Source organism: Camelus dromedarius, chromosome 6 (assembly GCF_036321535.1).
Source record: "Camelus dromedarius isolate mCamDro1 chromosome 6, mCamDro1.pat, whole genome shotgun sequence".
Taxonomy (NCBI): domain Eukaryota; kingdom Metazoa; phylum Chordata; class Mammalia; order Artiodactyla; family Camelidae; genus Camelus; species Camelus dromedarius.
This window is the reverse complement of record NC_087441.1, coordinates 45790510-45934688: the sequence shown is the minus strand read 5'-3', so window position 1 is coordinate 45934688 and position 144179 is coordinate 45790510. Positions and strand designations below refer to the sequence as shown.

At 43.9% G+C, this 144179-nt stretch overlaps 2 protein-coding genes across 9 annotated transcripts in view; one reads left to right on the top strand and one right to left on the bottom strand.

The window, feature by feature from the left end:
- Window positions 1-8371, top strand: part of SOBP (sine oculis binding protein homolog) — a 158193-nt gene extending 149822 nt beyond the window's left edge. For all 3 annotated transcript variants that reach the window (XM_064486809.1, XM_010989615.3, XM_064486810.1), the window contains one exon: window positions 6424-8371. The gene's annotated coding sequence lies outside the window, so the exon portion shown is untranslated. The remainder of the gene's footprint in view (window positions 1-6423) is intronic.
- A 24070-nt stretch (window positions 8372-32441) lies between these two features.
- Window positions 32442-138859, bottom strand: SCML4 (Scm polycomb group protein like 4). Of its 6 annotated transcripts, none has more exons than XR_010381277.1 (9): window positions 138663-138859; window positions 95452-95666; window positions 76968-77097; window positions 75433-75633; window positions 71133-71327; window positions 54953-55243; window positions 46862-47007; window positions 40527-44359; window positions 32442-39667 (listed from the first exon to the last, which is right to left on the bottom strand). XR_010381277.1 is itself a non-coding variant. In XM_010989612.3 (8 exons), exons 2-8 carry the CDS (start codon window positions 95605-95607, stop codon window positions 44234-44236), a joined length of 1245 nt encoding a protein of 414 aa, XP_010987914.1. In that variant the 5' UTR covers window positions 95608-95666; window positions 138663-138859; the 3' UTR covers window positions 32442-44233. The 6 variants fall into 6 exon arrangements, 4 of the variants coding, with proteins under 4 accessions (XP_010987914.1, XP_064342877.1, XP_064342878.1 ...); XR_010381276.1 differs by having other exon boundaries at window positions 32442-40685; window positions 42884-44359; XM_010989612.3 differs by having other exon boundaries at window positions 32442-44359.
- Window positions 138860-144179: the final 5320 nt, after the last annotated feature.

Below are 144179 nucleotides of genomic sequence, written 5' to 3'. Positions count from 1 at the left end.
TGCAAAGCAAGGGAACTGCACTATGTATGTCCCTAAGGCCCCTTCCAGCTCTGACACTGTGACCACTGCTTGTCAGAGTGAGGAAGGGGAGAGGGGAAACCCAGAACAGGGGCAGGACTCTGTGAAGTGGGGCATTGACTTTGGGATTGTAGGAGCTGGACTTCAACCCAACTTTGCCCCTTTCTGGCTGGTGACCTTGAGTAAGTAGGTTTCTTAACTTTCCTGGGAAAGTTTCCTCATCTGTAAAATGGGGACAGTAGTAAACAGTTCAAAACATTGTTGTTTCAATGAAATAAGAATATCAAGTATACTTGTTTTCAAGTGAAATAAATATATAAAAGTGTTCAGCACAGTATTTGACATAAATTAAGTACTCAGTAAAATTGGACTTCTTTCTTTGAAAACACTGCAGCTTTCCATAATGGTAATAGAAGTGTTTGCTCCTGAAAACCAGAGGGGATAGGGCTCCAGGGTCTTCTTCAAAATTTCTTGCAAAATATTAGCCATATCATGTAATTCTTTATTTTATTTTTCTCTTTCGTGAGTGGACGTAGCCACTGGTTTCAGTGCATTTGTTAAAATGTGTGCTATTAGTCGTGAATCCCTGCCTGCTTTTAGAAAAGGACCAGAGAGACCTTGCATTCTGCTTAATTTGTTTTGCTTAAATACCCAGGTTCTCGAAAGGATTTGAGGTAGTTAAAAGGATCCCTGTCCAGGGTGAAGATAAAGGCTTTTGCCAGTGCACAAGAGGGGGCATCTATGGTTCAGGGTTCTTTGTTCCCCAGGAACTTTGAGAGGTCAGCAAGAACTAGCAGTGGCCACTTGTATGAATAAACAGGCCTCTCTACTCATTGAACTCATAGAACCAGCTACACAAAGAAAATGAAATTTTAATTTGTAGAACAAAGAATTAAAGTTGGATTTGTCCTAGTAGGAGTCTTATACGGTTGTAATTTTTATTGATTGCAGAGTAAAATAAGAGATTTGTGAAAGGAGAAAGTTATAAAAAAGAAAATCAAGATCTTATGTTTGGTTTAATTTTTTTCTTCTTTAAAATTTAAAAAATTTTTATTTATATTTTATTTTTAAAATTTTGTTGTGGGGGGAGGTAATTGGGTTTATTTATTTATTTCTTAATAGAGGTATTGGGGATGGAACCCAGGACCTCATGCATGCTAGGTATGTACTCTACCACTGAGCTATACCCTCCCCCCTAGTTTTTTTTCTTTTTAAGAGATATATATATATACATATATATATATATACATATATATATATACACACACACATAATAATAAGACATATCTCCGTATGTGTGTGTATATATATATATGTATATATATGTGTGTGTGTGTATATATATGTGTATATATATGTGTGTGTGTATATATATGTGTGTGTGTGTGTGTGTGTGTGTGTGTGTGTGTGTGTGTGTGTGTGTGTATGTATGTAAGCCTTAGCTCATCAGAGCCATGGGGCAGGCAGCGCGGTGGTGATGGAACTGTAATTCAGATCAGAGCCCAGCACTGAGCTGAGCTAGCGCTTACCCTTGGCTCCACAGCCCTTTCCTCACCACGGGTTATTTCCCATAGCAATCACGCTAGAAAGGAGAAGGGGTGTTTTTAAATCATCAATTAGTGAGCTATAAGAAAAGAGGAGCCTTCCACTTCATAAATGAAAATCGTTTCCAAATTAGTAAAAGTCATTTCAAACTTTTCATGAAGCAATGGCTGATGGAGGAGGGAGGGAACCATTTTTTGGCAAAACCTCACCAAGCCTTAGCCCTGTCTGGGATGGGCCTGGTATGGAGACCACTGTCTGGCATCACACCCGAGCTTATCAGCTGGTGCAGGTGGCTCTGTTCATTGACTGCCGGGCTCTACCCTTGTGAGTGTCCCAGAATAGCTGCGGCTACCTGAGAGGAGTCCAGTCCTCAGGGACTCACTATTGTCCCAGATAAACAGCGTGGCTGAAGCCAGCACGTAATAGCTGTATTTAAAGGTGATAAGTGATGGCCGATGTGCCCGAGTGAGTGGCATCACAAGTAGGGCCTGGGGACAGAGGCAAGCCAGCCTGGTAGCAGGCATTTCTTACCCATCCTAGGGTGGATGCCACAGGATTTTGGACTCCCAGGAATAAATATGCCAGACTCCAAGAGCTGCCTTCTGGACAGATAAGACAGGACGGACCTACTAGACTTTGATTAAGCTAATGACAAAGGTATCTGAGAAGGCAAAGAAAAATAAAAGTTCAGAAAATGGATTAGATTGACTGAAGCAGGCTTCCTGATAGAGGTGGGATCTTTTGCCTCCAAGGGACCGTCCTGGAAATGTTAGGATGTGGAATAAGCCATTTTCTCTGGATACACATTTACTTCTGGGAGTGGTTATCTGGAAACTATAAAATTTCCTTTTAAACGCAACCAGCATACGTCTTAGGCTATAAAGGCCGAAGGAGGAAGGGCGAGAATGACTGAATGTTGACAGTATCAACATTGAAAGGATTTACTAGTACTCAGGCCTATTTTTGGTCTCTGTAATTCTCTGAAAATTCTCATGTGATAAAGGAGGAGAAGTAACTCAATTACATTCTTAGCAGTGCTTACCTGATGAAAAGTGCCATTGGACAGTGGCTCACTCAGTGCACTTGGTGTGCAGTCGTGATTCCATGAGGAAGATACTTCATTCTTTTGGCCAAAGGGGCAGTTGCACCTGGATTTCTGAGGGCACCTGGCCATACATGCCTGCTGGAGATCATGCACTGTGGAGCTGGTCTTCATACACGGTACATACATGGTACACGAGAAGGGCTGTGTGTGTGTGTGTGTGTGTGTGTGTGTGTGTGAGAGAGAGAGAGAGAAAGATGTTCCACACAGTGGGGCCCTGGGGCCCTACCTGACAAACTCCAATTCAGAGGAAAACCCAAATGTGAGGTACAAGTAGAGCCACTTTCCCAGAACCTTCTGTGTTAAGGGACACTCCACAGAGCTCTGCTAGAGGTGAGACTGTGTATGTGTGTGTGTGTGTGTGTGTGTGTGTGTGTGTGTGTGTGTTTAGTAGAAAGGAGACTCTTTCTGAAACTTGGGACTTAAGGGTCCAGAAATTAATAGTCTTTATTGTACACCGATAATAAGACATATTTCCATATTTGATGCTGGTTTTGGTCCAAAGATCTTACAATCACAGAATATGAGAGATGGAAGATGTAATAGAAAATCTCACCCAGGCCTTCATTTCACAGAGGAAGACTCCAGGCTTGGGAAGGTTATGGACTAGGTCCAAGATCACACAGCTACTTAGGGTTCATGCTTTTGTTGTTGCTGTTGTTGTTGTTGTTGTTTGGGGTGGGGGAAGTATGTTTATTTATTTATTTATTTACTCTTGGAGAAGGTACTGGGAATTGAACCAGGACCTCATGCATGCTAAGCATGTGCTCTACCACTGAGCTATACTCTCCCCCCCCCCGACTGGTTCACGCTGACTGTTAAACTGCATCTCCGTCTCACTCATTGTATTAATTTCCCCTTTACTCAGATCAAGAAGTTTAGACGGAGAGAACAGGTTGTTCCATAAGACACCTCTGCTTGGCAGGGGCTGAGCCGGAACTTCCTGCCATGATCACTTTCTAAAAGCCCAAGCTCACTTCCTCCCCACTCTTGAGTTTCATACCTTGCAAACCAATAACTCTCAGGAAGGCAACGCTCCAGCTTGGTTCTTCATTTGCAATGATTCCAGAGTCTACTTCTGTGTCATCTACCAGGGGGCTGCCTGAACTAGCCAAAGCCAGAAGGACAAACAGAGATGCCCTCCCTCCCGCCCCCTCCTCAAATGTTATGGCAGAGAGGGACCTGCACTGCCACCATCTGGCCTTGACAGGTGTCCCAGACGCGGCGAGTGTGCGGTGAGAGGGAAGGAAAGGGCACGGAAGTCTGCTCTGCCATCCTCTTCAAATACGCTTGGTGTGAGGAGGCTTTCCAAGCAGCAGGAGTGGGGCTGCAAAAAATAGAGTGTGGTGCAGCTGCACCCTTTAGAACTTCGGGGGAAAACACATATTATTTACCAGACAATAATAGATACCAGAGAATAATAATGATTATTATAGCGCTAGGGGTGGCAAACGCCGTAGTTAAGGTTCCAGAATGGCTCTCATTATAATCCTGTTTTCTGAGTCCCTTATGAAAGCCTTGAGATTTTGTACAAGAAGGCTGAGGCTGTCCATGTTTGGCCTTTGTCCAAAGGTGATTTCAATATAAGGAAATTTACTTGAAAAAGATTCCTCTTTTCAGTGGTGGTGGGGTTCATGACTGCATTAAAGAAAAAAAGCTGTATCCTTGAAAAAGCAGTTGCAGCATTCTTAAGTAATTAAAAATTGGGGTGCTTCCCAGTCACTGGAAGAAAGCATTAAACACCTTTTTTTTTTTCTTTCCCTTTTTAAAGAAAGGATTCAGAGGTCCCCTCTGACTACAAGATTTGGTCACTCTTGGTCCCAAGCCCAGAGGTGGAGATGGTTTCCCTCCCACCATAGAAAGTTCCAGGCTGTGCTTCCTAAACAGAAAAGAGTCGCCCCCAGAAGAAGCTACATTGTGTCTTTGGATCCATTTGTCATTTCAGAGGTCCCTTCCCAATTCTTTGTGACCTTTCATTTGATGATGACTCTTGGTGTTTTGTTTTTATACCTCTTCTCATCATTGTCTCCTAGAAAGGAAAGAAGGAAGGTGGGCTGGAAGGAAGGAAGGAAGAAGGGAAGGAAGGGAGGGAGGAAGCAAGGAGCAAAGAGAGAAAGAAAGAAAAAGGAAAGGAAAGAAAGAAAGAAAGACAGACAGGAAGAAAGAAAGGAAAGGAAAGAAACTCAAGTGAGCTCTTTATTCAGAGATAAATACCCACATTTCCAAGTCTGACCATGCCAAATGAAAAGGTTTCCATGGCCTTGTAATTCCACTCCCAATGCATATTTGTGGTGTTTTGCATTTTCACTTTGGTTATTTAATATACATATTAAATGCACACAGATCTGGTGATTTAATGTGATTTGGGGAACCCAGGCATTTCCTGTCATGCACATTCAGATTTTCAAACCTTGTTTTTGGCTGATTGTTATTATCGTTACCATTAACACCAGGATTTGGACAGCAGGGTTCAAAGCACAAGCTTGTACTTAGTCCTCCCCATGGACATTTTGACCTCCTCACACTTGTGCTAAATTCATGCTGCAGACACTCTGAGCAAGTTTCCAGGTCTCTTTGTGGCCTCCATTTCTTCATCTATAAAATGAGGAAATTGTGTATATTATCTCTGGGGTCCCTTCAAGTTCTACATTCTATCACCTGAAATTATTTGTTCATTGTTCTAGGAATAATCTCAACAGTTGTAAAGATATTTAACAAGCCCTCTGTCACCACCTCCTGTTAGCCCAATTTGACCCATTCACATTTCTGACATCCCCATTTATTGGCAGGAGAAAAAGGTACTGTTTTGGGACATGGGGGACAAGAGCTGTTTGACTCTGATTCATTTGACAAATGTGTGTTGAGCTGAACTGGGGGTCAAGTGTAGGGACGTGAGCAAAACAGAGCCACAGACCTCAGGGACTTCACAGTTTAGTTGGCAACTTCTGAATGGCTGCTTCCTGGGGGTGACAGAGTATCCTCAGGAGACTGGTAGCCAGTGAAATAAGCCAGTAGGGCTAGAGAGGCAGAGCCTAATGTCTGTGGTGAAAGTTGGGATGGGCACTCCCCAGAAACCGACTTTCCTGGTGAACAGTCCTGTTCAGACCCTCTGCCCTAGGATCTCAGTCCCAAGCTTGGCTTGGATGTGAAGAGATGTGAGTGGCTCACCTTTGTCAGGCAAGACTCACAGAGAGGGGGCCTTTCTTCCAGCTCCGTTGTCCCGTAGGAAACCTTGGAGGAGAGGTCTTTGTGTCCCAGTAATTTTTCTTGTGCTAAAAAGTCAATCTCATAGCCTTCCTCCTTTGCAGCAAACACTGGGGCTGTTAAACAGAGTATGGGGGTGAGGTCTGCAGCACCAGGATACCCCAGTGACCTTGCCTGGCTTTGGGGTGACCTTGGGCAACTCCAAAGACCTCCTGCCAGTTAAGCATGCGGTAACGAGGAGAGTGTAAGTTGCTGGGTGGCAAAGGATGCTGCTGCGGTCTCTGGGAGAGGGCAGGGTGCACCCTGCTCATTATGGTATTCCAAAAAGCGACTCGCGTTTCATTTCCTCACACACACGAAGCTGACAGGGCTGACCCCGTGCAGAACTGTGAATGAAAGTTGTGTGGAAGCCAGGCTGTGCTGCCTTGGGTCTTAAGTCTGACCTAATGGCTAGAGAGCATGCTGCTCTGACTCAGGCCCGGGGCCTCCCCAGCTTGTGGGTGGGGGGTGGCTTGGTCTAGTGGATTCTAACGAGAGCCCTTCTCTTTTTCTAGGAATGCTCGCTCACAGGGTACCTTGCATGGAGAGAGGGCGCAGAGCAAACCATGTCTCGCCATCCAGTGACACCAGCTGGTCAGCTCACCACCCCCTCTGGCTAAAACTCAAGCAAATAAAGCCGCTTCCTGTCATTAAGCATCTCTGAGGAAGCAGCCCTCCCTTGGTGGCCTCTAGCCCAGAGAAGCCAGCACGTCTTGGACCCACCAAGCGGGCCCAGCCTTCCTGCTGCCACCACCTTGGCTTCTCCCCAGAGGAGAACTTAGGGATTTTGCCCCTGGTTTTCAAAACAACAACAACAACAACAACAACAACAACAACAAATCACCAACAAGCCACAAGGACCAATGTAGGTATTCTCTCCGCCCCATCTTCAAGGCTCAGAGGGTGAGGCTGGAAGATGATACGGATTTGAAAACAAAAACTGTTTTTTTAAATCTTTTTAAAAACTGCTGTGGTTTTGCTGCTACACGAAGAATTGTGATTTGCATTGTACGGTTTTGGACGTTTACTGTTCACGTTTTGACGGCGGAGAGGGATCGTACTGGAGTCCCACCACTTCAGATTCATCTCTGTCCTGCCCAGGATGCACTTTTAAATGAAGAGTTAGAATATTTTATTGGCTAATATACTTTTCTTGTTATTTTTACAAAGGCCACCTTTATCCTTTTTAATGCCATATTTTCAGTGTTACACTTTTATGGCTTTTAATTTTCGATTTGACAGATGTAAGAAGCAGCATGAATAGTTTATACTGTGGTTTTTCAGAGACTGAATGCCAAGAGAACTCGGTAAATGTTTATTCTTCTCAGCTTTCTCTTTAAATTCCCCTAAATAGTGCCCCATTTGGGAACAGAGTAAGAGTGTTGAACTGAAGACCAAAATGCCCTCAAGGTGTAAAATAATCCGAGGGGGAATATTTGCTGGGCGTCACGAAAGACTTGGATGAAATTTCAACCCTGATGGTTTTCGGTGATCCAGGAAGTCAGTGAAGCAATCTCTCTATACGCAGAGTCCTTTCATGATAATTAGAATGGTATGGACAAACCAATGAAAACAGGAGGCAAAGTGAGAAAGCTCACCCGTGATTCTGTTTCACTGTTTGCTTTCTCCTGTCATGGTTAAGAGAAATGTGCAATTCGATCCTCAATCAGTGGGTGGAGGATAACAGGGTAGATTTTCTTGTGTGCACTTGTACAGTTGTAGCTGCGAGTCCAGAAGTCCTCTAGAGCATGTGTACTGGCACTGAGTTGGTGAGACAGTCGTGGAGTATCCCATTCTGATGAGTACAGGAAAAAAAAAAAAAAGAGAATAAGAAAAAAAATCCCCAAAAAAGAAGAAAACTAAAAAAAAAAAAAAAAAAAAATCAAATCACCTTGTGATTCAGTGTATCTGTTTACTAACTCCAATAAAGCAATTGTTCCCTCTGGAGGGGTCCAGGTAGCCCCGCCCACGAGGCCGTGGAGCCGGTGGCAGGAGGGGGGCGGCCGGGTGGGCGAGGCCGGGGCGGTGCCACGCTGGCCTTGAAGCACCACGGGGCCCGTGGATGCGGTGTACATACTGTATTTCTATATTCTCCTTTGTACAGAGTCACTTAACAAGTCAAGCTACTGTTTTACAGGTGCTCCTTATTTATTAGAGCTGTGAGAGCTTGGGGGACACACCTGGCGAGCGAGCTCGCTTTTTAAAAATGAAACTGGGGGGCAGGGGACAGGGAGGCGGGAGGGAGGGGAAGCTCGCGAGCCTGGGGAGAGATTTATAAAACTGAACAAAAGGAAAACTTCCAGCAACCAAGTAAACAAACCATCCAGCCCTCCCACACCATACCCGCCCAAGCCAGGCGCGGCAGCTCCCACCTCTGGGTGCCCAGTTCCCTGTGGGCCCCCTAACGTTCTCCTCTCTCCCTGACCGGTGTCCGATTCATCAAACAAAAATAAATCTCTCAGAAAGAAAATGCACTTACATGTGCTTATTTTGCTTTTCTCATTATTATGACTATTGTTGTTATTTTCCTTGTTACAGAAGGTGTTCACTTCTTCCCTCCAGGGAAAAATATTTTTTAAATAAAGCTAATAAGTCTTATAAGATGTTGCGATAGAAGGGTGACCCTGGCCCTTCCCAGGCTAATTCTCTGCAAACGAGAGCCCACCTGGTCCACTTGAAGGTCTGCTGCCCACCACCCGGTTCTTGACAACACGCAGTGCGCATAGAGGAACTCTTGGGTCTGTAGACTGCGGTGTCCCTTCCCAGGTGCTCTCTAAGTCCTGGTCTTTTTTGGTTCCAAGGGTCTGGGTCTAAGGCTTAAGAAGCATCATGCAGTGAAAGCAAACCTCCCTGGGAGACTCTGCTCCCATCAGTACCTCATCTCACCTGTGGGTGTGTGTAGGGAGATGTGGGTGATTATGTGGATGGGAGGGGTCAATCCAGTTTTGCTTTGGTACCTGAATTAAACATCAGAAAGTTTCTAAGATGGAAAGAGCACTGATACCTAGTTCTAGTCAATGTTAATATACCCTAATCCTCTTGTTCTGCATATGAAAAATCTGAAGCTGGAAAGGTGAACTGACCTGTTTAGATCCCACACTGAGCTGGTTTAGCTCATCAAAACACAAATGTTCATTAAAAATTTAGGCACCATCAGCAATCTCCTCTAAATAACCATCCTAGCAGTGGATTCTGGCCACTGGGTTTCTTTCTTTCGTGGAGCCTGAGGGATCTTGGAGGTTCCTGGTGTGAGTTATGGTTATGACTCCATCAGAACTCCTCAGCCCAGCCAAGGACATGCCAAGCCAGCACCCCGCTGGGGCTGTCTGGTGCAAAGTCCCTGATAGTGTTACTCATCTGGATTTGGCTGTAGACGCAGTCATCCAGGATATTGATTTTGTTTCTGTCTGTAGTCCAAGATCGTCCAGCAAACACGATGACCCTTCAGGAAACAAAAGGTCCCTTTGTTCCAATATGAAAAGATTCCATGGCATCTCATTAGACAGCACACCTTTTCCTCCTTCTCTTAATCTTAGTGTTCCCAGAATACAGAATCCTAATGGGCTATCAAAGCCATATTCAGAGAAATAGAAACAATGCCAACAATTATGGACATCAGCCTCATCGAGTCTTCACAGTAACCGTGAGATGTTTCCCCTTTATTGCATATGAAGAACTGGCAACTCAGTGAGTTTAGTAATTGCCCAAGTTCACACAGCCAGTGAGTACAGATGGGAGTCAAACCCAGGCCGCACGTCCAATCTGGAGAAAAACTGTTGACATCTTCCTGACTTACTATTTTGACTTCCTGTAAGTTTGTGGCAGTGATTCAGTTTTGTTCTAAAGTGGCCCTCGTATTAGACTAAGCTAGAGAGTGGAGTGTTCATGGCTACTGGCCTCCGCACCTTGTTGGCTGTGGGGAAGTGCTGAGGCCACTCCGCTTTCTGAGAAATTAGGCAATGAATTTCCTGCTGGTTATCAAAGCCCCACCCAACACAAGGCCCCATGTGTGATGCCGAGGGGAGACCTGGAAAGAATAAAGCTCACAGCCCCGCTCCAGTGGCTTCCATGAAGTGGGAAGATGGGGCTGTGAAGAAGGGCTGCTTCTTGGTCTCAGCACGATCTCTCCTGTAAGTTTCCAAGGTTTATGGAAAATCACATCTGGAGCCTGGATTCACAGCTTTGCAAAGCCACCCTCTTTTTGCAGGTGCTCCCTTGACACTGGAAAAGCAGCTTGAGCTGCAAGCAGGGCTAAGGATTGCAGTTTGTGCTGCCCGCATGGCACAGCCAAGGGCCGGAGCTGGGACAGGCGCACAGGCACAGAAGACTCACACCGACTCCCTCCCCACTGGCTCCTCCTCTACCCTGAACTTCGCCTTAGGTTCCCTCACCAGTTTCAACAGGGACCCACCTGGGGACATGCTTCATTGGTTCCCCGTGGCCTACAGGGTGGCATGCAAAGCCCTCTGGGCTTCTGCTGGACTTTCCAGCCCCACCTGCTCCCTGCCCCCAGCCTCACCTGCACGCCACCTGCTGAATTAGGAGCTGTTTCCTGAGGCCCTGCTGTCTCTACCCCTCCTATGTCTTTGCACAGGAAGCTGCCTCTGCCTTGAAGGTGTTTCCCTGTATTCTGGGCGACTTCTACTGACCATCGAGACTCAGCCAACTAGTCAGTTACACTCTCCTGGGGAGCTTGCAGGCACTACCTCCTTCCCCCCTGCCACGCCCTTCCTTGCCCACCTCCATCCTGGTGCACATCACACTCCCAGCTGCTCACCTGGCCATGACCTCTGCAAAGTCCTTGAGGATGGGGAACCCTGTCTTATTTGCCTCATATCTCCTAGACCCAGCACTTGGAAAGCCCTCCTTATTACTATGATGTTGAATACAATTAACAAGCCATCTGCTTCAAAGTTCAGTGGACGTGCCACCTCTCAGTGATGTCCAGCCTGTGACAAGGTTACTTCACATCACAGGGTTATTTCCCTGAGAGGCAGTTAATTGCCTCTCCCTCCGGCTCCCATGGCTCTTGTTTACGTGGAATGAGGCCACTTCTTGAACCATCCTTCCCACGTCATTCAGGCTGCTTGAAGCCAGGCACTTTGCATCCTTGAAGAACTATTCTCCACCCCCGGAACAGAAAACATTGGCTGAGTTGAAGCCCTTTCCTCCTACTAGCCTAATGGGAGAAGATGACAGGGAACCCATCCCCAGAAACCAGAGCAGGCATGCGAAAGACACAGGAAGGCTGCGGAGTTTCATTTTGTCCCTGGTGCTCAAGGTGAGTGGTGCCAGTGACTTCCCAGATTCAGCACATCTTCGGGCTGCTTTTGAACGTAAGGAGCAACTCAAGGGGAGAAGACTCAGCACTATCCTGGGGCTTCTCTGCTGGGCGGCAACGCCAGGCCATGGAAAGTTTACATTTCTTGTCCCCAAGAGCCTTAGAGATTAGATCATTTCTTGATGGAAAGTTAGTCTTCAGCATCCAGAAATGGCCTCTTATTCCATCGTCTTAACCGTGGCTGGAATGAATGGTTGCCACCAGGGTATGGAGTTCTTCTGGTGAAAGGAGGGGCCTCCACTGAGAAATGGAACAGGGTTCGCATCCATTAGATACTTGCTCTATGCCTGGCCCCATCTATAGGCCTGGCATACTTTTGCTTATTTAATTCTCACAACAGCCCTGTTGGGGGGGTTAGTTTTATCACCCCCATTTCAGAGCTGAAGAAACTGAAGCATGAGGATGAAGGGGTTTTCGTCCACAAATATAAGAGGCAGAATCCAGCAGTGGACTCCAGTATCCACACTCCCTGTGGTGATGAGAGCCGCATCCCCAGGGCCCAGGACGCCTGGCGGTTTAGGCCGTTTGGCAGTTTAGGTCATGTACTTGGTGCCTGAACCATGAGATTGAGACACTTTTGACCTCTATGTTGCATTTGGAGAGGAAAAAAAATCTACTTGTCTTGATTCCTGGCTTTGAACGTCACCAAAATCACAACTGCCAATGTGTCCGTAGGTAAAGTTGAGGGAGTAGGGTGGGGGCCTGTACCAGCAGCTCAGAGAAAAGAAGGGAATAGGGAGGCACTTTGGTCCCTGTGTTAAATTTCCTGGGGCAGGAAGAAAGGGGGCAGGCAGACCAGGGGCTGTTTTCCATTTCCCATTATTCTGATTTTGGGAGCTGTAAGCTGGGTTCTCCCATGGCACTTGCTTAGATGGGTGAAGGGGTGTCAAACAAGGGCAGCAGGTGAGCTGCGGGGGCCACGCAGGACTACATCCCTTTGCCCAGAGGGGAGGGGGCTGGAGCCAAGTCTCGCAGTCACTTTTGGGCTGGGTCACTGGATCCCAGGTCACCCAACCAACCGAACAAATGGACATGCCAGACATGGCCCAGGGCAGTCACTCAGACTGTCTCAGGCAATTCTCCCAAAACCACATGCTGTACAGGCTGTGCAATCCCCATTTCCAGGTGAGAAAGATACAGTCCAGGAAGATTAAGTGATCTGTTCAAGTCACTCAGCCAGTAAGACAGAGCCAAGACTTGGACCCTTGGTCCCCACGAGCAGAGCTCTTTGATGGCACTGCAGCTGCAAAAATACGAGCATCAACTCAGGTCGTAACTCAGTTTGAATCTGAATCAGCCAATGGGACCCGTTCCTGATGATGTCATTCCAGCCTGCTTCCAGACATCTGGGAAAGGACCACACTCTCTTTCCTCACCCATTCCATACTTGCAGAGTTAGGCCAAACTAGCAGACAGTGAACCCCTCCAGGAGTGTATCAACACCACTGCTAATCTTAATGGACATTATCCAATGTGTACTAAATGCCACTTTGTTTGCACTCTTTTATTGATGCCTCACAACAACCTGTGAGGTGATTACTATTATTATTCCCATTTTACAGACAAGCAGCTGAGCACACAGAGGCTAAGTAAGGGCAGGGCAGAGCCTTGCACTGCCTTTGGGCGGTCGGATACCTAGCCCAGGCCTCACCAGCACACTCACATTTTGACCTCCCTCTTATGGACGGATGGCTGCCTGAATGTGTGAGTGAAAGAGCGTTTAATTGAGGACATCACGTGAGGCAAGATCTTACACTGGTCATTTTCACGTATGTCATCTCATCTTTGAGCGGGACTGGAGCATCAACTCTGAAAGTGGCATGGAGGAGCACAGAAGTCGTTCCCATCTCCTGAGTGATGAAAAAAAAATCAGTCTCCCATGTCTTCTTCACCTCACCTCCTATCAACTCCTGTTCTGAATGAGCACTCTTCATTGCAAACACGGAGGTCCTCATAATCCAACAAATGGGATTGCTCAATGGGATCCCCTCCGGAGATCTTTACGGAGCTTCTTTCCATTCATCTGCTTTCCTCTAACAGTCTGCAGGCAAGGATCAGGGCTAATTCACCTTTGCATTCCCTACATGCTCCTGGCACGCAGCACGCACTCAGTGTTGAAGGACTGAGTTGCTGAGCGTGTAGATCCCAGCTGCTGTGCCTCCTTGCATGGGGGAACAGGATGGGTTGGGTCCCTCGAATCTCCTCCACACCGTCTGTATCTCTGAAACCCCTTTTCCATTTCCGGTTTGGGCTTCCTTCCAGAGTATCTGCAGTTGAGGCTGCTGGGAAGCCCTGGTGTCTGAGCAGCATGTGAGGGGCCACCACCTGCCCAGCTGTGCAGACACGGCTGGTTCGGGAAGCCTCAGCTGGTCTGGGAGAATGAGGAAAACCCCTCATCATTCCCCCTCTCCTGCTTCTCATGCAAACACCTAACATTCTGTTTAAATGTTCCATGTAAGATAATTTCCGGTATTGGGAATACTTAGGGGAGAAAAGCTGCTTAGGAAAGGCGGATGTTAGAGTGAGTGGAGTCTGGGAGGCATGCCCTTTAACCTTGATAAAGAAAGAGAAGGTTAGTGCGGAAGCATATGTAGCCAGAACACAGGTTATGGAGTATTTTTTCCCCTTCTTTCTAGGTTTATGTAAACAAAAGGGAAAGATGATCACAAAATGACACCAATGAAAACAATGACAGGCAGAAATAAAGGAGCGTTTCATAAAACAACAGCACCCATCAGGGGTCCTTTGGATTGTGTGCCCCCCTGCACCCCGTGTCCCCAGCCCCAACCGGGACCTCCCTCCCCTGCCTCGGCCATTTACCTCACAGTATCCCCTTCACATCCGGTAGTTGGATGAGGGCTCAGGACCAAAGGCCGGGAATGCAAGAAGATTCTGCGATCTTATTGATCCTTTAAAAAAAGAGTTTGTTTTCATGAAATTTTAATTCACTTTTTTTTTTTTTTTTAGTTTTTTTAGCCTAACTGCTACACATTTTATCCCTGTTCTTTGTGAAATGCTAATCCAGCCTGGGGTTTTCATTTTCCGGGTGTAACTTTTCAGAAATTGTATATCTGCATAGCAACCCAGCGAGGGCTGCCTATGTCACGGTATCGCATGTCAGAAAGATGAAAAGGACTCCAAATCTCAGCTCTCTGCAAACTTGGCCCTCCAATCCTGGGGCAGAGAGCTTCTTGGCCTTAATAGAAATGGCAGGAGAGCTGTTTCAGGGCCAGAGAGGTGCAAACTTTTATCTTGTTGATGACAGAAAACGACACATGACCTCAGCTCCGCTCAGTGGGGACGAGCAAACCAGAAACAAAGGCCGTATTTTTCTCTGCTCTCGTCCCTGCTGTCAGCTTCCAAGTGCAACCTGAACCCAGATTCCGAACCCAGTGTCCAGATTAGAGATTGTTGACTCAGATTCAGTGCTGAAACGTGAGCCCCACTCTGTTGATGGCCGGCCTTGAAGGAGCAAGTTTACTTAAGCCAAGAGAGATTGTATGTCAGACGAGAGCCTGGCTTCTCTTTATCACAAACTTCCTGATCTGCCTCTGTTTTAATAGTTTCCACCACCACCACCAAAAGAGAGACAGAGAGAGAAACAAAGACAGAGACTGTGAGACATACACAGAGAGAGAGAGACACACACACACAGAGGAAGCAATGCTTTCAGTTCCATCTCCTCAGCATCATAAATCAGGAAATTAACAAGTGTGTAACTGGCCTTTACCACAGTCAAAGACAATGAGCTTTTTGTGTTTCTTACTGGTGGCCAGCATTTAACATAATCAATGGAGAGCTCCACGTGGAAAGGATGAAGAATGGGGGCTTGATCTGGCTGTTTAAAGGATATTTCCCAATCCCAGGCACATGGCTTTTATGAGGCTCAAACATGGCTTAGAAACTTGCCTTTTTGGTCTTGAAGGCAGGTCATTAAGAGAAATCATTACATCGCTTTCCCTGTCTCTGTCTCTCTCTCCGTTTTTACTTTGGCACCTTCCTGGCTTTTCCTTGGCTTCTGATTTCATCTCTCTTTCAGATTCTCTGTGCCTTCAGTAATTTATGTGCAAGATATTTTCCCAACCTCCAAATGTTTTTCCATTTGGCAAACTGTGTCCTGAAGCTTCCACACAATGTAACCGTAGAGTTCACTTACACCAGAAAACATGAGCTTGGTTAATGGAAAAGCCTAACACCCCGATGTCGGCGACCCTGGGCATGGGCACATCCCAGATGATCTTCCAGGCCACCCACCCCTGGGGACGCTGTGGGGGTGGGTGTCGGAGAGCATTGTCTCTCCCAGGTTGCCACAGATGCTTGGCTTCAACCCTCCTTGTCTCCGAAAAGGAAAGAATTCCTTCTAAGCCCCTTTCTCGTAGAGTTTTTGGAAGCTTCAGGGCACCATATGGAGAATCACTTCACGATGCTCCTGATGGCTTTTACGTGAGCAGCCATGAATTGGATGGTTTCCTTCAGGTCTGATACCCTATGCTACCTGCTAAGGACTGTCAGGAATCATCACTGAAGGTGTTAGTCCTGGGTTGTTAATGATGGGGGAAGAAACCCAGGCCTTCCCCTGGCGGGGCACAATGTTACTTTGGGAAATGGACACTGGGGAGGGGGTCGCGGGGGTGGGATGGGCCATGGAAGCCTTTCCAATTGGTCATGAGGATGCTTTGCCCCAGTGACTTTTTCATTCCAAAGTCATGGATTTGGGACAGAGCAGAAGCTGAGACTAATGCCTCTTCCTCAGTGCAGGGCTCCTGGTCTTCTCCCCAGGGCTCTCAAAGAGCAGGGCTGGGCTGGGCTACTCGGTGAGATACATCCGAGGCTAATGGGCTGGGTTTATGTCCAGTCACTCACATGGCATCTCTAGACAACATTTTGGTTTCTGAAATAGCTCTATTCATTGAGTAACTGGCACTTTTTCTTCCTGAGCAGTTGCAAACACCCTGCATTTTACCTTTGAAAAGTGGCTCGTGAAGACTTCTCTCTTGACCCAATACTCTGTTGATTTAATAAGCCAATCAAAGGCAAAGAGTCATTCTAATAAGGATAAGACTGTAGGCCAGTCTTCTTAGGGGGTTTATTTCACTTGGATAGCATTTCCTCAACTCACTTCGTTTTTTCGGCCCTCTGGATGAGCACCAGCAGGGCAGAGGTTGGCTAATATCTTCTATAGAACCACCAGTGAATGAGGAATCAAGCCCTTAGCTGTTTCCTAAGCACGTCCATTAAAAAATAAAATAAATTAAATTAAAAATAAAATAAAAATCATAGTACTGAAGACCGGTTGGCTCTGGGAACTCATTCCCTCAGAGGCATTTTTAGACTTTTGTTTATCTTTCTTGATTGATAAAGTAATTATCAAAATGCGTTGGAAAATAATAACCAACTGGTGAGAAAAGGAACAGTTGGAGGAAGCAAAGCAATGGAGGAAAATCACGCTCAAGCTCTACCCTAGGCTTTGCAGCGAAACTCCATGAAAATTCATCCTCCCTGCCTTTCCCTTCCTCGGGGGCTGATCAGGCCTCTGGCTTGATAAAGCGACCCCATCACATGGTAGCTAATTAACTCCTCCAGAAAGGCTGCTCTCACCCTCTCTCCCTATAGTCCCTTCTCCCTTCCTCACCTTTTCTCCATCCCTCTCCACTCTGAAGTCTGCCACAGGCCAAGCAGAACCCCAGCAGATGTTTGTGTTTTATAAGCCAAATGAGAGCCTGAAGGATCAACCAAATACCAGCCCCAGTGAGAGATGGAGCCAGGCCGTCTGACATCAGGACCGCAGAACGCAGTGCCCGGGCTTCCAGGGAGCAGAAGGAGGGCTAGATAATTAGCTGGCACAGCTAACGTATTGGCCCATTGCTCTGCCTTTTGAAGAGCACACGAGGTCCTTCCATGGAGGCCCGTGGAGGCTGGGCAAGACCCTCCGTGAGTCCGCCTCCCTGGACGGCAGTCCTGGCCCGAGATGACCCCCCCTCGTGCCAGAGCACCATGTGGTGCCCTCACTGTGGCTCCCGGCCCGGGAGTGAGCTAGAGGTGAAGGCCCACTCCCATCGGTAGCTTGGAAGTGCCACGTGGCTCCGTAGACAGCCCTGCCCCCAGGACCAAATCAGGGAGAAAGGACGAGTGCGGGTGTACAGATGGGAGATCTGCACTTCTGTCTCAGCTCCACCACGTACACTGCTGTTGGCTGTGTTGTTTTCCATTGTCTCTGAGGCTTGGTTTCTCCATCCGTGATGTGGAAATTGTAATACCTACTCCTGGGGTTACTTCCAGGATGAAATGATAATATGTGTGCCAGCTCTGGGCCCATTCCTTAACTTTCGCTGCTCCACCCTGGGTGGGAGGGACCTGACCCTGGCCAAGTTCAGCCAATGGGAATGTGGGAGGAGGCATTTCTCTCCCTCTCTCTCTCTGTCTCAGGCAGCTTTTCCAGCAGCAGTTTTCGCTCTGCCAAGTCTCCAGTCCCCTCTGGAAAGGCCTTCATATTGCAGCTCCCTTAATGGCCTCCTGCCCTTCTCCCTTCAACCTCAGGGTTACCTCACTATTGTCCCCTGTCCAGCAGCTCAGCTCACCATCATCTCTGTGCAGCCAGGCCCTGTCACTGAATTCCCTTGCATGTCAACATAAGTGCTGGGGTGCTTTCTGTTTTCCTGGTTGGACCTTAGCTGACAGAGCATGCAGATGCGTGAACACATCACACACCTAGATGGAAACAGATGTCCAGAAGCTCTCATTCCACAAAGTCCAAGGGGGCAGGGCTGCTCACCTGGTTCTTTGCACCCTAAGCATCAGATCCTGGACTTTAACTATAAGGTCAGGATCTTCCTGGGCCAGTTATCAGTCAGAAACAATTTCCAGAGGAGGCTCTTCAACTTGGGATTTTATAAAGACAGGAGAAAAGGGATAAGACCTACATTTAAAAAAAAAATCATATATCAGTGTAAAAATATATACTTAATAAAAAAATATCCAGGGGACTTCTGGTCTGCCTTCCACTTAGTCTTTGCTAAGGCTCCTATAGCCATATGGTCTGGTGTGTGTAGACTCTTCGACGTCCTGCTGACCTTCTTCTGAGTCCCCCCACTATTCCTGCTCCACACTTGGGAGAGTTTTCTTGTTTCCCGGCCTCGTCTTCCATTTCAGCGAGGGAGCACTAGGAATTGTCTCATGCCTCTGCCGCTAAGGAGAGCTGTGTCCATCAGCCTCCTGCTCTGTCTGTCCAGGGCTTTGCTCTGCCCTCCGTACTGTTTCTCTCCATTTGCCTTCTGTCTTCTGGTTCCGCTGTGCTGTGGGGATGGGGAAGGTTGTCCTGCACTCCTTTTGGCAGGAAGAGTGACTTCCTCCTTGAAGTCAGAATTGAAAATGGATTTCCCATTGGGCAGAGGGAAGGAGGCCCAGCTTCCGGTGCAGAGTTAGTGATCAGCACAGCTCCCGGCCCACCGGCCCAGGCTCAGGACAGTCCCTGCTTAACCATTTCCTGCCCAACATCGTGAAGGTCAGAGAGACACTGTGTGAGCCCTGAAGTGCTCTCTACTGGATTGCCATGTTTTGTGGGCCATCACTCTTTGGATATGAGCTGCCTGCGCTCTGCGGGGAGAGGGGCCATTAGGACAGCAGCGTCTTTGCCTGAGATGCATATTTAATACACTTTTCTCACTCCTATCTCTGCAGGCAGAATTATGTTATTTCATTTCAAATTGACAGGCCTAGAGAGACATTCTTTATGGGAAAGGCGTCTCTCCTCCTCTTTGGCTGGATTTCTTGTCATTCCTATTGAAAGTATAGTAACCGAATGACATGGGGAACTTTAAACACACCTGTGACCTCGAGGGTGGCATCGTGCCCTCCAGTGTGAGAGAAACTGAGTCAGGGACCTCAGTCTAGTGCCCCTTCCAGCGGCCACCAAGGCAATTAAAACCAGCTAAAGCTTTTACTGCCTTGATGCATGTGAGTCGTGTTCCACAGATGTGGAGCTCAGAGAGGATGAATGGTGCACTGGTAAGTGTCTAACTTCAGACCCTGCAGAAAACACAATGTGTGCAGATACTTGCATACGCAAGTTTGTTATAAATTTTGCTGATATAAAGCACGTGTAGCACACAATTTACAAATAATAATAATTAGAATAAAACATACAACGCTCTTTGTTATAAATTCCCCACAGCCAGATGATTTTCACAGAATGCTTTTGTTGACTTTGGCTGAATTCTTGTACCTGAATCCGCCTGCAGTTGCAGAAGGAGTGGTCCATGACATTTTCTTGGATGTTAACAAATAAGACAAAAGCAAAACCACAGAGACACAGGTTGGAACTTTGCTTATTCATCAATGATAGGAATTTTTTTCTAAATCAGATATTAGTCTTCAAATACAGGGAAAATATTTCCTTGAATGTTTGTGCTGTGTGCAGTGCAGCAGCCACAGGACACAATTTTAAGTTTGCCCCTCACTGTTAATATTTTCCATCACTTTCTTAAGTCTAGACAGTCAACAAGACAATAAACCAAGTCCCGGTTTCTAGCATATACTGACTTCCGTGGTACAGATATTTTCACCATGACCAATTTCAAGCTAACAATCGATGTCATTGAACCCAGAGTTGGCAAGACAGTGTGCAGCGGCTCCTGCTTATATGGTATTTCCACTATTCAGATACAACAGACATAAATAACTCCAATATCATAGATAAGAGTATAACGAGGTAAAATAACTGGGGAGTGGTAAGGTTTGAGAATCAGTTGCTTTTGTTTTTAACAGAACTTACTTAATTCTAATGGGTGTAATTTAATTTTTAATAATGTCTGTATTTACCAACTGGCTCATAAAATTCCTGGAAATTTAGAATCGGCTCTCAGGAGCCCACAGGAGCAGCCTCTAACATGCCACTAGTAGCTCCTCCTCCCAGGGCCGCCCCGGCTGAGGAGAGGACACTGGCCGTCTGGAAGAAGGCCTGGACACAACTCATGCAGAGGCCAAGAGGGAAGACTTAAGAACATGGATCAGATACTATGTAGCAGGTAACAAAAGGTGTTTTTTTTATATACATCCTTCCAAAACTACAGGACATAAACAGTTTCAAATAGTAGATAGCCAAGGAAATTGAAAGGAACAAAGGGAACGGAGAAAGAGAAATAAGGAGGGAAAGGGCTATGATGTTTAAAATATCCTTTATTAAAAAAGTAATATGCTGACACAAAACCCTCAGCCAGCTTTTGTGGAAGCTCCCACGCCATCCCACATGTGTGCTGTGATGGACACAAGACCCGCCCTGCCCTTGGGCATTCCCTCTGTGAGGACCTGACCTTATACTGCTTTGGAAGGAGAGGATGAGATTACCAGAGCTTTGGATCCAATTTTGGATCAAATGAAAACCTCAGACTAATCCTTAGTGTGTTCCTCTCCTCTTACAGATGCTGGCCTCACCGTCAGGGTGGGGCTTCAGATCTCTAACCTTCCCAGTCCTAGGACGTGGGTGGAAAGTCACATGCTGCTCACGAGGCCCGCGGTCCCCTCCTGACCTCCGTCAGCAGCGCTCTCTGTGCACCTGGTGACCCCGTCTTACCAGACAACTCCAGTGTCACCTCCCCCATGAAGCCCTCAGGGATGATGCCCCAGGCAGTCATCCACTCTCTCCACTACCCCCCCTCCCACCAAGCCCAGGCACTTGCTTTTTGTTCACTCGTCTATGTTCCTAACAGGACTGTGGGCTCTTTGTGGAAAAGGATTGTCTCTTGTCAGTGCCTGATGCATATAGGGCTCGATAAACCTTAAACCCCACATCACCTTGCTCAGTGATTCTCAGTCACCCGTGCATAAGAATTACCTGAAGAATGGATTAAAAAGCAAATCCCCAGACCCCAGAGCAGTGATTTTGAAATCTGGGTCGTTTGTTAGTGAGACCACGTGATCCTGATGCACATATGTTCACAGACCACATTTTAAGAAATACAGATTTGTTCAGTCTTTTCATTTGATAGGTGAGGAAACAGAGGCTAGAGGTTAAATGATCTGCTTCAGGACCCTTCGCCACTTAATAGAGCATCATGGTGCTTTGAGATAGAACCGTCTTAAATTCTTATTAACCGAATCACAGCCACACGGATGATTACTGTTAGGAATTAAAAAAAAAAAAAAAACCTTGAACTAAAATCATTGCACATCACATTTTAAAGCAGTGATAGACTCCCCATATTTAGAGGCCTCCACTAGAAGGGTGTGCAGATACCAGAAGCCCCCCTTTCCTACTGCTCTCAGTGTCTCCTGAGAATTTGAAGTGTTTTCCTGCTGACATGGGAACAAGTCTCCCGATGATTTCTGCCTCTAAATTTGCCTCAATGGCTGTCACCAGAGGCCGTCTGCCACAAGCTCTATTTCCAGCAGCGTGTCCTCTGCCTGCCTTCTGATGTTCATAGTTTGCGGCAGCAGACACAGGGCCCCAAGCAGACCCAGTGTTCAGGTGTCCGGTTCAGGCCTATTTTTACGAGCAAATCCTTGTTTCATCTGTCAGTTGTTTGGCCAGTGCCATGTGTGCTTGTAACTCCTTGGGCAGCAGGTGCCATCTAGAGGGCCTTGGGACCGCCACCCTGGTTTGGCAGGAGCGGGGCAGCCTTGGGGCCTGAGGAAGCCCGGCAGCCACCCACCGAGGCTTACACCAACCCCTAGGCAGCCTTGCCACTGAGGGGTCAGGGGAGGGGGTTGCCAGGGGAGCCCGGGAAGGGCAGAAGGAGATCCGGCTGGTCCTAGCATTCAGCTTCCTTTCTTGGGGTGATTCAGGCAATGGGCAGGCACTCTTTCTCGGCCACAAGGTGGCAGCAGTGAGCTGGCCAGGTGCTGGCTCTGCGCGCGGCTGGAGGAAGAATGCCCAGCACGCAGAGAAGGTGTTGCCGGCTGCCCTTTAAAATTCCTTGTCTAGAGAAACTGCCTTTTTTTTATTAGTAGGGGCACTATGATTAAGTTTCCGAAGGCCTCTCCCTCGGTCTTGCCTGTAGACTAACCACCTGCCTCTCTCTGCCTTCAGATAAGTAAAACGACCGCTGCGGGGCATCCTGACCAAACCGCAGCTTGAAGAGGTCAAGGCAGGTGGACATCGTGGGTAAAACGCCCAGAAAGAATGCAATGTGGAGACAGAGGAGTGGACAGTTTTTTGGGGTTTTGTTTTTTGTTTTAATCTAGGCATGAGTTCTAGCTTATTTACTTACTAGCTGTGAATTTGAAGTTTGCTTCCCCATCTGCAAAACGCCACCGTCCGCATATTTCAAATGGCAATAGTCACAGGGTCGTTGTGTGGATGAAATGAGACAAAAAGGTTTGCAAACTATGAGGAACCATATACACATGGGTGCATTTGTTGGGGTTCATCTTTTGACCTGAGCTGTGTCACAGAGCTTCCTTCAGACTGGAGGAACCGACACCGGCAGGAGAAGGGTCAGCTCCTCTCCCTGAAGCCCCCAGCGTGAGCTGCCTGCTGTAAACTCCTGATAGAGTCATCTTCCAACGAGATTCTTCCTGGATGCTTTTCTGTGGCATGTTTCCAAGCAGAAAGCTGGCAGTGGCTGCTTTCTCTTCCTTACTGAGCTTGCTTTTCCAGTACTGGAAGAAGATGAAATGCACATTTCAGAATGAAAGTTTTTCCTGCAGGACACTATCCCCAGTGGTGGAGTGATGGAGAAAAGTACTAGATGATGTCAGGGGATAACTGAGTAATACTGATTTATAAGCTCATGGAATGGAATGAAGGCGTTTTTTCCACTAGTGGGGTTATTTATTATGTCCTAGCCGGCCAGATCCAAAGGTTGAAGAGACTTTGGTTCCAGAGCGATAGAAATATCAGGAACCAATTTTATCCACTGCTCCTCTTTGAAAAACACAGAACTCTGCTGATGTTGAAATACACCCCAGTCACAGGTCTGATTCAAGACTCCCCTACTCATCACCTTACTGGGGGGGATGGGGATGAAGAGCCAGATCTCATCACCCTAGGATGATGGCAAAGAAGAGATGAGACTGTCATCACTGGTCCTTGCTCTGTGGAGTTTTCCTGCGTACAAATCCCTTGGTACAAATAAACTAATCTGGAAATATCCCATGAAAAACTGATGGGATTTTGAAGATAAATTTACTAAATTAGTACATTAATTTGTAGGAAAATGGCATCTTTATGATATAAAGTCTTTCCTCCCATGAACATGGTGCATCTTTCCATTCATTTCATTTCTTTTTTATATCTTTCAATACAAAATTTTGTTTCTTTATAAAGACCTTGCACATCTTATATTAGATTTATTCCTAGGTAAATTGTAGCTTTTATTGCTATTGTAATGGTATCTTTAAGAGTATCTACATTTTCTAATTATTTGTGTGTGTGTGTGTGTGTGTGTGTGTGTGTGTGTGTGTGTGTGTTGGTAGCAATTGACTGAAGCTTTATTAGTTCTAATACTTTGCCTATTGTTTTGGACTTCTATGTAAACAACCATATCAAATGATGCCAATTTTAGTTTTTCCTTTTTGATCCTAACAATTTTAGATTTATAAGTTGCAAAGATAGTACACAAAGTTCTCATATACCCCTCACCCATTTTCTCCCACTGTTAACATCTTGCATAACCATGGCACCTACGTCAAAACTAAGTAACCAACACTGGCACGTTGATGTTAACTAACTTCCAGACTTTATTCAGATTTCACGAGTTCTTCCACTAAAGTCCGTATCCTGTCCCAGGATCTGAGGCAGGAAACCACACTGTGTTTGGTCCTCAAGTCTCTTTTAGTCTCCTCTGGTCTATGACAGTTTCTCACTTTTCTTTCTTTTCCATGACCTTGACAGTTGTGAGTACTTGTTAGGTGTTTTGTAGTATGTTCCTCCATTTTTTTCTTGTACGCATAATGTGGTTTTAAAGTTGAGTGATTTGTCTAAGGCCAAAGAACAAGAGTTTCTGAAAATGTCTTACCTTTTTCCCTGATAATAAAAAATACAAGTAATACTGAAAAATGCAATGAAAATCAAGCAAATAAAGGTAATCTAAAATCCCCTCACCCAGAGAAAAGCACTATTTACATTTTGGTGTGTATTTCCCAAACTTATTTCTATCAAAGAGCAAGCTTAGAAGTTGAACCCAGACCAGAACTGAGGTCTCTTGGTGCCTTTTAAGAATATTTGTTTTTATTTATTATGATACATTTCAAATACACAATAAGTATAGAAAATAGTACAAAAATCAGTAAACCCAAGGTCCACATATAACAGAAGTTGGCATTTCTATATTCACTTCAGATACCTTTTATTTTAATGAACACAAGGTTGCTGATTTTTTAATACCCTCCCCCACCCCCACCCTTTTCCTCTTTCCTGGGGATAACCACTTTCCTGAAGCTGAGTAGCTTTCCTATATGTGTTTTTATATTTTTCTATGTACATTTGCATACTTAAACAATATAAGGTATAATTTTTGTGTTCTTTAAGAATTGCACACGTTGTATCAATACATATACCTCCTTCAGTTTTCTTTTTGCACTCACCATTGTATTTCTGGCATTTATTTATGTTGATTCACCTATAAAATTTTAGTTACTATATAGTATTTTATTGAATGAATGTTTCAGCCTTCATTTATTCATTTCCTTGTCGATAGGCTTCTGGGTTGTTCCAGTGTTTTGCTATTTCAAACAATGTTACTGTGTGTATATTTGGCCTCACTTCTTTGTGGACACCAGTGAGAATTCCTAGGCATGGAACTTAGATGTTGTAGGCTAGGCACGTCTTCAACTTTGTTAGACATTGCCATTTTGCTCTCAGAAATAGTGATACACTCTTAACTGGATTCAGGCACCAGCCATCCAGATCCACACATCCTGCTTGGACTTTGGCTGGAGCTGGAGCATCTTCAGCTGCAACTTGTGCTGTCCCCTCTGTCTCGGAGCCAGGAGGCTGCTGCCGCCTCCACCATTGCCATGGAACCAGGGCCTGCCTGCAGGCACAGAGTACAATGCTTGTGGAACATTCTTTGTAAAGACAGATACGGGGGTCCCTCCTCCTGCTGTGCACAAACCCATCACTGTGTGCCTGTCCTGTCCCTCCTGTCGAGAGGCCTATTTCCCCTTGCTTGAATCTGGGCTGGCCTTGCGGCTCCTTGGACCACTAAAACGTGTAGGAAGGAACTTGTGTGCCTTCTGAGCCTCAGCCTCAATAGAACTCTGACAGCCTCTCGTCCCTAGTTTTTAGAACACGTTCCTGCCCCCCCAAGAAGCCCAGGCTGGCCCCCTGGAGGGTAAATGATCAGGTAGAGAGGGCCTGCCATTGGCATGCAGCCACAGCCCGGTGAGTGAGGGCGGCTGTCTTGGACCATTCAGCGCCTGGTGAGCCCCTGGGAAGTCTCAGATGACTGCAGTTACACAGTAGCCCCTGGTGAGGCCAACGGGAGAACCACTCCACTGAACCCACCCCACATTGCTGACCCGTAGTACTGTGCGCAGATGGAGCGGTTGTTGTCTTACGTCATCAAGTTTTAGGGTGGTGTGTTCCATAGCAACAGATGACTCTTACAGTGCCTTTCTTCCACGCCATGCTGCACATCTCCTGCCTCTCATCTTCTGCCATGGGACTTTCCCTTTACTACTGAGATGCAGGATACAGTGAAATGGCAGGCCAGGATCGATGGAAGACGGGAGCTGGAAAGTAAGTCCTTCTCCTGTTTTCCCCTGGGAGGGACTGTCTGGGGATAGGCCAGTCACATGGTCTCTCTACAGATGTCCCATGGGACTGAGCAATTTCTCGTGGAGCTGTGAGAAGCTTGGTGACACACCTCGTTATATGCCCTCTCTCTTCCCCTGACTCTTATCTTCACTTCTGCTTCCCTGGAATTCCATCTCTCAATAAATCTGAGCATGTAACCTTTAGTTCAGCCTCTATTTCCTAGGGATTCCGGGCAGAGACATTTCCAAGTATGGCCCTAGAAAGCAGACCATCAGAATGGGATTTTGGAGTTGACTTGCCCACTAGTCTGAAGGCCCTGGGCCCTGTCGCCAGTGGTAAGTGGCCTGGCAACATCCCTGACGTGCAGGGAGGCACTGACACTTCTCCTGGGAGTAACTGCACTGCACTGGAGGTGGAAGTTGAGGTACTGGGATGGGCCAGTAGTTTCCACACTGCTGCACATTAAATCATGTGGGGAGCTCTCAGATAACCCCATGCTTGGGTCCCACCCCATACCAATCAAACTGTCCGTAGGTGGAAGCCAGCAGTCAGTAGTTTTTAAAGTTTTCCAGGTAATTTTTTTTTTCAGGTGATTCTTACATGCACCAAAATTTGGGAACCACTGGGATATGCGTGGGCCATGGCTCTTGATTGGTGGAATGGGGTAATGACAATGATAAGTACATTGTGGTAGATGCTGGATATTTTTGATGGCATTGCAACACTTGATTAAAAAAAAATGTTTGGGACAGTTTACTACCAACTTAGAGCATGCCAGGAACGCTGGGGGCTTCTGTGGCAGCCCTAACCCTCATCTCCTGCATCCACGGGACACACTGTGCTGAAACTCAGCCCCAAGATCTGATAATAATAGAGGCAGAGCTGCTAAGGACACAGAATGTGCAGCCTTAGGTCTCCTATGGCAAATTCATGACCCTAAAAATGACAGACTCACAGACATAAGAAACAAATTTTTGTTTACCAGGGGGAAAAGAAGCAGGGAGGGATAAATTGGGAGTTTGGGATTTGCAGATACTAACTACTATGTATAAAATAGATAAACAACGAGGTTCTATTGTATAGAACAGGGAACTATTTTCAATATCATGTAGTAACCTATAATGAAAAAGAATATATTCAATACCTTGTAATGAACTATAATGAAAAAGAATATGAAAAGACACATACATAAGAATAACTGAATCATTATCCTATACACTAGAAATTAACAAAACATTGTAAATCGACTGTAGTTTAATTAAAAAAAAAAACTTCCAAAAAAAAAAAAAAAAAAGCAACTGAGTGAGCCCCTGAGACTTGGGACAGAGACAGTGATTAGAAGTGCCTGAGAATCTGCAGTCCCCAGTTCCCCTTAGTTCTCCAGGCCAGCAAAAGCAGGCTCTTCCTGGAGAAAGGAAAACAGCTTCCCGTTGCCTGGAGACAAGGTAAAGACTTCCTCTGAAGCATCATTCCAGATTTGTCCCCTGCCCTCCACCCTAACCCCCTGCTGCCTCCAAGGACAGGTCTCAGCATCGCTAAATGGGGGGGGGGGGGAGTCCCCGCTTCGGGAGGAAGTGTTCACACAGCATGGGAGCCCGAGACACGTGGAAATGAGTCTGGAGAGGCTGCACGGAGGAGGGGGCACTTTGGGCTGGGTAAGGAGGGGTCTATTGACGTGGGTCCCACCCTTGCCGTAGGATTCACTCCGCTGGCCAGGGTGTCGATTCCTAGAGTTTGCTTGGAGGGTTCGTTCAGCACCCAGTGCCCAGCCGGGCGCAGAGGGTGAACCAGCTCCGTACCTCCACCTGGCCTGCTTCAGCCGGAGCTCGACAACCGCTTTCCCAGGCCCTGAGTCCCCTGAGGCCCCGCGGGAGTCTGCTGCGGGCTCCAGTTGCGCTCTGCTGGGCCTTTTAGAGGGGACACCGCCCAGCTGCACAATCACACAATAGGAGCCCGAATGAGAAATCACAGCTTGGAATGACGTCCAGGCCCTCGACCAGCTTCTCAGCTCAGAAATCATGTTGGGTTCTCCGAGAAGCGCAGGTCGTCGGGACCTCCGGGCACCGCACTCGCACTCGCACGAGCTGTTTCAGCAGCCGTCTCAGCGGGAGGCAGGGGAGGAAGCTGAGGCAACAAACAATCCACCAGGCTCAAAGCCTCCGCCCCGGGGACCGGAGGGTGGGATTCAGTGTCAGAAGGGCGGGTGGTGAGGCCGTGTAGAAGCGCAGCTCCCGGGTCCTGGCCTTTCCTGAAGCCCACGCCTCCTCCTGGCCCCCTCGCCAGCTCCGTGCACTGGGGATTCTTGGAGTTTTACTGGATCCCTCTTTAAAGTGTCTAATTTTAATGAAGAACTCTTTCATCTGCCATCCTGTTTCCAGGAGACAAGTTTGGAAGGAATTTTCACAAGTCACTGAGGCCCTTGGAAGAGTGTTTGCGGGTGGAAAATGTAAGGCTGTGAGACGCGCAGAGATGGTGTCACTGGGGTGGGGGTGGAGGAGGCAGAGGAGGAAATAAAACACCGAGGGAAAAAAATGCTGCAAGGGCCAAGTGGAGGAAGGATGCAGAGGTGCAGCCGAACAGGGAAAGGGGTTGGAAATTATAAAGAATAATTCAGCCAGAAAACACAGAGTCCCTCCTGAGGGAAATCATATGCAGCTCCGAGAAATGCTAGGGGCCAGAGGATGCGTGGGAAGGGGTGGGCAGAGGGGCGGGGGAGAAATGGCTGGAGGGAAAAATGTCACCCACAGCTGGAATGAGGCAGACTCCGTGTGTGCACAAGACATGCACCACACACCAGAAAAATTCTCCAATTCATCCCCTCTGGAGCTTTCTTGAGCCAAAAAGAAACAAACAAACAAAAGATCTGAACTGGAAAGCGGAGGACTGTGGAGAGGGAATGACAGGTCTGCCTGGTTACATCTGTGAGTGCTGGGTGGTTCTCAGACACAGCCCTGCCCCTCTGGAGGTGATGCTGAAAGGTCTTCATTGTGGATTCTCCTGGCTCCCGGATGCCTTTCTCCCAGCAGCTCTTATCCCACATTTTGCACAGAGGGAATGGCTTCCCTTGCCCCCATCTCTGAGGGGCTCTCACAGCACTCCCCACCAGCTGCATGACACACTCACCATTACACCACCGCCCCTTCCACATGGGACATGACGCCATCTTGGTAGGAGGTCAAAGTTAGCACCACCTGGTCCTTCTCTGAGGTTCCCAGGCTCTCTGTGGTAAAGGATGGGTGAGCGTGTGTGAACTCAGGCAGGGGAAGTTTGGCAGATGAGGCTATGGGATTTAAACACCGGCAAGAGCCAAGGGGTTGGAAGGAAGAGAAGGTGAGAGGGTGAGAGGCGGAGCTCATAGGCTACTCTGAAAGCCCTGGATGAGATTTGAAGTGAGAGTCGAGTGGGGTAAAGGGAGGTGGTTTTGTTGAAGGAAAGGGGCTCTCCTGGACCACTAAATCACTAGAAAGTCTCCTCCAAAGCTGATGAGCAGATGGACTTGTGTTTGACATTGACTTAGCAAGGCTTTTACAAGTCTATGAATTTACTCTCCGTGGACACAAGAGTGTCTTTTCTTCAGCTGGTGATGAACAAAGGAGCAGCTTCCTACCTCTCTCTGATTTACAGTACCACTAGCACCAAACAATGGGGGAGAAGGGAAGTGGCAGGCTCGCATGACTGTAAAATATTTGGATAAAAAAATCAGCCTGATTTGCACACAAATGGCATTTTCCAATGTGCTTCTGTTTACCGGTTTCTGCTAACGAGATACTATTAGTAGATGCAAAATTTTAAGGATGTTATCTTCAGCCTGGAGAGAAAGAAACTGTAATTTGCAGCTTTTACTAAGAGTGATAACCTTATTAAGTAATGAGATTCACTGATTAACTGCCGCTAACGAAACATCGTTGCCAAACCTGTTAAACTGAAACCTCAACGGAGCTGCTGTCAGATCCACTTCTCTTCCATCTCCCAATCCCAGGGGATTTTACAGAAATATCTCTCATTCAAGTAGCCCTTGACTTTCAACAGCTGTTTTTTTTTTTTTTAATTGATTCCACTAATAGGTTAACAATAAGTTAGGAGAGCCACTCTTAGATGAATATTGAATCAACCTTGGTGAAGAGTTCAAGGAGAAAAGCATTTCTGCTTAAAAGATGATTTTTTTAATGAAAGGTGTAATGGGAAAATGTGCAAGTTCATTGAGCACTGAAATGAATGGAAGTTCTTTGAGATCAGAAGGCAAGATGTGTCCGTGCTCAGTGTGTGTGATGGGATTTTAAATTTCTACACTGGAGCAGAACTCTGTCACTGTGTGAATCACAGTGGTTCAGAGTATGTAGGAAATTCTCATTTCTGATAACTTGCCTGAGAAAATCAACCCTATTCTGTTCTTAAGAAGGACTCTCCCTCGTAGATCCTTAGGGAGATACCCGAGGTGGGTGGTCATCTTCTCAGCTACACTAGCTCCTCTCTTTCCTATGGGACCCTGTGGGTCCTACCAGCTCAGGACTTTCAGGATCATGACGGATGAGTCTAGTCACAAATGGCCTTTCTGCAGGTAAGCCGCAGGCCCACGGGCTCCTGGAGTGGCCAGGGTCGGGGTGGAGGGATGTGGACCTCAGCTGGTCCAACTCCGTGGGTTCTAAAAAGGTGAAACAATTTACCCAACACCCTCAGCCGGTCAGTGGGAAAGTCAGGACTAAAATCCAGGCTTGTGTCTTCTGGTCCAATCTATTCATGAAATCAAATTCATATTTTGTGGCAAGACAAGAAGAATTTAAACAAAGATTTTCTCTGCCCATTTGGGCCTCCTCCCTCCCCTTTAGAGTGTCTTGTGTTAACCAGACCTCCTTAAGAGCTAACATTCCTTCTTAATCTGGTAAAAGGTCATGATGACCTCCTACCTGCTTTGTACATGCAGCTCTTGATTGTGTAAACTGTCAATATGTCATTTGATGGATAACCCTTTGTCTCAAAAACTTTTAATTGCCTTGACCTCTGATGGGCAGAACAGTCCTCAGCTTTCTGAAAGACTGTCTTTTGGATTATAATCCTCAAGTTGGCTCAAATAAAATTTTCCATTTCTTTCTTAGATTGACTATTGATCAATTTTCTCATCTTCTGGCACTTGAGAAACAGGGAATGAGGTGGGGGCAGTGCAGGTACATACACATGGTCAGGGGCTTACATGCCCACACATCAGCTTCCAACCTGGCCGTGCACACCAGCTGTGCTTCTCCTGCCCTTCGGTGATGCCCGTCAGCCTCACCCCACACAGGGGCTGTAATCCAGGGTGAGAGGCCTCCCTTCATGGCGTTCCCTCCTTCCTTTCTAGGTCTGCAAGTGTTCTGGTGGCCAAATCTATGTTCAGGTTGGACAGAAAAAAGACAGAAAAACATCTCACATTTGCTTTAGGGTTTCTTCCCCAATTGGACCTTTTATAATTAGGTTTCTACAGTTGGTGCAAAATGAGAAAAAAAGCTGGGTTTTCAGAGCTTGTGTCTAACTATTGGAAAAGAACAGGCTCAGAGAAGAGACCTTAGGATCCGGGTGTGTGAGGGCAAGCATAAGTGGATTTTCTTGGGGTGGCTCAGGGGCTCATGGACATCTGAGAAAGGCCACCTAGTTTGGACCTGTGAGGGTGGAGAGACGGGAAAGACGAGCTCAGAAATGACTGTGTTCGAGGCAGGACAAGTTGTAAGGTTAATATTTTCAGAGTCTATTAGGTTTTAAGCAAACCAAGGGCAGATAGTGAGAGAAGGCTTTGGAGGTCTGGACCCCCAACTCTCCCCAAGAGCTGTCCCCAAGCCTTCCCTGCTGGCCTTACCCAGCCTGGAGAACACTGGCCTGGGAGGATCCCCCGCCCTAAACTGTTACATTGAGAACCATGTTGCCCTTGTCAAGGGTTACTGCAAAAGTCTGGACAGGACAGGGCCTCTGAGCAGGGAAATGGCAGGTCAAAAACCAAGACTGTTTGGGTCAGTGACCCCAAACAGCTGGAGTCCCAGAGGAGGATTCCAGATTCAACTGTCTAAGGAGCTTTATAGGCACCCTCATTTATTTTAATCCTCCCAACTATCAGAGGAGGCAGCCCTCTTGTCCCCGATTACTGACCAGGAAGGAGTTCCTGGTCCAAGATGACCCTGGGCGGGCCCTCACCTGGGGGCTCTGATCAAATTTCATGTTCCTTCCCTGCCACGGGGCTGCCCCTTTGCAGTCACAGGCTGGAATAGAAATATCAGGGAGACATAAAGTGTAGTCATTAGAGACCCCTGGGCTCCTGAGCCATCTGGGAGCTGGGTTGGCCACCCTGAGGGGCTGCAGGCAGCTGGTGGGAGAGGCCTCCCAGGCAGCTGTGATTTAGGCTTTTGAGGTCTTGGCTGTCAAAAGACTCTTTTCGAAAGACTTTTCCTTGTTATCTACTTATAGAAACTAGTCCTAATGAAAGAATAATAAACATTAAAAAGTTGATCAGATAAAATATACAGAGGCACATATAAATTCCATTCTTTATTAAAAATACAGAACTACTTTTTACAGAATGAACAGAAAATACTGCATTATCTTGGAATTTTAAGATTTAGAAATTTTACTGAATCACTCGCAGGCCCATGATATACTGTACTACAAAAAAAAAAATTCTGCTTCAAAAATGAAAAAAAGCACCTGAAAATATTAAAATCATTAAGGCCAGCAGTGTTTATTTAATGAAACTACATATCTGACTATACTGTACCTACCAGTCACTGCTTAAGGGAATACATTAAAAATAGACCTCTAAATAATGAAAGAATTAGCCCAAAGAAAAAAGTTACAGACAATAACAAAAAGGCTTTGAAAAACTGAAAGCACATTTTGATATGGTGTCATATAGAACAATGTGTCTGTTAACAGTCTACTTGCACCGTACATCGTAAAAAATGAGCACATCACCTCACTCCTGAAGAAGGGGCTTCCCTCGGAGACTGCTTATTACAAATAAGAGACAAACCATAAATATGTGCAGTAAGGACACATGTACGTTCATATACAGATAAGGTACCTGGGTGAACAGTCTGGAATGAAATTAAACTAAGAGGATAAATAACATTAATAAACTCTACACTTTGAGGCACATGGGGAATAAAATTCACGTTGTTTCTAAGTTATGTACACAGCATCTTTTCTGCCCCCACCCCACCCCGTTTTTTGTACCTTAGTGTAATGCTGATTTGCATTTAACCTAGTTATCTTATGTTTGCATGCTCTGCAAACTGAATTACAGGACCAAATTGCCTATTACAATTCCCCATTATGTGACACAATTACATAGGAACACTTTGAGGCGAGAGGATTGTCCCAGTATCAGGAAACACTGATTGCATCATGCTAGCAAAGAGCAAGAATTAAGGAGAGGCTCTTTCCCCAGGTGACAGTTTGCTGCCTTTTCTCTCCACTGGAAACGCTGTTCCCCATTACAATGACTTCTATTCACTGACTTCTGGTCTGCAAAATTAGACCCATTGGTATTTCAAAAATGAAAAAAGCCATACCCTAAAACTATACTATTTCCTAAGCTTGAAGCTCCACGTTCCTAAAGCACTTTTAAGTAAAGCGGGGAATTGAAGTAATGTTCCAGAATTACCTAATGCCCAGAAAAAGTGAAAGCACAGGAATTTGCAAGTAACTAGAGTATATGAAGTACACACATGGGGTCCCTCTTGCACACGTGCCTCGCTCAGCACAAGCAAATGATGTAAAAACTTCCACTGGATGACCTTTGTCTTGGATCCCCAAACCTAATCATAAGTACACACGTGAAAATGCGCACACATACCCTTTTAAAATCTTTCATTAGAAGAGAGGGGAGACCATCTAGGGAGGGTTTTTCTCTTACTGAGATGGGGGCATGTCTTATTGGTACCCTTGTTAAAGACAAAACTTAACCAGGGAAAGGGAGTGGCTGCCAGCCTCCCAGGTGGACAGAGAGAGAAAGTCTCCTGCGTGGCACAGCGAGGTCAAGACTCAGAATAAAGAGGTGGAAACATGAGATTAACTAAGGCTGCACTGAAAGAAAGAATCTGAAAATAACCTCCTCAACTTACAAAACAAAAGGCACATCATCATTCAACCTCGAGAGCTTAGCAAACATGGATTTTCACTTACTCAGAACTCCACATTATTTAGCAAGAGCCATGCCACATACAACCTAGCATAGCTAGAAAAACACAAAACTTTCAGCCTCACGATGCTTTGTGATGTTACAATAGAATTTAACAAAAAGTTTTCACTGTTAATATGAAGAAAAAAAATAGCAACAGAATACAATTATGATGAAATGAGTTTATTTTGTCTATATGTTTAGTTTTTGTGTGTATCGAATTAAAAGTAAATTAATCTACAATTGTACTTAAAAATTTTATATTGATAAAGTTACTTCTACGTATATACAGGAGAAAAACAAACAGATCAACCGATGTCTGTAAAATGAAAATATATGCTGTATAAAGCAACTGATATTTCAAAATTTTTGGAGGATGAGATGAGAGGAGCTCATTTGTTTTAATCCTCATGTGATCAAAGATATCTGTGGAAGATGACAGCAAGTTAAGTACTGCGGCTTAGCACACAGTGGGTAATGAAAGAAATCAAAGTCCTCCGAACCCTCTCATCCTTGGGCAGAAACGCTTTCAGTTCCTGGGGAGGGGGTGTGATGATGCTGGATGAAGCCCAGGAATAGAGCATCCCCATTCCAGAATTTTGCTGCCTTTCTCCCCCCTCTACACCATATTTTCCTTTGGGAAATGTGTCATCATCTTCCACCACCCAGACACAAGCCACTTCATACTGCGCATATCTCAGTGGACCTGTAAATGACTAATGACAAACCCTCAGCCCAGAAGTGCTTCTGACGTAGCTCATTGTGCCTCATCGTTGATCCAGGCTGGCCCTTCTCATTTACACTGAGACACTGGCTTGGCTTTGGTCACTAGGAGGTGCAGTCCATGCTAAGCGGGTCTGGACAAAGCTACATGTTCCATAAAGAAGTGTGGAATGATGGGAAAGGCTACTGGAGGGCAGAGTGACTCCCTGCAGATTGCAGGAGGCAGCATGACTGGGAGAAACAATGCTTGTTTCTCAAGAGGTATGTCACAACGGCTCCAGGTCACTTGGCTCTTGACCTTCGAGGCTGAATGAGGAGGGACACCCAGTGGGATGGGCACTGGGGTATGTGCTTGAGGAAGGTTGATAAAGCCTATCAGTGAGACATCAGGGTGAGTCACAGAACAAAGCAATCAAAAGGGATGGGACTCTTATTCCCAAACTCAAGGACAGACTGAGAGAGCTAGACCTTGAGGAATGGAATGAACAAGTGGAGATGGGGCCGGAAGCACGACAGAGCCGGGGAATGCTGTAGGTGGGTGACAATGGGACAGTGGAAGGCAGGCAAGGGTCAGGACCATCTTGCCAGTGAGGGAAGAGGCCACCTGTTGATTATTTCTCTCTCCACCTCCTCTCCTTCCCACAAGGCATTTGAGCTAGTGGAATGGAGAAAAACAAAAAAGGGGAAACTAAAAAAAACATGAAGACAGGAAGAAAGAATGAAATGCAAAGTAAAAAAGAAAAAATGAGAAATGATAGCAGAGTGATGCTTATGTGGCTCTGAGGAGGAGCTATGGGCCCATGAGAGAAGAGGATGAGAAAACACCTAGACAAGGACAAACAGGAGCAGAGGCAGAAGCTGAAGTCATAAAATGGAAGACCGAGGAGCCAACAGCCCCGCTAGCCTTTGCTGTAAGTGCCCTGAAGGTCATCTGGATGCCCCTCCTTTTCCAGATGAGGAGATGGGAGTGGGGGTGGTAACTTGGAGAGCTTGTTTCTTTGCTCTGTACCATAGTCTGCCCCCACAGAGTGATGTGGACCCAGTGGGATATGCTGTGGAGAAGGTTCTACACTGGAGTGAGCTGTCCAGGTGCCCCCCAAGGCTTCTTCCTCCTAAGTCCCCTGGTATTCTAGGGTTCTAGGTATGAGGGTGGTCTCTGTTTCTTTGCAAAAACTCACAATAGCCTCAGCTTACAATGCCTAAAGATACGACCATGAGATTACTTTAAAATGAACACGTTGATGGCAGTGCTATTTACAACAGCCAAGACATGGAAATAACCTAAATGTCCATCAACAGATGACCGAATAAAGAAGTTGTGGTATATTTATACAATGGAATACTGCTCAGCCATAAAAAGAATAAAATAATGCCATTTGCAGCAACATGGATGGACCTGGAGATCATCATTGTAAGTGAAGTAAGCCAGAAAGAGAAAGAAAAATACCATATGGTATCACTCATATGTGGAATCTAAAACACACACACACACACATACATAAATGAACTTATTTACAAAAGAGGAACAGATTCATAGACAGAAAACAACTATGGTTACCAAAGGGGGGACAGGGTGGGAAGGGATAAATTGGGAGTTTGAGATTTGCAGATACTAACTACTATATATAAAATATATAAACAACAAGTTTCTTCTATACAGCACAGGGAACTACATTCAATATCATGTAGTAACCTATAGTGAAAAAGAGTATGAAAATGATGTATGTATATGTATGACTGAAACATTATGCTGTACACCAGAAATTAACACATTGTAAACTGACTACACTACAATAAAAAATAAAAAAATAAAATGAACATGTTGAATGTTCATCCAGATGACGCTGCCCTTCAAAGTAGTCTACACTGCGGCTTCTTATACTGACACCTGCCTAATACAGTTAAGTTAACAAATGAATTGTGGCTATTATTGCTCAAACCATTGGTACCCAGTATGGAAAGACACAAGGAAAAGACAAACTAATGAGTATGAAGACATGTTGTTTTACATCTCGAATTACCAGTGTTGCTCATGCTGCTCACCAGACATGACCCCAGTGCCTTTGGCTCCAAAAAGGAAAAAAACCCACCCTCAAGTGATAGGCTTTCCACTTTGAGGAGAATGTGTTCCAGCTCCTAAAGATGACCCCAAAAGAGATGCACTAGGAATATTCTGAGCAATGAGAACATCCTTGGAACACATGCCCAGGCTTTTGAGGTGGTTTCTTTGAAGGTGAAACACTCTTAAGTTTTGGAGTGGTTGTGGACAAAAAAATTGGTCACATGATTCTCAATGCTCCTATGTAACCATCTGGGGAAAAAAGAGAAGCCCCTGATCTTTCTGAATCTGTTCTCAAGGGTGGAGATGAGTAAAGAGCGAAAAGGACCTGGAAGGTTCTCTTCTACCCATTTCCCGTGGCGGCGCCTCCTCAGCGGTGCTACCCTCAGCCTGTGGCTTGTAGGGAAGATGCCCCGTTGACCTGCCCCCCTCCACCGCCCAGGCAAGCAGGGTCCTGGGAATGCAGGGCTCATGGACAGTGTGCTCTGCCTCCCGGAGACCCTTACAGTCCTTCAGTTAACCAGCCAGTGGACACCCTACTTATTTCTGAGAGGCATTGTGGATTGAGAAAGAAAAGGAGATGTCTTAAAAGTAAAGCTGTAAAAGAAATAGACTCACAGACATAGTAAACAAACTTATGGTTACTGGGGGGGAAGGAGGTGGGAAGGGATAAATTGGGAGTTTGAAATGTGCAAATACTAACTACTATGTATAAAATAGATAAAAAAACAAATTTCTTCTGTATAGCACAGGGAACTGTATTCAATAACTTGTAGTAACCTATAATGAAAAAGAATGTGAAAACAATTATATGTATGTATATGTATGACTGAAACATCATGCTGTACATCGGAAGTCGACACATTATAACTGACTATACTTCAATAAAAAATTTAAAATAAAATAAAAAGAAATCTGCAAAGGAAAAAAACAGTACAGCTGTGAAGAAGCCTTTGTTCCTCTCTAACACTCGCAGTGGAGCACGGGGCTAAGCAGAATGTGAGATCCTACGACAAAAAGAGGAGACAGAAACTCACATCGGTGACCACAGGGTTGGCCTGCTCGAGCGTTTGGAGAACCATTGGAAAGGCCTCCTGCTCTTCTGGCCTGTCCCTTCAGCGGTTCTCCTCTCAGTAAAGATATGAGCTCCCAAAAGAAACTCACGGCTTTTTGAAGAAAATATGAAAACTAAACAAGTTCCTTAAGTCAGTCAATGAATATGAATGAGATGCCTTTTGTATGACAGGTGCTGGGCAAGGTGCTGGATTTTAGCTGCTTTTTCCAAGTTACCAAGATTGAACAATTTTCATAGAGAATCTGCCCCACAATCCAGAAGTTTATCTAAGTAAACTACATAAACTATGTTTTGTCTGATTTCTAAATCATTGCTAGATAGTTCTTCTGAATAAGAATGCTCTAGAAAGCAAAATCTCCTTTGGCAATCCCTTCCCAAACCTTCCCCAGTTCCCATCTCTTATTGCATTAACTCACAAATACACACTCACTGGGGAATGCATGCACAAGCATGAAATCTGCTTGGGCTTGGTGTCATGAACTGCACAAGGCTTGAATAAATTCACAACAGACCATGTTTACTTTTCTATCATCAATTATTCCTTGTTTTTGTCTATAAACTAAAGCTTCCCTAGTTTATTAAATCACCAGTGAGTACAATTAAGAGATGGAACCTCCGCGTGTCATGGTGTTTTTTTCAGTTAATGAGGCCCATGGACTTGTAGATTCATTCACGCAATCTTTTGTTACTCGCGTGCTTGTATGACCAAAGCCAGACTTACAACGACACTGAAGATTCTCCCAGGACACCCTTTTGTGTGTGTGTGAGGTCACAAGAATTTTAATAGTTTTTCATGACAGGGTTGATGAATCTGATGGCTGCGACCTATCTGAGTCCTGTATTTGTATGTGGTGTCTGTTCCTCTGCCCTAACGTAGTGGAGCTGGGCTGGACTTGCCAACGTCAATTTGTATTGTAGGTGTGGTTCCTGCCTGGACAAGCTCTGTTTAAAAGAGGATTGCAGAGTTGGCTTCATCTCAAACGTCTGTGTCTGATTCACAGACATCTGTGTCTCCCTGAGAAATAATGTTTTCACAACCAGAGCTGTCCAACGGAGAAATAAGCCACTTCCTATGGGAGTGAACGCCTCCTAATGGGACGCGGTCAGGCAGAGCCATTTCTCAGGGCTGTAGGGAAGGTGTTCCAGCACTGGATGAGGAGGTAGAGCCTTCCTGAGGTTTGAGGATGCTACAATTATAGGTTATGGTGGAGGTAGCCTCCGGTCATATATGCTTACTGTAAAATGACACCCAGTGAAGGTCGGGTATTTCCTAGTGAGCTGTTTGGAGAAGCAAGGCTTTGGTTGTGTTCCAAAGTAGGATCCAGTAGAAGGCATTTGTGCTGGCCTTTGCGATGAGCATCTAGTGCGTGGAACCAACTCTAAGGCTCAGGTCATGTGGTCGAGTACAGAGCAGAGAGTGGTGGGCTGATGGCCCTGATCAAGTCTGAGTGGTACATTTAGACCCTCCGGACAGCAAGATGCCCATGCTGTCTGCCATCACTACCTAATCAGCTGCTGAACAGCTCTTGGCTCTCAGATGCATCTCCACTGCTCTCGCCCTGTCCTCTCCATATCAGCTCTGGGCACAGCACACTGACCTGGGGGGAGGTGTCATTCTTTAGCTCTGCTTGCTGTCTTTTCCTCTGGAGGAAACCAAGCTCAACGCCAAGCAGGAGGAGAACCCCAGGCTCTTTATGCAGGATTTTAAGAGCACAGGTCTGGGGCCCTGTTTAGGAAAACAAGAGAATGAAGAAAAGCAAATCCTCCTCTAAAAATATATGCTTTTGCCCAGAACTGCTTCTCAGTTTGGGAATTTCCTGCAACCTGGGAGAGCCAGAGTGAGCGTTCTTCTCAAGTACAGCGATTTGGTGAAGTCCATGTGTGATCATACCACTGTAACCACAAAGGAATTTACCACAGGAAGTGTCCCAGCTGTTACTTATTAGCATTAGAACAAATTACACAAAGCAAATTGTTAGCAGACATGTTTCCATAATATTTAACTGGTGGCAATAGATAAGAGCGATTCTCTTTCAAGTAAATGCTAGATTTCCAAAAATCCAGCTTCCAATTGTCCGCAAAGGAATCGTCTTCAATTAGGCTAGTGGCTGGAGGGAAGGGGACTCTGGAAGCTGAGGCTCCCAGGGCTCTTCCCAGGGCAGCACGGGTGAGAGTTGTGTGAGAGTCGCCACCAGGGTGACATCACAAGGTGGGAACAGGACTGCTTGTACCTCTAAACAGCTGACCGTCTGCTGGGGTCACAGCTGGGGTTCTCAGCATGGTCTTCTCGTGCCATGGAGACTAAGGCACATGGCAAGACCAGAGCAGAGCTGGGCAGTGACTCAGTTCTTGGAGTGTGTTTGTGACAAAAAATAAACCACACCCATGGGCAGGTGTTCATCCCTCTCCTTAACAAAATATTGCAGTTTCCAAAAAAACACACACTCCTTCCCAGTCCCCTGTCTTATTATCTGTGGTTTAAGGAAAAAAAAAAAAAAAAGTGAGTCCCATCTCCTCCTCACCTAAGCCCATCGGAGAAGACTTAGAAAAGTACCAGGTCAGAGCAAACGGCAGGCAGCACTCACCTTCTGCTCACACGGAGGAAACCTGGCTAGTTCTTTGGAAAGAAAGCAGAATATCTCCGTCTTTCAAGACCTTCTGACAATGACTAAATTCAAGTCCCTTGTCACTTCTGGGCATTTCCAATAATCTTCGGAGCTATGACAAAATTCTCCTAAAACAATCTCAGAAAATAATAAAAAACATAATTTTAATGTTTTAAAACATAAGAACTATTCCACACATAAATACAAAAATAGGATATTGTAGCTTAAAGGGTTGGGGCTGTTAGAAGAGACCCCCTTTTACTGTCTTCCTAAGACATTTGTAGTTTTGTCTTCCCCTCCTCACAGTTTCCTTCCTAACCGCAGCTCAGTATCCCTCCCTGGTGTATTTCAGTATCCTATTTGGTTCTGGTGAGGTGCTCTCCACTCCTTTTTCCTGCTGAAGGGAAATGATGGGGGAGCGGTGCAGCTCTGGCGGGCACTAAACTAGGCTCCAGACGGCTGGTCCTGCCCAGTGGGCTTCCTGGCTAGGCTTGTCCCCTCAGTCACACGGAGTGGAGTCCTGTCAGCCAGCTCTTGACCTGGGAAGGCCCAGAACCCCAGAACCAACCCCCAGCAGCCTCCAGGGCGCACCCTACTGGCATTAGAGGGGATACCCAGTAGTAACAGCCTAGAGTGGGGTCCCCCTCTGTGCCACAAAGCTGGGGAAGCCTTTGACACCAAGCAAATCCAACAGCCGATACACACCTAGCTACTTCCTAAGGCTCTTCCAACTACAGTGTCAGGAAACACACACACACACACACACACACACACACACACAAAATGCACATCTTTTACCTGAAGTCTTCACAAAGGGAATAATGTGCTTCATAAAATATTTAAAATGCCTTAGGCAATAGAACTGTCTCTAGACTTTTTTTTTGTAAAAGTGTTTAACAGACAAGTGTAATTGGAAGTGTCTGGAGCATGAACACACACACACACACACTCTAATTTGGAATTATGCTAAACTATATCATTATTCGCCACAACCCGAAGCAAAGCTACTGCCGTGGAATAACAAGCACCACGTCTGTACAAGTGCGAGGCCCCCCAAACAAGCTCCCATTCGGACGGGGTGACACACATGGCCTGACTCTGTAAGGTCTGTTTAGAGGAAATGGCCTGGCATGTTTTACATTTGCTAAGCTATTTAGCTGCCTGGTTTGACGAGATTTTTGAAAGGGGTGAAAATTAATTATAATTGCAGTATTACAACAATAATGTGGTGGGCTAATTGCATTTCAGTGCAAAAACAGGCAAGGAAGAACTTTCTGCCTGGGTTATTCTCTGATATGGCAGCATTCATCTTAAGAGTAAGAAGATTTTTAAAAAGTCAAACCTTAAATATCATGGCTTCAGCAATCTGTCCCACTTAAAGTTTAATGCAAAATGAGATAGCACCTCCATGAGAGCAGATCCCACGAACATGGACCCAGTTTTTCTCCTACACTTGAGATGGCAAAATCTCTCTCCCCTGAAAACCACACCAAGCATCTCTCTGATATTGTTTGGGGATGATTTGGATTTGGGGGACACCAATGTTGATGTTTTTATCCTGAAGGGGCACTACTGAGAATGGGTAGGAAGTTTTGAAAGTCTCTGTATGAGGTATATGTTGATGGAAGAGGCACCGCAAGTTTTAGAGGACTGAGCAAAAGAAGGAGAAACATGGTTGCTGTGGGATTTCTGGCTCTTACTGTTTTCACATTGGCCATTCTGAATGCATAAGCTATCCATGGGTTTTTGAGGGAGACTCTAACTCCAGACCAGCAGTAAGCATTTCACAAATAACCGACTTTGAGGGACAATCTATCACTTTAAAATCTTGAGGACTCTGTCCCAAGGCCTGATTCAGAGTAGTTTTGTCAGGTGCCAGAACTAACATTCAGCTCTTCCATGACCTGGTAACTCAAGCTCGGTTCTGTGGGCACTTTTAGGACATTCTCCTCTGTCCCTTCTCTGTTGTGCTCTAAATCTAGCCACCATTTGTGTATCTAAAAAGGGTTTTTGCTATGACGTGCTTTCTCAAATATCACTCATCAAAGTGGGTCTAATGGCACGGCATGGAATTCTTCTTACGATCCTTGCCTAGGTTCTGTATGATTTACAGAGGATCAACACAGAAATATACCCAGGGCTGCACTCAAGTCTGTACAGGTCTTGTCCTGCACAAGGGCAGCTGGTGGAGGGGTGAGGGGGCTGAAATCCAGCCGAGACCCCTGCCAGGCTGCCCACCGGGGACAGTGTGCTTTTTCTAACTTGCATTTGGGCCAAGGGAGGCCCTGAGTTGTCCTTGATCCTCGCCCTCCCAGAGATCACAAGGTCCTCCTCACCTCCAACACTGCAGGTGCTTTTAAAGGAAAATGATATGCCCACAGCAAAGGACCATCCATTTTGAAGATATGTTTCCTGTTAAGTGAGAGAGGAAGGGAAAAAGAGACAGGGGAAGAGAGAAACGAAAAGGATAAGAAGAAAAATGGAGATGAGGTTGCCCTTCTGTCTCATAAATTGTGGATTCATTGTCCTTCCCTGGACACAGCTGCAAAGGGGTAGAAATCAATTTTTTTTCTATTACTCCAAGGTGAGAAAGGAAAACCTATTTGTAAATTGAATTAAACCTCATAATAGCATGTCCGTGTATTTGTTGAAGATGGAAAAATTAACCACAGATACAACTATACAGTCCTTCAGTGTGACTAGAAATCAGCACTCTCCCATTTCAAAGCTGAGTCGAGACATCTTTCTTCTTACTTTTTTTAAGAAACACCATGGCTAAATGTCACTAAGACTCTCCCATGTGCCAACACATTGACAGCTCAGTAAGGACTCTGGAAGGGAAGGAACTCCAAAACCCCATCTGGGAAGAACATGCTTCCAAATTCTTGCCTTTGCTGCATCTCAGTCAGTCAATAATGATTGGATATGAACTAGAACCTTCTAGAAGATGATTTCTTCCCAAGTTGCAATCTGTGGTGCTCACTGGGAATTAATTTCCCATGTCTGTGTAGGCTAGATCTTGTTCACAGAAACCCTACCCATCCTCTGGGTACTGAGTATCAGGCTACTGCAATGAGGGGCCTGAAATTTCATCAGCAGTCTGCCCTCTAGTGGGGCAACACAGTACTTCAGATAACTGGGAATAGAAAAGAATTTTTTTTTCCTTCTTCTTCTCTTTCAGAGAGCAAAAGAATTCAAGTTTTCCAGATAGTGCAAAGTGAGGCATTTATCCTCAGAAGACAGCTTTCAGAGCTGAATCAGGCAAGGCTCACAATGATAGGTCCCCAGGTCCGAGTTAAAGACAGGTGGTGCTGCAGAGACAAAGGTCCTTCTAACATCACTGGAAGCCTCAAGGGTCCTCTTTGAGCGATAACACTCAGTTCCCCACACTCTCATTATAAAAATAGGACCCACCCTACAAGAAACCAACCTACCAGGAATGTGAAAAATAATAGATTTGGGGGATAATTTTTTGGCAAATCACTAACACAGAGGAACCTTTCAAAAGGGCCATGTTGAATTTTTTTTAAAGGCAAAGATGCACGAGTTTTATAAAAAGACCAAGTCTTTGTGGTTGTTATTTTTTTCAGAAGAGAATCTTTGCGATGGAGGCTGATGTTGGTAAGGCTTCAGAAGATGATCTTGAGATCTGTTGTCTGGATTTTACTTCTATCCTTTAAACATCTTCAGAACTTGGCTTGCTTCAGTTTATCAATATGGTAGCAGAGTTTCAGTGCAGGTCCCAGCTTCAGGCCCAAGTATTTCATGATCATCTCACTCTTCAGTAACAAGAGGGCATTGCCATCAATCTCCTGATGGAACAGGATCAGAGAAAAGAAAACCCAGAAGGTGGTCAGAGTAATCAAATAGTGGCTATGGTTAGAGTATGGTCAGGAAATAAGATAAGGGGATATGGATTTACTCAGATGCATATTCTCTTAGTTCCGAAGCAAGATCTTAAGAAAATAAATTAAAGCCCACAAATACTATGTGCTCCTCTTCCCAACATCTCCCTGGGGTCATTCGATATACTGGATCTTTCATATCCCTGCTCTCTCCTGATGGAAGGAATCTAACATAACCCCAGCCACTGTCCCAATATACCATGTACGATGTTTATCTCCTTATCCAGTCTAGGGCTAATGGAACAGGAAGTGTCCCATGGACTGAATGTTTGTGTCCCCCTCATCCCCTCCCCAAATACATATGTTGAAATCCTAACCCCTTAGTGATAGTATTTGGAGGTGGGACTTTGGGGAGTGATAAGGTCTGAAGGTGGAGCCCTTGTGAATGGGATTGGTGTCCTCAGGCAATGAGAAGATGGCAGTCTGAAATCCGGAAGAGAGCTTTCCCCAGAAGGTGACCTTGCTGACACCCTGATCTTGGACTTCCAGCCTCCAAAACAGAAAAGATTTGCTGTTATTCATAAGCCAGCCAGTTTATGGGACTGTTACTGCAGCCTGAACTAAGACAAAGCATCATCCCATTAGATCCTGGAACTAGCGGTTATCTTTCCATTCCAGGTGCTCATGTAAGGCCCTGACTTCTGTCTATCATCCTAATCTCTGGTTTCTTTTCTCAGTAAGCTCACCCACCTTTAGCTGATTACCAAATTGCTAATGACACTCTATAAGGGATTTGAGGTGTTTTTTCGTCCCTGTCAATAATACTAGGTGGCACATGCACCTGCCTCATCAGAGGGTTTAGCACAAATAACTATTAAGGGAATGTCAATCCTCCGAGGTCCTGGTATTCCTCCTATTTGTCTCTGAAAATGGCACCCCTCCAGACAGCGTGTTGGATTAATGAACTAAGTAAGGCTGGGTTTCCTCCTTCACCTACACTGCTATTTTCAGATTACTAGAGACAAAGGGTAGAAATCTGGGGTGCTCAGTTGGGGAGAAGAGGCATAGACAGGACTCAAATAACTGCAAGTGTCACCAGCCCCTCTCATTCCTCTATCCAGCCAGTCAGCACTGACGCATTGCCTACTCCGTGTCATTCACTCTCCATGTCCATGGCAAAATGGCAGACTGGGCAAAGCTCATCTGTGGACCCTCCCAGGGTCCTCATTGCCTAATGTTCTCTCTTTACCCCACCTCCTAGACTTCCACTGTCTCCACTTCTCACTCAGGAAGGAGGCCAGACTGCTCCCACCCAGATCTATCTGAACACAACCCCTCTCTGGTGCTTCTCTCAAGGCCCCGCTGTTAGCCGAGGTCAAGTATATCCCGAAGAAAATGTGAGTGTCCTCTCCAGATCTGAAAGTATGATTTCCATGATTTTCACTTCAAATAAAATGAAAGACAGGAAGGAAAAAAAATAATAGTAACTCCTGTAGAGAAGAATAACGCTCCCTCTCCTCCCCACAAGAGGTCTATTTGCTAATCCCTGAAACCTGTGAATATGAGCAGTTACCTGGCAAAGGGGAATTAAAGTTGCAGATGGAATTAAGGCTACGAATCAATTTATCCTGGATTACTGGAGAAGGAGGGAGACAATGCAATCACAGGATCCTTAAAAGTGGAAGAAGAAATCAGAAGAACCAAAGGGCTGGCAGCCTAAGAAGGACTCAGCTTGATGTTGTTGGCTCTAAGGATGCAGACAGGGAGGTAGGAGCCAAGAATGAGGGAGGAGCTAGATGCTGAAAAGGCAAGGAAATGAATTTTCCCCAGAGCCTCCAGAAACATGTCAGACCCATCAACACCTTGGTCTTAGCCCAGTGAGACCCCTGTCAGACTTCTGATCCACTGAACCGTAAGATAGTGAATTTGTGTGGTTTTAAGCTACTATCTTTGTGGTGACTGGTTATAGCAGCAAATCTAAAACTGACATAGTAAGCTTGGCAGGTAAAGTATGAATTCTTACCTTTTAAAAACTTGTATCATCTTTATATATTTTAGAATCTCCTAAATAATTATACAAATACCTGCTAGCTGAAGGCTATCTATGAGCCAGGCACCATGCTAAACATTCGATGTGCATTTTCTCATTTAATTCTCAAAGCAGCTTAGGAAGAGGCACTATTAAGTTTGCTGGCATACTGTAGGGGTGCTATAAATGTTTGTTGAATGCACAGATGGACGGATGGGCAGGAAAACAGACACTCCCGAGAAAGGCTGAAGTGAGGGAAAAGATGGGACAAACATCCCTTAAAAACAAAACTATGTGGTGGTTCTGCTCTGAGAAAAGTGTGCTTCCATCTGGCCTCCCTTGAGTGGTGCCCCCAGGGCATAGTGCAGGCCCCCCCCCACCCCAACAGCTCCCTGACCCTCCCCCACCGTCCTCGCCCACCAGGCCCACCACAGGCGTACGTGCTTCCGGAAGAGCTCCACGTGGGGCCCCAGGGCCTGCGGGTCAGCATCTTTCACGAACCAGACCACGTCCTCCACAGACCAGGTGGACGGGTTCCTGCTCCTTGGCCGCCGGGCATCCTGCCCTTCCGGAGAAGGGCTTGAGGCTGGATGGGGAGCACAGAGAGGGAGGCCGTGAGACAGTGGGCCAAGGGCCTTAGCGCCCCACTTGGCCCTGAGTGACCTCCTGTGACAGAGAAAGGCTCCAAATGCCTGCTCTTGCCAGGATCCTGGAGCACCAAGGCCATTCCTAGAGGCAGCCCCCCGCCCCCACCTGTGTGGACGTTCTCTGCTCTCCCGGGCGCTAGAGCGTTGGGAGATGGCTGTCCTTCAGCAGGCTGAAATGCTGATCCATGTTAGAGTTCTAAAGACCCTCCTGCTCAGTTCCGTCTCAGTGGGCCTGGGTCTCCTGGAACCAGGTACTTGGTGACAGAGAACCCTTGCTCCGAAGAAGTTCCAAATAGGCCTCTGCGGTGCTGTGAGGCCAAAATGACTTCAGGTCCTTTCTGCCTCCGCTCGTGTCACACTGAGACAATAAAGATGTGGCACAATTTTGGTGCTTGTCCTGGGTCTCTGCCACCAGGCCGTGGAAGCCCTGTCTGTGAGATGTCTGTGCCTTGCTCTGCACGTGCAGAAAGAAGACGTCGCTGTCTCACTCACCGCCCCATGTTCACACTGAGTGCCTCCAGCCCTCCGTCTGTCAGAGCACTCACTCCAGTCTCCCAGCTAGACGGGGGAGCCCTTGACTACAAGAGCCCAGTCCTGCGCCTGGTCTACAGCTGGTCCCTGATCAGTGACTGCAGCATGAGTTGCACTGTTGCATCAATGCACTTCCCACATGGCAGATTAAAAGGTGCAGAACTAGTGAAGGAGGAAGGGTAGTGGATCAGAGGCCTGGCAATATTTAGGGGGTGACTTTTCCTCTGTATGTCCCAAACTAACTCATCCTTTGTCCAGAATCAGCTTCTCTTCCTATCTCTCATGTTTCTAAAACCTCTACCTCCTGCCCCTTATTTGCTCCCTGCATTTGAGTATTCTGAAGCTCTTGGAATAATGCCTCTCACACTGGCCTCTTGCCTTCCATCCCTGCTTTCCCAACCCAGGATCCTCTTACTCAACCCCCTGCAAAGGTTTTCTAATAGGTATCCTCACCCCGGGCTCCCTTCCTGCTAGAGCAAAACTGCCACTGTCTCATGCTCTCCCTAGTTCCAGCTCCACCTGTGCCCCTTGTGAATACCCCTCGCCTGTGCACTGAGTCCACACTCTAGTGCAAGGTCAAGGGCTCCCTTTGGTCTCAATAACATCTTTCCTGCCTAGATGGAGGGAAGAGCAATCCTGGCACTGCCTGTGACTAACTATAAAATGGCAATGCTCTCCACCTGGAAGGGCAAGTGTGAGTCTGGAAATAACGTCAGGGCTGGGCCTGTGGCTGGCCTGCATGAGATGGTCCTCAGAGGGAAGGAGGTGCCCTGCCTGCCTACCCGCCCCCCTGCACAGCCTGTCTGGGTACACTGGTTGTGACCGTATGTTCCCCCAGCACCCAGCTTAGCTGGTGCTTTTGCTTCTCTCTGGAAGGTGTTTACCCTCCCTCCTTTTCAAAGAAATTCTCTAAGCCATCGAAGCCCTGGTAGACCCCTTCACGTGCAGCATCTCTGTGTCCTGCCATCTGGATGCCGCCTTGCTCTACCTTTAACCCCCAAATCTTTGCTTGCTCTTCTCTTAAGATGCTCTCTACATTCTGCCTTATGTTACAAGTGTGCATGTGCTTGTCTGTAACCTCCAGTTAGTTTTAATTTCTGGAGAATGATCTTTTTCATCTTTCCCCTATTCATTCCACAAATAACAACAGGGCATCTCTTCTGTACCAGGTCCTGGGCAACGTGTTTGGTGAAAAATGGGATCCTCTCATTACAAGGTTTATAATCATTGACTCCTCCACAGTTCCAAGCAAAATATTTGTACATATAAGTTTAATGAACATAAAACGAAAGAAACAGTACAAGTAACTCTTACAAAAAGCTTTGTGTAAGTAATCCTTAATCCTATTTTCATCTGAGCAATGAAGCAGCTTCCCTACAGAATAATTCTAAGTTAGAAGCTGAGAAGCGTTCACTTCCATTTCCCTCCTTTAATCTCAGAGTGCAGTGGTTTTTTGCTGTCTCTTTTTTCCCTCTTCTTTTCAACATGTTTGAGAAGTGCATGGGTCTCCATTAGTGCTGAGAAAAGTACAGCATCACGTTTCTGAGTCTGTCCTAAACACATAATGTTTGATTGAGAATTGGGATTTCTTTGAGATTGTCCCTGCCTTTTCCTTGCTGGACCTGCAAGGGTCCCCTAAGTGGCACGGGGTGGGGTGGGGCACCTTGCCAGGAAACTGTTCACGCACCCCGGGGCCATCTGAATGCGGATGCATGCTTATTAGACATGATTTCACTGCATTTAAAGACATCTGCACTCAACACAGGGAGGAGGCATCACGGAAATCGCATTTGCCTTTGGATCCCGCCCCATTGGAGCATTGGCAGCAATCAGGGTGATAATAGATGCTCTGATTACAAAGGTGGGACATCTTCAGTGCCAAGAATGATTTTAGAGTGATCAGAGCAGAGGTCAAATCTAATTCCCTGTGTTTGACAGGAAGGAAAAACACCAGACCGACTCGCAGCCTCGTTCATGGAGCCTAAAGTCCTTCGAGTAAGGTCAGGGAAATACCTTCCCATAAGCCACAGCCATGGGGCTGAGGACGAAGACTGGCTTGTCTTTATGGGGGAGGCTCTCCAGGTGATGAATGTGGAGTGAAGTGGCTCCGCTCCAGGTGCCTGGCACAGGCAGTGGGCATTTTCACTTTCCCAGGCTGGGGCAGCAGCAGCGGGGCCTGGCTGGGGGGCCTCTCTGAGGGGCCAGTAAGGTCAGTCATACAAGACAGAGAGCAGCCGGAAGCCTGTTGCACCTCAGGAGCTGCTCAGGATCCAAAGCACATCAACTCACTCTAGAAGGAAGAGAGAGGGAACTTTCCAGCGGCATGGAAGCGGCAGGGCCTTTGCAGTGGTCTGTGCTCACAAAGGTAAGTGCACCAGCCCCTCCAGCTGCTGCAAAGGTGTCAGGAAGACAGATGGGTCCAGCCTGATGCAGCCAGGCCAGGCAGATGAGACTGGTCAGCGGTCAGACATGATGGATGTGAAACAATCTTGCTCCTAAAGGAACAGAGCATGCAAAGCGCTCGCCAACCTCCTCTGTGGGAAGGTGGCATTCTCCAGGGAGGAGACCATCGTGCATGGTCAGATCTGTTCACTGGGCGCTGCCAGAGACATGTGTAAAGTGAAACCCAGCTGTGAACGGATGTATAATGAAAGATGGTGGCGGCTGTTTCTAACACTGAACTCACATTCACCAGGAATAGAATGACTATGAATCAGTGTCTAAAGCAACCCCAGACATCTTCACAGCACAGGTTCCTGAGCTGCTGCCTGTGAGTCGCCCCCTGTCTCACACATACCCACCAGCACATACATAATTTCCTTTTGCTCGTTCATAATTCAGAGAAAACTTTTTAGCTGACAATAGAGTCATGGGGAAGAATGGAAGGAACAATGAGGTGTAAGTCAGAAGTTCCCACCACCCACCCGCTTTGTGAGCGTCTCTGGTGTGAAGTAAGGGAGCTGGGAAGGCTATCTGAGGTCCCTTCACACCACAGGATGTCCCAGGCAATACTATGGAGCTACCTGCTCACACATCTGAAGCCCTGTCAGTGTGTTCATGTGCGAAGCACAGTGAATGCAGAGCCAACAGCCAGGACTGGAGCCCCTTCCTGGCCCTAATCATTCTATTCTCTGTGGGTCTCAGTTTCTTCATCTTATTTCTCAAGAGTATTGTAAGAATCAAGTGAAGATGTGGCTTTGGGCTGGAGCCTGACAAGAAGCATCCTGAAGGGAAGCCCATCAGTCTCCAAAAGGGGTCCCTCGGGGTCCTTCAGTATTGTTGACGACTGTCTCTCTGGAAATGGACGCTGTCAGAGAACAGGACCACGTGTCCTGCTCACAGCTCCATCCTCAGAGCCCCTGGCACACTGTGCTCAGGAAGTATCTGCTGGCCAGGACTGAACAAAATCTCTGAGTCTTGGTTGTCTTGCCTGTCAGACAACTACCATGTTGTGAGGATTAAATGGGACAATGTGAAGCATTAAACAGAAAGACTTACTCAAAAAGTAGTTGCTATTCTTCTTATTACACATCATTCCATAATGGCCAATTGATTTGTCTTCCTAAATCCTGTGGCCATCAGCTCACTTCACTGTTCAGAAATATCTGATTTCCACAGAGGACAGAAAGTCCAATCTGCTTGACATGAATCCAAAATCTCCCAGCGTACTTTCCCTCAGTGTCCCTGCACAAACTCTTTTCTTTCCTCAGAATGAAAAAGCCCTTGCCACACCTTCACTCATTCCACCCCCCATGAAGAGTGCTATCCCAGTTCTTCTTTTTCTGGCTGAGTCATTCTCTATCCATCCGCAACGCCATACCCTATGGAATCAAACTCCAACCCATGGAAAGCCTGAGGGTGGGAATAACAATGCCAGCTGCACTTCAGTTCTGAAGCCTGGACCTACTTGTGGCTGGGAATTCTACAGCATGTCCTGTTAAATGCAAAAGTCAGGAAGCTTTGTTATCCAAAACCCCGTTATCATTCTTGGGGATTATATCTTGGATGAAAGACAAAGGAGAGCTCTCCAATTTTCACCTGAGTAGCAGCAAAAAACAGGAACATGTCCTGTGAACATACCCCCTCAGAGTCCACTGGCAGAGGCAATAAGCCTGATAGATCAAGGCAGCAGGAGGCTAGGGTAAGTATTCACAGGGAAAGAAGCCTGGGAAGTTTGTCATGTCACCGATACCTACTGTCCTGCCTGCAGCCTCAAGCCATTTTCTGGCTTCTGTGGTTTTAAACCATTTTGATTTGCACCATGGGGGAAAATCCACTTCTGGGTCCCTTCCAGGTTTATGACTTGGGTCAAACCTTCTTAAAGAGATATGGTTTCTTAATATCAACTGCTTTCACTTGGGATGCAATTTCAGAGCAAGACTGAGCACTTCTTTGGGCAGAGGGAAAACTTAACAGTTCTCCAGAGAGCCCACAGCTGGCACCTGGACTGGCAGCTGGGTGACAAATAGGTAAGGAAACCAGAGGTTTTCTCTCCTACTCTAATATACTGTCAATCAGTTCAGCATGGTTTATCTCCGTGGTTTCCAAATGTGTTTAGCTGTACAAACTCTGTTCAAGAAACACAAACGTAGAACCTTACTCTGCAAATGTAAAGAGACCCTGGTTAAAGAGGGTGGTGTTGGAGTCCTGTCTGCCCCTATCCCCTCCCTATGCTCCCCTGGAACCTCAGAGGGACCCCTGGACACCCCCTGAAACCAGTGAGCATGGTTTGAAAACCCCTGAGGCAGTTTTGAAAGACACAGGCTTTAGAGCCAGTTGAAGTCAAATCCTGGCTCAACACTGGACTGACCTTCTCTTGATCTTCACTTGCTTTATCTGTAAATTGAATATAATAATACCTTCGACAATAATATATACACCTGCTATAATAATAAGTTATAAAATACAACTTATAACAAGTTGTAAGTAATGTGTGCAAAGTGTCTGGCCCATAGTAGGTGCTCAATAAACAGCTATTTAGGATATGTCTTGAACAAGCAGGCCCCTTTCCTGGGGCTGCAGAGGATTCAAATACAAGTGAGAGACCTCAGGAGGCTGTGAGTCTGGCTCCTACTATGGGACAGGGAAGAGGAAGTACTAGAGATGAGGAGCAAAGAGCCACAGTAGGAAACAGGAGGGAACGAACATTTCTAATCAGGAGTGGCTGAGACTGCCAGTTGCCTGCCCAATTTTTTCCCACTTCTTCCTTTGCAATAGGAGCCCTGATTTCCAGTTAGGATCACGATTGATTCGAATTGAAACCATACTTCCCAGCTTCTCTTGCAGTGAGTGGTCATGTGACCACATTCTGGCCAATGAGATGTAAGCAGATGTGGAAACCACTTTCAGAGATTCCAGCACCACCCTCTGTCCTCTTACTCTCCCCAAATCTTTCCTCTGTCTTGATGCTAAGAATATGTATAGCCAGCTGGCTCTTTCTGGATCTGTGGTTCCACGTACCATCCTGAAGAAGGCACTGATTAAACGGAATCTTCGGAATATCAAAGAGTTAATGCACTTACAAAGGGTGAATAATTTCATTTTTCTTCAGTGTATCACAAAAGCTCAAAAATGAACTTCAGCTGTTACATCCTGCAGCACTCTACTCCAAGGAGCCTGGGTGGTGTGTGATTTTGAACATCCCACAACCCTGTGGGGTCCTGCTGATTATAAACTAGTCTAATTTTCAGCATGTCAGGCAAAAGGTCTCGTGACTATTTCTAAGTTGTAAAAGAGACAATCAATACTCAGGTTACAGTTAGTGGTTTGCTTGGAGTGGAAGGCAGCAGGCGCTGGTGGGCTCTGTTTCTCTGTCCTCACCCAAGATTCTGAGAGGCACAAGTCCTGCGCTAGCAAGGCTCTCCTGGGATGCAACCGGGGCTCCGACAGAGAGGGCTTTCTCAGATCCCCCATGGCTGAGGGAACAGTGCCCTGCCCCTTGGAACTTCCACCCCTCCTTGGCCAGCAGAGGCTCATCTGGTGTGGTGAGGCTCTTTGAGGGGAGCGTGTGGAGGACTTTGGATCATAATAAATAGCTCATTGCTGCGGCTGTCAGGGCTATGGATGGACACCTCCAAGGCTCGGAACAAAAATGCCAAGAAGACAGTCAGCCCACGGAAGGCACCCGAGGGGCAAGATGAAGACTCCCTGACTCCCTGGCCTTGGGCCTCCGTCCTTCAGCACTTCTTCAGTGTGGGGTTGATGCGCTATGATCTACTGAGGGGTGGTTCACATGATCTGTGACCACCAACACTTACTGAGCTCTTATTAAGTCCTAGGTCTTGTACTAAGTACATATTGAACTTATTTAATCCTCCCAACAAAACTATGAGGTAGGTGCTGTCATTATTATTCCAGTTTCACAGACGAGGAACTGAGGTACAGAGAAGTTCAGGCTTGCAAAAGATCACAGGGTCAGGAAGTGGCATATCCAGGATTTCAATCTGGGCCGTCTGGCTCTGCAGTCCATGTGACTATACCCTCGAGCCTCTATTCATTAACAAAATACTGAAGCTTGAAAATGTGTTTTTTTTTTTAAGAACATAAATCAAAATGGATGCCAAGCCATCCTGAGAATGACAGCACTTTCAGACACTGCATCCCAACAAGCTAACTCTAACGGGTGAGGCAGGCGTGGCATCACAACCAGCACGGGGGCAATTTTATCTAACTCTGGTTCTGCCCACGTATCTGTGCCCTGCAAGAGTCACCCACTGTGCAAGAGAAAATGCTTTACCAACCTCTGGTTCTTCTCCTCCTGGCACAGAGCTAGTCTACACCGCTCAGACTCCCTTAGAGTTAAGTGTGGTAAAATGGCCAGCTCTTGCCGACAGAATGTGAGTGGAAGCAGTGGGTCACTTCCAGGCTCTAGGGAAGTGCATGTGCCTTCTCCATTTGCCCTTTGCTTTCTACCCGCCAGAGGCACAGGCGTGGAGGCTGTAGGGAGAGCAGAGTCACAGACAGATCCGGGGTCCCTGAACCAATCAGGACACCCACCTTGGATGCCTGCATAAATAATAAACTTCTGTTGTGTTTGAGCCGCTCTGCATTTTAGATTCCACTAACCCTACACCTAGCCTATTCTGACACACCATCTTCTTTGCTTACGGTCAAAGGTTGAAGTCAGCTGCCTTCAAGAGCAACAAAAATCCATGAAGGGGTTTGTGGAAACTTCTAATTCTCCAGTGTTCCCATGTTCAAACAGCAGCCCCCCTACACACACACACACACACACACACACACACACACACACACACACACACACACACACACACCGTCCCTCCACATTTGGAAGTCCCAGGGCAAGAGCAGAGGAGGTTAGGTCGTGGGGAACCCGGGCAGGCAATATGTTACCACATCTGTTTCCTTCGAGAGAGGTCCCGTTTCTCTTGGGGCTGCAGCCAGGGGGCCTCAGCCCAGGTGTTGAGGGGCCTCCAGAGGACATGAGGCTCATGCGGGGACCACCGGCAGTGGTGGCTGAGCCTCCCCCCAGGTGGCCGTCTCCGGAGTTCTGCCTCTTGCAGTAGAGCGACGAGGAGGCGGGCAGGGAGCCCCTGTGGCTGAAGGCGGAGGCGGAGGGATCCACGCTGTAGCGGTGCATGCCGGCGGGGCCCACCCGGCACTCCTCGGCCGTGACTGTTTTCGCTGAGCAAGAAGGCAGGACAGAGAAGCAGAGATCAGAGAGCAGGCAGTTCAACAGGCCACCCGGCGCTCAGTCTTGGCAAAACTTTACCCAGCAGCACGGGGCCCATCTGTGGGGATGGGCGATGAGGTGGAATGGACCTCACGGCATATTTCCAAATACCTCGCCTCCTGGCAGATGGACACCTGCCTCACCAAGGAAGCATATCGTAGGAGGGACCCAAAGATGTGTCCCTCCATGTTCGGAGGAAAACGGGATTATCTTGGTTATTGGTGCCTTGGACATAAAATTCAAACCAAGCTTTCTTCTCCTCCATGGCTCTGCTGCTCCGGCAGTCTCTGCCAGCTTGTCTGAATCTCCCTGCTCCCTCTTCTCTTGCCCAGCACCACTGCCTCCCTTACCGGGCCCAGGATTCCTCGGAGAGATCAAGCCGGAGTAACAGTGTTCCAGAGTTGGAAGAAACAGCTTTGGCCTGGGTACCGACACACATGTGATGCTGCTTCCTCCCTGCACTTTTAGTCACAATTCACATGAGGGGAGGGACCTTCCACCAAAGATAGCAAACTGGGGGCACAAATGCTGATCCAGTGGCCCCATGGCCACATGTATAGGTCTATGTTCAACTGATTTCCAACAAAGGTGCCAAGATCATGCAAAAGGAAAAGAATGGTTTTTTCCACGACTGGTGCTGGGACAACTGGATATCCACATATAAACAATGAAGTTGAATCCTTGCATCATACCATGTAGAAAAAATGAACTTGAAATGGATCAAAGACCTAAATATCAGAACAAAAGCTTATAAAACCCTTAAAAGGAAACATGGGGGTAAATCTTCATGACCTTGTGTTTAGCAATACATTCTCAGATTTGACACCAAAAGAATGAGCAACAAAAGAAAAAAACAGATCAACTGGGTTTATCAACATTTAAAACTTTTTAATTTTGAAAGATTCTATCAAAAAAGTGAAAAGATAACCCACAGAATGGGAGAAATTCCTTGCAAATCATATACCTGATAAAGAGAACTCCTATCCAGAGTATATTTTTAAAATGCTTACAACTCAACAATAAAAAGACAAATAACCCAATTAGAAAAATGGGTAAAAGACTTGAATAGACATTCTCTTGAAGAAGATATACAAATGGCCAATAAGCACATGAAATCTTGTTCCAAATCATTAGTAATTGGGAAATGCAAATTAAAACCACATTGAGGTACCACTTCACAATCACTAGGATGATTATATTCAAAAAGCCAGATGATACCAAGTGTTGGTGATATTGTAGAGAAACTGGGACCCTTATACGCTGCTGGTGAGAATGTAAAATGATGCAGACTTTTTAGAAAACAGTTTGGCACTTCCTCAAATGGTTAAAAGTAAATTCACCATATGACCCAGTAGTTCTCCTCCTAGAGAAACCCCAAGAGAAATGAAATTTCCACACAAAAATGTATACGTGAATATTTATAGAAGCACTATTCATAATAACCAAAGGTGGAAACAACCCAAATAGATATCAATTGATGAATGGATAAACAAAATGTAGTATATCTATACAATGGAATATTATTCAGGCATAAAAAGGAATGAAGTACTGATCCATGCTACAGTGTGAATGAGCCTTGGAATGCTATGCTAAGAAACCAGGCCACAAAAGACCACATATTAAATGATTTCATTTGTATGGAATGCTAGGGTAGGCAAATCTATAGAGACGAAAAGTAGATTAGTGGTTGCTTAGGACTTAGGGGTTGGGGGAATAGTGGGGGTTCTTAGCTAAAGGATGTGTGGTGTTTGAGGTGTTAAAAACTTTCTACAATTGACTGGGGCAATACTTGCACATATCCATGAATATACTAAAAACCATTGAATCGTACACTTTAAATGGGTGAATTATATGTTATATGAATTATACTTCAATAAAGCTATTTTTAAAAGGTCATTGCAGAGGCCCAATGTTTGGTTGTGAACACATTCTTGAGACTGTTGTACGGTCAGGTCTGACGCCACTTTGGCCACTAGGACACAGGGAATCTGAGCAGCAAAAAGTGTGCACACTCTGCGCCTCATGCTTTGTGGCTAATGCAGTGCTGCACGATGACTTCAAGAAACTGGCAGTCTGCACCTGCACCTGGATGGCCCCTATTGCATCTTCCCTCCGGGTCAGAAGACATCAGCAGGAAGGACCTGGCTATGGAACTGTATACTAGGCTGCTTCCTGAATGGACTGAGGAAGAGGAAGACTGACATTTACCGAGCACCTACTATGGGGCAGTACATTCCAAACCAGTGAGCAGGAAAGCTGCCATTACATTCCCTTTGTTGGAAAGTTTTCATCCTCTGGGATGCTAATCCTTTTGGTGTCCCCAGTGGCAGGTGCTCTGGTATATATGAGGAAGCTACTCACAGTGTCTGGCATGGTGCTTGGCATACAAAGGGCACTCAATAAGTATTTATTAAGTAGACATTTGGGCAGTAAGGCTGCTGTTACACAGAAGATACATTAAAATTCAGATTATAAAGGACTAAATATAAATGCTTCATGTTAGATGCATGATAAACAATGAAAAAAGGCCCTAACTAAAACATTCATTCTATTTATTAAATATTTTAAACCCAAATTAAATATGCCTATGTAATTCTGGTAGTCTAAGGTAGAAATGCAGATAGTTCACCAATCTGCACTATAGCTGGAAAATACAGATGCAGATGGAATATTGTTCTCCTATGACAATGTGGGGAAATGGGGAACAAGGGAGCATGGATTTTATTGGTTTAAAAACTGCTGACAACCATGGGTGAGATCAAAGGTAGTAAAAGCCAGCTTCTGGGCTATGATCCAAACGAATTCATCGGAAAGTAAAATCGACTTGAGAGAGCATCAAGCAATAGTCCTCTACCCAGCAAAGGATGCACCCATGATTCCGAAGGCAGCCAGGTGCACAGCCGTGGAGACCAGACCACCAAGCCCCAGCCGTGATCCTGCACAGCCTGTAGCTCCCAGGAAGCCTAGGAGTGATTAGCACGTTCAGGTGCACACACCAGGGTGCTGTTCAGAATTGATGAGACGCATCTGCTCAAACCTGCTTAAAACAGCCTTTTCCTCACCTTTATAAATAGCAGTGCTGACAATGACATCACACCTGAGTGTAAAAATGACTGATACAATGAGGGCCATCATCATGCAACCATAGGGCTGGAAAGGCCCTTCACAAAGCACCCAGCCCAGCATTTTCCCAGGTGTTAAATGTGTGCCACTGGTGGGACAGGAGTGATTTTTGGTGATACTTTGGTCTATTAGTTTCCAAAGGCTGCAGACACTACCACAAACTTGGTGGCTTAAAACAACAGAAATATATTGTCTCCTAGTTCTGGACACTCAAGTCTGAAATCAAGGTGTCGGCAGGGCCGTGCTCTCTCTGCAGGCTCTAGAGGAAGATGGTTCTTTGCCTCTACCTGCTTCTGGTGGTAGCCAACAATCCGTGGTGCCCCTTGGCTATAGACACACCACTCCAATCTCTGCCGCTGTTGTCACATGGGATTCTCCCTGGGTGTGTCTGTATCCAAATTTCCCTTTTCTTGTAAGAACACCAGTCATTGGATTAGTGTACATAATCCAGTGTGAACTCATTTTAACTTCATTACATCTACAAAGGCCCTATTTCCAAAAAAGGTCCCTTTCACACGTACCCATGGTTAGGACTTGAACATGCATCTTTTTGGAAGACACAGAAACAGGTGAACATTATTTTTTATAGTTATATGTTTTAGTGTACAGCAATAAAATATAATTAGCCCATCAAACTATATTTTAATGATAAGGTATCACTACTTAAGATGACTAAAGGCTAAGACTAAACAAAATGAATCCATTTAAAGGAATTTCCTGAGGAAACACTTCTATAGGTTTTACTTAAATATAGCAAAAACTGTGAAGGTGCCTTGAGCTGACCCCAACTCTTCTTTTCAGGCAGGGTGGTGTCTCGAGAGGAAAAGAAAGTAAATAACTGAGCCTCTCACTGTACACTGGAAATTGACACAACAATGTAAAATGACTATAATTCAATTTTAAAAAATGTTTAAAAAAAATAACTGAGCCTCTTATTTTAAAGTTTCCCCAAAGAGATTTTACAGCTTCCTCACAGTTAGGTCGTTGTGCCACAAACCTCACTGCCTGAAACTTCTTCCTTACATCTAACCCCAATTCCTCTTACTTCAGTTAAAAAGATGACTGCTGGATACATACCCTTTATAATTAAAACCGTTAAGTCATCCAACATGCAGGTTAAGATGAACTATAGGTATGCAGAACTTCTAGCAGCTTAAGAACTTTAATAAAATGTGTCTCGTGAATTGTTTGTTACCTAAAACCACTATTTAAAGTTGGTAAAAAGAAGGATCAAATCTATCCTTGTAGAGAGGTAACTACACTTTTCAAGTGTTCTGTGGCTGACTGGTGAGTGAACACCAGATGGGGCCAGCAGACCTGGGATCGTCCAGCGTGAGTGCCCTGCACGGATCTAAGCCCCGCGCACAGACTCGTGGCAAACCACAGGGCTGACAGATTATGACGTTCCTGGGTCCTTTTCTCCTGGAGTTTTAGAAAATCCCTTCTCATTTGAAATGAGCTCTTTTGTCACCCTGGCACCTCTCGTTGAACAGGTGGCTCCAACCCAGATTCTATTTAAGGCCGTTTCACCGCTGTGGACACCAGCTTGGCAAAGCAGGGTAAACAAGAGGCACTTCATGTGCTTCTCTTCTGTAACTCCCCGCCTCTGTCAAAGACACTGAGGATGCCACTTGTAAATCATTAAGTCTTTCATCCAGAAAAAGGAATAAACTGCTCTCGTCCAATCACAAGAGCATGCTTAAATAAAAAGGCATATTCTAAGAAGCCTGCCACAATTTTCAGGGTTTAATGTCTCGGGAACTTTCAGGAGAGGCTGATGTGCCTTCTTCACCATGGCTGATCTGTTTGTGGACTACAGTTTCCTCCAGCTGCTATGTATAAAACCTGCCTGTGAGGCCAAAGAACACTCTAGAACAGTTCAAACCCACTCAAGCCTCAAAGGATACTTCTTTGCTTCTGAATCTGAACCATGTCTCAGCCTCCCTGTCTGGGGAACAGAGCTCCAGGGTGTGAGTCAGGAGTGTGGACCCCTCCTGCACCCTCAGAGGCCTGGGGGATGCCCCTGCGTCCTCGGCTCCCAGGATGCCCAGGACGGCCCAACCTGCTGCAGTTCTGGAGGGTCAGCTGAGCACCTGGAATGCGGAGAACCTCCAAAGAGAAGCAGGAAGAGGCAGAGGGACAGGAAGGAGAAAGCCAAGAACCAGAGAGAGAAAGAGAAAGTCTCAAAGCAGTGACAGTGGCCTGGGGAAGAAAGAGTGGCCACATGGATGAGACTCCAGACACTGCTGAGTGAGGGTGAGTTCAGGGGCTGCTGGTCCCTTTTTATGTGTAGGGCCCAAGACCCAACTGCCCACAGTTAAGTGAATTTGGAGTATTTAATCTATTTAAATAATTTTAGTGGCACTTTACTTGGATTCTCTAACCAGATGAAACCCTGAGAAGCAGTAACAACACCATCTGCAAGCTTATTCTCAAATAATATCTATGCATGCAATAATAACCCTACATCCCAGAGTCTCAGACACTATTCTTCCCAGCACTAAACAGTTCTCTCTCTCTCTCTCTTCCTCTCTCTCCCTCTCACACACGCAAACACACACACACACACACTCTCACCCTCCACTCCCCACCTTATTTCTCCACATCAGTCATAACTTTGCAAATGATGGAGCCACTGCTCAGAGTGAATCCTTTCTACAATCATCTCTGCTACCTTGCCCCAGGCTGGGAGCCATTGCCTCTCTTGGAACTGACTACCAGCAGGCCTGCCCAGCCCAGCAGGCCACACAACTCTGCCCAGGCCCTCAAGAAGGTCAGACCACTGGACCAGTGTCCAGAGGGCTCCATGTGGGAGCACTTTGGCTCTGCTGCTTAAAGAGACGGTAGCACCACAGATCCTTGGCCTTGAAACCCAGATTAGGAAAGAAAGTAATACTGTGGGTCCGATAATACCACCACTTAAATAACCGTGGAATAACTATCCCCCTATGCTTAACCAGGCACCACCACCTAAGGATCACAGCCAGTAAACTCCAGGATGCAGAGAAAGAAACCTGCAAGGAAAGAAGCAGAAAGAGAAAGAGGGCCAGGAGGGAGAAGGGCCAGGAAACAACAGCGGGTCCTGGTAGAGCTGCCCCTCCCCTGCTCAGAGCCCAGGACGGTGGGGCTCAGCTTCCTACCTTGGGTGGCCGTGTCTCTGCCACCAGGCAGCGTCCCGCACACCCCTCTCCAGTGCCGCTGGTGCTCAGTGCTGTGGGAGGTAGGGAGGACCTCTGAGGGACTTCTTGGTGGCAGAAACCAGTCGATTTCCTCTGTGCCCTCCTGCTGCCTTTCACTGAGGCTCTTGTGGAGGTTTGCAGATTTCCTTTACTCCGGGGCTGGGTCCCGCCCCTTGTTCTCGCTCAGATAAGCTCATCACGTTTTCCCTTACAGCCCTCTGTGGCCTCTTGTCCCAGCCTTCCTGGTTCAAAGGGCACCGGGCCACACCACCTATGAGGCTTAGCCTTTCATTCGCTTCAATTAAATTTTCCATTAACTTGGTCTCTGGCCAGTATAGATTTTTTCTTCAAGCTTGTCTCTAAGTTCAGATCACTCAGCCCTCAGAATCAACCTTATGACTCCCCTCAGGTCCATTTAAGTACATTTATATTTTTTCTCCCCTAATGAGATGGACAGAAACCAACCATAATTTTAATGCCTGACACCTGAAACTTCTTTAGCCCTTTCCAGTGTTTCTCGTTTGCCTGAGACTTTGTTCTTTAAGATTTAAGATTTCCTCTTGTAGAAACTTGCCCAAAGGCAATTTTGCCCAACGTCAGCCGTTTGAAATAATGAATGCCCTTTCAGTCTCCAGAGGAGAGGAGTTTCCATAACCAGCCTCTCTATGGTCTTGCAGCTTTGCCAAGTCTCTACCCCAAGGCTTATGGGAATTCCCAAGAGGTGGAGGAGGGCGAGAGTGGGGGAACGGCCGCAGTCAAGCTCTGTTCCCTCAACAGCCCCTGCACTTTTTGGTCTTTCATAGAACTCTGGGCAAAGTAAAAGTGATGCTTAATCAGGAAAATGTTGAGTCCCTGGAATAGAGAACGCCATACAGGTTTTGGTTCTAAATGGACATCCTGACTCTGAGGAAGGTTCACAGTACTTTCCAGTATCCCTCACATGGGTGAAGCAGGTTGCCACGTTGTGAGAGGCTCCGTGGAGAGGCCTATGTGGCAAGGAATCAAAGGCTCGGGGAAACGGAATCCTGCCAACATCCACATGAATGAGCTAGGAAGTGGATCCTTCCCTAATTGACCTCTGAGACGCTGTGGGCTTGTGAGTGACCCAGAACCAGGGGATCCAGTTAAGCTGCACCTGAGCTCCTGACTCCCAGAAACTGTGAGAAATAAATGTTTAAACCACTAAGTTTTGGGTAATTTGTCACACAGCAATAGATAGCTAATACAGGTAGGAAAAGAGGATTTGTTTCATTCCTCTTGACTTTGCATATTCCAGGTTGGAAGTTGTAATTATTAATTCAGTAGCAGCTAGGATGTATCTGCTATAGAATATCTAATTCTCTCTCAGGAAGTTTATGGGATTTTTTTTTTCAAAATCAAGGAATTTACTACTTATGTCTGAGACCCATAAACTACCCATTAATAAGAGAGAGTTCGTGGAGTTTATCTTAGAAGCCTACTGGTTTCCAAAGTTGCTTCAATTCCTCTTGGCATGATTTGCCATTTTAACCCTAATTCTGATGCATGGTCAGTAGATACTGGTGTGGATAACCTGCAGATATTACCTTAGGACCCACCACAGAGGCTCAAGGTATCAGTTCAAGGGGAACAGCCCGAAGGAGAGAGTCTCCAGTTACAGCTACTGTGTGCACCTTGGAGATTTGGGAATGGCCACATCTCATATCCTCAGTTCTTTGTCTCCATCAGTCCTTGTGCTTTCTGTGTTTGGATGGTCACCATCTCTTTAGATCCCTTAGAGACCTTGCCCATTCCCTGTATCTCCTCTTCCCCCATGGGCAGGAGCCTCTTTGGAAAGGCCTGCCAGAGATACAAAAGGCCTTCTGCAGCTAAGCCCAGTGCCTGCAGCATCATCGGATCAGTTGGAGAGTGGCTCATGGGGGACTGATGGGTGGGGGGGTCACATAAATGACAGTTAACCTCATGGAACAGAGGGGAGGGTTTCCAGTAGGTTTCTTTATTTGAAGAGAGGCATGGGGCAGGGGTGGAGGTGTCTTTTAGAGAATCCCTGAGACCAGCCTTATAGGAAGAAGGAGTCCATATGGCCTCTTTTTTGACAGGGTCTTTTTCTTCTCCACACTCCCTCCTAGAAGGAGCTCTCCCAAACAGTAGAAAGTCTACTAGGGATTTACCATCATCATCATTCTGCTCCTCAAGCCTTGAATGTTGGCATCTTTAATCCACAGAATGATTTTATTTGTGATCTTACACAAGAGGAGCATTACCTTAATTTCTTTTTGTTTCATTTTAATATATATATACTTTCTATTAAAATATTGTCAAATTGGTCAACATGATTCAATATTATACTATTGACCCCATATTTAAAGTTCCTTGGGAGGTTCCAACAAGTTAATTGGAATATTATTCATTCATTCATTTAGTCAATAACTATTGAATACTTGTGCTTCCTCAGTGTCCACAGAACTCAAGGGGGAGGGTATATATATAGCTCAGTGGTAGAGTGTGTGCTTAGCATGCACAAGGTCCTGGGTTCAATTCCCAGTACCTCCATTAAAAAAAGAAAGAAAGAAAAAATAAAAAAAGGGCAAAAAGAAAAAAAGAGTATGCTTCTAAAAAAATAAAGCTAAAAATAAATTTTCAAAAAATATCCACAGGATTCAAAAAAGAACCTAAACCGTACAGTGCAAAGGAGGAATAAATTAGTGAAAATTGTAAAAATCTACTTCAAATTCTACAAAACCTAGTATTTCCCTTAGAGGTTACATTTTTCCCTTTTAGCTCAATGTTTTAAAATATGTATAGATATTACACTTTAATGAGTGATATCATTGAAAATATAATAAATGGCTTTTCCTAAATGAACTCATATTGGCACACAGGCAGAACTAAGATCAGGAATCCTACACTGGCAAACGCTCCCGATTCCATTTGGTAAGAGCTCCGTCTGGGCTTCTCCTGGACCTATCTGTCTGGAAATACATGAAGGCCTTTGTATTTGCTGTGGAACTTGTGGCCATTTTTCTTTTCACCTTTCTATCAAAACTTTCTGCAAAGATTGTTAAGAACTGAGCTTGACACTTATGCTTTGTTCTCTTTCCAAATGGCCCCCTTTCCAATGCACGGCTTGAGAAGCAGACAGCTCATTTTGTTCACATGGCCCGTGGCTATGACAGAATGAGCACAGCTCTACAATATTCCAACCACTGGCCTGCACATGCCTTCCTTCATTTCTTTTTTTTTTTCCTGCATCATTTCATATAATATTTAAAAATACCAGGTCAAACTATGCCTAATGTCGGTGGAATGGGCCAATTTGTGTGGATTTTGTAGGGATGAGAAAGTCCTCCTGGTGTCTAGAATGATAGGGTCTGCTGGAAGTCATCCAGCAATGGTGTAGCAAGGACCAAGGATAAGGACGAAACACTCCTTGGGGCCAAGATAGAAAACCCAGTGGAGAAAAGATAATTGATCTATTTGGAGCGCAGTTTCTACCCAGATTTTGCTAAGTGGCATTGATGTTTGTTGTGTTCTGTTACATCTTTGCTGCAAGAAGTGGCACAGGGTACCACAAGCCACTTGTGAACATCTATTTTGTGCAGTCAGCCTTCGAGCTGAGAAACAGGACACACCCCACCCAGCAAGTGTGGGTAATGGGGTCCTACTGACAGACAGGCTTGGGAGGAAAAGCAAAGAGCCAGAGAGAAGAAGATCTGGGCTCAGTTTCCCTACCCACTCCACGTGACCCCTTTGCCGCCTTTCTGTGCCGTCTTCTCTGAATGAGTGGCCTCAGCTCTGAAGGCATCACAAGTAGAGGGAGCTAAGAAAATGTTTGCCGACTGACCATGGGAGCGTTTCTATATAATGGAACTTATGCCATTAAAAGCTCTATTTCCTTTTTGAAATGAACAATCTTTTGGAAAAAGAGATATTCTCTGGATAGTCATTCTCTGTAGAACTATTACATTAGACAAATTTGTAGTTCAACAGGGAAGCAGATTTAATTTCTAGATGAATGGATATGAAGGTTCAACCATAACAGAACACACTGTGTCTATTACTCCAATAGTTTCCTGGTGATTGGCTCCAAGACCAGCAGCCAAGGAAGAAAACATCAAGTCTCAAGAATAAATGTCTTTTCTCATCTCCCACCCCCACCATCTGAGTATCAAAAAAGCTACTCAACAAAAAGTAAACAATTTGTTCCCATCAGGTCAAACCTTCAAAAGGCAGGAAACCAATTGCTAAATTAGATCTTGCAGAAGAGTTCAGCTACCACATTTGTGGTTTCCAAAGAAATCTCCCCTACGCTTGGTGAGCAGACAGTTTGTTCTGTTGTATTGCATAGAGTTCGAGTCAACAAATATTTATGTGGACTTGTTACATCTCAGGCTCTGCTGAGGACGGCATGGCCCTGCCTTCAAGGCTGTCTAGCTGGGAGATGAGAGCTGGACCAGATTCTAGCAGTATAAGGCGGAATTAAATCCACTGAGCGGGGTAAACAAGGGTGTGGGAGAACAGGTGGATGTCTTCTAGGGATTTGGGGATGCTTAAAGGGCAACAGAGACCCTCCTGCCCGTGGTGACCAGGCCACACTGGGACCTTTGCCCGTCATCATTCTTTCCTTTCTTTCACCCTCTTCCCAGTGCTGCAGACCTCTTTCTGACCTGGATCTGCACATTGTCTGTGCCCTCTCAAGCCCCTCTGTTCTTTTCCAACCCACGGGGCACTTGGTCATCTTCAGTGGCAGCACTAGTACAGGGGCAGCATTGTCCTAGCCCAGATAGAATTATTTTATTGAAAACCTGAAATAAAATTCCCTATGTGAGCAGGACTCCATCAGCACATCCTTTCTCATTCAAAATGTGGTCCTCAACCAGCAGCAGCATGGACATCGCCTGGGAGCCTTTTAGAAATGCAGATTCTCAGGCCCCTTCCTAGCCCTACTGAGTCAGAATCTGCATTTTATCAAGATGCCCAGGTCGTTCCTGGGCATAATTAAAGTTGAGAAGCCGTGGTGAAAGCTTACTTATAATCGCGAACTTTTTTTTTCAGCATTCAAAGGTAAGGTAAAATTTCCGCTGTAATGATCTCATGACTTCTGACAGAACCACAAATGTTATCAAATCCATGTTTCTGCTTCCATTCTCCTAAAGCACCCAGAGAACTGTTCTTCCTAAAAGATGAATGTTTGGCTGCTGGTTAAGAGATTTGGAGGAAAATGACTGACGTTCCAAGCCAAGGTCCCTACCTTTCAGACTGAATTCAGGCAGCTGAGTAGGTTTTCCCTGGACAAAGAAGAAAGATCATTTGGCAAGAGAGTTTATATTTCAAAGGTCTGGGGAAGAGATTTGGAAGAAGCTCTCCCTGCTCTTATATGAGCCCTTCTGTCTTGGTATCCTCATCTTCACCTCTGGGGGTCCCCTCCTGAGGGTTCCTGGGGCCCCTGTCCTCTGGCTGTCCAGGGCTGACCTCTGCCACCTCCAGCCGTGACTCTTAGCTTGGAAGAGACCAGAGAGGACATCTTGCTCTTACTCCTCTGGGTTGCCAGAGTTCACCCCAATGGCCCTGATAAGTGGACACCTGTACTTGTCACCAATAATGCGGAGATCATTCCATCCAAGCAACCCCTTCTACTCTGAACAGCTATGACTTTTCAAAGTTCTTTACAGTGTCAACCCCACCTGACTCCTGTGGGAGTGGTCTTCTGGTTGTTCAGAGGCCGAGTCCTCTACCTGGAAGAGTATTCCTTAAACCCATGCTTCTCAAACTTTAATGTGTCTTCAGAACACCTGGGATCTGTTGTGAAGGAGTGGATAAGGGCCACTGAGCATTTCCTTTCTCAGGTGAGGACAATATTCCTGACCAGAGTTTTAGTGGCAAGACCTCAGGTTTAATTAAATCCATCTTCAGGACCACAGAGAACAAATCCACATGACCAGCTGTCATATTTTGGAACAGAAAATCATGTCTTCCCCAAATTATCCATTTTTTTCTTGCCACAAACATCATGGTTTCTTTGATAGTTCCTTATGTGTCATGGCTTTGCATTTTCTTACTATCTGATTAACTTCTGGAAATGCCCTAATGAATGCTGACAAACTCTCTGTGTGCCACTCAGCATGGGACACTTCAGCTTTGACTGAACAACCTTGGGACAGAGCAGGACCTGGTTCAAATAAACTCAAGACCATATGATCTTGTTTAGAAACCACATGGTCCTATGGATGGATACAAAGCCTAAAGCCAACAAAGCCCTCCAACCCTTCCCTCATAAATACACCTGCCTTTCTTGCCACAATGGTGGGAAAGCGAGTGAAAAACTAATTCCTCATCTAAAGTAATAATAGTTTGACATGTTATCCTTTAAGGGAGCTTTAACAAGGCACTTCAAAAGAGGCAATGTCTTAATCTAAAGGTAAACTCTTTAATGGTGTCATCTTAGGCCCCTTGGCAGAGAGGTAGGAAATATGTGTGCCAGGGGGCTGCTCAGAGCTCACTGTACCACGGCTGCTTCCTCCACCCTCCCTGAGGCCCCCGGATACATGACACACACAGCACTTGGTTCTGTGATACCCACGGCATGAGGAGAAATTTCCACAAGGTCGGCTGATCTGGAGCAATTCATTTTTTCAAAGCAGCTATGGGCTAGGGAAGGGCTCACTAAGACAACTGGAGTCATTACTTCCAAAGCCAAGCCAAGCCAACTAGGAAGGAAACCAGCTTCCTGGTAAAAATGCCTGCCTCAGTCAAGGGAAGAAGTTAGGCAGCTACGCTACTTCCAGGAAAAAGACAGGAACTTCTATTCAGCATAGTGAGCTTGGAAGAGGAGAGAATAAGGTGGAAACCAGGGCAAGGGTTTCCTCAATGATCACTTAAGGAAAGCTGAAGAGAGGCTCCTGGGACAGGATGTTAAAATGAAATTATTTTAGTTTCAGTTTCGGCTGAAGCTGCAAGACCGTAGACACCCAGACCAGAGTGAAGTGAGCAGATCTTGCGAAAAGAGGTGGTTGAAAGCCAGTTTTACACCTGAAGATGATCACCCACATGCAGCCTACAAGAGAAATTGTAGAGGCTGAAAAACAGGTTGAATAGAAGAAGACTTGTGGACAGAATGGTCTCATATGTTCCCAAGGGCTTCATTCAGTGTCGCCATGTGAATAGCTTGATATCTGTCCTTGGAGCTCAAGAGACCCAATGGGTTATTGTTTGATTCCCATGAGAAACTAAAAAGTCTGGCTTCTCTGATGGCAGAACAAAGGAGAGGGGCAGAGATCAACCTGCATGCCCAGAGTTTGTTTGAGCAAAGGATGTGTATTTCTCAGGGACCGGATGCAGGCCATCAGAAGAAAGATCTGGAGTGAGATTATCTTAGATCCTCTCCACAGGACTGTCTGGAGGCACAAGGGGGTCTCAGAAGAAAGAAGCTAGAGATCTACCCTCAGATGCCTTGAGGCTGTGGAAAGAATTGTAAGTGATCAGCCAGAGTTACCTTTGTCCATGTCAATGAACATGGAGGTGAGAGATGGTCGGATCACCAAAGGCCCCATGTAAGAGCCCACAGGACGAAGAATCAGCTTGAAACGCCTGCCAGAACCGGCGAGCCTGATGCCAGCTCGCAGCAGGATTAGCCGAGTGAAAACTCTCCTACCTCTTGTCCCTCCTCCTTCCCTCACTCTGATCAGGAAGGATTTGAATCATTATTAGCTAGATATGGAAGGGGCCAAAACATAGGTTTGGGAGGGAGGTGGAGAGAAGCCAACCATGCCCCCCTTTACTGCTGCAGGCAACTGGCCTGAAGCACAGCTGAGAAGTTACATCTTTGAGTGAAGATTAAAGTTTGATTATCACACTGACCTGGACATATTAATTACTGACTAGAGACTGTTTTGGTCCCTGAAAGAAGCCATAAAAATCATAAGATTTGCCCTAAATTTCATCCACAGACAGGGAAGAAGTGGTCTCACAGGATACATTTAAAGGAGAACAGGAGACACGGATTATGTGGCTTTATGATTATGTCCCCTGGGTCATCGTCTGTTCAGTGTAACAATGACTCAAAGGTTTGCAAAGTGAAATCAAATCATTCTGCTATTCTCGTTGCGAGATCACTAGAAGATACATTAACTTTACAATATGTTTCTGAGTCAACTAAGGTTTACAGGAAAGGCCAGATCATAGACTATCAGAACCAGGAGGAACATTATATATGAGCAACTCTACCCTCTCATTTCACACAGGAAACTGAGGCCCAGAGAGATGAGAAGACTTTCCCAAGCTCACACATATAGAGACATCAAGGAAAACATAAAAATATATAGCATCTGCTCACACAGACTGTATTTAATTAGGTACCTTTCTTGTAAAGGCCAAATTCCTTCCTGTTTCCCAGGTCTCAGAGAGTTTAAAATAAAATTATAGACAAGGTTCTTGACAATATGTGAGAAAATCTATGTTATCCTTCCCTGATGTCCTCACCACTCTTATTATAAATATCCTCTTGTTGAATGCTAAGCCTGTCTGTGAGCACATATCTGTAAATGTATCAGTTTTTCATTAATTGTACTGGTCACTCAGTACCTCAAAAACTCCTAAACTCACATATTTGCCTTATCCTGAGACAGGGTCTCACATGGTACTTGGAACAGAAGAGGGTTCAGCAAATGTCTGCAAGATGACATAGTGGCTAAATTCCAGTTTCACTGTCTATGTGTTCTTTATGTATCAACAACACTGCTTCCGGAGAAAGAAAAAAGGCAACATGTATGTTCATCCTTGGGAACCTGGAATCTAACCTGGAGTTATGTTCAACTCTTTGCAAATCCATAACTTGGGGCTGCTAATTAGGGAAGGAGCAACTCCCGTCGGCATCTAGCCCACTGGGCAGACAATGGTGTGGCAAGTTTGCCTGTGTGGTCTTGCTTCCTACTGGTCACTTCCCTATGCTGAGCTATTCTGGGGCAGGTGGTGCAAAAGGCATTCAGCCCCTGGGTCACTTTCCACCCTGTGATGAAAGAGAAACACTAACTCTCATTGGAGGACAGATTTGATTTATGGCCAGGTCAAATCCCTGCCATGATAGACACTTTTATTGACATGGGTAGGAATTTGAAGTCCCAAGACTGGTCCACTGTAATCAATTTGTTAGCCCTTGTTTCTTCAGGGTTTCTTTTTTCCTTAGGTTAGTAGTCCTTCAATTACTCAAAAATGATGAATAAATGCCCAAGAGTCCTAATTAGAAGACAGAGGGAAAAAAAAATCACTCATTACATGTGATGCAGTCTCATTGTCTAAATTCTAATAACACAGGCCTAAAAGCTATAATGTCAGCTCTCAGTAGCCAGAGACATCTCTTCCAACTGCATCCTGGGTGGGGACTGTCAGGGAGTCCCTGGTCCTGGTGGGCCCTGACTGTTCCCCAGTGCTCAGAGAGGCAGCCTGTGAGCCTCTTGCAGCAGCGCACCCAGCAGCCCCTTGGGCGGCAGTCTCACCTGCCCTGGGAGGGTGGAGACACCTGGAACCACCTGCAGTCTCTGGAAAACAGACAGACAAAGCCTACCTGACTCTATCCTGCCTTCCTGGCACTCGGGGGTATCCTCGGAGGCGCTGGCATCCCTGGGGAAGGGCTGGTGGCTGAAGAGGTCATCACACAGGAGACTCCGGCACAGCTTGGCGAGGAAGCGAAGGACGTACCCAATGCTATTCACCACGGGCAGACTCCGCAGGTGCTGCTTCCCATCAAAGGATGCAGAGACTGGAAAAGCCCAGAGATGGAGACTCAGAGCTGGACTCTGGAGAAAGCCTCAAGCCCGTCAGCCCTGGGGAGGAGGGTTTGGTTTGTTCAGCTTTGTTTTGTTTTAAACTAAGTTTTATTTGAATTTCACCTATTTTTTTCACTAATGTCCTATCTCATCCAGGAGACCACATTGGGTATCGCTGTCATGTAAACTTGGTCTCTTCAGGTTTGAAATTGTTTCCCAGACTTTCCTTGTTTTTCATGATCTAGACAGTCTTGAAGAGTACTAGTCAGGTATTTTGTAAAATGTCCCTCAATTTGGGCTTGTCCAATGTTTTTCTCATGATTTGACTGGGGTTATGGGTTTTGGGGAGGGAGACCACAGAGGTGAAGTGCACTTCTCATCACATCGGATCAGGAGTACATAATATCTACATCACATCACTGCGATGTTAACCTTCATCTCCTGACCAAGGTAGTGTTTGCCACATTTTTCCATTGTATTCTCCATATTCTGTTCCCCAGAAAAGTCACAAGGTCCTGCCCACGCACAAGGGCGGTGGCAGGATTGAGCTCCGCCTCCCAGAGAGGGAGCGTCTCTGCATCATTTGGAATTCTACAATAAGGAAGAATTGGCCCTTCTCCTTCGTGTATGTATGTATGTATGTATTTATATCAGTGCAGACTCGATATTTTGTACTTTGGGTTGTCCAATACTGTGTTATTTATTTTGTTGCTAAATTACTCCAGTTTTTGTATTTGGGAGCTTTCAAATTGACTCCTGTATCCCTATGAGGTACTCCCTTTTTTTTTTCCCAGCAACTCTAGATAGATAGATCTAGATGGGTAGGTAGATCAAGATAGATAAGCCTAGATCTAGATATATAAGTTTATTCAAACAAACATGAGTTTATCTGGAGGTCTCCAACTCTAACCCAGCATCACGGAGTTCAGGGTTCATTCAGCCTTCTGGGGAGGAATCTTTATAAAAGGACAATCATCTCTCCACAGTGATGCTAGATCAATTTCTCTAGGTTACTAGAATTTAGAAGAGGCACCAGTTTCTTCCAGCCCAGAGCATGTTCCTTTCTGCAGTTCTCCTCACAGCCCTCTGCTGCAGCGTGAAGCTTGCACACCAGCTCTGGTGCAGGGAACATGCAAGAAGATCCCCAGCAGGACACTCTGCTCCCTGCTGGGCTCTGCCCTCAGTGCTCACACCTGGAGGTCAGCCTGAGTTTTTATACTATATCTCCCAAAGGCCGGTACACTGCAGAGCAACCAGAGCTAATTTTGATTTCAGAACTAAAAAATAAACAACAACCCCTCACACACCCATTTAAATTAAAAATCAAAGGAATCCTTTTGTTTTGTGTAGCTTTTTATAGTCTGATAAGAACTTTCAAATCCATCATTTCATTTAGGCCTTTTGACCATCCTATAAGGTCAATGAAGAAAAGATTATGATCCCATAATACAGAAGAGGAGACTGAGGAGAAGTCGTGGAATGGTTTTTCGAGCTCATGTGGCCTCTAAGTGGCACTTGCTTGTCACTTAAATACTCCAGGTGACTCTGATTGGGAGAGCCAGCAGAGATGCTGAGTAGGGGGGTCATCCTGGCCACTCAGACTCTCTGGAAATTCTCTCTTGGTGTGGGTGCTGCTGCTTGCCTCTGATACCTTAAAAGACTGAACCCACAGAAAGAGGGTCTGGGGCATCAGGCCTGTGCCATAAATCAGTGCGTATACATTCTGAGATATTGGGAAAATTCCACCTCCTGGAAGCAGACATGGAATTTGTGAGATCACGGAGTCTACCCCTCTGGGAGAGCGGGACTAAGGCAGAGCATCCCAACAGGTGTGCTGGGAATGGTCCATGGGTACCGCGCTGCTGTTCCTTTCAGCCTTTGGGGTGGCCTGAGGCCCAGCCATGGCAATTTAAGTTCCTTTAGCCCCTGGTGCCAGCACCAACGTCACCATCTTCTACATGTCACACCATGGGAATGTTTAGAAAGCAGTGCCCTAAGGATCAGGTTCTAAGTGGAGAGAGTGGCAGAGTCTGGCTCTTTGAGCCCCTCCCTAAACCACCTGGTGATATCACAGTTTGGCTGGGCTTCCATGTCACCATCGGAAACATGGAAGACCACCTTGCTGCTTCACAACCTCAAGGAGGTAGCATGAGGAGTCCCCTCAGTGCTACTGCATTCTCCAAGACACTAAGACCAAGTGCTCAGCTCTGGCCTTCCTGGGAATACCCCAGCCAGGGAAACTTGGCAGGGCTCTGCCTGCTCTTCTGCTGGTGCCAAGCACTGTAGAACCTCCTCCCTGGCACCAAGGCCCATAAGGCCACAGAAAGGCTGAGAGGAGAGCAGGGAGAATGGGGTCAGCTCTCCCAGCTTAGAGGGTGGGGGCCACAAGGAACTCAGTTAGACGGGATTCATTCAGGGGATGGTGGAGGGGCACACAGTACAGGAGGAGCTTTCTCTTAGCACAAGTCTGTGTCATGAGCCCTGCTGTTTAGCAAGGAAAGGACAAGGCTTTCAACCTCAGAGGGCAGCCCAAGATCGAGAACCTGGCTCTCAGATGGAAACCAAGAAAAGAGTGGCAAAGGGATTCTCAGAGGCCTGCTGGCCCCTGGCCCCTCTTGGTGTAGTACTCCTTCCTCCTGCCTCTGGCTGTATCTGCTGTGTCTCCTAACAGTCATCCTGGGTCAGACACATGCACTCAGACCTTGCCAAGTTCTATTTTAATCAATTACTAGCAAGTCAGACCCAGCTTCCTGCTCAGAGGGAGCTCCAGAAGGAGTCTGAATCAATCAGAGCTGGGGGAGCTGGGTTGGACAACCTCTCCACCCCCAAGCCCTTGGGGTCGATCTGGAGTTACATAAAATGCTTCTGCTTTGATTCTTCAGGGTGCAGCCACATTAGAGGCCCCTCTCCCCGATACTCTCTTAGCCAGCCAGCAGAGTCACCTGCACTGCCCCACAGTGAGGGAATCGTCCCCTCTTTCCCTGGTGATATGGAGGCCATGTCCACAATGCTGGACCAGAGAAGACACCAACCTGTCCCCTTAGAGTGAAAGCATCTTGCAAAGGGGTTCAGGGCAGGTGGTGACAACCACTGTGTAAGTAGAGAGCCTTGGGTAAGAAGGGGAGAGGCTCTGCAGGCAAACGTTTGAAGGCGGCAGAGCTTCTGATTCTGCCTCTCACCTGTGGCGACAACTTCTACTCCCTCTGGACGTGGTTGGGTCAGGGCAGAAACTGGAGGAGGGTGGCGACAATGGGAGAAGGGATTGACCCTGAAGGCTCCTGTTTAAAAGATGCCCTGTGAGATGGGGTGGAGACCACGAGCTTTCCCTACTGCCCTGCATGGTGTTAAGTGCCATGAGAAAGGAACGAAGCAGAGGAAGGGAGAATAAATAGTGACAAGGGCTGATACGCTAGACAGGGTGGTCAGGAAAGGGCAATTTGATGAGGTAGCATTTGAGTAGAAACCTGAAAGAAGTCCAGGAGCAAGTCACATGGACAGCTGGGGAAAGAACATTCCAGAAAAAGAAAACAGCAGGCGCAAAGACCCTGCGACAAGAGCGTGGTTGGAAGACATAGGAATGAGGCCGCTGTGGCCAGTGCCAAATGGTGGACTCAAGAGAAGTGACTAGGAATTACCCAGGGTCAGGTCACATACAGCCTGGAGGCCCTTATAAGGATGTGGGCTTTTTCTCGTAATGACATGGGAGCCATTGAGGGTTTAGAGCAGAGGAAGGGCATAATCTGACTTAGATTTTTAAAGAACCAGAATGGTTGCTGTGGGTGGTGAAAGCTGGCTGGATTCTGGATATATTTTGAAGTTAGAGTGATAGGATTTACTGATGGGTTGCAAGTGGGAGATGGGAGAAAGAGATAAGTCAAGGGTAAGAGTTCAGTCATCTAGTCTTCTTGTCCAGGTCTGGAAGTATCACCTCCTGAAGCCCTGAGAGAGGCCTTCAGCACACAGGCTCATTTAAGGTCCCACCAGCAGATAGGGACGGACCCTGGCCATAGCCCCTGTCCCCCTAGCCTGATTATAGCTTCCTTCCTCTTCATAGAGACACCCACAGCCCTCCCCATACAATATGCTCCGGCGCCTTACCCGACACCATCTCACCACCGTAGCCCTGCTTGACCAGGGAGAAGACCAGCTTCTGCTGGTGAGCACAGTCGATGCATGCTTGCACAGCCTGCTGCAGGACCGCCGACGGCCTCTCGGGCCCGAAGTGCTCGGGCAGCTGCTGCACCTTCCTCTTCTCCAGGTATGGCCCTGCGTTGGCTTGCTTGTTGATGTAGAGGCAGACTGTGGAAACAGACCCACAAAGCCCTCAGCATCAACACACATCAGGCCTGGGGTGGCTCTCGTGTGTATGGGGGTGCCTCAGCCATGCCTCCTTGGCCTTGGCCTTGGGAAAGCTGAAAAGGCCAAAGTGGGACCAATTTTTCCCAACTTAAGAAGTAAAAGAGGCAGTAGAGCCAACCACCTCCAACCACCAGGGCTTGATCTCAAGAGGGCCTCCTGGTTGGGAAGAGACAGACAGATGGGTCCTCTCTGGTGTACTTAAATCTGAATCGTAGACAATTATGGACAATTGTTGACCATGTGTATAAATATATTTCTATGCTGGGAACATACACACACAAAATCTTCCTCCCTCCTCCCAAGAAGCTATCAAGCTATACATAATACTTGCCCTTTTTTTTTTGTTAACCTGAAGTAAATAAAAAAAGCAACATGATGCTAATCACTCCAAAGACTATTGATTCAATGAAGTTCTAAAGAGAATGCTATTTACAACCTCAGGAATAATAAACAGTCAGCTGTCCATTTAGATGAGCCCAACCAATTGTCCCCACACTTTTAAAGTAATACACCCCATTGGTAAAAAATGTTTGAACACATGCCCCAAAGAGTGTGTGTTTATTTATAGATTATACACATTCTCAACTGTATCAATGTATTGCATAAATTTTAAAACATAATAAAAAATAGACATTTTTAAAGGATGAGAAGAAAAGAAATAATAGCAGATGTCGTATTTTCTTCCATACATTAATGACTCCTCTTATGTCTCCCCTTGCCTCCACCCCAGGTATGAGCATCTTACCTTGGGAGCCACTAGTGCAAAGGAGTGTTCAAGAGGGACTTTAAGAGGAGACCACTAGGATTTCGGAAGGATTAAACAGTAACAACAAAGTTGAAGAAAAACACTTTTTAATTGAACAGCTACTCTATCCTGGGCACTGTATATACTTTATCTTGTTTGATTCTCAACATAGGATTTAGGTATTATTACTTCCTTTACTAATGAAGCAACTTCAAGGTGAGTAGGCTCACTATTGGTGCAAAATAAACCTGGCTCTGAAAAGAAAAAATTGGGCCACCAACCACTCTTCATAGTCCCCCACCCATCTATGGCAGCCAGCAACCCAAGGTGCATTGAAAACAAATTTTAAATAATCCAAGCTGTGAAACATTTAAATCCTGTTCTCAGGGAACCTGAGCACCCCACCTGCTGTCCAGCTAACACTCTAAATCTTCCATTTGCTCAATCTCAGAGGTGGCTCTCTAGTTCACAAAGTAACTCTAGATGGTGGGCAGACCATCACGCCCAGGAGTTCATTCACCTGACATACCTGTGAGAGCCTGTGGGGCCGCCAAGCTGGGTATGGTGGCTGCATCCTGAGGAATGGAGCTGAGGTCGGGCTCTGGCGTGCTCCGCGGAGGTGAGAGGGCTAACGGAGTCATGAGAACCCGAGACTTGAGCTGCAAGAGAGAGCCCAGAGTCAATGAAAATCTGGAGATGCTCTCTGCACCTTCCCAGGATCTTTCCTGGGTGTTGATTAACCACTGCGACTCTGTCACGCTTCCACACCTTTCTATTGTGCAGCTTTGGGAGCTGAACTTCAGATTCAAGTCCATGACCAAGATTTAAGTTTGCAGAAAGAGACTCACAGGCATAGAAAACAAACTTACGGTTACCAAAGGGGAAAGGGATGGGAGGAGGGATAAATTAGGAGTTTGGGATTAGCAGATACAAACTACTATATATAAAATAGACAAACAACAAGTCCTACTGTATAGTATAGGCAACTACAGTCAATATCTTGTAATAACCTGTAATGAAAAAGAATATGAAAAAGAATACATATATAAAACCGAATCACTATGCTAATATACCAGAAATTGACACAGATTGTAAACCAACTATAGTTCAATCAGAAAAAAAAAGATTCAAGTTTGGGTCACATGCAGTGGTCACCTCTGCATCCCCCACCCTTACAGTGGAGCCACCCAGGAAATGACTGTGTCAGGCAGCATGTGTGGGACACAAAGAGGTATGGACAGTTGGAATCTGCAAGCCCTCGAGTGCAAGACGCAGAGTGGGGGACAGTTCCCAGCCTGAGCCCCTGTGTTGTCGAGATTCCCATGGACAGGGCTTTCCTGACAGCCACCCAGAGACTGTCCCTGAAGTTCTGCTCACTCTGCTGAGCTTTTTGCTCACAAAGATCACTGGCTCCTGCTGGAAAAGAGAGAGCAAGAGCCATTCCCCCAAGTGGCTGACGTGCTTCTCAGCAGGGTAGAGTGCCTCTGCAGCAGAGACCATCTAGGCAGCTGAGAGTGAACATGAGCGCATTCTCTGGTAGTGACAAGCAGCCACCTGGAAGGTCCCTCACTTGAAATCACAAATAAGGAGCTGAAGTTTGCTGTTATGGAATAGGGTGGAGATGACTGGTTGATGTGTCAATACCAACAAGTCACTCTCTGTACCAAGGTTTGACAGATAAGTTTCTAATCTTAGCTGTCCACCCAAAAATAATAAGGAAGTCAGTCACTTCATCACTTCACCACTGCCCTATGTCTGGACCCCACTCCAGACCACTTACATCAATCTCTGGGTGTGGGACCCCGGATACTCAGATGATTCCAGTACAAAATTAATCTAAGATTAAGGACCGCTGCTCAACACCAGTGCTTTTCAACTTCAAGGTGCAATCAATCACCTGGGGGGTGTGGTCTCATTAAAATGCAGACTCTGATTCAGGAGGCCTGGGGTGGGGCCTGAAATTCTACATTTCTAACAAGCTCCTTAGGCAGTGCTGATGCTGGCTGGTCCATGGACCAAGCTTTGAGTAGTAAGACGTTGTTAATATATATGCAGTTCCCATCCATATCCTAACTTGCTTCCCAGATTTTTAGGATGTAATAATAATAATAGTCATGGGAAAATAGTATTCTTACTGCTAGTTATCCAATCATTCTGAATTCATTCATTTATTCATTCAGCAAATATGTATTGAGTGCACATTACAGGACAGAAACTACTTTAGCTGCTGGGGATACAGCAGGGAACAAAGCAGAGAAACATATTTGTCCTCATAGAACTGACTTTCTGATGGGGGGAAACAGACAATAAACAGAATAAACAAGAAAATGATATAGTATGTTAGAGATGGTAAGAGCTGAGGATGAAAAAAGAGGGAAGGAGCATGGAGAGGAATTGTATTTTGGGTTGAAATTTTAAAATAGGACAGTTAAGGCACTTCTTGGATGATATTGCATAAAGGTTTCAAGGAGGTGAGGGAGCAAGTCATACCAGTGTTTATGGGAAGAACATTCCAGTGAATGAGAATATCAAGTGCAAAGGTCCTGAGGCAAGAGCATGCCTGGAGTATTTGTGCAACTTCAAGGAGGCAAGAGTGAGATTGGAGAGGTGGTAAAGCCACAGGGATTAGCAAGACTGCAAGTTCTTTGACTTTTGCTCTGAGCTCTTTTGAGCAGAGAAACTACAAAATCTAAACGGACATTTTAACAATCTTTCTGATTGCTGTGTTGGAAGAAATGAAAGGAGAAAAAGTGGGAGGACCACTAATCTAGGGTAGAAGAGCAATGATGGTAGGTTGGATCAGAGTGATAGCAGTGGAGGTGATGAGAAGGGGATGGATTCTGGACAGCTTTTGAAGGTGGAACCAGCAAGACTTTCCCACACGTTGAATGTGGTGTGTGAGAGAAAAAAAGATGTCAAAGATGACTCTAAGGTTTGGGCTAGAGAGTCTGTAGGTGGAGTCAGAAGGAGGGGAGAGTGGAGAGAACTAGGGAATATCAGGGGTTAGTTTTGGACATGTCAAGTTTAAAGATGCCTAGATCCAAGTAGAGATGGTAAGTAGGCAAGTATGTATACTGGAGTATGGCGTTCTGGGGAAAGTCTAAACCGAGGTTAAAATTTGGGAATCATCAATAGAGAGTTGATAATTAAGGCCATGATAATGGATGAGATCATCAGAGAATCGAGTGTAAATGGAGAAGAGAAAGATCCAAGCACTGAGCCCTGCAAGACTCCAACAAGAAGAGGTTAGAGGGATGAGGAGGAACCAGCAAAAGAAACCATGAAAGACATCCAGTGGGGTAGAAAGAAAATTGGGAAAGTGTGGTGATGTGGGAGCAAAATGGAGAAAGTGTTTCATGAAGGAGAGAGTGATTAACCATGTCAAATGCTCTGATCAGACAAGGAAGACTAGAAGTGGCTGCTAGATGTAGCAACTTTTCAACAAGAGAGGTCATGGTAGAGTAGGTGGGATGAGAACCTGATTGGAATAAGCTCAAGAAATAATGGGGAAAGAGGTGTTGGGATCAGGAAGTAAAGTCAACTCTGTCAAGGAGTCTTGTCTTAAAGGAGAGCAGCAATTAGCCATAGCAAGAGGAAAGCAGGATCAAAAGATTTTTGCCCCACAGTGAGAAAGCACCTTGTACCCATTAGGATGGCTACTATAAAAAAAATTTTTTAAATAACAAGTGTTGATGAGGATAGGGAGAAATTGCAACTTTTGTGCACTATTGGTGGGAATGTCAAATGGTACAGAATGCTTAAAATGATGCATTCCTCAAAAAATTAAAAATAGAATTATCCAGCAATTCCACTCTGGGTATATTTCCAAAAGAACTGAAAGCAGGGTCTCCAAGAGATACTTCTACACTCATATTCATAGCAGTATTATTCATAATCGTCATTCTGAAAGCAACTACAAATGTCTGTCAGCACATGAATGGATAAACAAAATGTGGTATATATGTACAAGGAAATATTATTCAGCCTGAAAAAGGAAGAAAATTCTTACACACATTACAACATGAAACTTGAGGACCTTATGCTAAGTGAAATAAGCCAGTCACAAAAAAAACAGCTACTGTATGACTCCCCTTATATGAGGTACCTAGAGGAGTCAGACGCGCTAAACAGAACGTAGAATGGTGGGTGCCAGGGGCTGGAGGGAGGGGGAGTTGGAAAGCTGTTTAATGGGTATGGAGTTTCAGTTCTGCAAGGTGAAGACATTCTGGAGATTGGATGCACAATGAAGTGAATATACTTAACGCTACTAAACTGTATACTTAGAAATGGTTATGAGTGTAAATTCTATGCCATGTGGTTTTATCACAATTAATTTTTTTTAATTTTAAAAGATGCTTTTGTTTTTGAGATGGGAGAAATATGTTCAAATGCTGATGGAACTAACTCAGTAGAGAGTGAAAATTTGATGACAGAGGGGAGTAAGTGGAGATCTGCTGGCATCGGGATTCTGAGTAGGTGAGAGAGGATGAGACTTAGTGAATCAGAGGGGAGCTATGGCCTTAGGGAGAAACAAGGACTTTGCATCCAGTGCAATAGGAAGGAAAGAGGGTCTGGATCTGGGTATGTGGAGGTGGGAGCTTACAGAAGGCCTCTTCCAATGGCTTTTAATTTCTCAGTGATGCTGGAAGCTGTGTGTAAGGGCAGAGGAGAGCATATTGATGAAGTTGGAGGGAGAGGTGGGGGAATGAAGCATAGCTGCTGAGCAGCACTGAAGGCACAATGGGATGTGTGGAGATGAATTTAAATTCATTGAAATAAATTTAAAAGGAGATAGGCCAAGAGTGAGGGGATTGGCTGCACAAGGCTGTATGAGTGCAGAATCTGGGGCTCTTGTGCGAGACCCTATACTAATCAGAAGCAGCATATAACAACAGACATCTCATCTTACTGTGAATTTAGCATTTGAAAAATTAAAGGGGTCATCATGTACCAATACACTACTAAATATTATAAAACTAATTTAAAAGACACTTCAGTGGTGGGAAGGAACAGGTGGGAAACCTGCTGTGACTCAGTCACCATGACTTTGGCAGGGTTTCCTCATCTGCCAAATGTGAAGAGAGCTATGGCCACGCTGTCTGTCCTCTCAGGTCATGCACCAAGGGTCCCCCTGGTGGTCTCTCTAGGAATGATATCCAGTTCTGCATAGCTTGTGAGGGAGAGGCTGGTGGTGACAGCTCCCAAGGACCGAGGGCAGCCTCTGGAAGAGCCTTGGCTAAATCCTCCTTTTACAGGCGTAAAGCCCTCCAGCTCCCAACACACAGATAACAATGTTGGTGGGGGTAAAAACAGGATTAGCAAGCCGTCATTTCCCCCCTCTGTTGTCTTTAAGTAAATTACACAAAGATCCTTGTGATCCTTCCCTAGAAAGATGATGATAATGATGATGATGATGGCAGCTGACTTAGACAGACAGGCACTGTTTATGGTTCACGTAAACCTCATGACAACGCTCACATCTAATGCTTGCTCATTATTTTAATATTTATTAGAGAGGGATCTGTACATTGAACCCACCTCCAATGAAGTAAGACAATTACAATTGACTGTTACCTCTGCCCATCAACTCTGTCCAGGTGAAGCAATTAAAGGGATTAGAATAAGCCAGCTGGTTGCAGGAAAAACTATATGCATTCATTCAACCTCTAAAACAACTGCTAGGACTTTTGAACAAATAAAGAATCTCGTGCAACTATGGGTGGTATATGATTTTTTGTAATATCCTTTTGGTAAGAGAATAAATCATCAGTAGAAATATCCTTTGACTTAGCATTCTGAAATTTCTCATTGTTTAAAGTAACCTAGTCTAGAAAAGGGAAGTCACCCATGATTTTAGAAAGGGCCTAAAATAGATTCATATTCTAGTCCACTGACTAGAAACATTCCTTTGGTGTGATGTGGCACCCTGGGAGTCAGTGCCTCTCCATGTGTGCAGTGAGGAGTTCCCTGTGTGCGCCAACCTATCCAAGCTGTTCTCTAGCAGGGCATTTGTCTTGGTCATTGCTGGGGTTTTGTTTGTTTGGTTGGTTGGTTTTTTAAATGGACAAAATAAAACAGAGTGCTGCTATCTTGATTTCTAATACCGTGCTTCAGTGAAAGGAACCAGGTATCCTTGGAGGTATGGCTGATTCTAGGACTAGGGCAGGAAACATAAGAGATGAGCCAGAAATTAAGAAAGTACTAAATAAAAAACCACACACACAGACACACACACACACAATGAAGGGGGTAGGGACACAGGAGTCAACAGAAAGAGCTTTCAGTGGCCAAATCTGGACCAACATGAGCAAAAAATGAAGAATGAAGTGATGGACTATAATGCAGAGTACACACTGAATATCCATTGACTAAGTCAATAAATGAGGGGGACAGACAAATCTCCCATGCATAAAAATTCTGAATATTTATTGTGGGGCATAACTCCTCACTCCTTAAGTGTGGGCCACACATAATGACTTCCTTTCAAAGAAGGCAGTATGGAAATGGGGGGAAAAGTAACTTTATGGTAGAGAAACCTGTCAAACAGCACCAGCCAGGGGAACAAGGTCATATCCACAGTGATAAGCCATGACGATGGTACACACCCTTGATATAATGTGGTGGCATCTTACCTCTGAGATCTTCTTTCCAAAAATCCATAACCTTCTAATTGTGGAATAAACTTCAAACAAACTCAAATTGCAGAACATTTTACAGAACACTTGACCAATACTCCTCAAAATTGCCAATGTCATCAAAAACAAGAAAAGTCTAAGAAACATTCATAGCCCAGAGGAGCCTAAGGAGACAAGATGACTAAATGTGATGAGGTATCTTGGATGGATCCTGGAACAGAATAGGGAAAAACTAATGAATCTGAGTAAAAAGGGACATTATTTAACAATAATGTATTATTGGTTCTCTAGCTGTGACAAATATACCATAGTAATGTAAGATGTTAACAGTAGGGGGAACTAGGTGTTGGGTACATAACAAGCCTCTGTATCTTTGCAGCTCTCCTCTAAGCCTAAAACTATTCTAAAATATAGTTTATTTTTAAAATATTAAAAACAGGATCTGGCAGAATAAACTGGGTAAAATGAAGAAGGAGGGAGGAGAGGCCTCTTTCTTGGCAGCATAAGACTGGAAGAAGATTTGCTGTCCAGGACGCCTTGCTCTGACTTATAGGCGCTAATCCTGGGCCTTCAAAGCCAATAGCCCTGTACAGATGCTGGCAAAGTTGGCACCTTTATCTGAAATTCAAAACCTCAATCAAATGGGTGTGGCAACTCCTTATCCAGGGCGTGGCTGCCAATGGCTGTGCTTTGCCTTGTTAAAGCATCGTGGTGGGATGAAGCAGAAGGGCAGAGGCGGCCCCTGCCAGCTGGAGTCTCAACCAAAGGGGCTGGGGAGTCTGGGATCAGCTCATCTTTCTTTTCCATTCACAGATCCAAAAATAAGGGCCTGGAGAGTTTCTTGCTCCTGCTGTCTTTCAGGGTAAGACCTCTCTAAGTCGTTTGTTAGAGAATCACTGCAAAGAGTTGGGAGGGAATTAGCTTGCAAACTAAAGTGTGTGGCCAGGGCATACTAAAGGAGAGGGGTCAGCTGATGTAACATTCAAGTATTTTTCCAGAAATATGCAAGTGTGGCAGAAACAGACATACTAACTACACAGTATTTGTTAGACTGATAGCAAGAGGTTGGTAAACGGAGGACAAAAAAGTGGTTGGGGGAGTATAAAGATATATGGAGACTGCACATCAGCAGAGGATGAAACAACAGAGAAAAATCTACAAATAAGGCAATGGGTACACAGCTTTTTGATCTGGGTTCCAGGTCCAGCTTGGCCCCTCACTAACCCTGTTCTAATCTCATTTTAGGGTTTTAGATTCTGCCTTTCCCAGGTGTAAGGTAAGAATAATAATATCTCCTCACAGGGATGTGGCGAAAATGAAGTGCAAACACTTAGCATAGGGCTAATGCAAAGTGAGAACTTAGTAAATATTTATTATGAAATTCCAGAAATACAAATGAGTTCCAAGGTTCTTATTTATGTAGCCATGGCAGGACAGGGAAATTGCCCATCTTTCTCCTAGAAACCACCTACACTTTCTTTACTTACCTCTTGGGATCACATCTTCACAAATCCTTGCAGACCCACCCTCCTACCTTACACCTCACACAGATCCCCTTTAAGAAACATGTTCCCAATTCATCTTGCAATGGTTCCTAAGTATGGCTTAGGCAGGAGCTGCCCTTTTTAAGTTGCATCATTTAAGCTAAGTCTAAAAAAGGAAAAAAAAATTCACTCTATGAGGCACTTACTCAACTAATATTTATGGAGCATCTACTATATGCAGGAAACTATTATAGATGCTGAGAATACAGCTCTGAATGAGGGAGATAAGGTCGCTGTTCTCAATGAGCTAATGTCATAGCAGGAGGAGACAAACAGCACACAATAAGAATGTCAAATTGGGATAAGTACTACTCTAGGAAGTAAAATATAGTTATATGATAAAAAGGAACCAGGTGACCAGGGTAGGCCAATAAGGGGGTGACATTTACATCAAGATGTTAATGACAAGAGGGAGCCTGGGGAAAGAACCTTCCGAGCAGATAGAGTGGTCGGTGTAAGCCTCCTATAGCTTGGCTTCTTCAAGGAACCAGGAAGTTAGGGTGGCTGGAATTGTGGGCAAGAGGCAGAATGATGCAAGATGAGGTTAGCTAGAGCCAAATCATGAGGGCTCTCTCAGTCAGTGTTGTAGACTGATTCATGTCCCTCTCAAAAAGATATGTTTAAAAGTCCTAATCCCCAGTACCTGTGAATGTTACTTGACTTTGAAATAAGGTCTTTGAAGATGTAATCAAATTAAGATGAGGTCATACTGGATTAGAGTGGGCCCCAATGCCAATGACTGGTGTCCTTATAAGAAGATGGAAATTTGGACACAGACACAGACACACAAGGAGAATGTCCTGTAACCACAGAGGCAGAGATTGGAATGATGCATCTACAACCAAGGACTACCACAGATTATCAGAAACTACTAGAAACTAGAAAGAGTCGAGGAAGGATCATACCCAAGGACCTTCAGAGAGAGCATGGCCCTGCCAACAACTTGATTTCAGAGGTCTGCCTCCAGAACTGTTGTTTTAAGCCACTCACCACTTGTGGTACTTTATCACAGCAGCCCTAGTAAATAAAGTCAGTCAGATTAAGGAGTTTGTATTTTATTCTGAGAGTTATGGAAACAATTTGAGAATTTTAAGAAGGGAAAGACACAACCCAGTTTTTGTTTTATAAAGATAAGTATGGCTGCTCTTTGGAGACTGTATGGGGATAGGGAGAGGCAAGGTGGAGAAAGGAACACTAGCAAGGGGTTTATCAGGTGGTCCAGGCAAGAGGCACTGGTGGCTGAAGTAGGGTGGGAGTAGTGGGTTGAAAGAATTGGTTGGATTCAAGGTGATGTGTGAGAGGAGGTGCAAAACTAAAGACAACTTCTAGGTTTATTCACATAAACTTCGTTTTGACAGTACAATAGTTTTAAAACATTAGCATTTTACTTGTTGCTTATTTAGTTAACTTTGGGGAAGCAAGAATACTGGCTTGCCTCTAAGGTTCAAAACATTCCTCCTTTAATATTCAAGCAGTAAACCTTCAGACCAGGACAGAAAAGCTTCTGTGTAGAACTTCTGGGAGAGGACAAGAAGAGAAGTCGAGCATCCACATTTCCTCATATGGGAAATGGACACTAAGAACTGACATGACTTCACAGTGCCCAACGAGCTGCAAGGAAGTGGTGAGAACACAGGACCCAGATAGGACTGGGATTCTAACCCTGGTTCTGCCACCAACTCACATAAGACTCTGAGCAATCCGCTCAATGTCTCTGGGCTTCATCTTTCAAAGCCATTAAATGAGGGTAGAGTTGTGGTTTCTAAGTTCTCTTCCAACTCACAATGCTGTGTATGTACCTTGAGTTAGACTACTTTTGAAAGTATTAAAGAATTTGATGTAAAACCAGTGTCAGTGCCACTTTGAATGTTGATTAAAAGAGATGCGGTATCCTAAATTTCTTTGCTGTTTTGTTTCAGGGAATATAGAAAACTAGGTTATTTGGATCAACTGAAAATAACTACCAATAATGGATAAAATGTAAAGTTAGTAAAATTATTGAGGAGCTAATAATATACAAAGAAGAATTGGGCCCAAATATAGGTGAAATCTAGGCCTTGCAATTGCCATGGATCCCAGGGCTCACTCAAAGGGCTACAACCTCAGAGTAAAGGTGAGCCAGCTGTAAACTTGTCCTGCCCTACCCCCACCCCACCTGACTCTAAGGAAATCCCTGAGAAGATCTTGCCACAGGCCAGAGCTCACACAGATTTGCAGCCCAAATGCATAGAACTTGAGTGACCAAGAAAACTTCAGCCTGTGAAGTTAGTTTAAAAATTACCCTATCTGGCAGTGCTCCCAAGTACGTGGAAAAACAAACATAAATCATCTCTGGAGAAAGGCTCAAAGAAGTTCCCAAAATGACTTTTCAAAGTCAATGAATAGCACAACCCAAACACACAAGGAAGTAAGGAATCAAAGCAAGAATGAGCAATAAAAACACAGCAATAAACCCCAGAAATATTTAAGATATTTCAACTATCAGACTTAGATCATAAAAACAACTGTGGTACTATGTTTAAAGATATAAAGGACAAGTTTGAAAACATCTCTGGTGAACAGAAAACTATAAAAAAAAAAAAGCATAGAAAATTTGTAAAAGAACTAAATTTAACTTCTATAGATGAAAAGTACAATAACTAAAATTAGAAACTAAATGGACAGATTTAACAGCATACTAAATGTAGCTAAAGAGAGAATTAGTGAGCCAGAAGACATGTCAGAAGAGATTAACCAAAAAGTAGCATAGAGACAAATACATAAAAACTATGGAGGAGAGGTTAAAAGATATGAATATGAGAAGTTTCAATATTAGAGTTTCAGAGAGAATGGAACAGAGGTTATATTTGAAAAGATAATGGCTGAGAATTTTCCAGAGCTGATGAAAATTCTAATCACAGTTTCCAGAAGCCCAACAAATCTTAAATAGGATGAATAAAAAAGAAATCCACAGGTAGACACAACAGAATGAAATAGTAGGACACCAAAGATAAAGAAAACAAAGCCTTCAAATTAGCTTAAAAAAATACAAAACCTTACAGGGAACACTCAAATAAGTTAAAAGGATAGCTGAGTTCTTTATAACAATGAGCCCAAAGACAAATGGAATAATATCTTCAATGTGTTGTATGGAAATAACTAACAACTAGAATTCTATACCCAGCAAAAATATTTTTTCCAAAAATGAAGATGTAATAAAGATACTTCCAGACAACAAAATCTGAGAGAATTCATCACTAAAGGATCTATATTACAGAGATTTCTAAAAGATGTACTGCAGGCAAATGGAAAGTGATCTCAGCTGGAGGTCTGATATACAAAAAGGAATGATGAATTTTTTAGAAGTGGTAAATAAGCAGGTGAATCTAAATGAAAATGACTGTACAAAACAAAAATAATTGCTTTGAAAGATTAAAAAAGCAAAAAAAATTAAAATGTGTAATGACAATAATATTCAAATGGGGAGATTAAAAAAAAGTGTCCCTAAGTCCTTGTATATCTAGGGAGAAACAAAGGTAAAGTTAACTTTAGAAAACTCTAGTAAGGAAGCATGCTGTAATTTCTAAAGCAATCAGTAATACAATAGAAAACAGAGTGCTTAACTTTCAAGGAGTAGAAAAGAATTATATACTTAAACATACAAAAGAATACAGGAAAGACAGGTAAAAAGAACACAGAATGAGTGGGACAAATAGAATATACAAAATACAGATTTAAACCCAAATTTATCAATAATTACTTTAAATAGACTAAATGTCTAGTTAAAAGATGAAGACTATTATACAGGATGCTATGGATTAAAGTGTGTCCCTCCCAAAAGATGTTAAAGTCCTAACCCCCAGTACCTGTGAATGTGACCTCATTGGGAAATATGATCTATGCAGATGATCAAGTTAAGATGAGGTCGTTAGAGTGGGCCCTAATCCAATATGACTGTGTCCTTATAAAAAGGGGAACTTTGGACACAGAGATCGACATGCACAGAAGGAAGACAATGTGAAGAAGCAGGGAGAATTCCATCCACAAGCCAAGGAACACCTGAGGCCGACAGAAGCTAGGAGACAGACGGGGCTGCACCGGATCCTCCCTCACGGCCTGCAGAAGGAGCCAACCTGGTAGACCTTGATCTCGGATTTCCAGCCTCCAGAACTGGAAGACAATACATTTCTATTGTTTAAGCCGCCCAGTTTGTTGTTATTTTGTTACAGCAGTTCTAGAAACCAATATACCAGATTCTATTTTTTAAAGTCATTTTCCCTCCTTTCCTTCCCCTCCCACCCCATCTGAGGATAGTTTTGTCCACGTCCCTGCCGTAGCTTTCCCTGGGGGCACATTCCTCCTTTACAGCTCACACTCAGTCTTCACACCAAACTCCCTCAGGGTTCTGAGGAGATGTTGCAGGGAGCAGAGCTAGGGGAATTTGAATACCCCACTGTGTTTAACCTCAGACTTTAGTCTAAAAACTTGCCTGTTGGGAATGCAAATCAGCTCCAACAACAAGAAGTTTGCAGCCAATGACCTAATTCCATTCTGAGGAGTCAGCCTGTTTCTGGGTCTACCCACACCTTTTTCTTCCTTCCCTGGGGAGAGATTAAACATGGAAGGGATGGACGGGCCAGTATCCTTTGGCCTTGAGGACGGCTTTGGCAACATGCCCCTCAGTCAAATCTGAGCTCCCAGTTAAACAATCTTTGCACTAAAACTTCCCCAGAAGAACAAAATTATCCAAATACAATATACTATCCTCATCATCATGAAGACAGAAGGGGATTCTCAGAGGTGGGAGGGAGTGATCCAGCTCTCCTGTGTCTTTCAGAAGTGCAAATGGCTCAGGAATAGGATGAGGATGCTGGAGCTTTCTCCCACCAACTCTGTTGGATTCAGACTCTCCTCTGGTTCCAGAGAGGCAGTGAAACTAGTAAAGTGCAGGGTGGGGCGGGGGGGGGGGGTTGGGGGGAGGTTTGCTGTGCTACTACTCTGCCTGGGTGGGGCTGGGAAGAATGGCTTAATTTCCTGCTGACAGTGGAGAGCCCAGAAAAGAGACAATGAAGATGGTATTCCATGGGTACTAGGAGACAGAAGGAAGAAAAATGAAAACAAAAATCACCATCACTGGGTAAAGTGGAATTCAGAAAAACAGAGCCATCCATGAGAAGTATGTATTGGAATGCTGTCCACTCTGCCCTGTGACCCCAACAATTTTTAGCAGAGACCACACATTTCAAGGAATGCTTGCTATGACTGAGTTTCTTACAGAGACTTGTGAGGGGACCAAGTTCTGTGCATCAACCGACATGGAATCAGCCCTGCAGATGAGAGGGGGTCATGGGACATGCAGTTACAGGTATCCTGTGCATAGCAGAGCTCAGAGTAGTTGAGGGCTAGAGCAGCTTATTAATATTCACAAGAGATGATTGTTAAATTTTCGGGAATATTGCAAGTTGTTTGTTAAACACAGCAATTATTAAAAATTAAAGTGCATACACTTACAGAGTATTCAGTGAAGAATATTAAAGACAAAGATAATAGATACTCAAAACTCATCACTTTCTAATTATTTTACTGTTGCATCTGTGTGGAAATACAGTTACCAGTACGGTATTGTGACACTTTTTTACCAACTCCATATTCAGGGGTGTCACATCAGTGCCTTGGAACTGGCCATGCTGGGAATATTTACACCTTGGCAAATGCTTCAGACTAGGGCTAGATTAACTACTTTGTTGATTTACAGGCTTAAGAGAGTAATGGAAAATATGTTTAAAACGCAAATTAAACTTAAAAGTGTGTCTTGTCTGTAGCTGTTACACTGTGAATCACACAAAAAAACCAAAACATTTTGTTTTCACAAAGAAGTTTCAGCAAAGAAGTAAATCACATCCTTGACAAATGAGCGAAGTTCCAACACACAACCTTACTGTTTACATTTCTCTTACTCCTTAAGATAAGCAAAAAATATCAATGAACATTCATGTCAGAGTTATACTCGGAACGCTGGTCAGGAAACATTCACAAGATGTCTCTGTCCCAGATCCACTGCTAAGCCTCACCGCTGACTTTTGCTCCAGCCCTGGGGTGAGGGCAGGGGCCCACAGAAGACCCTAGGAGAGACATTCCCTGCCCTAGGTGCTACACAGTGTTAAGGCCAAGGGAATGGCCCCTGCCTTGTGCATGTGTAATCATTTTCCCCCACGGGCCACAGGTGGTACTTTATACCCATTACCAGCAAGAGGAGGACCTCAAAAATAAGCACAGGAAGGGTTATCAGAGATCCATTCTTTCCTTCCATACTATTAGGCTATATTTAATGTTCACAAATATGACTCTAAGGCAATACAAGACCTGGATAATCAAAGAAGCATTGAAGCCAATTCAACAGTTCTAATAAAAACATTTTAGAAAGAGGCTTTAAAGAAGTGTTGAAACAAACAAAACCCCTTCTACTTAAGTTTGAATATTCTCTTAAATGAGATTTTTGTGAACTTCACATTCTTGTTACAGTGTCAAGAACACATATTTTTCAGGGGGTGAAAAAGGACAAAAATAAGAAAGGAGGAACACAACAAAATGTTGCATTTACCCGTGTTCTTTAGAAAATTATTTTCTTTATAAAGTGAATTTTCCAGTTAATGGAAGGCTGTCCTTTAAATACTTAGCAGAGGTTGCTGGTTTTTCCCAAATATCCATGCTCTCTTCTTCCTTTATTAATAGAATTCCTGAATTTTAGCTCATCATCTGGTCACCCAGCACTATATTTTCCTGCCTCCTGTGGAGCTAAGTGTGGCCAAGTGACTCAGTTCTGACCAGTGAGCTGCAAATGTAAGTGTGTGTGCAACTTTGGAGGTTTCACCCTTACAGGGAATGGCGTGCCTTCCACCTCCTCTGTCCCCATTCTGCAGGCTGGACTGGTAAGATCGTGGGAACTGGAGGAACCATTTTAGAGCATGAGGTAGAGACTTCACGTTAAGATAGCAGAGCAACAATATAGAAGGAGCCTGGGTCCTCAACATCACGTAGCCATTGAATCATGAGTAACATGAGAGAGAAATTAGTTTCTATCTTTTTAAAGCCATGTTATTTGGCCTTTGTTATAGCAACTGAATTTATATGCTGAATGATAACAATTACTAACATTTTAGAACATTTTAACCATTTGTTTTTAATATTTCAGGAATGATATTCTTTCCAGAACATTTACACTTCTCTTAGCTCATTAAATGAAGCAGACAGAAAATAATCTACTCATTTTTTGAATCATAATTACTATTCTGAAAAATAAGGTAAAGTTGTAGAGGACTGCTGGCCCTACAGGCCATGGGATTTGGTTAATTCATGACTAACTATCAAGGATCAAATAAGAAAAAATATATAAAATACTCAGGCCCAGAGCCTCAAATGTAGAAGTGCTAATAGGTGCTACTTATAACTATTATTACTATTAGTATTAATTATTATTGTTGTCTGTTGGGGACAAATGGCTATCTTAAAAACCCAGCACTTTTTCCTTCCTGCTTAAATCATAAGGACACAGAAGCTGAAAATCCCACCATTTGGAGCCATTATAATCAGCTGTGTCTACAGAATGGCAGCTAGGGTTTGTCCTTAGCGCAGATCCTCTCTATCTCTTTAAAAAAGACCTCAGTGGTCTCTCTAGTCATGAAACGTAAGGAAAATCTACCTGATGACTTTGGGGAGTCTCTGAACCAAGGACCTAAATCAACAGCAGGTGCCTCAAACTGAGATGTAAATGTTCTGTTTGATAATGAAGAAGGTTGTTCTAGTGGCAGAGTATGGCTCTTCAGAGAAAACATGATGTTAAGAGGTTTTTGCTTCCTTTGACTGGGGTGAGAAGTGGGCAGTAAGGCCATAAAATGATGCTCTCACAGCAGTGAGCATGCCCCAGCAAAGTGGCTGCAGGCAGGGCTAAGAGACATGGCCAGATGGGCCCTGGGAGGAGGAATGACCCAAGAACTCTGGAGCGCTGACATCTGACTGCCAATTAAGCTCTTCCTGTTCCACCTGTAATTTGTTCGTGCTATTCTCAAGACTCAGAGAAGGGGTTAAATGTCACAGCCTGTGTTAGCTGCACTTGGGTCTTAAAGGGAGAGGTTTGTGCCCATACTTGGACCAGAGAGTCCACATGTGCAGGGGCACAGAGGTGACTGACAGAGCAGCTTGGGACAGCACCAAGCAAGAAGTGACAAATGTCACCCAGCACAAACCTGTGACATAATCGGCACAGCCAGGAATCCTCAGAATCTCCTGGGGAAGAGCTGCCAAAATCTCAACACCTACAATTTTATTATGATAATATTGTTAACATAAATGTATGATAATAATGTTTTGGTATAAAAAAGTTATATTGTTATTTATTATTTTATAACATTGATAATATTATTGTGTATCTTATTGTTCTATATTATTAATGTAATATCATATAATTATACTTTCAGTATCCAGCTGTGTGTGCAGTCTTCTCCCCCAAATATCTTCCTCTTCAAATCGAAGGCTATTAAGCTGCGATAATCAAGCTTGTAAGAAATGTGTCTACAATAAAGGTAAATAGACTCAAGGGAGGGCTTGGAAGCATTTTCTTACTAATAAAATACAAGATCTTTAAGGGTAGAGCAAGTAATATCTTATTTCGCTTGCTCAGGATTTTTTTTAAACATCTTTGTCCCAGATAGTTAAAATTGCCAAATGAGTGGCCATTTGGTAAATGGAATGAAACTGTACAGTTTCCTTGTTGGTTTCTCCACAATTAAAACCCTTCTGTTAATGGTAAAATGGGGCTTTGGGGGTCTAAGAAATTGTCAAAATACAACTAGACAGACTTAATAGGTTGCTAACTTTATTTTGCCAAGTAAGGCCTTTTTTAAAAAATTACCAAACCCTCACAACACATAACACTTTATAAAATAAACTTTAACACCAAAATAATAGGAAGCAGACATTTTATAATAAAGGGTGATCCTTTAAGTGGAATCATTTAGCTTTATAAGTCCTTTCAGACATTTTCTCCTATCACCACCATGAATCGGTCGGAGCTTCATGCAGACTGGCACCTGGTTTAGAGCCATTCTTCTCAAACACAAAGCCCATGGCTTGGGGAGCTATCTGGGAGCTGCTGGCCTGAAATAATTCCCACACATTTCCCCAAATATATGGGAGGTGGACTGAAGGAAGAGCTGTGGCCTGTTGTCCCCAGAAAAGAGACTCTGAGGCATGGGAATGAGCCCCACTTGCCACGTGCAGGACCCATATGTCGGCTAACTGTCCCCAAATATTTCTTCCTGCCCTGAGATGCCTCTAAGTGTTAGGAGCATTGAAAATTGCCCTTTTCAGGAGACAGGAAAATTGCAAAGCTGGGTTCATTCCATGGAGTGAATTTCCATTTTTCCTGGCCCCAGAAATGCTGTGTCTGTCGGTAATTTTCATTCTTGGGTCACAGCTCCCAGGGGAGCAGGAGAAAGGCCAAATAGGAGAGAGAAGTTTTTAGTGTGTTTCTTCAGATCCTGGATTTGCTCCCTGGCTCTATAAACAGAAGGGCTGTCCTGCTCCAGACTTCCAGATGCAATTCCCAGACCCCAGCAACCACACAGGTAGCCGAGCAGGGAGACCTGCCCTGGGCCAGCTCCGGGAGACACAATTCTGAAGCCGGTGTGCCCATGAGAAACAGGAAGCTCTCTTTGTTAGAAAAATAACCAGTGACAGAAGACTTTACTTCAAGAGATGGCTGAGTAAAAGCTTCTTTTACTAAAACCAATGACCCTCAAATAACTTTGACTCACCTTCCCCCCACCTACTGTGTCTATTTTCCAGCAGTTGGAAGAACTGTGGAGAACCAAAGGGATAGAGGATGAATTCATTACCATTTCTTCCGGAAGCTTTGTCTTTCTGCTGACCTGAAATAATTTCCATACATTTTCCTAAATATATGGGAGTTAATTGCCAATTTGCATTTTGGTTTGAGATTCAGATCTCAAGATGGAAACATAAGCTCTTTATTTCCAGAAAAATAAATGAAGGAAAACTTCTGAAGCTCATTTTCTAATGCCCGAAAGGCTCGTGGAAAACAACTCAATGGTCTTTCTTCTCTAGCAGACTCTTCAAAAACATCTTAGAGGAGAAGCTTTCCCTCGGGTTTGGGTTGCTTTATGTGATTTCAGTTCCATCAGAGGTTTTATTCTCCACCCCGCAGCCTTGCCAAGTCATTAATTCTTGAAAGAGTAACGGGATTTTTATTTTGCCTGATATGCCTGGTTGCAGCCAAATTTGACGTCAGTGCCTTTTGTAAGCAGGAAACTATGAATTAACACCCTGAATGATGAGTCCCCTTGTTGAGGCTCCGTTTGGGGAAAACTCTTCACGTCCTTTGCCACTAGCTTGCTCTCATTATTAATTTAAATGTCTCAGGAACATCATCTGCTTCTACTAAAATTAATGACAAATGAGTTCTGGAAAGTGACTTCAAGAGCCGCCCTCGTAAGAACAGTCAGGGGAAAGCTCAGTGTCTGAAACGCTAATTGAGATGCGAGGTTTAATAATGTGTGTTTAGCTATGACCCTAAAATCTGTTCGCCTTACAGCTTTCCCCATCTGGTGTAATTTGCTTTCTCCACTTGTAAAAATGCACACAACAGCGACAGCATGCATTGTGCACCGTGTTGCTACAATGAAGCCTCGTCTGTCACATGCTTCACTGAGAGAAACTTATTTCTCATCCTGTCTTTACCCTGCTTCCAACCTCTCATCACATTTTGCATTGGAGTTCTGCCCAAGCACCATGCCCCAGCCCAATCCCACTCTGGAGAAAGGAGATGATGGAGCCGTACCTTGTACCCGGGTTTCCGCCCTCTTTTCTTTGGGATCTTCACTGCTGGTAAAGAACCAGCTGAAGCAGAATAAAGGTTATGAACTGCCATCTTCATAGGTGTTGAGTGAAGTGGGGGTCGGCCTCTCTTTCTCCCCGGGATCCTCTGAGACTGCATATCTGCTGGTGCCAGTCTTACAGAAGGAAGTGACAGATCGCTCACAGGCAGAAGAGGTGCTAAGAATTAGTCCAGACACAAAGCAAAACAAAAACAGAAGTGTTTGTTTGGTTTGCAAGGCAAACATGGATCCAGTTTGGTGATTTTGGCCATAACTACCCCTTACAGGAGGGGAAGACCAAATACAAGAAAGCCAGGCACCAGGACTTTTAAAGTCTGGCTCCTGGTATAATTTCAAGGATAGTGAATTTCCATGGGACTACAGTGAGGTAGGGAAGATACTAGCTAGGTGGAGAGGACAATAGATTCCCAGCAACAAGCACAACTGACAGTGTACCAGCAATGAGACAACTTTATCTACCTGTGTCTCAGTTTCCCAGTTAGTTCAACTGTGAACTGAAGCAATAACAGTATTAAATAAACATAACCATTTTCTAACACCTATCCCTTTGGTTGGGTAACAAATTGTTACGACCTTTTTTCCCCATGAAAGAAATTTAACAGCACAAATCCATTGTATTAAAGTTGATTACGTCCCTCAATCAAAATGTGGACAGAGATTTGCTTACAAAGATGCTAATTTTGACACAATTCAGAACTGCAAAACTAAATGGATACAGCCCAATAACAAGCAATAGGGGAACTGCAAATACACCTACAGAATAAAACAATCAACTAGTCAAAAGCCTTTAAAAATACTCTTTTTAATGATATGATGTTGAGTGAAAAAGCATCACACAAATTTCACATAAAAGTTATCTCATCTATGCAAAAATTAATGTGGTGAAAAAGTGGAAAGAAATGTGCTAAAATGCCACCAATGGCAAAAATGGGAGGGCTATGGGTAATTGTTCACCATGTATAAATCCTTTCCCCCAAGAACTATAATATTCTTAGCAATAAGAATACTGAGAATAAGCTTCTCAGGTAGAATTGGTTAAACCTTGCAGCAAGAGATAGTTGATCAACTCCAACCCAGAGAACACAGCTGTATCATGAGCTTAATGACCAGATTTCCTGGAATGTTCAGAAATGTGACAAGTGGGACAGAACTTTAGACTTTTATTCAGAGGTAATGTTAGGTGATAAAATTCACTTCTGGGCATATCTAACAGTGGAAATGAGAGGCTCTTGCTAAAAAGGCTGCAGAAAGAGATGGGAGAGATGATGGAAGCAATCCCCGTACCCTGGTCTGGATAGCACTGCAGGGACCACATTGCTTTGCACAGGAAGGAAAATATCAAATAGTGGAAATTCTTTAAAATATGACAGGGGAAATTTGGGGTATCATCTATAGAGATCACTTTGTTAATTCTCTAAATGTTAAGGTACTTTATCAATCATCTTGATTGTTCTTGGAAATATAATATCTAGTAAATATTGCTTTAAAACATAAGTGTATTTATTGACTGCATTGTTAACTATTTCAGATAGCTGGATGAGCTGTTGAGGACACCAATCTTCCCTGTTTTTGTCAGTTTAAAAAAATACTATATCTCATTGATTCTAAGATGGATATTTTTTCATACATTAACATCTTTGAATAACGATATACCATAAAGAACTGCAAACATGTCAGAATTCCACAAAGAGCATTTTTTTTCTTTCTTAGTGGTACATGAAATAATGATATGTGATACAATTAAAGACATTCTGATGTCAAAGAGTCATGATCAATGCAGATAAACTCGTATGTAGACAAACAGGTAAACAAAGGACATCATTCAATTTCTAGATTTAGTGTTTCAACTGCATAGTGCCAACAAATACCCAAATATTTGTTTTCAAAAGAGATGCTTTTAAAAACATTGAAAAACCATAAATGTTTATTTAATAAGATTTTTGCAATGTGAAGCTTTATATGAGTCCCATTTTGAACTATCATGATCAAGTTTCTGCTTTTTCATTATTACTTTACCTTTGGACTTTGGAAACAGGAATTTTTCCTAGTCTAGGACATGTTTTTCTTCCTTTCTACTTGATTCTAGTGAGGAGATTAGCAATGTATTCACTAACATCAAGATCAAAAGTCAACAACAGAAAACCCACAATCAGAGAAGGCATTGAATCTCTTTCCTCTTGTGGAAATGGGAGTCCTGGAAGGGTCACTTAGCTGCACCCCTTCCCTGGTGCATTGGGATACTCTGCTAAATGACATACTCCCTCACAAAGCCCTTCTTGTTGAATAGGTTTTGAAGAGTAAAGGAAGGGTAATAAACTTGTTAGCACATTACCCTAAGAATTTGTATCACTCAAAATTACACTTAAATATCCTCAAGTTTCTCAATATGTCAAAAATAATTTCCTAGGAAAATGTCATCTTTTAAACCAGATCTTTTGTTCTACTTCCCTCTCCCAAGTGGGAGGAAAAACCAGGACTTGTGCTATCTTCCACTTCCTTCTATAGAAGCACTTCCATCTCAGGAGTATGAAGGACTTTTCCAGGTAACTACACCCTATCAATGAACTTCCTGCTCATGGAGAAACAGTGGAGTATTTTTAGTGGAAAACTAAGTACCACAGTGGTTGGGAAGATACTTGGAGATAGAAAGTCTTCTCACAGTCTCCTCAGTTCACCACACCTGAGCGATTACATTTTCATCCATCAATCAGGAAGATGCTATTCTTCAATTTCTTGTTACAAATAAATCCAACTTTAAGTAATGGGGACAGAAAGCTTTTAAAAATTAAATAGGTTATTTTAACCATTGGGGAGTCTCAAAATATCTTCTTGGAATAATTTTAAAGAGTTGGGGGAAAGCATTTACAAAATGGTTCTTTCAATAACAGATCCAGACACGTTAGAAAAGATGGTGGCAAAAGTGCAGGGTCTCCAAATTCTCCCCTTCCAAAACTAAGACATGAATTTTAGAAAAGTAAAAATAGCAATGATCAATACTGAAAATAAAGAAAGGCCCCAATCTTGAAATGCAGTGGAAACAAAATAGATGGTTTTTAGGGAAAACATAACCATGGATGATACATAATCACAATTTATCAAATGTTTAAAGAAAAGGTCAAAACTAATAGCAAGGGAAAATATTCAAAGATACATTAAGAGGCTGTCATCATCTATGAAACGCCTCTCTGAGTCACATGAAAATTTCTTTAAGAATAAACAACAAAAATATCCTAAGGAAAATTAAATACTCAAGGGAAAAGGGAAAAAAATCTATAAGCATTTAGTCAGAATAAATAGACCGTTTACAAAGGTTGAAAATAAATAAAAATCTGAGGAAACTATTTGCTGTATATGGAACAAACAAAAAGTTAATACAAAAACTCCTTAAAATTATTAAAATAAATATGAACACTCCAATAGAAAAATGGGCAAAGGACACAGAATTCACAAAACAGGTGGGGAGGGTGGCAGGGACGGTTGCAAAAGGAAAGAAGAAAAGAAAAGGAAGGAAGGAAGGAAAGAAGAGAGGGAGGAAGGAAAGAAGAGAGAGAGGAAGGAAGGGAGGGAGAAGAGGAAGAAAGAGCGAGAAATAAATGATCAGTGATTTCAAAAAAAGATCCTAAACTGTATTGGTAACCTCTCAAAAAGTAAATTGAGATATCATTTCTCAATTTTATCAGATTGATAAACATGAATAACCCTGACAATCCTTCACGCTGGGGAGGAGGCAGAGGAAATTCCCATTTACTGGTGGTAGAGGTAGAAATTGGCTAACTTTTCTGGAGGACAGTTTGAAAATCACTCACAAACTTTATAAGTGCACACTTCCTAATCTAACTCCTAAGGATTTATCCTAAGAAGATAATCTGCGAAGAACATAAAGATATATGGCCAAGGATATTCTTCAAACATTGTTTATAATAGTAAAATACTGAAAGCAATCAAAATGCCTTCTAAAACAACTTCAGTTTAGCAAATTATTTCACATTCGTAAAATGGAATATTTTGTAACTTGTGTGTATATACATTTATACGTGCATATATAAAGATTGCAAAATAGCATTTATACTGTGATTCTATTCATATCTTTTTTACACATACAGATATAGATAAATCTGCATGTGTTTAGGCATAGAAAGAGGTCTAGGAAAGGTAACTATCAAAAATGTCAATAGTAGTTATCTCTGGGCAGAAAAATACTGAAAGATGTTTTTGCTTTCTTCTTTGTACTTTTTGCATTGTTTGAATTTTTTTAAAACATAGGTAAAAAAACAGTATAAAGGGAAAAATAAATCATGAGTGAATAATTCTCATTCTCTGGAAGTTTCTACTGGAAATTTGTGCTTCTTTAGATGGTCTTTTGTTTTCTTGTTTTCTAATGGTTTTAGCTTCTAAGCCACAGAACTTCACTGCTTTAACATCTTAAATAAATTGTTAACAAAAAGGCAAAAAGACTTTGTCATCAAAAATAACAGAGAAGGTTGTTTCAGAGCCAAGAAGAATGCCCATAAACAGATGGTGGACAAGGGTGTTTCTCTGGGACTTGAGAGAACCAGCTTACCGCCCTCACCCTCCTTGATACCACCTCTCTCAGGCCCTTCCACCAAGGGACCTGTTGGCACCTGTAGGTTGGGACCTGTAGGTTATTGCCCTTCCCACAAAGATTTCCACCCATCTCTAAAAACCTTTAAAGACCTCAAATGCTGTCTAAAGACATCTGCGCCATGGACACAGAATGTGATACAACCAACTATATAAATCATTTGAAAACTGTCAAAATCCTGAGGTATATATGATCCCTCTGAGTTTCTCTGCCTTCAGTTGTGAACTTCATTGAATACAGACTGTCTCAGTTCATCCAGATTTGGAAGCTGTGTTGGAGCAGAGCTTTAGTAAACATTAAAACAGTCTGTCCCTAGAACAACTTAACATTCAAGTCTCTAAATCTCCAAGGTATAACCTTTAAGCAGTTGTCATATCCTGACAACATATTAAACCAAGTGATTAGCCACTGGTTTACTAAGTCTCTCTCTTCTTAACAAAACAAGGCTTGGCTAGAAATATTACAGCTGAAACCAAGAGAAACTAAGATCTGGTCTATGAATTTGGGGATGACAGTTTACCTTTTAGTCTTGCAAATCTAATACATATAAATCAAGGTCCTGGCTAACTGTGCTTCATCAAGGTAAAGAACAAGGAATTATCAAATTCAAAGCATACACCAATTCCATGGGGCCATTGAGTCACCTAATTCAATCCTGAGGCATGTGTTCATGTATCCACTCATTCATTCACTCTTTCATGTATTAATTCATCCAGTAAGCATCTGTTGAATATGCAGTGAATGCCAGGTATTGTGCATAGGCACTTGGGTTACAGAAGAGGAGAATAAACAAGACACATCTCCTAAGATATTCACTATGGAGAAGCAGACAAATAAGGAGGCAATAATAATACATGAGATAGATGGTGTAACAAAGGCTTCCTATGAAATGCTATGAGAACACCAAGAAGGAAAGAAATCGGTTCTTTAACAGGGTTAGAAAGAGTGGAGGCAGGAGAAGCACAAAAATGTGACATCAGAACTAGGATTTACCCAAGTGGCGCAAGCTAAATGCCCAGAGCTGGCAATAAAGCAGGTTCGTGCAGGGATGTTTGGCGGTACATGGAGAAGTGTTGGGCCAGACAGACTGGAAGCAGGACCGTTGGCTTTCTGTTGTTTCTAAAAGTACTGAGAGGAGGCAGTTACAAGGATCTCTAGCCATCTAATGGACTTGAGATCTTTTCCTTCTATTAACTGCATGGGATGGGTTCCTGACCTTGGTGTAACGCTCTTTCTCACTGTTATTTTAAAAGTACAACTGGAATCCTACTTTCTCTTGTTCTGGGGTACTGTGTTGAATTCACCATAAACCAGTCTCTAGTGTCATTCTCTTGCTAGCAGCCTTGTACACACCCTAAAACCCATGGCTCCTCAGGCTGCTTAAGTCTGTATGTGAGGTGGTTTCCAGCAATAAGGATGTGCCTTGGCATCTCACTAATTCAACCACTCTCCAAGGTGGTCCAAGCCCTCCTTCTTCAGAGATCTTTCCTTCTCCATGTGCTTCTCTCTCCCTTCTCTCAACTCCTTCCCCACCTGCACCACCAGTTGCTGTGGGCACTGATTAAATGATTATTCATATGGTTTTCTCATTGTTTCAGGCACATGAATGATTTCTGTACATTCCTGGAGGCCAGGGGCCATGTTTCTTTCATCTGTCATTCTGCTCTTCAGAGCACCTGGTGCAATGTTGCCCCTACAGAGTGCACCTGGCACTTGTGGCAAGACCATTTGCCATGGAGTCTGCCATCTCCCTTAGGCTAAGGGCCCACAGCTATGCTCTCATATGTTTTAATTTTGGATAGAAATAGATCAACTTAATAGAACACTTTGATGGTCAATGAAAGCTTCATACCATGAGAAGAGGGACAGCAACATAATCAGTTGAATGGAGAAAAGTAATTCCCTTAATATACATTTTTCTCCAATTCTGTCACAAAAATTGGGCCAACAGAAGCCAAAACCAACACTCACATGGACTCACTCCTAGCACTCACTTTTTGCTCTCTGATACTATTTTCCACTTGAAATGAAACCAAAACTCCTCAGCTGATTCTATATCTTGGGGAGAGAGAAAGGTCAAAATCAGCGTGGAACATTTTATTATTACCAGACAAGGATGACTTTAAGAGTATCAGGGGTGGTGTTAAGAGGACAAAGAAGCAAGCTGTAACAATTTATGAATCAGCAATTGTAATAATAACAACAATGGTAAGATAGTGAATTGAAATAATTGTCTGTGAAAGGTTCTTCATGATACTCAGGAGACTAAGCTAAGGTGCACCAAACTCTAGAAGTAATTGTTTTAATACAATAGAAGGGAGAACAGAATAAAGTATAAGTTATTTTTGTTGATTTTAATAAGTATGTGAGGGCTTATCTACAGGTATTTTGTTCCATTAGTTGCATACTGATATGCCCTTGTCTTTCCATGTTTACGTACACAGGAGTGAGCACTAAGGTATTATAAATAAGCCAATTTCTTCCGGAAAAATAGAAATTGACCTAGGAATGAAAGGACTGGTCAGCCCCAGTTGTCCCACAAAATAACCAGGTAGAAAGTGGGTTCAACAGAATGTTTAAAGATGATGAATAATTTAAATGTCTTTAGGGGAGTTTTAATGTGTAGACTTATACCCTCAACCCCTAGAGATGAAGCTTCTAGACATGCCTAGTAAGTATATGGAGACTCCAAGACACACATGTCTCCTTCTCCACAGCCAGAACTCCCCACTTTGCTACTGGGTAGATGCAGGGGCTTCCTGCCTCTGGTAACAGGCTGTCGTCAGCTGTGAGGGAAAATTCTAAAGCCTGTCACATCCATTCCACCCTTGGCTGAACTTACAAAAGCCCCTCCCTCCCTAAAACTAGAACCTTCCCTGCATCCAGTAAGGGTGCAGCAGCCAGGGTGATAGAGAGCCAAAATTCATATACTTAAGGGGAAGGAGGAAAGATGCATGAAGCAACAGCAGAGAATATGTACCTCTAAGTGGGGGAACACCCAGTTCTGGCCCTGCTCCTAAGCAGAAGAGAAATAGAGACCGGTCACTTAACCTCTCTGGGCCTCTGCCCCCCTCACCTGTGCAGGTTTAGATCTCTAAGCTTTCTGGGGAGCAAAGTGGACAGATTCAGGCAGCTGGGGGACAATAAGCCTTTGTTCAATCCAAACAGTTTCTTCCAAGAAACATCAGAAAGAAGAGCACTGGGCCCCCATGTCCCTTGCCCCACAGGACAACACACAAGCAAGGGGCGGGATGGCTGCACCTGGCTGCTCAGGAGCCACCGAGCAGCAAGATGTAGTTTCAGAGGCAGCAGCTGAACCCAAATGCAGAGCCAGGCCTCAAAGCTGCTCAGCACCCAGGAGGCAGTGAGAGGCTGTCCCACAGCAGCCTCTGGGCCAAGAGGGAGGCAGCAACTCCTTGCAGGCCTCTCACGTGCTTCTGGTCTGAGAGGATCGCAGGGCTTCTGCCAAGACTAACATCAGCTTGGCCAAGCCTTGCCTGGTGGTCTCTGTGGAGATATGCCAAGTTCCTGGGGTGCCCTGACCGAGCCAGCCCGCACACTCCTCTCCTGCCTTCGAGAAGCTAATCACTGAGGAGGAGAGAAGAGATATTTGTAGTGAAATGGCAGGACGACAACTTGAATCCTAAGAATGAGGACCAAAGGGCCCATGACGCGCAGAGAGAAGAGGTCTGTGGGGCCGAGATACTGGGGGCCACGTAACAGCTAAGGGGAAGTCAGCATTCGGGGCCTGCCAGTCCCGCTCCCCACCCACCTCAGGTCCTTGTAGCTAGCACTCCCTGAGGGATCCTGGGCACCTTCCCCTTTGCTACTGACCTGAGAGGATTTCCAAGCTGGAGGGGTCCCCTGAGGCAGCCCCTAGAGTTGCCCCATTACCTACTCCTAGCTCATTCCCTGTGGCTTTCATGGGCTTGAATATAATGGTGAAACTGACCTGCTCCCGGTCTGATGGAAAGGTAGGAGAACTCAAGGTGAGTGAGGGAATCACAGCAGGTCTCCTCAAAAGCCTCGAGGGAGGTGCCCTCACTTACAGTTTTCTCTAAGGCCAGAGTCAGAGGAGTGATGTTACTGGACCCCTGCTCAGCTTTTCAAGAGAGAGATCTATCATTTCTCCAAAAGCTATCAGCTTCTGCCTGAAATGTGAGGCCTTTTCCCTGGGCTGGATGAAAAGGAATCACCTTCAAAGACTTGTGTTCCTCAAGAAGGTGGCTTTCCAGAGGCTCCTTCCCAACAACCCTGCCTGGATAGAATGTTTCTGTTCTACATCTTCCTCTGTGGCTGTGACTGAACAACTTCCACCACAGCACCTCCAACATGTCATTCCATTTGTTTGTATGCTTGTCTGTCTCTCCCAGTACATTTGAGCTCTTTGAAGGAGGCACTATGTCTTGATAGACAAGTATCCCACCTAATTTAGCATCTGGCCCAACCTAGGGACTTAACAAATATTTACTGAATAAATGATGGATGAATGATCTCAACCTAGCCCCTCTTCCAGGACTCCCTCCCCTCCCCAGCACTGAAGCAGTAGGATCAGCTCAAGACACTTTCTACCACCAGGCTCAGAACTCCACCCTATGACAGCCACTTTCCTACAACAAGGCCTCCCCAGCAAGACACAGTGCACCACATGCTGCCAGGGCCTTCACCTCCTTCATCTCTATTAATTTTCATGACTCTGTGAGCTAAGTATTACTGTCCTTGGATTCACAGGTGAGGAGCTGAGGCACAGAAATATTGCATGAAATCACCCATTAGTGGGCAGAACTCAGATTCCATCCCAGGGCTCTTAGCACAAATCCCTACAGCTGCCTCCTGGAGCCAGCTCCGGGTAGCATGCTGGAAGCTGGCAACAGAGGGATAGGAGGGAACCCTGACCCATCAAGACACATCTCCACGTCTCTGTAGGAAGTAAAGAGGTGGCACTAACCCTAGGGGAAACTTAGGGGATATAAGGCAATCCAGTCAACTCACTGAGCATACGATGACTGGATGGATACAGGAGCACCCTTGTCGGGCCAGTGCCTGTGACATACTGACTGATCCAAATCACTTGGTCTCTGAACTCAGTCTACAGTGTAAGGAAAGGCACTTTTTAGGGTAGCTACAAGTATTTCTCTTTTTTTTGCAAACCACGATTTCCTGTTTTGTTCTCTATTTATACTTTACATTTAAGTTTTGAGAAAGCACTGGTGGTTTGGTGTTTTGGTTGTTTCTAGCTCAATCTTTATCAACAAAGCAAACTTTCTTTTCAAAATGATTTTTTGAAATGTAAGCCAGCCATAGAGCTAGATTCCTTTAAAACGCTTCGTTAGGAAAAGTTCTTAGAGCTTTAACGATGAAACAATTGGATTCAAATAAGATGAATCATAACTTTCTGAATCAACGCCTAACAGAGTAGGAATCCATTCAGCAGTCCTGGGGATCGTGACTTCTTCAAGGATTTCACACAAGGCTGTTTTAGACAACATCCTTTTCAACACAAATGTTCTCACACAATTTTCAGGCACATAGTTGTTCAGACTGAAATATAAAAATGTGCAATTGTGATATCTGAATTATGATACTCTTTGCAAAACACTGAAGTACCCAAGACACTCTGTTAATGGTATGTAATGAGATTTATCAACTCAATGTTTGCCCTCGAAGAACTCACTGTCTAAGAAAGATACATACCTTGGCCCCACGTAGGTAAGATACAGTAATCAGCAGAAAACAAATATGAGAACAACCCAGGAACCAGTGCCCTTACCTCTCGTGCAAGTTAAGGAGAGATGAGATTTAGAGGTGAAAAGTGAAAACAGCAAGTGCCTGGTTATCTTGAAACTGATTTTGGTTCTTTGTGTTTGGTAGCGGAAAGCTTTGCTTCCCCAATAGACAAGAATCATGTTTCTGTGATCGAGGGACCAGTAGGAGGAGCCGCAGTCAGGGGCCATCGAGCAAGGATCAGTAGAGCCGGCTTGGAGTGGGAAAGTAAGGACAAGAGCAATGTAACTCTCAGGTATCAGTGTCCTGACCTGTCAAACTGAGACACCAGTACTTGCCAGGGTCACATCACCAGACTGCCTTGAGAACCCATGAGAAAAGCCCATCCTAATCTGTTAAGCTGTTTGTGATATAAATTGCTGCTGTTCCCAGACAAATAATTCTTTTCTTTTGTTTCTCTGCAAAGAACAGAATTGATGGGAACTCTATTTCCTGACTAACTTGTCTTCAGAGCCCCCAAAGACCACACATAACAAAATCATTTTTTATTATTTACCGTGCTAAAGAAATACCCCCAGATACATCCAGAGAATGTCATGTTCCTCATCTCCTCCTGGAAAGCATCACATTAGTCTTGTCTCTGGGCTAGGTTATACCTGCCTTATGGGGGTGAAGCTGCTACTGACACCCTGGCATCGCGGGGACTCAGAGCTCAACATAAAGCTGTGAGCCTGGAGGAAGGTGGGGTCCCTGGTGCCTGGCACTGTCACCACCCATCATCTGTACATGCACACTGCACACTCGTTCACTCTCCCCCTTATTTCACAAAGAAGAATCCCAGGGTCTTAAATCAGAATGCAAACCATTACCAGGTCTGGGACTAGAATGGATGAAGGGAGGGGGGCTGGAACGAGGAGTAAAGGGAAATTTCCCTGGTGGTTGTTTGTTTTTGATTTTGTTTTCCTAACTTAGAGGAAGGAAAACAAAGGGCAGTCCTAATTTGATTCTGATCACTCAGTCGTCCTGTTAGGTGTAGTTGCAGCATCATCCCACCAGGGACATGGTAGACTGGTCACTACTTCTCAAACCAGTGTCCGTAGCGGCCACCCGAACACAGCCTGGTGGCCCCACAGTTAACAGTACTACAAGATCAGGGCCAAAAAAGCAACTTATTGCCCTCAAAAGGGAAGTGCTGGTCAGAAATGGATTCTTCTCTCCCTTATTAATCTCTTCAGTGATTCAATAAATATTTTTCTGGGCACCTATTGTGTACCAGACCCTGTGCAGAGCCCACTGGAGAAATGAAGATGAACCCAGAATGACTCCTTCCCCAGAGACTCTCAGGAGGATAGAAGGAAGAGGAGCACCTACAGGTCATCACGTCTCCTCAAGTCCCAGCCCATCCCCACCACAGACATGCACACACACAAACATACACACACAAGCCTCCTTCCAAGGGTGTCCCCTTGGCATGTTGTGGTGTGCAGAGCACAGCCCATTTCTCAGTCTTGGTCTCCTAGGATGGTTTTGAGCCTGTGACAGTCGCAGGTCACTCAAGAAGGAGAAGCAGTCACAGCACACACTCAGTCCAGATAAGGAGTGGTGGCCAATAACCACCCACACAAAGCCTCAGTAGACCAGGCTGGCAGCCCACAGTAGAACAGCCAAGTTTATGTTCGGGTCTTCCCCTGCTCCCTCTTCCCTCAGGATATGCCACCCTGGAGCACGGGTTTCCCAGTCCCTCCAGTTCTTGTCAGCTGCTTCCCTCACACCTCTGACCCCGATACTGCAGGCGCTGTCCCTGGTAGACACTGTTACACAGAGGGCTCAGCTCACAGAACCAAAAAGGCAACAGTAGATGAATAAATAAATGAACTAAAGAAGCATATATATATATATATATATGCATACATTATTTTGTTAAATTCTCACCAATTCCCACCAATCTCAGTATTGTTATATATCTGCATTACACAAAGAGTCTGTCAAATCTACACAGATGATAGCCTGGAGAGGCTCTGTGTCTTGTGCCAGACACAGCCTCTCTCTGCCAGTACCTGGCTAGCAAGATGTTAGCTGCTGAGACCCAAGGCGGTTGTCCCCCGGGGCTTTTGTTTCTGGTTGGAGTTGGGGTAGGAGATGTTACATTTAAAAATATGTGAGCACACAGGGAACTATATTCAATATCTTGTAACTTATGGTGAAAAAGAATATGAAAACGAATATATGTATGTTCATGTATGAAGCATTAGGCTGTACAACAGAAATTGACACAACATTGTAAACTGACTATTCTTCAAACTGACAACATTGTAAACTGACTATTCTTTTGGCATATATATATATATGCCAAAAAAAAAGAAACACAAAAGAAAAAAAAATGTCTGAGCAAAATCTCTGGAAGCCTTGCACACAACCTGAGAGAAGTCAACAATGTTACTGCCACTGTATCTGGGCTGGTTAAAGCTTATGTGACCTCCTGGGGCCCTGCATGCAGTCAATCCTCAGCAAATATGATTTGATTGACTCATAAAAAGAAAGGGAGGGAAGCGAGCATACAATGACACAATTGCAGCCTTCTACTGCTTGGTTGTGAAAGAAAAGGTCAAAAAAGGAAAAAATAATGACTCTTTCATCCTGGACCCTCTCCAGTGGGTTAGCAGTCAGCAAATAGGGGCTTCCTAGATAATTTTCCAGATCTTCTCCCCTTCTCAGGGGTCTCCTGAGGCCATGCAACAGCAGTTAAATCAATTCTTAATTAGCTTTCAAAGTTTACCTTTTGAAAATCCATACCTCTATGAATATTTATTGAACACTTAATACTTCCTCAGTGCAAGGCACATGTGCCAGGCCCTGGAGAAACAAAGGGGCATCAGGACAAGCATGCAAATAGAAAAGTGCCTGCAGCAGCAGGCGTGCCTGGTCTAGGATAAAGCTTGCACACTTAACTGCAGGAGTCAAGCAGAAAAGTCTCAGTAGAGGTCAAAGCACAGAAGGAGCTGAGAGCGACAAAAAGCACTTAAGAATACAGGGATGTGCTATTGCGTTAATTTCTATTTTTCAGAGCAAGAAGAACAAGGATGGAATTAGCCTATTGCTTAAAGCAGGCGAGAGAGTTCGCAAGTTGACAGTGAGATGCCAGAATGGCTCAGAGACTATTTGTTTCTGCTTAGTATGGAGAGGGGAAGGATCTCAAAGTGGAGGGGGCAAAAAACAGGATGAGAGGGGACCGCTGCCCGATGTAGTGGGCAGAAGTGTTGATGACTGTTTACCACTTCAGTGAGCTCAAATCTCTCCAGGTTCAGAAAAACCCTCCTCCAGGGCAACAAGAATTTACATACAAGGTCTCAGAGCTGCTGTTGGAAATCGCTGAGGAATCATGGAAAGGAGAGAAGTGCTAGAAGAGCAGAGGGGCGTGTTTTATCCCAATTTCCAAACAGGTTGGATTCTGGACGTGAATAATCCATTACAGAACTGACATTAAACAAATGGGTGAGCTCTTATAAGAGAATGTGATCATCACTAACATTGGAACATTGGCTCTCTAAGAGCAAGTTCCCTTAAAGTTTAAGGCTTAACCTAACTAGATTTATTGGGGGTGTGGGATGGATTAGGTTGGAAATCAGGAATGCTATAACCATGGGCTGTCTTGATTACCACAAAGTATTTGACAAAATTTCCCAATATTATTTCATGGATCAGATAGTAAATGTGAGTGGAAGGATAATACTTTGGGGCAGAATCATCATTAATGAGACACCACCCAGGTTCCAAGTCGCATGACTAATGACAGCACCAATCTGCAGGTTGTCTCTAGTGACATGCCACAGGCCTCTAGTTTTAGTTATATTCTCTTGGATGACATGGATGAAGATTTGGAAGCAGGCCTACCAAATAAGCAAATGACAGAAGTCTGGGAGGAATGGCTAATTATACAGATTACAGAATTAAGATTCAAAAAAAATTTTTTTAGCCTGGGAGACAAAACCAATCAAGTAATGTTTTTTTAAAAAATGAAATACTTAAAATCCTCATTCACAGATGTACAGGAGAGACTTGACAGGCAAAGCTTCCTGTGTGAAAAAGATCTAGGAATTTTAGTTAACAAGAAGTCTTATTTAGATTATGGTGCAGGCTATTTTATCAAAAAGCTCTCGGGGTTATGTACAGCATCCAAATTAAGGGAAACAACCCCATTGTCTTCAGAACATCTGGAGTTTTACACTTGTTTCTGGGTGCAGAAATTAAAGCAAATATTAAACCCAAAAGGAGTGGAGAACAGCATATGGAAACTTTCCCTTGTGGAGCAGTTGAAATAATTGAGGCCCCTTGGCTTGGGGAAGAGATGGACTATTCCACACAGCACAAGGCAAAAGCAGGATCTAGCAGCAGGCAGCCTCCAAAATGGCCCCAATGATCCCCAACTCCACTCTCACACTGTGTCAAGAATTTAAAGTAAATTACTAATGAAAATGTTTATTACTCAGAATTCTCATGATCTAAGACCTAGTATAACTCCAAAATGGGAAAGCAGTAGTTAATGTGCTTCCTTACATCAGCAGCAAGGAGAACTAAGTGAGATGCTGTGTATTACAGCCAGTGTGTATTTATTCTACAGGACAGGAAGCCCCTGCACATACGTGAAACACAGAACCAGTAACTAGGAATCGTACGAGACAGACAAATACTTAACACAGGCTGAACAAGTGCAGGACATTAGGTTTCTCCTCACGGCTTCTGGGTGTGTGTCTTTCTCACTGTGAATCACCTATTATTTCTGCTTTCAACTCTTTGTAGGATGAGTTGCATCTTTCTATCTGGGGCAAATCCCAAAGTCTAAGAAGCCCAGCCAAGTAAGGACACTAGAGACTATTAAAATAAGAAGGTCAGTTTAGAAAAAGAAAAACATTTTATCCATCCTGAACATCAGCCTCTTTTCCTCTGGTCTTATTATCGGTCTCTTGTTATATTTCATACTAGATTTTCAAGAAATATCTTTCCCACGAGACCTGAGGGGCAGAGGTAATCAGTTAAGGTGAAACCAAAGATGAGATCACAGCAGAGTGACTGGCAAAAGGAAGGTGCTCCACCGATGCTATTGGAGTCGTTCATACTGGGTTGGATTGAACAGAACAGATTTTAATTGAAGTGCTCAGGATGAGGCATTTAATAAACTTTCATCCAATTGAACTAGACTGGCAAAATAAATCATAGGAAATCCATATGTATCCCGGAACACAGTGCAGTCTTCAGAAAGACTAATTCCCTGGTCCCAGAGCAGCCCGGACGGGCTCATTCAGGCATCTCTCTGTGTGCTAACAGGGAAATGTCTCTAGGATTTATTATTCCATTAGAAAATAACAGTAAGAAGTAGCCAAAGAGGCTATAGACTTAACTCAATTGTATGTTACTCAAATTGTATACAAGAAAAAGCATATATATACTTTTTAGAGCACATTTTGTTTAGTTTATTATTTAAAATCTACTCGAGTACACCAAACAAATGGTTGAATACTTTAACCCTATTCTTCGATAACCTAGTTGAATAGAATATTAGTTTCCTAGCACTGTCATAATTAATAACCACAAACCTGTTGGCTTAGAATAATAGAATTTATTTTCTCACAGTTCAGGAGGACAGAAGTCTAAAATTAAGGTGTCAAGCAGGGTTTGATTCCTTCTTGGAGCCCTGAGGGAGAATCTGAGAGTCTGTTCCTTGCCTCTTTCCTGGATTCTGGTGGTTGCCAGCAACTATATAACTTCAATCTTTTTCTCTATTGTCACATGGTCTTCAACCCTCTCTGTGTGTCTCTGTATCTCCACATGGCCTTCTTATAATGACACTAGTCATTGGATTTACAACCCATCCTAATCCAGTATGATATTATCTCAATTTATTTAATCTGCAAATTTCCAAATAACATCACATTCTGAGGTTCTGGATGGACATCAAATTTGGGGGGGACATCATCCAGCCCCATACAAGTAGTATGCATCAACTTTCATTTAGGGGAAATACTGTCTTTATCTTACCAGCTGTGGTGGTGTGTTAACTAGAACAGGAATTTCTATAGAAGTCTTTTGCTATAATTTGAGGCATTTTTCTTCCTACATCCCCTGGAAAGATGAAGCAAATCCGATAGCCTTTCTTATAATTTAACCATATTTTTTCATCTTCAAGCTAACTTGTGCAAGTGACATTTTCCAATTAAATTTATATTTTCCAAATAAAAATATTTTTTTAATTGAGATGCAATTTACACATAGTGAAATGCACAGGTCTTAAAGGTACATGGTAACAAGTTTTGACAAATGTATACACCAATGTAATTCATATCCCAATTAGAATATAGAATATTTTCTTCACCTCAGAAAGTTCCTTTATGCCTCTTTTCAGCCAACCTCATTGCTCCAAAGCCATCTGCTATTCTGATTTCTATCGCCATAGATTAGTTTTGTCTGTTCTTTAGTTTCATATAAATGGAATTATACAATATGTATTCTTTTGCATCTGGCTTCATTAGTTCATAAACATATTTTTGCATAAATCAGCAATCAATTTATTTTTATTGCTTACTCATATCCCGCTGTGTGAATATACCACAATCTGTTAATCCATTCACCTGTTTTATCATTAGACATTTGGAATGTTTCCAGTTTTAAGCTATTTTAAACAAATCTGCTAGAAACATTCATATACAAGTCCTTTGTGGACATATGTTTTCATTTTCTAAGGCAAATACCTAGGAGTGGAATCTCTGGGTCATAGGATAGGTTTATGTTTAACTTTATAAGGAACTGCCAAACAGTTTTCCAATGGTCGCACCATCTTCACCTGCCATGTGAAAGAGGGACAGCTGATCCATATCCTCACCAATACAGTGCTGTCAGTCTTTCATTTTAGCTATTCTACTGAGTGGAATTTAATTTGCATTTCCTAGATGAGGAGAGAGGTTGAGCACCTTTCTTTTGTGTGTATTGGCCATTCATGCACCTTCTGCTTAAAGTACCTGTTCAAGTCTTTTGCCCAAATATTTATTGGGTTGTTTGCCTTTTTTTTATTATTCAGCTGTAGGAGTTCTATATATATTTTGGATACAAGTCCTTTGTCAAATATCTGTACAACAAAACTTTTCTCCTAGTTTGTGGCTTGCCTGTTCTAGTGTCTTTTACAAGCAGAAGTTTTGTTTTGGGTTTTTTTTTTTTTTTTTTTTTCAGTGAAGTCCAATATAGCAATCTCTTGTTGAATCATGGGGTTTTGTGCCCTCTCTAAGAAATTTTTTCCCACCCCAAGATCATGAAGATATTCTCCTGTTTTCTCCTAATTTAGAAGCTTTGTGATTTTACTTATTACAGTTTAAGGTCTACGATTCATCTCAAATTAATTACTGTGTTCGGTATGAGATAAGGTTCAGGATTTATGCTTCTCACACATAGATATCCAGTCATCCCCAACACAATTTATTGAAAAGACTTTATCTCTCCATTGAATTGCTTGGTGCCTTTGTCAAAAATCAATTAACCATGTGAGTTTGAGTCTATTCCTGGACCAGGTATTCTATTTCATTAACATATTCATCTGTTCTTATGCCAATGCCAAATTCGTTGGTCACTATAACTTTACAGTAAGTCTTAAAATCAGGTAATGTGAGTCCTCCAACTTTATTTTCCTTTTTCAAAGTTCTTTCACAATTTACATTTGAATTTCTACATAAGTACCAAAAACTTGCTGGCATTTTGATTGGGACTGCATTGATCTGTAAATCAGTTTGGGGAGAACTGAAATTTTACCGCTTTGGAGTCTTACAACCCTTACACACAGTATATCTCTCCATTTATTTATGACTTCTTTGGTTTTTCCTCAGAAATGTGTTTGTAGATTTTGGTGTTGATATCATGCATATATTTTGTTAAATTTATCATTAAGTATATTTTGGGTTTTGATGCTATTGGAATGGTTCATTTTCCAACTGTCACTTTTACATAGAAATATAATTGATTTTTGTACATCAACCTTGTATACTACTAGTAAACTACTTCTAAATAACCAGATTTAGTAAGTTTTTTATATTTCTTTAGATTTTCTATATTCACAATCCTATCTGTGAATTAAAATATTTGTATTTTTTTCTTTCCAATCTTTTTGCTTTTTAATTTAAAATTTTCTTTTTCTTGCCTTATTATAGTGGCTGGAACTTCCAGGATAATGCTGCACATAAATAGCGAAAGAGGATAGCCTGGCTTGTTCCTGATCTCAGGGGGAAAATTTTTCATTATATTATCTTTAAGCGTGGTGTTATCATAAGGTATTTAAAGACACCTTTTACCAGATTAAGAAGGTTTCTTCTATTCCTAGCTTCTTAACAATTTTATTTTGTTTTTGTAAATCAAGAATGGGCATTGAATTTTGCAAAATGCTTTGTCACCATCTATTGAGATGATCATATAATTTCTATTTTTTATTCTGTTATTGTGAGAGATATTGGCTTATAATTTTCTTTTCTTATCATATCCTTGTGAAGGTTGGTGACCGGGTTTATGCTGATCTCAAAAACAAGATGGGAAGTGTTCTCTCCTCCTCTACTTTCTCAAAGAGCTTGTGTAAGACTGGTATTATTTCTCCTTCAAATATTTGATAGAATTCACCAGTAAAGTCATCTGAGTTTGAAGTTCTATTTGTGGGAAAGTTTTTAATTATAAATTCAATTTCTTTAAAAGATAGAGGACTATTTTTGGTTTTCTATTTCATCTTGTCTTAGATTTGGTAAATTGTGTTTTTCAAAGAGACTTTTTGTTGTTGGCTTTATTAGCATAAATTATTCATAATAATTCCTTATTATCATTTTAATATTTTTAGTATCTATAAAGATACATCTTCCCTTCTTCCATTCCTCTACTAGTAATGTGAATTTTTCCTTCTTTTTCTTGATCAATCTTCTTAGAGAGTATCAAATTTATTAATCTTCTCAATGAACCAATTTTGACTTTGTTGATATTTCTCTACTGTTTTTCAGTCCATTCATTTTTGCTTTTAACTTGATTGCTTCCTTCCTTCTACTTAGTATGAGTTTAATTTTCTCTTCTTTTTCTAGCTTCGTAAGTTGGAAGTTTAAATAACTGATTTTAGGCCTTTCTTCTTTTTCTAATATGAATATTTAACACAATAAATTCCTCTCTAAGCATTGCTTTAGCCACATCCAACAAATTTTAGTATGTTGAATTTTTTTCTTTCATTTTCTATCAGTTCAAAACATTTTATAATTTCCCTTATAAATTTCTCCTTTAACACAATGGTTATTTGGTGGTTTGTTTTTAATTTTCATGTATTTAGGATTTTCCTGGTAAGTTTCTGTTACTGACTTTTAAAACATTCTGTGTGACCTCAGTCCTTTGGAATTTATTGAGATTGTTTTATGGACCAGTTTTTGGTCCATCTTGGTGAATGTTCCATGTGTAGTTGAAAAGAATGATTATTCTGCAGTTGTAGGGTATAGTGTTCTATAAATACTAATTAGGTTAATTTGATTGACAGTGGTATTCAAATGCTCTATATTTTTACAATTCTTTGTCTAGTTGTTTTACCAATTACAGAAAGTACAGTATTAAAATCTGCAACTCTAACTGTGAATTTTTTCATTTGACTCTGTACTTCTGACAGATTTTACTACATACATTTTGAAGCTGTTATTGAGGTGCAAATACATTTAAGATTTTAATGTCTTCTTAATGATTTGACTGCTTTATCATTATGAATATCTCTATTTCTGATAAAACTGCTTGGCTTTAAGTCTACTTTGTATGATATTAATATGTCACTCCATCTTTCTTATGATTAATGTTTGCATATTTAGCTTTTATTGATCTTTTACTTGCAATCTAACTTCAATTGTATATTTAAAATATGTCTCTTGTAGCCAGTTTTCTAGGTTTTGTTTTTATTATCCAGTCTGATCATCACTGCCTGATTGAAGTGTTTGGTCCATTTATAATTAATGTAATTATTGAGAAAGTTGACTTTGGGTCTACCATCTTGCTATTTGTTTACTACATGTCCTTCATTTCTCTTTTCCTGACTTTGTTATTTCCTGAATTTTTTTTTAGAATTTCATTTTACCTCTGCTTTTGGCTTTTTAGCTAGACATCATTGATTTCTTTCTTAGCTGTGTTCAAGTTTACTTATTCATTGTTCTTCAATGGCTAATCTGTTGTTAAACCCATCCAGTCATTTTTTTATGTCTTGTACTTTATTTCTCAGTTCTAGAATTTCAATTTCCACTTGTTTTTATTTTAGAGTTTTCATTTCTCTCCCAAAATATTCAGCTCTTTTCTTTAAATTATTTAACATATATATAATCATTGTTTTAAAGTACTTATCTGATAATTCCAATACCTGGGCCATCCAGGGATATGTTCCTATTGCCTGTATTTTTTCTCAATCATAAGTAATTTTTTCCTGCTTCTTTACATCTCTCTCTCTCTCTTTATATATATAAATATACATAATAAATTGTATATCCAGAAATTGTGTATAGGAAAATAGTGGAGAATGGAAAATAATGGTTTTGCTTAGTTTTGTTTATTTCCCAGATTGCAAACCCTTTCCTCTGCCAGGTGGCTATTCAGATTTACTTAGAATTGAGTTAAAATGGTGTTAAGCTGCCGCTTTATCTAGGTTGAGTTCACCTAAATTTATTTAGATTAAATTGCCCAACTCCCAACCAGTCTCCTCTATTTTTTGTTTACCTTTGAATTCAACTCTTGCAGGCCCACCAGAATCTAAAAACCAGGAGAATATTTGAAACTACATGGTTTTTCTCTGCCTACAAGCCCCTCCTCCACTGGTGCTGTCTCAAAAAATTCAGAAAGGGGGAGATAACAACACTGGTTTTTTTGTGTTCCACGTATGTATTTTAGTGCCACACTAATTTATTGCTTCCCAGCAACAAACCCATGTTTCTTCATCATGTTCTGTGATACTGGAGCTAGATTCTACAGACTGTATTTCTCCTTTGCCATTTGGCTTGATTTTAGGCTCTGTCAACAGAGGGCATTGGAGAGACATTTCAAATCTGGAAGAGAAAAGAAGGGACTTTGTCTTCTTCTAGTGTTTTGTTTTACATGGTGGCAAGTGGGTCAGTATGCAGAAGCCCTGGCAGTGTTCCTAAAGAGAAGGATGGTTCTTGGGTTCAGCAGCAAGCTGTCTCCACCACACGTCAACGCGCTGCTTCCACAGACAGAGGTCTGACCCTCAGCCTTACAGAGCCCCCTTCCTCTGAGTTTCTAAGTCCCTTCATTATTCACTTTTCCTTCAGCTTTAGGAATAGTTACTGCTCTCTGCAGTTACTATTTTAGAGTTCTTCTTTACCTCTTTCAAAAATTAGCTGCCTTTTACCTAGTTAGCAACTCTTTATGTTAAATCTTTCCTATTCAAATTGTTAGTGTGGTTTATGTCTCTGACTGAACCCAAGGATCTTTCAGCACTTCCTACCAGCACACACTGTTACATAAAGTCCAAGTGATTTCTCCCTGTAAACTCTCTCTGTCTTTTATAAGTCCACACCATTACAGACCCAGTCATATTTTCACTTGTTCCCAGACAGTGCTATCTATGCACACACTATTCCCAACTCCTTCCCCACCTCCCATCCTAGCCTGGTGCGCTCAAAGTCATTCTTCCAGATGGTTCAGAGGGCATCTCCTTGAGGAAACTCCCCACTGCTACATCTACCTATACCTGCCCAGCCCTTGGGTATGGAAGCCAGAGTTCCCTGCCTACCTAGGAAGGGCTCATTTCTCCCTGGAGTATAGTTCATCAAGGTTTCTTTGCATCCATCACTTTTTGCTAATTCCATAGAAAAGTATGGGTTTTATTTTCCCAAGTTTTTCTTGTTCCTTCCCATGACCAAAAATATTTCACATTTCTTTACATCCTCACTGGAAGTAGAAGCCTCTAGACATTCTTGCATATGCAAGGAAAATTTCCGGAAGTATATGCTGTTATAATTCTAAAGACTGAGAAATGTGGAATGGGAATGAGCACACAAGTGGGTAAAGAGAGAAATTTTTACTTTCTACTGTGATCTTCATTAATTTGTTAATTTATTCAACAACTAATTATTGAGCACCTACTATGTATGTCAGTCTTCTGGGCACTAAGAATATAGTATAAATAACAACCAAAAGTCACTGCTTTAATGGAACTTACATTCTAGTGGGGACAGACAGGCCATAAATAAACATAATACTAGGAGAATGAATTAGGTTAAGGAGGATAAAACCTGATGGCAATGAGTGTGCTACTTTATATTAATGGCCTGGGAAGGCCTCTCTCATCAAGGGGTATTTGAGCAGAGACTCAAGGAACTTGGAGAGTGAGCCATGAGGATGTGTGAATGAAGAGTGTTCCAAGCAGAGGAAACAGCAAGTACAAGAGCCCTGTAGTGGGCGACAGTACGGAAGTCAGACACTGGGCACAGAGTGGCTGAGGATAGGGCTGGGAGACGAGGTAAGGAGGAGACTAAGGGGCCAGAGAGTGTAGTGCCCTGCAGACCATTTATGAGTATTGGTTCTTTCTCTGAGTGAGATGCAGAAGCACCGGGCATTTCTGAGCCAGAGAAGTAATGTGACTTGCTCTGGCAGCTCTGTGGAGAACATGGCTACATGGACTCTACCAGTTTACTGATTTTCATTTTAAACATAAACATGTGTGTGTACAACTTGCAGAACTCAAAAAAAATTTTTTTAAATAGATAAATAACCCTCAACAGCCTGTTACAAAGTTAAGTCCTGGTAGAACACCCACCATTGCCTGAGGCCAGACCCCCTGGGGAGGTAAGATGGGGTCCAGGGTTTGGCTTCTCAAGTTTCATTTTAGCCATACAGACACAGGCCACCCAGAGGGGAGTCTAGAGGAGACAGAGAGAATGAGGGCCAGATTCAAATTGCAGTATGTTGTTTAAGCATCCAAGTAGACCTAATTTTGGAATCCAAAGACAATAACTTCACTTGATGCCCATGTATATGTGTATACACACACACACAACCTTCTAATTTTAAAAATTGTCTAGCACTCTAAATTTCTCCTGCTAGTAGAGGATGTTATCTAGTTGCTCCATTTTTTTTCTTGTCCCTTGAAAGGAAAAAGTGTCGTGAAACTGGGGTTCTTGAGGCAGCCCAGAGCTGAGCTGGACACGCAGCCCTCATCTGGGAAGAGGTCCTGCTCTCTTCTCAGACTGAGGCATGAGACCAGTACTGGCCATCTGAGTGGGGTGGGCTGTGGCAGGGGTAGGGTGTGGGATGGTCAAATTCCTTTCTCCCCCTCATCCTTCTTACCAATGTCTTCTATGTTTGGCATAGGAGACACTCCCCCATGCTCACTGCCCTCATGCACCCTGGGTCCTGCTTACACAGGTGGGAGGTAGAAGCCTGCTCCATTGCTGGACATGAAGGATTGCGAATTCTTCCTAATCTTGAGCTGAACCTCCCAGAAAATTTTCTCCCCTGGCTGTAGCTCTATTTCTGGATTTACATGAGGAAGTCCACTTTCTCCTCCATATGGAAGACTAATACTTTATGTTTCCAGAGGAAAATCATGGTGAGACTCACACCTTCAGCCTGCCTTTTTCGCCTTGCCTCCCTCTCTCCATTCCATACCCAGGGTATGGTCCCCCTGATCCACAGACTGTCTTGCACACACTGCTCAGCCTGTTGGAATCCCTCCCCACCTGCCTTCTCTGCCCTGGCACACTCAAAGACATCCTTCCAGACAACTCAGAGGACACCTCCTCGCAAGACTCCCCACCTCATACAGCAAAGAGGACCACTCCCTTCTTACACTCCCATGGCACTCTGTAGGAACTCCGACAGCTGGCCTCTCAGTGCCCAGGAATGCTGTGTGTGTAACTTGCCTGGCTCACTCCTCTGCACCCCCAACCAGATTGAGAGATTCTCTCAGGCAGGAGCCATGTTGGTATCCCCAGGCCTTTCACAGGGATGAACATATAGCTGATGCTGAATAAGTGTATGTTGAGTAGATTAGTTAATTATTTGATAAGCTCAACCTGGGCACCTATCCATTTTCAGGTACTTTTTCAAACAATAAACTGCCCGCATCTACCCCTCCCCTAACATCCCTGAGAACAGAGGCCCCTGCCCTTCCTTAAGCAGCTAGTGGAGGAAGAAGAAGACAGGTATTTATTAAGTGGCACCTGCCACCAGCCAAGCCCTGACACAGTGCCTTTCATCAATCACCTTGTTGCATTCTCATCATCCCTTCCTGAGGGAGGTCTCGCTTTTCCCATTCCGTGGCTGAGAACCTTGGTGTTGTGTAAGTGGCCCAAGGTCTGTGACACTACAAATGGTGATGTGGGGGTGTGTGCTTGATTCTAAAGCCTGCCTTTTCCACAGCTCAGAATGCCTTTAAGAGAGGAAAACATAAGGAAGAAAAAGAAATTAACAAAGAGATTAATGGGAAAGTGAAGGCAGTTGGAGATCAGTTGGATAGAAGAGAAAAAGAATGGTAGCCAGAGGAGAATGTAAGGTCAAATACAGTGTCCTCCTCCTTCTTTAAATCCTTCTTTTAAATAGAGGAGACTTAAATGTGTTTTTAGGCAAAGAGTAACAAGATAGAGGGGAAGGTAGAATGTTCAAGAGAAAGTGCTGAATGTTTGGGTTGCAGTGGGGCACAGGCAGATGTTTTTAGTCTGGAAGAGGGGGAAGGATTTTACTTTCTCAGATTCACCTGGAAGGAAAGGAGGCAGCTAGAGCCTGAGTGGGAACTTCGCACTGTCAGCTCAGCTCATCGTCACAATCAGCCTGCACTGTAGATATTAATACCTGTCTTACAGGTGAGGAGATAACGGGTGTAGGGAGAGAAGAGAGGTGTCAGTAGGCTAGAGGGAGGGAGGGAGAGTTGAGGCATGAGGAGAAAGAAATGGAATCACTGTTGAGAGTGTTGCAATCAAAATGGCCCCAAAACCTAAAATATTTGCTATTTGGTCCTTTACAGAAAATGTTTGCTGACCCCTCTAGTACATCATCAGCTCCATGAAAGCTGGGACCACAATTTACTTTTCCTTGTACCCCAGGACAGTGCCTGAAATACAGGGTGTCAATAGATGTTTTTAAAAATATGAATAAATGAGAAAACATGAGATACCATCTTTTTCAACAGCAAGCTTATTCTCCCTCATTGTGGGGAATATTGAGATTTTGGCCTTTTTAAAGCAGCACATCCTGTCATTTTATACCCTCATTTTTTAAAAAGTGAGGGATGGCAGCAACCGCAAGAATATTTACTGCAGCAACCTGAAACTCTGACACTGGACTGACTTTATGAGCCCTGATGTTTCTGTTAGATGAAAGCTGCCAAACTACACCTGAAAACCCCAGTTATGCACAAACCCAGCCAAAGTCACATTTTCAACTTGACTCTGTGTTCTTCTAAACTATAAATTTTCCAACTTAGCTCAGCGAAGAGTGATGTTAAGAATCACGTATGTGGTGAGCTGTTTTATAGGCCTTCAGATCTAAGAGCACATAGCTGCTATAATATTGGCAATGAGACCTGATGAGAAATCAGCCTGGTTCTGAAATAATAATGTTCCTAATTATAATAAGAACAATGGCATTGAAATGGACAGACACTATCTCCGAGGAGAACCTGGACCGGTAGGGGATCAGAGAGCATGAGAGCCCAGGGATTCAAGTGGAGAAGGCCATGGTTATGGGTTCTTGATCAAAAGATTCCCGTCAGCCTCAGAAGAATGTCTAAGGAGATGCTCCTTTTCTTTCCTTTCCTCATTGAATAAAATAAGATTTTCCACAGAGAGTCTTGTTGCCTACCACCTTCTCTACTTCTCCCAGGCAGCTTTCAACCTAGAGGGTCCCTTGTCAACTCAAGAAGGACAAACAATCAGAAAGAGATTTTGTCCTAAGAGACAGTTAACAAGGGCTCAGCTGACAATCCATGTGCTTAATGACAGAATCATATTAGCTTCAATTTATTGCACACTGTGGCCTGGCAATATGCTAAGTATTGGACTCATCTTGGCTCATTTGCTCCCCATAGCTACTTGTGATGTAGGTGTTTGTGTCTGCATATGAACTGTGGGAAATCTGAGGCTCAGAGAGATGAAAAGAGGCAATTTAACTATTTAAGGAGTAGCAGGGCTGGGATTCAAACTCTGAGCTGCCCAGACACTAATGCTGCACCACAGAGCCTCAAGGGTGAGGCAGCAGCTGTCCTCTGAGTTTGCCCTGAGGAGAGGACACAATCACAGTCTCACACACACATACATGAAATAGATAACCCCAAACCTAAAGGAGTAGAGGACTGAGGTACAGACCTGAATGGTCCTCCAAGAGTAAGTACAAGAACTGGAGGAAGGCAGGGAGGCTTCCTGGAGGATGTGATCCTTGAAGGACAGGAGATCCAATTTTTGGTGCTAGTGGACGTGACTTTGTCTATCTGCATGGCCAGAGTAAGTTATTCCATGTGTCTTGCCCATCAGAGGGGCTCAATAATTATTGTCAAGTTCACTGATTAACAAATGTAACACCACTAATTGGTTTCTATTTCTCCACTAACAGTAAGACCAGACCGAGTAACCACCTTCCAGGGCATAACTCAGTGTCTCTGCTCCTTAATGCTGACCTCTGGTGGGCCCACTGCTCTGTATACACATTGCCTTCCAGGACTTAGCACTGGACCTCCAAACTGGACCAGCATTCACTTCCTTGAACCATCACAGAAATTGCTGGCTTTAAGCACTAAGTCCCCATCCTGGCCTGGCAGTGGACTCCTTATCTCCAATTAGTCCCACTATCTCCCAGTGAAGCTCCCCACCCTCCGGCTCCAGGGCTAAAAGTGAAAGGAGTGGGGACTGAGGCCCAGACTCATGGACATTACCATCTCCACAGCTGCATCATTGACCTGAGGGCAGTTGCCATATTTTTCCCTTGGTTCCTGGCTCTTTGCCCAAGTGGTGCTGGGAGCTGGGCAGAGCTTTGACTTCCACCCTGTAAGAATCCACCAGCCTGTCTCATGGCAAAGGGCAGAGCCGGCTCCCTCTGCCCTAGGGCCCAGGTGCTCCTGTGCAATAAATTGCTGGCAGCCAGCAAATGTGCATCAGCAACGGGGAAGAGAGAGGAGGGAATTTTAAATGAGTCCTAAGGGATTGGAAAATTATTTGGTGAAATGTTCCTAAGCTTTTTCTACTTAATACCCATAAATTTCAGGGGCCATGTGTGCTAACAGCTTTTGATTTATGATGTCTTTATTCTTGCATTGTATTTAAGCCAAATTATGAAAAGGTAGCAAGAGTAAAAAGAACCCTTTAAAAATGCTTTGGGATCCATCATGGGATCGAGCCATTTCTGTCAATCCTTGCCACCACTTGGTTAAAACAAGGGCTCTGGGTGCTGACAGCCGAGTAGCTAATTGGTATTGGACACCAGCCAACCAGAAGTCCTCTTCTTAAAAACTTTTCCCTCCCCTCCCCCAGCCCCCTGCCTCCAGTAAGACCTTTTCATGGATGCTGAGGCCAAGGAGGAAAGCCTGCCTTGGGTAAGCTTTGTGGGGCCAGGTCTCACTCAGCTGCCACAGCACAGAGATATTCCCAATACTGCTAATTAAAATGCCCACGGTCAACCAGTATGCTCCTGTTTCACTGCCCAGGGGTTGCAAAGCTCCCTGCTAATGCGGAACACAAATTAACTAAATGCCGTGTCAGCCTTTCTTGTCCCATTACAACGTTATTGTCATATTTATTAGCACAATTCCCTGTAGGACACTGGTTGGAATATCTGAAAAGTGAGTTAAGCACTCTCCTTAGCTAGATGGGGAAAATACTGGGCCGTTTCCCTGAGCAGCAACTCCCTGCCAAAGACAAGCCGCCCCACCAGTGTTCCTGCACTGGACAGGGATATTCTTGCAAACTGTAATCGTCTTCCATTCACGCGACTGTAAAATCACAAGATTGTTGCCGCTGCTTTTATTTCAAAGAACAGTTCTGTTATCCAATTACTAGAATTTAACAACCTACAGCACTTCCATGAATTAATTACAGTCTGAGGGGAAAACAAACACAAACTTCACCCATCACGTTGTTCTAAATCACATCAACCTAATTGCTTGATATTCAGAATTCAGTTTTCTTTTGCACATCTCCCGCAATTACTCCCTCCCACTTTGTCTGCCTGCCTGCCTGCTTCTGCACTCATTTGTGGGATACGTATTTTACCCAGAGTAATAGGAAAGCTGAATGAGGAAAAAAGGGGGGAAAAAACTTCTTTGGAACGTTCAACAAGGAAGGAAAGACACTTTACTACTACAATTTTGTTCTTTGGCAGCAACAAGAACACACATCCTGACACCTTCCTTCTTCCTCCTTGTCCACCAGAAAAATATTCTGAAGTCATGTAGCAGGAGATAGCTAAGGATCTAAATACTATATATAAAGTCTGTGTGGAGAATCTGTGTGGAGAATTAGGGTCAGGGGAGTGATATGTGAGCGATGTTTTAAAAGACAGAATTTCATCACATGGAGGATGGAGAAGTGAGGGAAGAGAATTCTAGGATATGGGAAGAGAAAGTGAAAAAACACAGAGTCTTTGAGAATGTATAGGAAAGGGCAAAATGCTCATATAGCCTTTTTCATTTCTATTTTGCATGTTTTGCATATTATGTTTTATAATATGTATGATGCATTAATATCGTTGTGTGTACATAATCTATGAATATACATATATTGGGAATGTGCACTCAAGGAATTATGATGGAGAACATGGTCCAGACATTTGGTACCCATTGAGTGTAAGCAATGGAATCTACCCAAGATGTTTAAGCAATTGAGTGACTAGAGTGCATCGTGTCTTACAAAGGTAACCTTGCTGCAGTGCACAATTGGGTGACGGGAGGAGGAACTGCAGGCAGAGGGGTGTGGCCAACGGCCCTGAATATGGTCCAGGGAGGGGTGTCACTGAAGGCCTGAGCAAGGGCAATAGAGGGTGGAGGGAGAAGGGGGAAGTACCAGAAACTCTTCTGGAAGTAGCATCAACAAGGACGTGATTTCTAATTCAAAGGCATGGGGTGAGAAGAGTTAGGGATTCTGAAACCGTTATCTTGGGTAGCTGGGGAGGCAGTGATTGCTTTCATGAAGTCAGAATAAAGGAGAAAGAGAAGAAGTGGCGAAGGGGGAAAATAACGAGTCCAGTTTTGGCAATGTTGAGTTTAGGGTACCTGTAGAACATGTAGGTGAAGATGTCCATCAAAACAGTTGAAATTCTAAACTGGAACTTGGGAAGCTAGCCAAGCAAGTCTTTGCATACAAACCCCCCTCACGTAACCACTCATCCCCCTTTCTGTCCATACATCCTCTGATCCATCTAGAAAACATGGGGAGGAGCTCTATATCAGGCTTGAGGCTCATGTGGTCTGGGAAAGGGGCAGTTAACACAAAGGCTGCTCCTGGGCTGGGTACTCATTCTCACTCCACTCCCTGCCTGCCACATCAGGAAATCTTCAGTTGGGGCATCAGGTGGTAAGCGGATAAATAAAGTCACCCAAAAAGTCCCCAGGAAAACCCCTGGCCCTCAGGCAAGGCAGCTGTCCCAGTTCTTTCTCTCAATGCCTGGACATCAACCAAAACATGGCAGGCCAGTCAAAGCCAATTCATACCATCAAATGTGAGTGAGGAGAGTGCTTGAGTTATATGTTGTAGCAATGTATTTTCAAAGTTCTCCACCTCTATTCTTATCATATATTGCCCTTCCTGAAATCAGGGATTCTAGGAAAACTTTACAGGCTAACGCTGACAGTGGCTCTGGTCTGGGATTCAATAATGCAGGATTTTTATCCTAACCCTGCTACTGTCCTAGACCCTGCAGCAAGGGTGCATTTGTCTCTTCACAACGAAGCTTGTTGCCCACTACAAAATGCATCCAAACATCAGTGTTAAAATTCAGGCCACAATAATTATTATTCACTTTCAACAAGTTAATTTTTCAAGAATAAGAGGGAACTGTCATATTGAAGAGTTCAAGAAAACTAGTCAAAGGGATGAACGTTAGATTAATAATTTTAACTCGAATAGAATCTGGATCCTCAAGACTCCCCCACCCAACTGGTGCACAAGCATCTTAGGAAGTCCTACTGGGAGAGGTAGGATGCACAGTGGGAACTGTGTCCACAAGCATAAACTCTGGGGCGCTATCAGTACAACCCTCCTTGTTGAGTTCCATCAATTTTAGGAACTTTGTGAACTTGCACTGCTCGGCAGGGAGGAGAGAGCAGGAGGTTCCAGTTGCCATTTTAAAAAGATTTGGAGACATCAGACCACCTCCTCTGCCGTGAAGGGAGAGTTGGAACATTTGTAAAGTAGGTCCCTTGGCCATCTGGAGCGGATATAGCAGATATGTGACTGATCTAAAATTCAAAGAATTGTAGGTGTTTGCTAAGCCATAAGAGACCATTATGAGGCACATTTACCATTGATAGTTACAGGAAATAGATGAAAACGGTCAGATGAAGCACTGTTGTGCACTGAACTGTGTACCCCCAAAATTCGTATGTTGGAAGGCTTAACCCCCAATGTGACTGCATTTGGAGAAAGGGCTTTTAAAGAGGTAATTAAGATTAAATGAGGTCATAAGAGTGGACCCTGATCCAATAGGACCACTGTCCTTATAAGAAGAAGGAGAGACACCAGGGATACTCAACGCACAGAGGAAAGGCCATGTGAGGACATAGCAAGAAGGTAGCCATTTATAAGCCAAGGAGAGAAGCCTCAGGAGAAGTGAAACCACTAACACTTGATCTTGGACTTCAAGTCTCCAGGATGGTGAGAAAATAAATTTCTGTTGTTTAAACCACCCAGTCTCTGGTATTTCATTATGGCAGCCCAAGGAGACCAACACAGGCACTATGAATACATTTGCTTCTTTAGTAACAAATCACTGCTGTTTTCATCCAATAAATATATAATCAAAACAAGTACAACTTGTTTTTGTGAACTTGCTTGTTTTCTTTGTTGTATTTCGTGCTTCTGGTTGTTCCTCGTATTACTTGTGAATCAGCCCAGCCTACTCCTCTCTCTAATCCAAACAGGATTCGTCATTACATGGGGTGGAAGTTCCATCCCTCTCTCTGATGCTGAAGACAGGGTGAGGATGATTACAGGTTCTGCTGATTTGCAGCACTTTGTGCAAGTGAGGGCTGCCCAGAATGCCCCCAGTCAAAAGGGACCTGCCTGGAGAAAAAGGTGTGTCTTCTTCAGTCCCACTGAGGTGCCCACTGCAGGTTCTCTGTTCCACATTGACCCTTTAAGTCAAAGAGGCCAAAGAGATAAAACCGCTGCCCTAAAGACTTTTTATCCCACTTCTGAGGGCGGTTTGGTCACAGAGAGGGGACAGTTAGTAAGTGAAAATGATAGTGCCAAAGCATCATCTAAACAAGCAGGGCCCAGAGGGGGACATGAAAATGTCCAGCTGCCTTCATGGTCGTGAGACATGGACTTATCATAGCGCCTCTGATGTCACATCACATACATCACATCTGAGCTCCTCGTCACCCTGAGACAGACTTCACATAACATATTGAGACAGGGTGTCCAGCAGCCCTGACTTCCAGGGCAGACATTCTCTCCCCAGAAGGCCAAGTTTGCTGTGACATATGATCTTGTGCAGGAGCTGGCAGGAAGACTGAATGGCAGCTGCACAACTGTGGGCAGCCTGAAGGCTGACAGCAAGCCTGGCGGCCAGCTGCACATCACTGGGAATGGCCACTCCCAGAAAGGCAGCCAGAAGTCCACGGTGTGGCTCAAACCTCCCCAGAGGTAGAGTCACCAACAGGGACACTCTCTAAAAGCTGCTCTGAAAGCCAAAGAATAACTTTTCCAGGAGACATTTTGGGAAGGATTCATACAATCACAGTCTCTACAGGTGAACTGAGGATTTCAGCTCCAAATCCTCAGACCAGAGACAGGGGAAGCCTAGGGCACAAAGCATTGCTTACCAAACTTCAGATCCTTAGCTACAACCTTAGCAATATTTGTCATGTCTGAACACCTCCTATGATGGTTAATTTTATGTGTCAACTTGACTGGACCATGGGGTAACCAGATATTTGGTCAAACATTATTCTGAGTGTATCTATGAGTCTGCAGACTGAGTAGAGCAGATTTGCCCTCTCTAATGTGGGTAGGGCTCATCCAATCCGGTGAAGGCCTGAATAGAACAAAAAAGGCTGAGTAAGAGGGAACTCCTCTTGCTCTTGCCTGATGGCCTTTGAGCTGAGACAGTAGTTTTTTTCCTGCCTTCAGACTTGAACTAAAACATCAACTCTTCTTGGGTCTGGAATCTGACACCTTTTAGATGGGAACTATACCACTGGCTCTCCTGGGTCCAGCTTGCTGACCATAGATCTTAGGACTTCTCAACCTCCATAATCATGTGAGCCAATTCCTTATAATAAATCTCTATCTATACTCTATCTATCTATCCCATTGGTTATGTTTCTCTTAAGAACCCTAATACACCTTCTGTACCATATTTACTTGATAGCTACTAAATTTTAAATAGCCTATTTAAATAAATGCATTTTAAAAGGCAACTTTGTCATATTCACAAATTTAAACCAAGTATTTTTGCCAAAAATATAAATATATAGGCTAACCATGAAATTAAATATACACTTATTAAAATAATAGTTCTCTTGAAAACTTCTGATGGTAGCTGTATATAAAACAAAACTTCTATTTCTCATTTCAGTCCCTAGTAAATGGAGATCAACTATATTTTATAGTGAATTATATCCTCTTTTCAAGTGGAAAATTCTTTTCTCTTAGGCATCAAAAATAATCCACAATCCACAATCCAACAGAAAGAATGCCATTACTGTGTTTTCCAGTTATCAGCTGCTACATTTAAACCTATGCCAAACTTTGTGACTTATTATGTAGGTCTCACCATTTTGTGGGTCAGAAGTTCAGAAAAGGCTGGACTGGGCGGTTTGTATCTGATCCTTGTGGCATCAGCTGGAGAGGCTAGGACAGGAGGAGTCACTTCCAAGGTGGTTTCTTCACTCACATGTCTAGTGTCTCTGTCTTTCCTGCCTCCTTCTTTCTCCCCTTGGTGTTTGATCCTCCAGGGCCTCTCCACGGAGCTTTGCCTTCTCATGGCCTGGCAGCTGTGGGGCAGCCACACTTCTTACGTGGTGGCTCTGGGTTCCAAGGGCAGGCATTCTGAGAGTCCTGGGTTGAACTGCAAGGCTCCTTGTATTTGTCCTGGAACATCACTTTCACCACAACCCATGAGCCAAGCAAGTCACTTAGGACAGCCCAGAGTTAGGGGGAGGGAAGCCTCAGTCCCACGGAAGGAATGTCAAAGAGTCTGCAGCCATCTTTATTACTTCACCCTATTCTCACGTACTGAACAAGGAGAAAGTCCTCAGGCACGGGGTTTCCACATCATGGATAGAAGTGCACCATGCGTCTAGAACTAGGGCAGGAGCCAGGTCACACTGGAGAAAAGGCATCGGTTTGAATGCCTGGCTTTGAGACCACTTATATCACTTACTGGGTAACCTTGAGCCAGTTGCTTAAATTCACTGACTCTCATGGGTTTTGTCTGTAAAGTGGAATGATGATACTTTCCAGGGCTGTCGTGTGGATACCTAGTAAAAAGCCTTACTTTCTTTACTCAGTAAGTGTTAATGTTTTTAAGCAAACCCAGAGGATAGTGAAGATTTTACAAAAGTATTTTCACTGTATTTGTGATAAAACCTATGTATAATCTGAAGGAGGAGAATGAGACATGATCTAAGGGGCCTTCTCACGCGGCTTAAAGCTGCAGTTTTTGGAGGACATTTTCTAGCAAGTATCTTCTTCAAATGTCAAAGTTACCCCCAAATTCCTGCCATGATATTTGAGAATAGCTCTGCCTAGTAATCATGTAGGGAGCTGGCAAAACAGCACCATTCTTTTTCTTAGCCATAATTAATCAGGTGTTTGGGGAGGTCGAGAGAGTAAAATGCATGGCAGGTTGGCACACTGTGATCCACAGGTGTTCAGAGGTGGTGATGACACCCCTATAGAGGGGCATTTTGGAAATGCGTTGGAGATGGTTTTACCTGGTCCAATGCTGGGGGCAGGGTGAGCATTACTATACTTAGAGGGCAGAGGCCAGGGATGCTGGGTGCACGGAGCTGTCCTACATAATAAAGCACTGTCTCACCACACAGTCACGTAAGTGAAGACCTCGTTTTTCTGAACCTAGAACTAACTTCATTTTATGTATAAACATAATGTAATTCTGTTCAGCTATAATACTTTCCAGGAATGCAACTAGTACATAAGTCAAGGGAAGACTGTTCTCTGTTTTGCTCAGAATTGCAAGAGTTGTTTACCATTTTGGAGAATCATGTCACTGGAAGCAGCATGAGCTCATGTTGTCTGAGTCCTCAATACCACATGCCTGTTTGGGGCTGCAGCAGAGGTAGCGGACGGCAAGCACCTGATCACTCCACGTGGCATCCAGAGTGGGGCGCCTGCACTGGAAGTAGTTACGAATTACATTGCCTTCATTCTTCTTCGTATCTCGGTTATGACATCATGCTGATTTTTCTTAAATCATGGGTGTGGGTGGGTTAGATTATCTGGGAAATTCACTTCAGAATTGTAAACAGGGCATTAAAAAATATTTGTAATAAAAATGAGGGCTGAGTCCAACAGGCCTCAGAGTCCACTGCTTTAAGAGAAGTTTGCTGTGGATCAAAAATGCCTTTCCCAGTGGAAACACCAGGGAATCATTTCCTTTCTGGAACCTGCTGGACCTGGGAACAGCCCAGCCCGGCCGAGCAGAAGGAGCTAGCTCTAAAGCATGAAGGAGCTCTTTCTCTTCAGCCCTCACAGGTGAAAAGACACGGACGCCTCGTCAGCTTTTCAAAACTGAAGGAAAGACTCAGCAGACTTCATATGGCCATGTGACCCAAGGCAAGTTAACATAAGCCTCAGTTTCCTCATCTATGTAATGGAGATAAAAATAGCCCCTCCTATATTGACTTCCTCTGTGGATCAAATAAAAAAAAAATGAGATAAAGCATGTTTAGTGCTCCCCTCAGCATCCCTGAGCGTATGGTGCTCAATAAATGGAAACACGGGTTTATTACCATTTGTATTTCACTTTACAGTTTACAAAACCCGTTTCCATATCCTGTTTCCTTTGAACTTTATATACATTATCCCAAGTAAACCTTCTCAACAACTTCTGAAATATTATAGCCTATGATCTAATACAGTAGGTATAACGCCAAAGAGTGCATACGCCCTTTCCACAAAAGCTGCCTCTGCCTGCGCCAGCATTATCATTAATTTAATCCTTCATTCATTTTTTCATCCATTTAACAAATATTTATTGAGCATTTGCCATATTCAAAGCACTGGGCCTCAGCTGTGGGGACCCACAGGAATTCCCATAAGGAAGGGAGGTTCAGGGAGGCCCAAAGTTGCCATGATACTTGCCCTGGGTCACATTGGTAGCCATGAAACAAGACTTTTCCCATTCAAAATCCATGCTGCTCCATTTGGATTTACTATGTACAGCTCTGAGGACAAAAGGAGGCCCTCACAGGAGGAAGAAGTTACTGGAGGAAGAAGCTGCGAACCTCCCTCGCTAACAGTTAGAGCTTCCAACAAGGGAAGGGGTAGCGTCTTGAGGAGGGACACTAGAAAAGAGACTGAGGCTTGCCCTGGGAGGGAGGTCGTCAAAACCCATTCACTCAAAGGATCTGGGAATCACGTAGAGACCTCTTCACAGAGAATTGGTTTTTACTTTTAACTATTCCCTTCAAATGTCAGATGATTTCCCCTCAAGCTCATTATTTAGGTTATTATTTTAACCTTCCAGCTTCCACAGAGAGGTGAGCTGGCTGGAAAATGGTCTGGGATGTAGTGAATCCATGGTCCCAATATAAATTCTCCTCATCCTGTCCCAAATCTCTATTCTCACAGATGAAAAAGAAAACCCCCTTGAAACTGATAACCCATCTACCAGGTACACAAGCAGAATATTGGAAATCTCAACCAAAGAGCTGCTTGGGTCTGCCTAACTTTGCCCAGGAAGCCATACAACCCACACTGTCCACTGTTAGAAACCTATAAGGACCAGTTACATCTTTGGTCCCATGGAACTTTCTTTCCTCAGGCATGAAAATGTCAAATATAGTCATAAACGCAGTAGTCTAACCGAAATAGATTTTTTAAAAATGACTATACTTCCCATTTATTCCACACTATTCCGGTTTCAAGCCAAGTAGTAAGAACTCAATTTCTCTTTACTTGACCCTAGCAGATTTGGGCTGCTTCCAAGGAAACATGTGTAAGAGACAAACTTTTCTGAATGTGCTTTTCCCTTCCTCTGCTATCAGAGAACTTTTAGGTCCTTTATTCTCTATTAGGTTCATGCCAAGTGACCTCTAAAAAAAGGGCAATAGAAAGAAAGGACCAGTCCACTATACCAGCACATATCTTTGGCCCTCACACTGTCACACACATTGCACCCCAACCTGAATGTTTACCTTCAATTCCCTAGAGAGAGCTTATATTCACCTGGTCTCATTAACACAATGCAGAGTTGTACAGGTTCTCACTGTGGGACCAATTAACTATTTCCACCTCAGGCACCAACACAGCCCCACCACACAGTTTGTCCTCATTATTTATGCTAAATGCTTGCTATTAATTACATTACAAACACTCAATACAGGGGTATTTTTTCACACTGTGGGTGGTGATCTCAGGCATTAGAGCCTGTTGAGTTTTGTTTTTTTTTTTCACTGTTTCTATGCTTTGTTTGTAATTTGTGCACCAAGATTTAAAGCTTTCTACAGCTTTCCACCTGAAGCATTTTCCAAATGAAGTTTTTAAAGTGATATCATCAAATACCCTTGAGCATCTTTTGACCTGAAAGGGGGCATTCTCATAGAAGGGGAAAGCACTGACAGCTATTGTATTGACCCGCAAATCTCATGGCAAAGTCCCCCAGCATAGGATGCAATGGCAATAGCATGAACCAAATCAGTGACCACAGGTTTCTTAGGACTGAAACATGATAGAATTCTATTCCCACAATGGAGTTCTTTACTGATCAATCAACCCAATGCTTCACAAAACATTTTTGAGTTATTCATTGTGGGAAAAATAGCATATCTTAAAAGCTAATTGTATGATCAAGGCTTGACATCACCATAATTTCCCAATAGTGAGGGTGCTAAATCCTAAAGGACTGTGAAGGAAAGAGGTCAGCCTCTTTTCTGGAAGGTCCAAAGAATGAGAATGATTTCTATTGACTTGTAATAGTTTAGAAACAGGCCCAAAGGAATTGATTACATAATACAACCTCCAAATCCCGGCTTCAAAACAAAAAGCATGAACGCTCCAAAGTTGGTTTTCACCTTGGGTTTTTCTCTTCAATTCTTCTTTTCCAAAGCCCTATCAAAATAGGATTCAAATCCTGAGGCCAGCCTCAGGCCACCTCAAAGACTGCATCCAAGGTTGCATCCACACATGGTCACTGTGAGTGTTAACATCAGCCGGGTGAGAGGGCTCAGGGCCTGGCTCCCAACAGCAGGGAAAAACACACTCCTTGGTGTTCAACCCTGGTTTTCTCATCAGAAGGGTGATGTCCCAGGATGACTTGTGAACAAATATGAAAGGGAACACAGAAATTTTGCCTTTAGTCCAAAAGAAAACGGCCCAAGGTCTGTGAGCTGACAGCCATATGCTACTGTTGACTATTACTGAAGCCTTTCAAACAGCACCAGGGGATTACAGGAGGCGAAATGATGGAAGGCGGGTGGACTAAGCTCACTGGAAGTCCTCACTGGAAGGGGGATAGAATAGGTCTCTCCTCTGGGTTTTATCTTGGTACCTCTTTGTCCAGTGCCATTTTCCCTAGGCTGGACTGGGACCCAACCAGCATAACTTTTTGCTCTGCCCACATGAGCATTTGCTCCCAAATTTAAAGCCCATCTTCACGAAAGGCTGCATGTTTCTTCAGGATGAATTTCAAGTCATTGTTTCTGTTTTGAAAGAATTACGGCTTTTGCTCTAGGATGGTCAGCACAGGGACAGAAAAAGGGCAAAGGCTTTTGTTACCAAATATTCAGCTCCCAAAAGTTGAGTCACCATCACAGGGCTAACCAGACAACGTCACCACCTTTCAAAGCACAGCATTGATGCTATTTTTCCCTGGCACATTAATTTTCTCACAGCAGCCAACTCCACTCCTCTGCTTCTGTATTGAATGCTTTATGGAGACAGAAAGGCCACCACTCCTCAGCCCAGTCCCTTCCTCAAAGGGCTCAAAGGAGTGCCAATCCTCCTTAAAAAGCAGCAACACCGGGACCAAGTTCCATCTATCTGATCAATAAATGCGGCTGCTGAAAAGGAAATGCATGTATGACTCCCCACAAATAAAAATTTAGGGTAGACCGTGTCTGAGTTGGTGAGAGAATAAAGAGGAGTTCGTATGGTTTGGTGCCACCAGATTCTCTATAAAACACAACTGGTCAAACTGTAACAATAGCAACCCCTGGGAATCCAGTGTATGGATTTCAGAATACACTCCCATTACACCAAGGTGTCACACAGACTCAGTGGAATGACTTTTCAGTCTAATGCAAAGTCCATTCCTGTCCTAAAATGGTAGTCCACAAAGTAATCACTGCAAGAAGGAAGAGGTGTTTTATCTCCTCAGTGGTGGCCAAGTACCTCTTCTGATTGAAAAATGCTGATTTATTCCAGAATGCACAAATCCTGCTGACTGCTCATCTCCAGCCCACTCTCCTAAAGGCAGGGATGTTCTAGACTGTGTCAGAAGGGCCAGTTTAACCTGGCAGGAAGCTTTGTCTCCAGCATCAGGTCCTAGCCAGGTCTCTTGGCTGAGAGAAGCAACAGCCTACCAATGCCAATATCTGAAGAACCCAGAGGATGGAGAGAGAAATCTGACTTCTGAAGGAGTGATTTGCACCCATCGCCACTTGACTTCCAGCCAGCCACTATGGCCAAAGAGCAGTGTCCCTCCTTAAGCTGCCTCCAAATGTCACCTACCAGCGACTAGCAACACAGGGGAGTAGGTGTGTTGGCAGTAGGGAGAAGGTGTTGTGGAGCAGGCTGCTCTCAAATGCCCAGTACTCCTGTACCTCCTCAGACATTGATAGGTCAGAATAAACCAAATTTCAAACAGCCTGTAAGCACGTCCAAACTGGCCTGCAGCTCCCTTCCTTCAAGCATCAATCTAAATGTTAGCATCTGACAATGCGGGTGAGAGTTTGCAGAAATATTAAGGAATGAACCCTTGCCAGAACTGAAACCGAGATGAATGCAATAACAATGACAAACACTTAGAAACTCGTGGGCTTGCAGCCAAACACTCAAACTTGGTCTGTACGTACCAACAAATGCAGGATTCGCCACAGCGATTTATAGCAGAGATTTATAGCAGAGACTAGCATGTGGCGTTCTTGCAAATAGAGGTTTGGGGAGAAAAGGTAGAAAAGGAATACGACGAAAGAGACAGATTGAAACACAATCCAAACACTTTGAGCAAAGCTTTCAGCCTCAGAAATTTTACCACAATTTGGGTGATCCTAATGGTCTCTGAACCACATTGGAAAATGTCACAATAGACGTTTGAATTAAAATCCAGTCGGTTTGCCAAAAGACCAATTGTTAAAAATTGGCAAGATTCCAGACAACTTACTAGGCTGCATACTGCCCGGGGCTGAGAGAATTGCTAATTCCAGAGAAAGTTAATTATCACCTTATTGATAAAGGGGTAATTTTTAAAGCTTCTGGTGTGGCTTTTGTGACTTATTAATTAAAATTTAGAGTAATTTACCAGACACAGTGGTGGCTTCTGTTACATTATATACGTACCAAACCATTTGATTTTTCTCCCAGGAGCTGTTTCTAATCCCCCTTGCCTCTCCTCACCTGTCTGCCTTTGAAGGCAACAAAAACATTAAAAACGTGTAAACCTCAAACTAGCCTTTCGGGAGATTGCAAGATTAAGAAGTGAGATGTCCAAGGAGGCATTTAAACAAAGCTCTCTCCTAGAAATGCCAGATTTGCCCACCAAAATTCAGAAGCACGTGAGCTCACACCAAAAGGGACTGCTTTCCAGACTTCATCTCCAAAATGTTACACCGAATTTTATGCCCTTTGATAATTTGGTTGGAAAAGAGCCTTCCCTCACCTCCTTTCCCTTCTCTCCCACACCATCCCTGAATAAAAGCGCGTAAGACTCAGCAGCACGGAATGAAACTGGAGGTGCTTGGACTCTGAAGCCCCCAGCCCGACCAGAGGCAATGTCTCCTGCTCTCTCCAGGACGTGTGGAACGGGCCACCTGGCGTGAGAGTGATGCTGTGGCTTCCAGGGGTACAGACTCGGAGAAGCCGCGTCCCCCCCCCGCCGCCGCCGCCGCCGCCGCCGCCGCCGAGCTCTGCCTGGACCGGGGAGCGAGTTCGCGCTCCTCCCCACCTCTGCCGGATCCCAGAATTGGCTCCAAGGTGTCTTCAGGGGGAGTGAATGTGTGTGATGTGTCCTCCCGCCACCCCAAACTGTAAACAGACCTACAGAACACTCTAAAATTGAACTCCCTAAATGAACGTAAAGGTTATTTCTCAGCATTCCTAGTTTTGTGTTAAGGGAACTTCAGCAATGTTTCCTGAAACTTGTTGAAGTATTTAAGATCCAAAATTGAGATTGGAAAAAATACATAAAAGCCACCACAATATGAGAGGTTTAACGCAATCTGCTTGTGATTTTTCACATCATTTAAAGCTTAAGATATTTTTTTAAATTCTATCTTTGTACTTTGGGCGATCGCGTGAATTTTTATAACAAGCAAACATTATTTCACATTTAAAAACTCATTACTTTTTTGAATCTTCAATATAAAGTTCTTACAGCAGAGGCAGTACCTGAGGTTGGCTTGTTCTCTAGCTGCTGGTCTGCTTGTCTTACTGATGCTGGAGAAGCCCCCACAACCCCAGCCCCCAGAAACCAAGAACCAGAAAGTGAAACTGCTTCTGCTGGTTTCACTTGCCTCGAAAACACACCACCAAAAGCAAATAAATGACGGAGAGCAATTTTCTCTTGTTTCTCTTATTGTTTTCTTTTCTTTCTATTATTGTTCATTTACTTGTTAGTTTTGTTGTTGTTGTTTTGGGGGGTAGGTTTTGGTAGCAAAATAAAAGTAATTTCAGTGGCACAGGGAAGAAATTTAAGCATGTTAAACATAAAAGAACCCGGTGTTTGTGAGATTTGCATTTTTCTTGTAATTCCACAAATCAAGCAGATATAAATTTACCAAAATATTATAGAGCCTTACCACATATGCAATTTACAGAGTTGAAGAAAATAAAAATATCTGTCACAAATGTACTTAAAAGATAAAGACTGTGAAGCCACCAAGCAACTTTCCTAAAACTGAAGGTTCTACACGTACACTTACTTGAGTGTAGATGATCACTATTGCTTTTCTAGGTAATCTTTACTGAGCTGCTGTTGCTCAAATCCCCGGCCCATTTTTTCAGGCTAGTTCTACCAAACAACACACCAAAAACTGCTCCACACGAACACTGCACTCCTAGGTAGTTTACTTTTCCACACTGTAAATTCCTTCAGTTATTTTTATGCTTTCACTCCAAATATCCTATTTTATTGGAAAAAAAAAAAGAGTCAAGAAAAACAAAAAAAGCAACTATGTTTTTCACTCTTCAAAAATGGTCGCTCTGGTTAAAAAGGAAGAAAAACAGTATAACAGAGTATACAACAAACATCTGGATTCAGAAGTGCCTGGATTACTGTCTCAGATACCACAGTTTCTGAGACCAACCAAAAAGCCACTTTCTCAGGAAGCTACTGATTGTCTGACCCTCTCGAGTACTGTCACAGCACCGAGAGACAACACCATGAGCCCCCTCTCCTTCACTGTTACAAGGAGGGGAAAGAACTTTGACTTAGCGCCTCAACCATCGGTCAAATGACTTTCTTGCAGCCGGTACCTCACATCCACTGTGCTGTCCTGTTTAGCAGGCAACCTGGAAAGGAAGCTTCATGACACTGGGTTCGAGTCATATAATGCCCACCTGGGAAGGAGGTGACTCTCTGTACTTGAACTTGGGAAAACTGCTCCTGATACTCCACAGTCACCTGGGTATCTTTCCCAAAACTAAGACCAGCAACTAGCAATAAATAGTATTCTCATCTATCCTGGTAAATTAGGAAAAACGAGCACAGAGACACACAAAATATTCCATCTGGTATATAAAAAATAAATTCAATTAAAAAAACCTCTCTTGCATGTTCACATCAATTGTAAAAATTAAATTTTAGGTAAATATTTTTACCCCAAGACATACTACAATTTTTTTAAATTTAAAAAACGAAACAAAGCAAAGTGAAATCATTATGCCAAAAAAAAAAAAAAAAGCTAACCAATTATTTGAGTTCACATTTGGGGGAAAAATAACTTTCTACATATTCAAATGCAGAGTCAAAGAGTAGCGTATGTACCCCAAATTGATAAACTATACAATTCTATACTACATCTCCCCGTCTAAAATCTGGTTAAGAAATCAAATGTTGTATTTTGAGTGGGAAGGACTAAAGTTTACCTGCCAGCCTCAGTGGATTTAACGCAGGACACTCGTGCATTGCTATAGAGATACGTTTGCAGCCCAGAAACAGGTAACATGTCATGCTGACAGTGAAAAAAAGGATCCCATGTCAACGGCACACCCTCCAATTGTGCATCTCCCTTACCTACGGCTTGTTCACCAGAGCCCTGATCAGGTTCTTTACCAGGCCGGGAATGTTGACTCAGAAGACAGATGACTTTCAGTACATGCAAACCGAGTATTGCAAAAGCTAATCTTCCACCCGTGTGTTAGTAGCTCACAGTTAGTCTCCAGCAGCCCTGCTCTCCGGCTGCAAACATCTCATTAGACTAATGCATTCAGCACAGGCAGAAAACTCGATTTACCATAGCTACAGCAATGAATTTCCATTACGATGACAGCTTCAACCACATCATGTCCGGAAAACCAGCCAACCACTGGCTTTTAAAGAACACACACATTTTACATGCAGAAAACGAGGTGCGTGCGTGTGTGTGAGTGTGTGTGTGTTTCGTGTTTCCTTCCTCTCAGCAGCCCAACTAAGAGAAATGTGCAGTGTAGCTTTTTGCCGACGCGAGCTGCAAGGTAATGACATTTCTGCTTCTTTGGTAGTTACGTCCTTGTAATAACCTGAATTATGTCACAATTGTCAGAATGGGTGTTTCCAACATTTCGGTTTTCATTACCCCTCCTCTGTTGCCATAGAAACCAGACTGTAACATCATCTCTTTGTCCCAGTCCTGCAGCAGTGTGGGCCAGCACCGGGCTTATAATATACTGGTGATCTGAAGGAGTGAATGTTTGACTTTGGACAAATAAAACAAAGAGAAAGATTCTAATGGCATTGTTGTTCAGGACAGACTGTATATTTGCCAGAGGAGTGTGTCTATATGGGTAAGCACACCATGGTCATATGTATTGACTCAACAACTGCGTACAACACATGCGGTCAGTTCATTAAAACGGGGCCCTGAAGTGGGCCCCACATCTGTGTGTAAGTGCAGAGGCATGAACACGGTTTATATTCGAAAACACCGTCGGGGCCTGCATGGGGTGGAGTGGTCTTCACACGGGAAAGGGGCTGCTATTCATCCTCCACGCCCTATTGTGTTCTCTGTGGCAAATCAATTTATACTAGGAAAGAGACTTTGTCTTCTTCTTTTTGTAAAGTGGAGCAAGGCTCCCAATTGCCCATTTCATTCACCCCATTCTGGCATATTATTCCCAAGTATTTCCTACAAGAGGAAACATCCGTTTATCCGAAGGCTTACTCCTGGGGATGAGCAACAAGCAAGTTTAGCCAGAACTAAACATCAACCAGGGCTAATGTAACTTGGACAGTTACTGAGAGTGAAAAAAACCTAAATTACAACTTGAGGTTTTTCTGAATATATATACAGAGTCGCATGAGAAAGAAATAAGAAATCCCTCTCTTTGAATTATAAACACAGAGAAAAATTAAAATTTTTGAAATCAAAAATTAAATTGTACTTATTAAGCAAGAAGTAAATTCACTGTATTAGTTCATTTAATCATCTGATTTTGTTGTTTTGTATATAACAAAACAAAGGCAAGTTTGGTAGTTTTTCATTTTGCTCATTGACTATAAGTTGATTTCATTAAAGGAGGAGGAGGAAGAGGAGAGAGGGGGAGGAAGAGGAGGAGGAAAGAAAACAACGCAATGGATGATTTCAGTTTGGCCAGCATCTCTGTTGCAGCCACGTTGGTTGTACTGATGCCCGGGGCCTTGAACACAATCCCACACTTCACTCAGCGAAGCACCTTGAGTGGGCTGAGATGCTAGACCAGTCTTCACTTTAAAATGTTTCTTCAGATAAATCAAATAAATATTTCTTAAATAATCAAAAATATTTTCCAAATTCTGTAAAAGAAGAAAAAGGTTTGGCAGGATCTGCCCCTAAATAAAGGAGTTGTTGGATTTCCTACCCAGCTCTGTCAGAGTCTGTGATTCTGATACTCAGGGTCCACACTGCCTCACCTCCTCCCACATGCGCTATGGTGGTGGCCCATCCTTAAATCAGGTGTGTCTGGGATGCAGGCATTGGCATCACAGGTCAATCACACAAGAGGCTTAAAATGGAAATGAACTAACCTGACTTGCTTAAAAAAAATAGATGATAGATAATCTTACTAGGATTTCTGTCTTTATTCAATCAGGACTATGGGCCTTAAGAAACTAAATTCATGTTTTTAAAAATCCTCAATTTTTTTAATTCTAAGAAAAATTTAAGTTAAACATAAAAGAGAAAAGAAATTTGGTGGGGTGGCTGCATACAAGCTGCGGGGTCCGTTAAGGAAAAAGGGGGACCTTCTGAGCTAATGTATCTCCAGGTCTTATACATCCCTGGGCTACAATCAGGATGCTTAGGCTGTGCCACGTTGTTAATTTTCTTTGGCACTGTGGTTACATTTCTGTCTCAGACCACAGGCAGCACGCTCCACACTTTCCACACAAATGCTACTGGGTTGGTGGTTAGCAAGAGGCGGCCAGAGGGAGCAGGTTAATTTGGGGGCATCCCAAACACAAACCTACTTAGAGTAGCCTCCATTTGAAGAGTAATCCCACTGTCAGCTGCTGGTAAAGAGTTGTGGTTTCAACACAAACATCAAGTGGAGAGAGTTGTGTCCTGAACAAGGGAGTCAGTGCTACAGAAAAAAGAATCCTTGTTCTCATAATAAAAGCCAACATTTATTATGGAAATATTATATGCCAGCCCTTTTCATATGTGATCTCATTTACAACAATGATATGAAATAAGTATTATGAGTATCATCCCCATTTTACAGATAAGGAAACTGAGACTTGGGGATGTTAAATAAGTTTCCCAAGGTCACACAGCTCAGAAGTGTTGGATGCAGGACTGACCCAGCATTCTGTCCCTAAAGACACAGTAATTAATTGTTTGGCCACAATGATTCCTGGCGCAGTCCATTGTTCCAGCTCTGCCATTAACCCAATGACATTGGTCAAATTACTCCCCTTCTATAACATGGGGAGTAGGGGACTAGATTATCTTTGTGATCTCTCATGGTCTTGACATTCTACTGTCCAATGTATTGCTTCATCTGCTGGGCAATGCTTTGGATTGGAGGAAAACTCAGTTGTGGTTGTGGCTATGGCCATGAGTAAGGGGCCAAAAGAACCCTCTTTTTCATTAGAATAAGACTGGCAAACTAAGCGCTTTGGACTGTCAATCTGGGATGAAGGTGTGTGTTGGGTGGTGGGGGGAGAGGAGGCAGGAGAGGGCAGGGAGAGCATGGAGAAAAAATAGGGAAGTTTTAAAGGCCAAGATTCCTATCCTGAAGTGGAGAAAGGAGATCAGTCTCCCACACTTAAGAGGCCCCATGATGTTGCTTTCACATCATTCAACACAGGCTCTTCTCTAAATGTTCCTGAAAGTTTGAGAAGTTTCAGGGTTATGGAAGGTATGAGGCTTATGATCACATTTTGCCAGCAGGGAAATCAAGGCAGCTCATTGTTAACCTGATTAGTCAGACAAGAAAGGTAAACAATCAGTAGACCCAGACCTCCTCCCCAGCCAGCCACTTCTTCAACCCAAAGCCCTGCCCTCCACAGGGACAGATCTTACTTTAAACTACACAAGCAGCGATCTTTCCAAATTAAAAGCAAAACTGTTCTTTGGAGTGAAGACAAAAAGGAAACATCCTCAATAGCCAATAAAAAGAGATTATTTAAGTTAATGTATCATATATCCACACTATAGAATATACAAAGTAACCACTGAAAAGGATGCTATAGAAGACCAAGACATGAAAAAAATGTTCTCAATATATAGTTGATTAAAAAAAATTGCAGGTTACAAAAGAATATGCAGAATACACTCTTCTTTTGGAAAAAAAAATGATTCGCAAAAATACTGGAGCTATGGTAACAGTGATGATCCCTTGGTGATAGAATTATGAGTAATTTCTATCTTCTTAAGCTTTCTTTATATTTTCTGCTTTCTGTGATAATAACAAATTATGTGAATTAATTGGTGACAATTTTTCCTCATATCTACAAATATATCTGCTTATAATTCTCACAAATCTTGTGTCAAATTTCTTTTTCATCAATGAAATAAAAATAAATCCTTTGCCTGACAGTTGTGGGCTACATTCAGCCACAGCCTTAGCCAGTGCTTCAAACTTGAAGACTATCCCCCAACTCGCTCGAGTCACCCTGGGCTTCACAATCACCTAATATCTTTGAGCCCACACAGCGCACTCAGCACAAACACAAACAGGGGACAGACTCCCCATTCTTCCATACCCAAGAACTCCCACAGTCTGTGGGGTCCTTTCAGACTTGATAAAACTCAGTCTTGTTTTAGTAAAGCCACGTGCTAAAGACACAGGGGGTTGGGGAAAGGGGAAGGTGATCGAATGAAGTGGAAATCACTCCCATCCAAGGAAAAAGTGACTCATTCAAATTCTCCTGGGCCTAAAACATGGTTCCTTTCAAATGAGGCCTCCTGTCTTTGTGGCTCTGGGCCTGTGGCCCTGGCTGATATTCAGGGATTGACTGAGTGGAAATATTTGTCTCAAGGTCTGGCAGTTTTGGTGGTAGCTAGCCCGGAGACCCTCATCCCAGGGGCAGTGTCTGGTAACAGAGTTCGTACAGTGAGGGCATGTGCTGACAGCCAGGACAGCTGAAAGGGACAGCAGACAGGCCTTTTTCTTTGGTCACTAGGCTGCAGAGTCCAAGCTGCCAGGAAACCAGTCTTGCTCTCCACTGAATTCCCAACATGTATCTGGTCTGTAGTAGGAAATCAACAAATAATTATTGCCTAATGAACAAAAGAAACTAGGGGTTAAAGAAGTGATCTAATCTTAATCAACATGAGTACAGGCCTTTAGACCTGATTCCTTTTCTCCAAAAATGTGATTGACTTTGAATATCTGTCATTAGAAAAAAAAAAATCCTAATTTGTTAAAACTGCAAGGATGACTTCCATTTCCTAAGTCCCTCCTCCTTTATGCTCTTAAAAATGCTAACCCCTTGAGATCACTTCTGCACTGAGCCATGTTTGTTTGAAACTGATAAATTTTTATTCAAAATTCATACAGGTGAAAAAAAAAATTCATACAGGTGAACTCCAAGCACTTTTGGCTATTTGCTAGGTTTCCTTTCACCTCCTAAAATATTTTCCCCAAGGTAAATATGAGAAATCAACCTTGGAGTGCTGAGAAGCTCCTAGAATTGGAGAAGCTGAGCCTCAGCCAGGACTGTATGTGCACTCCAAAGAGATAGAAAAAGAGACTTCAAATAAAGTAAGGAGTGTATGCAATTTAGTTGCTAATAGTTACTGCTTCTGGGCCCATCATATACAGAAAGATATGTGTGTGTGTGTGTGTGTGTGTACATGTGTGTAAAGTAGGAAGGACATAGCAGGGGCCCATTTAAGAGAAACTCTGCATTTTAAAAACATCATTTAGACAATAGCCTGTTGGAGGTTGCCTGCAGCTTCAGTTTCTAGAATAAATTCATTGATCACCTGAAGCTCCTTCCCCCTTTATTTGAGGGGAGATCTCCAAGATGGGCCCTTTAGTTACCAAAAGGCAAGAATACAACCATTGTCCTTGAAACAGAACTTGAATCTGAAAGCAGATGATATAGTCTGAAAGTTTCCAATGTCTT

What these genes read in the sequence shown, in the direction of transcription:
- SCML4 (XM_010989612.3), bottom strand. Translation starts at nt 95,607, where the DNA reads ATGCAGTCTCAGAGGATCCCGGGGAGAAAGAGAGGCCGACCCCCACTT. An exon ending in GGAAGGCAGGATAGAGTCAG is followed by an intron (nt 55,244 to 71,132) that starts GTAGGCTTTGTC and finishes CTTCTTGCTCAG; the next exon opens with CGAAAACAGTCACGGCCGAG. An exon ending in TCTCGAAGGAAACAGATGTG is followed by an intron (nt 47,008 to 54,952) that starts GTAACATATTGC and finishes CTCCCCATCCAG; the next exon opens with CCTCAAGCCCTTCTCCGGAA.